The 121896-nt window shown below is 36.7% G+C and overlaps 1 protein-coding gene across 1 annotated transcript; it reads right to left on the bottom strand.

Annotated features, from left to right (window-relative positions):
* Nucleotides 1–20414: 20414 nt before the first annotated feature.
* LEMD3 (LEM domain containing 3) lies at nt 20415–84766 on the bottom strand (the record flags this gene model as incomplete). Its single annotated transcript, XM_079715541.1, has 13 exons — nt 20415–20578; nt 20787–20865; nt 20972–21077; nt 23661–23742; nt 29051–29229; nt 29912–30014; nt 30123–30224; nt 31171–31316; nt 31403–31482; nt 45401–45468; nt 47750–47816; nt 52468–52505; nt 83206–84766. 13 exons carry the CDS (start codon nt 84764–84766, stop codon nt 20415–20417), a joined length of 2775 nt encoding a protein of 924 aa, XP_079571667.1.
* Nucleotides 84767–121896: the final 37130 nt, after the last annotated feature.

Below are 121896 nucleotides of genomic sequence, written 5' to 3'. Positions count from 1 at the left end.
TCAAGTATAACTTATAGTTAGCCCTACCTATACTCGGTTCCTCAGTATCTGCGGTTCTGCATCCACCAGTTCAACCAATCTCGAATTCTGTAGTATTTACTGTTGAAAAAAATCAGAATATAAGTGGACACATGCAATTCAAACCCATATTAAAGGTCAACTGTACTTTGTTATAGTATATATTTTTTTCTGAACATAATGAAAATAGCATTCTTCTCCAGATATTTAAATTACATAGGGCAATATTTATTCCACCAATGTCCATATATAATGTTCTGTTTGATAACTAAGTAGTGTTCTAAGTATACTCAGTTGTTCCTGGGGAAAACCAAGAAAAGTGATTTTGATTTTTCCATGTTATTTAAGCATAGTGGAAAATGAAAATGAAAATTTATATAATTAGGCAGTTTTACTTAGATATGATACATTGTAACTTTTGAAAATGTGGTTTTATTTAAATGGGATATATCGAAATGTGGTTTATTTAAATGTGAAACAATGTATAATTCATAACGATGAATAGCAGAATGAGTGGCCAGTCAACAAGGCTCATGGCTAGCTCTCCGAATGTGCAAACAGGATTCAACAACCCACATTACTGTTCATAACCAGTCTCTCTTCTTCACTGTCTGCTTCTTTCTCATCCCTATTGCTCCTGTTATCTTCCAGGGATCTACACCACACAACAGAGCCTCAATGATACCAGATATATATCACATAAAATTAATTTGTAAGACTCCTATTGTTAAAAGATTATACCAGCCTATATATTTAGAGTCACATTAAGGAACATTGCAATAACACAGGACTGATTTTGGACAATCATTTTCAAGGTTTAATGTCTTCTGTTGGTGAATCACAACTGGTCCTTTCCAGTCAGGCTGACATCACTCTTCTAATGACTGACACACTACCCTAGTTCCACAGATGATAATTCTTGAATGCTGTCATAATCAGGATCTTAATCTCAATGTTACTCACATTAAGAAAAAGAAATTTACATTTAGATTTTCTGCCTCTTTGAAGTAGAAGTACTGAGCATAAAAACAATTTTTGGACACAATAGTTGGGCAAAACTAATAATAAAATGAGTAATTTAGGAGAGATAAAAACTAACAAGGTATACTGTTTCAAAGTCAAATAAAAAGGGAGAATACATTAGTTTCAAAAGAACAAAAGTAGTTAATGGTGAAGAAGAACAACCAGTTTTAGAAATAAGGGAAGATGTCAAAACTTCTGGGCTTTCAAAACTGCACCCAGTCAGGATATACCAGAGTATTCACCATTAATATGATGTTTACTTTAGATTTTTGGTAAATATCTTTTATCAGATTTAGGAAGTTCCCTTCTACTCCTATTTTGCTAAGAATTACTTTTCTATGAAAGGATATATGGATTTGGAATTTTATCAGATGGTTTTACTGCATCTATCTGAGATGATCATATTAAATTCACTTATTTTGTTGTGGGACAAGTTACATTGGTTTTCTAATGTCAAACTAATCTTGCATTCCTGGAATAAATCCAACTTGGTCATGATATGTAATTCTTACTCAGATGTTGCAGTTTGGCTTGCTGACCATTTTGGTTTGTTTGGGATTTTTGCATTTATTCAGGGGGCTTGCCCTATAAATTTTCCCTTTCTGTTTGGTTTCTGCATCAAAGTTATGTTAATCAGTCCACTCCCTTTCTCTATTTGCTGGAATAGGAAATATATCATTTCAAAAAGGAGGCACTGAAGAGATTATAGATTTTCCAAGGTCTCTCTCATGCGTGAGCATTGTTAAGGGTGACTACAATGAAAAACAAAGGGATGTTAAAAATAAATCACATTATCAAGTAGTTGGTTTCATAGAGCCTGATTTAGAGATGGTGACAGGGATATATGACAGCATTTTACATTATTTCACTTAATTCTCTCAACTGCATAATAATCATTGTTTTAAAAATGAGGAAATTGAGTCTTAGACTACTTGACTTGCCTAAGGTCACACAACCAGGATGTGTTAAAGTTGAAATGTGAACATGGTTCTCTCACTCGAGACTGTGCTCTTAAACCACGCCTCCTTTTCCCCCCTCTCTCAATATAGGAATCCAGTGTTTGGAAGACCTTTCATATACCTGCTAACTGTAACAACCCACACATCTGCCACCAAAATAAACACAGCCTTTTCCAAAGTGCTGTAGAAAGTCTAAAATGTCTGAGCTTCATTACCAAAGGTTGGTAGTGACTCAAAATATACTAGCAGGGCTTCCCTGGTGGTGCAGTGGTTGAGAGTCTGCCTGCTGATGCAGGGGACACTGGTTCGTGCCCCGGTCCGGAAGATCCCACATGCCGCGGAGCGGCTGGGCCCGTGAGCCATGGCCGCTGAGCCTGTGCGTCCGGAGCCTGTGCTCCGCCAACGGGAGAGGCCACAACAGGGAGAGGCCCGTGTACCAAAAAAAAAAAAAAAAAAGAAAAAAGAAAAATATATATACTAGCAGAGGAAATCAAATTAAGAAGATGAAGTAAAGACAATTATGGAAATCCTAATTAAGGTAAGCATTCAAATATATGTAATAAATGTTTGTGGAGAAATTTTGTAAAATACATATGTAATCTAACAGATTGGAATTCACTGTTAAATCTTGGAGTATTTCCCTCCAATAGTACGTATATGATATATTCCTTTCACTCTAGATACATAATTTTTCACTTTTAACAACTCTGGTATAGAAATTCATTTTAGAATAAATGGTGTCTTAAAAAATCACTGTCAAAGTTATAAAAGAAAAAAAAATTGCAGTCTAACCTGCATTATTTCCCATTTCTTCCAGGGAATTGATGTTTGCTTTTATCTGGGGGAACTACTAACTGTAAACACTTTAAATTCTCTCTTTGCTCGAAGATTTTTTGCACCATGCTGGTGGAAGGAACTGAAACCAGTCTGAATGAGGATCAGCTGGTTCTTTTGCGGTCCCCTTCCAGATGGGACATTTACCCTGACTCTGAGGTTGTTCTAGCTTTATGGTAGGGTCTTCTATCAGAATCCATCCACATCTTTGGTGTTACTTTTATTGTTGTTTTCCTTTCTTACTTAGTGCCAGAGAAAATGCTGCCTCTTCCAACTAACAGTATCTTAGATGAAATGCAGTATATTTGAAATAATGATTATGCAACTTAAGAAACACATAGACAATATTTTCCACACCTTAAGTATTCCTCAAAGACATTATTTTAATGATTGCCCATGATTCATATAATCCATAATTCATTATTTATTCTCACTTTTGTAGATTTCAATTGCTTCTAATTTTTATTACAGAATAAAGCTGTAATGAACATCATTTTCATATCTTCATGTCATCCTGATAATTTCTTCAGAATAAATTCCTAAAAATTTATTGGACTTCAAAATTTATTGGCAAAACTATGTATTGCCAAACTGACCTATAGAAATGACCATCACTTTACATAACTACCAGCATTAATATAAGGGGCCTACTTTCCCTAAACTTAAGAAAAATTGTAAAGTTTCATATGTAAAAAAACTTTCTCAATTGCTGATTAATTTGCATTTATATCTGTGGCTGACTGTTTCATATTTTTGTTGGCCATTTGTAGCTCTTCATTTGTGGGTCATCTCCTGATGTCATTTGACTATTTTTCTATTGGGATGTTAGTCTTTTTATGTTAGAATAATTTTTACTTGTAGAATATTATTGCAAATCATATATAGTGCTAACATCTTTCAATTTCCTTGTCTTTTCATTTGTTCTTAGACTTTTTGGATGTACTGATCATTTTAATATAACCAAACATGTTTCTTTATAGTTTCTTTCTTTGTTTCTGTGCTTAACCCTCTATCAAATGTTTTCCTCTGATTTTTTTTTTCTTTTTTTTTTTTGCAGTACGCGGGCCTCTCACTGTTGTGGCCTCTCCCGTTGCGGAGCACAAGCTCCAGACGTGCAGGCTCAGCGGCCATGGCTCACGGGACCAGCTGCTCCTCGGCATGCGGGATCTTCCTGGACCGGGGCACGAACCCGTGTTCCCTGCATTGGCAGGCGGACTCTCAACCACTGCGCCACCAGGGAAGCCCCCTCTGATTTTTTTTTTTTTTTTTTTTTTTGCAGTATGCGGGCCTCTCACTGTTGTGGCCTCTCCCGCTGCGGAGCACAGGCTCCGGACGCACAGGCTCAGCGGCCATGGGTCACGGGCCCAGCCGCTCCGCGGCATGTGGGATCCTCCCAGACCGGGGCACGAACCCGTATCCCCTGCATCGGCAGGCGGACTCTCAACCACTGCGCCACCAGGGAAGCCCCTTGATTTTTTTATTAGTTATTTTGTGACTATTTCTCAACTCTTTATTCCTCCTGGAATTTATCTGGGTATGTGTAGAAGACTCTTTACAAGTGAAAACACAGAAGACTGAAACTACTGTAGATACCACATTAATGATATAAAATCTAATGTGAAAACAGAACTGAATTCAAAAAGAAAACGGCTAATCTGCCCCCTTATCCATTCTCTTCCCTAAACCAAATGACTCTATGTTTGCATATTATTCTCGTTCTCATTGTTTCCAGCTAATTGCTTAGAACAGTGCTCTTCAAACTTTTTTTACTTCATGGCACTGAAAGAAAAGGATAATCATTGTACAGCGCCCTGGTTAAATGGAGGAAGCTACTTAACAGCCTGCCAGAGGTCACTAGGCCTTGAGCTCCACCACTCCAAGTCCTAGTGCTACTCTAAAGGCTACATCTAAATGGTACATCTGTAACCATTTGTGGCACATCAGTTGGGAAGTCCATAATATTTCTGTCAGTTATCATGTTCCTCTGAAAGGAACCCTTCTCCAAAATGTTACTAGGGTCTATAAATCAGATGCTGGTAGTGAGGTAGAGAAGCCCGACTGTGACTGTCAAATAAAAAGAGAGCACTGAACAAAGTAAACTGAACATTTGTTGTGTTATTGGGACATACGAAATTTTTGTGAAAGAATCCTCTCAGTCAAGTTAGTATGAGGAAATTGAGTGACTTCCACAGTGTGGACGTATCTGGTCATTAAAATATTCTAAGTTACTACAAGCCAAAGGGTCTGTGCCTCTTCTAAGGAAACACAAGTTGCAGGAAACATAGGCTCTGGCTCTGGTATATTAGGGCTCTAACTTTTGCTCTTAATTTTTTTAAACTTTTATTGAATGATCCACTTTTTCCACTAATTTTTAAAGCCAATCTTTATCATATACTAAATTCTTACATATCAGAGTATCTTTGTAATTCAAGTATCCATTAACCATATACTGTTATGATAATGAATCATAAAATATTCTTACAAAAAGTGCTCTTTAAAAAGTCAGTCCCAGGAATCCCCTGGTGGTCCAGTGGTTAAGACTCCATGCTTTCACTGCTGAGTGCATGGGTTCAATCCCTGGTCAGGGAACTAAGATCCCACAAGCCGCACGGTGCAGCCAAAGAAGAAAAAGAAAAATCAATCCTTCCTCAAACATTCTTCCCCACTTCACAACATCTCCTTCATTAATGTCTGTCTTTGACAGTGTCTTGCAGATTGTTGTTCAAAAACACAATGCAAGTGCAATGAAAATTCACTACAAAGTGAACTTGCAAGTCTCACAAATATGTAGTATTTCATGAAATTGATAAAGATGATGGAAGACAATTCAAATCATGAGTATAGCCATAGAATGTGTCAATCAGTCCAGTGAGCAATTAAAGGAAAGTTGCCAAGAACAAAAAAACAATGATACAAGAAGCGCATAAGGGAATGATTTGACTAGAAGATACACTTACAAAAATGGACGAAGTCTGGGATCTTTTGTAAAATGATTTGATTATGGAACAGCCAACATGAAGTAAAAATCATCATTCCATGTTTCAAACAATTTTGTCAAAAAATATTTCTAAGAGTTAAAATATTTATAAGTTAACTATGTTATATAGAAAGTTTTTTTTGTAATCTTAGCAAAAAATTTTAAGTTAAAGTTCTAGTGAAACTATTTATGAAAATTTGGTCCCAAATTTAAATAGATTTAATTTAAGTGAACTTCTGGTATCAGTTATGCTCAGGTAAGAATCTGTTTCAAGGTATTAGTTGTCTGACTATATATTTGTGCAACAGTGTTAACAGAGATTTAATTTGCTTTAACATCTGATAGGGCCAGTCTCTGTTAATCATATTTTATTAAGAATTTAATATCTTTGTTGTTTATCCTTCCAGTTGATATTCTATAAATTCATTTAAAATACCAAGACATTAATTTAAATCTATGGAAAACTTTACTGGAATTGCATTAAACTTCTTTACTAATTTAGGAAGAATTAGGGAGCCTATTTTCTATATTCAGTCTTTTTATCAAGAAAAAATTATTGTCTCCATTTATTTGTTTTCTTTGATCTCTTTTGGAAAAGTTTTCCTCACATACATCTTATATATTACTTGTTGAATTTATTCATAGGTGATAACAGTGTACCTATCTGTCAAATCACCATCTAAACCAGAATATCCCTATTCAACATGCAGGCACCAATCCCAAGACAGGAATTGTTTTTGGTAAAGAGCATGAATGATTTTCAAAGACGGGGACAATAATGAATAGCATAACAGAACTTATTTCCAGCAATATGATGGAATAAGACATCCTGAATAAACCTCTCAAAATAAAACATCTTTTTTACTGGATTAAACATGAAAAACATCTTTTAAAGTGAATTACTGATCTGGCAGTAAAGTAAGAGGAATCCTTAGAGGCCAAAAGTGAAACAAAAGCAGAAAATCAAAGATATAATCAGATGTGGGAGCCAGTGGTGACCCAAAGAGCACCAGCTGAACCCTCGTGACTTAGAGTATTTAACAGCAGAATATATATTCTTCTCAAGTTCACATGGAACATTCTTCAGGATAGACTATATGCTAGGACATAAAACAAGCTTCAAAGGTTAAAAAAAATTGAAATCAAACAAGTATGTTATCCAACTGCATGGAATGAAATTAGAAATTAATAACAGAGAGAAATATGGGAAATTCACAAATATGTGGAAATGAAACAACAAACTTCTAAATAACCAATGGGTCAAAAAAGAAACCACAGGGAAATTAGAATACTTTAAGATGAATGAAAATGAGGACACAGTATATATATCAAAATGTATGGGACACAGCTAAGGGAGTGCTTAGAAGGAAATGTATAGCTGTAAATGCCCATATTAAAGAAAGAAAGTTCTCAAATCAATAACTTAAACTTCCACCTAAAGACACTGGAAAAAGAAGAGCAAAATAAACCCAAAACAAGTAGAAGGAAAGAAATAATAGACTAGAGTGGAAATTCATGACATGGAGAATAGAAAAACAATAGGCAACATCAACAAAGGAAAAGATGATTCTTTGAAAATATCAAAATTGGTAAACTTGTAGCTAGACAGACCAAGAAAAAAAGAAAACTCAAATTATTTAAATCAGTAACAAAAGAAGGGACATTACTACTGACATTACAGAAATAAAGAGGATTATAAGGGAATACTATGACAAACTATATACCAACAAATTACAAAACAAATGAAATGTAAAAATTCCTAGGACACAAACTACTGAAACTGACTCAAGAAGAAATGGAAAATCTGAATAGACCTATCACAAATGAAAAGACTGATTTAGTAATCAAAAAACTGCCTATAAGGCCGAGGCCTGATGACTTCAATAGTGAATTCTACCAAATATTTAAAAAATAATTAATACAAGTTCTTCACTAACTCTCCCAAAAAACAGGAGGGACCACTTCCCAATTCATTCTGAGACCAGTATTACCATGATGCCAAAATCAGACAAAGACCTCACAAAAAAAGAAAACTACAGACCAAATATCTCTTTTGAATATAGATACAAAAATCCTCAACAAAATACCAGCAAACTAAATTCACCAACATATTAAAAGGTTTATACACTATGATTATGGCTTGAGTGTTATCCCAGGAATGGAAGATTGGTTTAGCATTTGAAAATTAATCCCTGTTATCAGTAGAATAAAGGACAAAAATCATATGATCATCTCAACAGACACAGAGACAGCATTTGACAAAATCCAACATCCCTTCATGATAAAAACAATCAACAAACTAGAAATAGAAGGGAACTTTCTCAACTTGAAAAAAGAAAATGAGTAAATACTTTGAGGTCAGTGAAATGAAGACACAATACACCGAAAGCTAACATCATACCTAATGGTGAAAGACTGAATGCTTTCCCTCTAATTTCAGGAACACGACAGGTATATCTGCTCTCCCCACATCTGTTCAACACTGTATGGGAAGTTCTGGCCAGGGCAAGTAAGTAAAAAAAAAAAAAAAAAGCATCTAGAAAAATTAAAACTACGTTTTATGCAGATGACATGATCTTATATATAGGAAATTCTAAAGAATTCACTAAAACCAATTAGAATAAATAAGTTCAACAAGGTGGAAGGACCCAAGATCAATAAGCAAATACCAATTGTATTCTATATACTTGCAATGAACAATCTAAAAAAGGAATTTTTTTAAAATTCTATTTATAATAGCATCAAAAAGAATAAAACACCTAAGAATAAATTTAACAAAAGAAGTATAAAACTTATACCCTGAAAACTATAAAACACTGCTGAAAGAAATTAGACTTTTTTTAAATTTTATTTTTTATACAGAAGTTTCTTATTAGTTATCTATTTTATACATATTAGAATATATATATGTCAATCCCAATCTCCCAATTCATCCCACCATGCCCCCACCACCCCCACTTTCCCCCCTTGGTGTCCATATGTTTGTTCTCTACATCTGTGTATCTATTTCTGCCTTGCAAACCGGTTCAACTGTACCATTTTTCTAGATTCCACATATATGCAATAATATACAATATTTCTTTTTCACTTTCTGACTTACTTCACTTTGCATGACAGTCTCTAGGTCCATCCACGTCTCTAAAAATGACCCACTTTCATTCCTTTTATGGCCAAGTAATATTCCATTGTATATATGTACCACATCTTCTTTATCCATTTGTTTGTTGATGGACACTTAGGTTGTTTCCATGACCTGGCTATTTGTAAATAGTGCTGCAATGAACATTGGGGTGCATGTGTCTTTTTGAATTATGGTTTTCTCAGGGTATATGCCCAGTAGTGGGATTGCTGGGTCATACAGTAATTCTATTTTTACTTTTTAAAGGAACCTCCATACTGTTCTCCATAGTGGCTGTATCAATTTACCTTCCCACCAAGAGTGCAAGAGGGTTCCCTTTTCTCCACACCCTCCCCAGCATTTGTTGTTTGTGGATTTTCTGATGATGCCCATTCTAACCGGTGTGAGGTGATACCTCATTGTAGTTTTGATTTGCATTTCTCTAATAATTAGTGATGTGGAGCAGCTTTTCATGTGCTTATTGGCCATCTGTATGTCTTCTTTGGAGAAATGTCTATTTAGCTCTTCGCCCACTTTTTGATTGGGTTCTTTGTTTTCTCGATATTGAGCTGCATGAGCCATTTGTATATTTTGGAGATTAATCCTTTGTCCACTGATTTGTTTGCAAATATTTTCTCCCATTCTGAGGGTTGTCTTTTCATCTTGTTTATAGTTTCCTTTGCTGTGCAAAAGCTTTGAAGTTTCATTAGGTCAAAGTTGTTTATTTTTATTTCCATTACTCTAGGAGGTGTGTCAAAGAAGATCTTGCTGTGATTTATGTCAAAGAGTGTTCTTCCTATGTTTTCCTCTAAGAGTTTTATAGTGTCTGGCCTTACATTTAGGTCTTTAATCCATTTTGAGTTTATTTTTGTGTATGGTGTTAGGGAGTGTTCTAATTTCATTCTTTTATATGTAGCTGTCCAGTTTTCCCAGCACCACTTATCGAAGACACTGTCTTTTCTCCCTTGTATATCCTTGCCTCCTTTGTCATAGATTAGTTGACCATAGGTGCATGGGTTTATCTCTGGGCTTTCTATCCAGTTCCATTGATCTATATTTGTGTTTTCGTGCCAGTACCATATTGTCTTGATTACTGTAGCTTTGTAGTATAGTCTGAAGTCAGGGAGTCTGATTCCTCCAGCTCCGTTTTTTTCCTTCAAGATTTCTTTGGCTATTCAGGGTCTTTTGTGTCTCCATACAAATTTTAAGATTTTTTGTTCTACTTCTGTAAAAAATGCCCTTGGTAATGTGATAGGGATTGCACTGAATCTGTAGATTGCTTTCAGTAGTATAGTCATTTTCACAATGTTGATTCTTCCAATCCAAGAACATGGTATATCTCTCCAACTGTTTGTGTCATCTTTGATTTCTTTCATCAGTGTCTTATAGTTTTCTGAGTACAGGTCTTTTACCTCCTTAGGTAGGTTTATTCCTAGGTATTTTATTCTTTTTTTTTCTTTTATAAATTTATTTTTGGCTGTGTTGGGTCTTCATTGATGCACATGGGCTTTCTCTAGTTGTGGCAAGCGGGGGCGACTCTTCATTGTGGTGTGCGGGCTTCTCCTTGCAGTGGCTTATGTTTCGCAGAACACAGGCTCTAGGCGCGTGGGTTTCAGCAGTTGTGGCACATGGGCTCAGTAGCTGTGGCTCATGGGCTCCAGAGCGCAGGCTCAGTAGTTGTGGCACAGGGGCTTAGTTGCTCTGCGGCATGTGGGATCTTCCTGGACCAGGGCTCCAACCCATGTCCCCTGCATTGGCAGCAGATTCTTAACTACTGCACCACCAGGGAAGTCCTATATTTTATTCTTTTTGTTGCAATGGTGAATGGGATTGTTTCTTTAATTTCTCTTTCTGATCTTTCATTGTTAGTGTATAGGAATGCAAGAGATTTCTATGCTTTAATTTTGTATCCTGCAACTTCACCAAATTCATTGATTAGCTCTAGTAATTTTCTGGTGGCATCTTTAGGATTATCTATGTATAGTATCATGTCATCTGCAAACAGTTAGTTTTACTTCTTTCCAGTTTGTATTCTTTTATTTCTTTTTCTTCTCTGATTGCCGAGGCTAGGACTTCCAAAACTATGTTGCATAATAGTGGTGAGGGTGGACATCCTTGTCTTGTTCCTGATCTTAGAAGAAATGCTTTCAGTTTTTCACCATTGAGAATGATATTTGCTGTGGGTTTGTCATATATGGCCTTATTATGTTGAGGTAGGTTCCCTCTATCCCCACTTTCTGGAGTTTTTGTCATAAACGGGTGTTGTTTTGTCAAAAGCTTTTTCTGCATCTATTAAGATGATCATATGGTTTTTATTCTTCAATTTGTTAATATGGTGCATCACATTGATTGTGTTTACTGAAGAATCCTTGCATCCCTCGGATAAATCACACTTGATTGTGGTGTATGATCCTTTTAATGTGTTGCTGGATTCTGTTTGCTAGTATTTTGTTGAGGATTTTTGCATCTATATTCATCAGTGATATTGGTCTGTAATTTTCTTTTTTTGTAGTATCTCTGTCTGGTTTTGGTATCAGGGTGATGGTGGCCTTGTAGAATGAGTTAGAGAGTGTTCCCTCCTGTGCAATTTTTTGGAAGTTTGAGAAGGTTTGCTGTTAGCTCTTCTCTAAATGTTTGACAGAATTCACCTGTGAAGCCATCTGGTCCTGGACTTTTGTTTGTTGGAAAATTTTTAATCACAGTTTCAATTTCGTCACTTGTGATTAGTCTGTTCATATTTTCTATTTCTTCCTGGTTCAGTCTTGGAAGTTTATACCTTTCTAAGAATTTGTCCATTTCTTCCACATTGTCCATCTTATTGGCACAGAGTTGCTTGTAGTATTCTCTTATGATGCTTTGTATTTCTGCAGTGCCTGTTGTAACTTTTCCTTTTTCATTTCTAATTTTATTGAGTCCTCTCCCTCTTTTTTGTGATGAGCCTGGCTAAAAAGGTTTATCCATTTTATCTTCTCAAAGAACCAACTTTTAGTTTTATTGAGCTTTGCTATTGTTTTCTTTGTTTCTATTTCATTTATTTCTGCTCTGATTTTATGATTTCTTTCCTTCTATTAACTTTGGGTTTTGTTTGTTCTTCTTTCTCTAGTTACTTTAGGTGTAAGGTTAGATTGTTTGAAATTTTTCTTGTTTCTAGAGGTAGGATTCTATTGCTATAAACTTCCCTCTTAGAACTGCTTTTGCTGCATCCCATAGGTTTGGATCGAGGTGTTTTCATTGTCATTTGTCTCTAGGTATTTTTTGCTTTCTTCCGTGATCTATCTCTTGGTTACTTAGTAATGTATTGTTTAGCCTCCACGTGTTTGTTTTTTACATTTTTTCCCTGTAATTTATTTCTAATCTCATAGCATTGTGATCGGAAAAGCTGCTTGATATGATTTCAATTTTCTTAAATTTACTGAGGCTTGATTTGTGACCCAAGATGTGACCTGTCCTGGAGAATGTTCCGTGTACACAGAAGAAAATGTAGTCTGCTGTTTCGGATGGAATGTCCTATAAATATCAATTAAATCTATCTGGTGTTTTGTGTCATTTAAAGACTGTGTTTCGTTATTAATTTTCTGTCTGGATGATCTGTCCATTGCTGTAAATGAGGTGTTAAAAGTCCCCCACCATTACTGTGTTACTGTCCACTTCCTCTTTTATAGTTGTGAGCATGCATCTTATGTACTGAGGTGCTCCTATGTTGGGCGCATATATATGTATAATTGTTGTATCTCCTTCTTGGATTAATACCTTGATCATTATGTAGTGTCCTTCCTTGTCTCTTGTAACATTCTTTAAAGTCTATGTTATCTGATATGAGTATCACTACTCCAGCTCTTTTGATTTCCATTTGCATGGAATATCTTTTTCCATCCCTTCACTTTCAGTCTGTATGTGTCCCTAGGTTTGAAGTGGGTCTCTTGTAGACAGCATATATATGGGTCTTGTTTTTGTATCCATTCAGTGAGCCTGTGTCTTTTGGTCAGAGCATTTAGTCCATTCACATTTGCTGGAGTGGGGCCCAAAATCTGCTTGGACTAACAAGTTCCCAGGTAATGTTCATACTGCTGATTTAAGAACCATACTTTTTGAGTATCACTGACCTAGAGAAACTTGAATATGTGCAGCTGGAATCACATTCAAGAAGGAATGTTCATAACTACCTTGTTTATAATAGTAAAAAAGTGAAAATAATCTAAATGTCTGTAGTTGAATGGATAAATACCAACATTACTATGTGGTAAAACTATAATGAAAAATAAAGAATTATTAATACAAAATTCAGGACAGTGGTCAGGAAAGAGAGAGAAGTATCAAGGACACACAGAGGTGCCTCAAAGTTAATGTTCTATATCTTAAACGATGTTGTACTTCAAAATGTAAGTAAAATATATACTTCATATATATTCTAATATGTGTGAATCATTTCATAATAAAAATTTTTAAGTAAAGTGGGAGATAATGATCAGCTATGTCAGATGGTGCCGAGAGTTCAAAGAAAGGTGAGGACACAGAAAAGACTATTGAATTTGGCAAAAAGAAATTTGTGGTGATCTCTAGAAGTGATTTCAGAGGAGCAACGAGGACAGAAGCCAAACTAGAATGGATTGGGAACACCATAATACAAGATAGAAACTGCCAAAACCACGAGAAGTGAAAATGAATATCAATATTTCAGGAGTGTACATGATAGGAATTACTTCCAACCAGAGATCATCAATACCACTTCCTGGAAGAGGCATTTGTATAGGATTCTAGAGGATGGGCAACATTTGGGTATACAGAAGCAGGAAATGAAGGATGTTTCAGGCAAAAAGAACAACAGGAACAATGCCAGTAAAGACAGAATCAAGCAAACGTTACATATGAAGGAGAAGGGCAAACAGTGCAGTCTAGCTGGAGCATGGTGGCTGCGTGAAGACTAGGATTTAGCTAGAAAGGTACAGGTTGTTCAAGACTGGCACTGTCAACATGGTAGTCACTGGCTACATGTGGCTACTGAGCACTTAAAATGTGGCTAGTACAACTGAAGAACTGAAGGTTTAATTTGAATTAATGTAAATTTAACAACTGATACCTGATTCAGTTATAGGAACACTTTTAAGTATATTTGGAAGAACCTGCATATATGAATAAACTTTTTTTCAAACAGTAGATTTTATGTAACCTAAATATAGACCAAGTATTTTCAATAAAAATGCAGCATCTGAATTAAGATGGGCTGTAAATAAGGTGACCATCTGTACAAGTTTTAGCACTGTAAGTCACACAACACAGGGTCACCCTAGCTGTAAGAGTAATCTATATTCTAGATGTCAAAGCATGTAAAATAGCTCATTAATAAAAGCTTCTATTACATGTTGAGCTAGTAATATCCTGTATATATAAGGCTAAATTAAATGTATTAAGGTTAATATCACCTGTTTTTTACTTTTTTTAATATGGCCATCAGAAATTTTAAAATTATACATGCTTGGACTTCCCTGGTGGTGCAATGGTTAAGAATCCGCCTGCCAATGCAGGGGACACGGGTTCGAGCCCTGGTCCAGGAAGATCCCACATGCCACGGAGCAACTAAGCCCATGCGCCATAACTACTGAGCCCGCATGCCACAACTACTGAAGCCCGGGCACCTAGAGCCCGCACTCCGCAATAAGAGAAGCCACTGCAATGAGAAGCCGGCGCACCGCAATGAAGAGTAGCCCCCACTCGCCGCAACGAAGACCCAACGCAGCCAAAAATAAATAAATAAATTTATTATAAATAAATAAATAAAATAAAATAAAATAAAATAAAATTACACATGCCTGACATTATATTAAGTATTGGACAGCACTGGTCTAGATAAAGGCAAGCCTTGAAGACCAACTTGAGTTTTGGCTATTACTCAGTAGGATATAAAGTGCCACTGAAATCTCAAAATGTCCACATAAATTTTTTTTAAGTAAAAGGAAATATTGTAGCATTTGGAACTATAAAAATAAAACTGCCCTCTGGAGTTAAATTTTTTAATTCACTCAATAAATCAAAGGAGAAATGAAGTCGCCAAGAAAAAAAAGTGGTTTCCAGGCCCATAAGACTCGACTAGTTTACAAAGGCTTTATAAATGTATAACACACATCAACAAAGTTCCTAGCTTTGGGTGCATGGCAAACCGTTTATAAACAGTCCTCGTTAAAAACCAACTTTTGTATTTATTCCTTGACAGTCACAGGTTTACAGATCTACACAACATCTCATTTTCTACAAATCAGGAAAATTTCTAATGAATACCAGAGAATCAAAGACAATGCTAGAACATTATGTAAGTTAACAGTTCTGTTTTTTTGGAGAGAGATTCTCAAAGACTGTCCCCTATCATTCATCCTCCAACAATGTCCTACAACAGAAAAATAAAAGTCAGAAGGATTATTTTGCCTAACATTTGCAATTCTGGGAAGTCTTATCTAGCACTCTAGCATCTGGCTCCCGCCAATTGCCCATCCATAATTTAGGGAATGTCACCACCATCTAACCAGTTGCCCAAGCCAGAAATGTGATAGTCATACTAAATTTCTACTTCAACTTCACCCCAAAGACATTTTCAAATTCCACCTTCTTAATTTGTTTTGAAATTTTCTTAATATTTCACCCCAACCGAAACCTCCACCTGAGGCCCACATAGCTAAATCTGGCAGAATTAGGATTAAACTAAATTTCTGTCTCTATATGGACTCTCTCTCTCTGGGTCATCTGATTCACCTCTGTGGTTTTAACTCCCAAATTGTATCTCCAGCTCAGATTTTTCTCAAAATACCTCAGAACTGGAAATCCAATCACCTACTAGAAACATCCACCTGAATACTGGGATGGATGAATATTCCATCCCAATCTCAAAGTATCCAAAAATTCAGTTGATCATTTTTCCCATCCAACTTGTTACTTACCACCTATTCTCCAAATGTTGGGATGGTCAGAGTTCCTACATTAGAAAACCGGACATCAATTTCTCTATCAATATCCAATTAATCAAGTCCTTCCCATTTTATCTCTATTTTTCAAATCCTTTCTCCATTTTTCATCCCGACAAATCCTCACCTGATCTTCCTTTAACAACCCACATCCAAACTTCAGAATGTGACCTACAAAGCTTTCCATGAACTGATCATTACTTACCTTTCCTCTATTTATTGTCTTGTACTGAGTAATTCAACCATAAGAAATTGCTTGTAGTTTATACATGCACTAGGTTGTTTCTCATCGATCTTTTTTCATGTGCTCTCTATGCCCAGACAGACTTCCTTCCAACTTTAAGGAGCATGTGCAGGTCTCCAATGTCTACCCATGGAAGAAACGGTAAATCTAAGTACTCAGGTTCTACTGGCATTAAAGTCTAAGAATCAACAAAATGAGTCTATCCTGCTGGCCCTGGTAGAGGTTCTTGGGTACAGAAATCTACCATCAGGATGCATTCCTAGTCATAAAGTTTCTCCAGTGGGGCTTAAAGGCAGTAGCTAGTTATGCTCACTAGACCAGTAGAATGAGCATTATGGACATTCAGTTTCTTTAAAGCACAACTTCTGGTTTCTAATTTTCAGTTAAGTACCTGTTCTTGAGCATCCTTTCCGAAAGAGTGGCTGCCAAAATTCTGCTTGATTTAGCATCTTTTGTTGAGTCATCTGGAAGAAGTGACTTGCCAAGATGTCTAGGAAAAAAGGGCGAAGAAGCCATGTAGATGACCTACAGTAATGTAATGTCACTAGGAGCAGGGAATGAGAATTGCAAGGTCAATCTTATTAAAGGAAATGTTCTGGGCAAATGATATATCAAGACACTGTTCACTTGGAAATCACAACTTGTCATCCACACAAGGAAAATAAAACAAAGTGCAATATCAGGCTTCTATATTCACAAGATATTCAGGTTTCTACCGACCAATGAGCATGAAAATGGATTTTGTAATAACTCAGGTTTCAACACATTAATTTTTATGAGCTCATCACAAGAACAGAAGCTTCCCTAAGAGCTCACAGGAAAAGAGACTTACCATTGTACCTATACTAATTAAGAAGTGTCTGATAAATTTTACCTCATCTGCCCTGATGTCTTCTCAATCTATTAAGATGCATAAGCTACCTCTCTAATCTCCCAGAAGTTTTTTAAATTTTATTTATTATTTTTGGGTCTTCGTTGCTGCCCGTGGGCTTTCTCTAATTGCAGTGAGTGGGGACTACTCTTTGTTGCAGTGAGCAGGCTTTTCATTGCGGTGGCCTCTCTTGTTGCGGAGCAGGGCTCTAGGCATGCGGGCTTCAGTAGTTGTGGCACACGGGCTCTAGAGCGCAGGCTCAGGAGTTGTGGTGCATGGGCTTAGTTGCTCTGTGGCATGTGGGATCTTCCCGGACCAGGGCTTGAACCCGTGTCTCCTGCATTAGCAGGCGGATTCTTAACCACTGTGCCACCAGGGAAGCCCTAATCTCCCAGAATTTATTCTGCTTTCTTCTCTCACTATATTTTCCACACTATCTTTTAACTTAGCTGCCCTAGGTTCTCTAGATTGTGACCATCTTGAAGACTGCCATGTCTTTTTCATCTTTGCATCCCTAATATGTAACAGTGCCTGACATTTGTTAGCAACCAATAAAAGTCTACCAACTAACTCAAGTCTTCTTTTTAGTTGATTAAACCATCAAAAAATCGAAACCAATGCTACTCAAAGTAGCTAGCCCATAAACTATTTTTTTATGATAAGGAGTTTGAGCTAGAATGTGTAAAAGAATGGCTTCCTTTGAGAAAGTCTTGTTATGAAAAAATGTCTAGCTGGGATTTCCCTAGTGGCACAGTGGTTAAGAAGCCACCTGCCAATGCAGGGGACACGGGTTCGATCCCTGGCCCGGAAAGATCCCACATGCCACGGAGCAACAAAGCCCATGTGCCACAACTACTGAGCCTGTGCTCTAGGGCCCACGAGCCACAAATACTGAAGCCCACGTGCCCTAGAGCCTGCATGCTGCAACTACTGAGCCCATATGCTGCAATTACTGAAGCCCACCTGCCTAGAGCCCATGCTCCGCAACAAGAGAAGCCACTGCAATGAGAAGCCCATGCACCACTAAGAAGAGTAGCCCCCGCCTGCCACAACTAGAAAAAGCCTACGTGCGGCAATAAAGACCCAACATAGCCAAAAAAAAAAAGTCTAGCTAAACTAAGTAGAGCTTTAGTGATACATCTGATTTACATTCTTGCCCCACTTTAAGCCAAACACTTGAAAGTTAGACAAAGACATTTTCATAAAGAAAAGATGCTGAGGAATGGATGGTTAAAATTAACTTCAGGGTCTTCATCCATTTTTATAATCATACATATATTTACAGATACCAAAAAAGATTAAAAATAAAGGCATCTATTTTCACTGGTAAAAAAAATAAAATAAAGACACAGGGCACTTAAAAAATTTTTTTAAAGCCAAGACGCATTTAAAAAAAAAAACTAATAAATTTTTAATTAGAATTTTTTCCTTTTTTTAAACAGGACAAGTAACAGATTACATCAAACTTCAGAACTTCTCAAATATCTAGTTATTATACACATTCCCATCTGTCTTGCAGGGAGGGATCTTGGTCGGCTTAACAGTTTCAGGTAAAATAAGCTGCATAAAAGTATATATTACAATAATAAATGTACAATGTTTACATGGAATATGTTTTAGAAGCAAGAAAAAGATGCATCTGCATCAAAAGGCGACCTCTTAAAATGCCACAACTATTTTTTACATTCACTCTTATAACAGGTCACAAGATGGGGTCACTAAGCACAGATAAATCACTGTGATGCACATAAAATACAGAAAGATTGGTTATTTTATATATTATATATATATTTATATTTTCACACTTTAGCATCTGAGACATAAACTGAGAATTTAAAATTTATTCTCTTCAGATAACAAATCATTTTTTATTCTTCATAAACATGGTGCCCACAAAAGCACATAGGTAAGGCACAATAGGGTTTTCTGTTACAGAACAGTGTGCATCATGTTTACTTAACCAGAAAACGTGCATTAACTGTGCAAGTTCATGCTGCAAACCCAACACATATACAATTAAAAAAAAAAAAAGAAAACTGAGCTTTAAACAAAATCAAAATTGGTACAATTCCAGCTGTTTCACATATTCATTTGGACTGACAATGACATATCAACAGGTTATTTTTAAAAAGCCAATTGTTACATTACAAGTAAACTTTGCTCCGTAACTATTTTAATCTGAAATCATAAACAGTAATAAGGTAACTTCACTGAAACAAAGTAAATACTGAGGCACAAAGCAACCATCACTCCTGCATTTACTATACTGCAAACTTTCATGACCCAAAATTGCAAATATAATTTCTCAAATACACATTCTGCTGCAACAATGTGCCCTGCTTTAAACTTGACATACAACAGGGAAGCTAACATCTCGTTAAATTATAAATAGATTTGGGAAAATGACTTAATCCCAATGGTACTATGTCATAGCCCTAGTATTTATAATAAATACAGTTTTTCACAAAATACTTTTCCAATATCTGCCAATTGCTTTTTTATTGCTCACATAAATTTGAATCCCTTACAACTGGTATCAGAACTTTCACACAATATCATACTCAGACATTTTTATATAAAACCTATAAAAGATATTTTAAACTTTTATCTAATACTTCCAGGTGTTTGGCTGTTTGATCTATATGATAGTACAGCCATATGTATATATGTGTGTGTATATATACACATATACACATACATATATATATACATACACACATATATACACATACATATATATATACATTAGATTATGAATAAAATAGGAAGCTTATTTTACTGCTTTAATGCAGACATCCTCACAAAACAAGACTACTTTCGCCACCACCAGCATTTATACATATATACAAAAGCCAGTTTAAGTACATGTACATCCACTTATACTTATATGTAACCACTAAATCCAAACTGATTTTCCCATATTCCAGCTATAGCAAATGAATCTCTTACAAGCAACAGAAACCTAAGATTAAATTGGGAAATTAACAGTTTTACCACATTAGCCTGTAAGGAACTATGTAGGTGACTGTATACAAAAATTCACAATATTAGTTTACAGGAAATTATGGAAATACAAGAAGCCTTTTCACCATGCTTTTGTGTGGTTATCCAAACACTTCTTGGTGCAAAAATAACAACCACCACATCTGAAAATGCTTAATAAGGTCAATGTTCCTCATGCAAAACTTTAAGTGCATTGGCTTAACTGAGCTCCAAAAACTGAATGAAACAATTATTCTATCTACTCAGCATTGCTGCTTCACTGCTAAGTCCCTTTGGAACCTTAAGATTTCTGGAACATTCAAACAGGTCTGTACTCAATAAAAATATTACATACAAAAAGCATTTAAAAAGGGAGACGAAGCCAAACAGGAATTTTCCTATTGTAAAGAACAGTCCTAGGAGTGGAACAAAGTCTTTTCAGGAACCTCCTTGAGAATTGGCTAGGCCAGTCCGAAGACGAAGATGAGACATAGAGTTCATATGTTTATTTGATGGCTTCAAGGGAGTGTTGCAAGTAAGAGCTTGGGGAAAGCGATGGTGATATCTATCTAGTCGTAAATATTTTACTGTAACCAATTTCCCTGTTGCAAGATAAAAATAATATTTTAGATCTGTATGAATGTGCTTAATAGAAAACAAACTGTGGTAAAAGATATATGAACACAAAATAATCTAAAATTATTACTCTAAAAATGCTAACCTAAGATTCTTTAATTTAAAATCTGGTATAGTTTAACAGTAAACCATAATTTATCTTTTCAAAATGTTTGTCATACTCAAATTTCTTACCATCAAACCAAGAGCCATGCAATGCCTTAAAAGCTTTCCCAGCATATTCTGGAGACAGACATTTAACATATACACAACCCTGTGATATTTTTTAAAAAAATAAAAAGGGAAGAAAGAAAATAAATAGTCTTAGTTTAGTAGCAACAAATCCAAAACGTAGAATTCAATAGTAAAAGTTACTTTACCTCACGTGAATTTTTGTCTACTGCAATGTGAACAATGCCATCATTATCACTGCATTTTTCTAAAATTGCTTCTTGAATTGCCAAATGCCACTGATCCCCTATTTCCCTAAAAAATTAATGAAAACAAAAATCAACAGCCATCATCAAAAAGTCTACAAATAATAAATGCTGAAGAGGGTGTGGAGGAAAAGGAACTCTCCTACACTGTTGGTGAGAATGTAAATTGGTAGAGTCACTATAGAGAACAGTATGGAAGTTCCTTAAAAACTAAAAATAGAGCTACCACATAAACCTGCAATCCCATTCCTGGGCATATATCAGGAGAAAACCATAATTCAAAAAGATACATGCACCCCAATATTCATCCAATATTCATAGCAGCACTATTAATAGCCAAGACATGGAAGCAACCTAAATGTCCATCGACAGATGAATGGATAAAGATGTTGTATATATACATAAATGGAATATTACTCAGCCATAGAAAAGAATGAAATAATGCCATGTGCAGCAACATGGATGGACCCAGAGATTATCATACTAAGTGAAGTAAACCAAACAGAGAAAGACAAATATCATATGATATTGCTTATATGTGGAATCTAAAAAAATGATACAAATGAACTTATTTACAAACAGAAAGAGACTCACACACAAAGAAAACAGTTATGGTTACCAAAGGGGAAAAGGGGAGAGGGATAAATTAGGATTTGGGGATTAATTTACACACACTATATACACTATATACTTATACACATTATTTTATATCTATAATGTATACATAAAATAAATATAAAATAGATGTAAAATAGATAAACAACAAGGATCTACTGCATAGCACAGGGAACTACACTCAATATTTTGTAATGACCTATAAGGGAAAAGAATCTGAAAGGGAATATATATATACATATATATACACACACATATATATGTATAACTGGATCACAGTGCTGTATACCTGAAACTAAGATGATATTGTAAATCAACTATACTTCAATAAAAAGAAATTTTTTTAAAGAATGAGCAAAAAAAAAAAAAAACCTCAAAAGGTCTGCTGTACAACCTAAATATATAAAACTTTTACTTTTCAATCATACCTCAATACAGCTGGGGGGAAAAACAAAAAATCAACAGCTATATTCCTACTCAGAAGAAGTCTTTTGTTTTTTACAATATATATACCCAACTAGAATGGGGATAGTTTAAAAACCATATAGTTAGAATTAACAGTATATAAGTGCTTGTTACTAACAGTAGGTAGATTAAAAAATAATTAGCATTCAGAAGTCCCAGCCCTGCTCTCACTTTCCAGTCTAAGAATGCACACGCTGAGGCACTGAAGGATCAGCCTACTATAGCAGAATAAATGTGCTGTCATTTTTACGTTTAAAATCCTACGTACTTAAAGTCATTTCTCTTTTCTATCTAGACAAATGTTAATAAGCACTTTAATGAGTTACAGTAAACTTGTAAAAGTATTATTTTTTAATGACATTTTCAAATTCCTAAACTTAAGGAAAATTCTTAGTATATAGTGTATTCTGAGCTTTTTTTTTCCCAAAATAATAGAAGCGTGAATATAGGGCAAACATTTTGTACCTAAGTCACCTTGTACCTAAGTCACCTAAGTAAGGTGACGTAAGTCACCTTACTATTATGAAAGAGTTCCCGCTACAGTAACACACATTTGTTTTTGTGAGATATAGATGGTGGGTCCAAGGAAAAGGCTGTTACACTTCAAATTGTAAATCTTCATCTCAGGTAATAAAATACTGGACTGGCAGAGACTTCCTAATCCCTAAGGTATGAGGTAAGATTCCAAATAGACGGATCACCACACCGTTAATTGTTTCTACCTCTGCAAAGTGGAGGGGATGCGTGTGTGTGTGTGTGTGTGTACTGACAGTGCTTTGTCACATTTACAATTTTGCTGTCACTTATTTGGAATCTTACCATATCAGCTATTTCTTGAAATAAATGAGCTATCAGATGGGACTTATGGGTATTTTATATGTAATACAATTTCTACTGTCAGCTTTTTTAAAAAACAGAATTTGACTTGTCCTATCATTGGACAGATAAGTAGTCACCTCTAGGAAACAAGTTCTAAAGATTATTACAGCTTACATGTGAAATATTATGGATTCTAAGGCAATAACTTTTGACTGTGCTATTTTCTGGATGCATGTGTTGTTGTAATTACATAGACAGAAACGTTTCTCAAACAGTAAATGGACAAGTCTTGTAGAGGGGAAGGTATGTACATTTTTGTAGAAAACTTTTTACAAGTAGGATTTGGAAATTTTAAAATAGCAGATATTTCTATCTATATTGCCTACTGAGGCAAAAAACGGTGGCAGACACGACTTATACATCTAATAAAGGGTACTGTTGTTTGTCATCATATCTGTCATTAATTTGACTCAAGCATTTATCTGCTATGGATTCCCAGTGAATGCAAAGATTTATAAAAGTTTTACAAATCATTATACATCTGTGTCTTTTGGTGAAACCTTTGCTTGAAATTTAACAGAAAAGAAGAAATGAGAAAAAGAGAACATTTTGGTAGTTAGAGATTCAGAAGTAGAAGATTTTTCAATTACAGACAGCATTATAAGAGTATCATGCATTTTTCAGCCAAATATTCCAAATAAAAATTACATGTACCTTTCGTCATAATACTTACATAACTGGATCAAACATATTTCGAATCTTTAGACATGGCGTCAAACTATTTGGTGGTGAATTTCTTCTATCTAAATGAAATGCTATAAAAAACAAATTAGTTTTACTATTTTCCATTGTTCCATTTTGTTGAAAAGTATTCAGCCATTCAGTTTATTCAAAAAATATTCACTGCGTACTTTTATTATGAGCCAGACCCCTGGATCAAGGTGAATAAGACAGACACAGTCATTGTTCTCGAAGACTTTAGTTTAGTGGGGGAGACAGATGAAAAACTGTCACCCAAGAAATCATAATTGTGGTAAATCCTAAGAAATAAGAGTACAGAAAGCTCTCAGTATAACTTAAGCTAATCTGTGAATATCAGGATATCAGGTAATACTTCAAGGAGAAAGTATAATTTATGCTGGGACCTAAAGAATAAATACAATATAAATAGGCAGAGTAAAGAGAGGTGTAAAGGACATCTCAAGCAAACGTAACAGCTTGTACAAAGCCCAAGGCAAGAAGGAACTTGGTATATTCGAGTAACTAAAAGATAAGTCACTGTGACTAGAGTGGGGACAATAGAAAGATAAACCTGAAGAAGGGGATGTTGGATTATGGAGGACCATGTAGGCCACATTAAAGCACTCAGACATTACCATAAAAGCGATGGGAAGCCACTCAAATGTTTTAAGGAGAGGAACAGTATGATAAGATCTCTTAAAATTATAAAATTTTTAAATAGAGTGTTATGTGGAGAATCAATTAGACAGAAGCAAAAGTGAATGCAAGGACACCAGTTAGGAGGTTATTAGAGTTGTCTAAGAGGGAGATGATAGTAATGTGGATAAGACAGGCCAGCAATGCAGATGGAAATAACTGGACAGAATCAGGACATATTATGGAATAGATCTGACAGGACTTGTTTAAAGACTGCACATGTGGGGGCTAAGGGAGAGATTACGGATGACTCCCAGGGTTATGATAGAACCAACTGAGGAGGGGTAGGTATCATTAATTAGACAGGAACACTGGAGGAAAGGTCAGTTTGGAGAGAGAAGACATTAGGTTCATGCGCATGTTGAATTTCCAGTGCTTCTTAGTAAAGAAGACAAGTATACAGCTGGGTATAAAAATCTGAAAACGAACAGAAGACTTAGTGCAAGATATAAATTTGAAAGTTATCAACATATATATAAAAAATGAAGTTGCAGCATAAGATCATCTGGGAAGACAGGGAGAATGATGAAAGATGGCCTGGAAAAACCCCAACACCTAGAGGTCCAGGAAAATCTAGAAAGGAAGATTTAAGAAAGGGTAAGAGGTAGGATGAAAACCAGAAGAAAGTGGCAACCACAAAGCCAAAACAAGAAATTTCCAAGGCAGGCTCAATTGTTAATACTGTTCAGTAAAATAAGGACAGGAAAGAAAAATGTCCACTAACTTTAGCAATATTGAAATCTGAGAGCTGTTTCCTTGAAATGATGGGGATGGAAAACAGATTGGAGTCAGCTGAAGAATAAATGGGAGGTGAAAAAGTAAAGACAGTGAGTAAATTGTTTAATGCTATTTGGCTATAAATAGGTAGACAGCTATAGAACAATGTATAGTGTACCAGTGTGTTTTAAAGATGAGACTATAGTATGTTTAAGTGCTGATAAAAAGATCCAAGAGAGGCAGGAATTTAAAACACAGTAAGGGAAGACACTTGAGAAGACCAGAGGGAATGGGATCCAGAGGGATCCTCTGAAGAGAAGGGCTCAGATCTTTGCTAAGTGAGACAGCTCCTCAACTGCAAGAGGAGGTGAGGATGAGTGTGGATTTTGGTAATTCTATGAATTTGGTGGTGGAAATTTGAGGCAGGTACAATCTGACTGCTTCTATTTGAGTCATCAGCTGAGATTTAGAAGACAGAGAAGAAGGGCAAAGGTTTGAAAAGAGGGGAAGAAATATAAAATTGTTATTGAGTAGAGTAGGTAAGTGAAGTGACTAGTAAAAAAAGATGATAAGAATAAGAAAGGCAGGTAGTACTGAAGACCTAATTGAGGTTGATTGGTTATAAAGGTACCAGTCTGCCAAGTTGCATGATTTTCTCCTGCTATGCTCAGCCATTAGCATATAGACAGGCACAGATAAACAGTTTCATCCTTGGTTGGAATATACCAGGGTAAGATGAAGGACAAGTGGTCACTTAAGGGTACTAGCAAGAGAGTGATTGAAAAGATGGATCATGAAAACTAAGATGCACAGGAAAAGAAGTAAAGATAGGAGAAATGCTGAAGAACTGAAGAAAGTAGGTGCATTGAAGAATCAGATTCTGGAGTTCCCAAATACATAAAGCAGGGAAGTTGAAAGGATGAGTTTATGATGAAGACCAGAGCGTATCAATTAAAGATTTCAGAACTGTCAGTGATAAGAAACATCTGGAGTATAAATGTCTGAACAGGGCCTGATATGGGGTGGAGGAATGGTCACTAGACATGAAAAATCTTTGCCAAATCTCAGATCAAGAAGGTTTGTGAACATCTAGTACCTTCCGAACTTCTCTACCAGTGTACAGCTTCTGTTCTTAGATGACCTTTTAGCTGCAAACAATCTGACTTCCTTGAAATTCCAATAACGGCCTGGGCCAGCAGGGGATGCACCAGAGAAAACAGAAGCATTCATACCACCTTATCCTAGCCTAGACCCAAGTTTCCACAAAATAACAGACCTGGGAGAAACTACCCCTGGCCAACTCTAGTCAGAAAGTAGTCCAAAAGATCAAATTGATTTTTAAGATATAAGCTTTATCTCCCTAACTAAACCCTAATTACCATGGCCATGTAAAGATACAGTAGTTATTGAATGATACATTTCAAGTACCTCAGGAACTACCTTTGGGTCCTTCAAATGAATTTGTTTATACCAAACACTACATTTGTCAGAAGCATAAATAATTCTCTGGCTCCCCAGCAAACTGGTACTTTAAAATAACTTTAGGGACTTCCCTGGTGGCACACTGGTTAAGAATCTGCCTGCCAGTGCAGGGGACACGGGTTAGAGCCCTGATCTGGGAAGATCCCACATGCCGCAGAGCAACTAAGCCCGTGCACCACAACTACTGAGCCTGCGCTCTAGAGCCCGCGAGCCACAACTACTGAGCCCGTGTGCCACAACTACTAAAGCCTGCACACCTAAAGCCTGTGCTCTGCAGCAAGAGAAGCCACCACAATGAGAAGCCTGCGCACCACAACAAGCAGTAGCCCCCCGCTCGCCACAACTAGAGAAAGCCCGCGCACAGCAACGAAGACCCAACGCAGCCAAAAATAAAATTAAATTAAAATTTTTAAAAAATAAATAAATTAAATAAAATACCTTTAGAGATACTAACGTTATATTATCACTGAATTTATATTTAACTACTTTTTAGAAATTGAACTAAAAATTCAATAAGGCTGATTATTTAACAGTTACTTGGGAAAAGTATCATTAAATGACAACAGCTTGTAGTGGTAGTGAACTCAAAAGACTACTGTAATTAATTACCAACCTTCCAGATATGTACCATTTATTTATTTGGCCATGCTGCACGGCTATGGGATCTCAGTTCCCTGACCAGGGATTGAAATCCAGTGAAAGCTCGGAATCCTAACCACTAGGCCACCAGGAAACTCCCCAGACGTACCTTTTAAACCACTGCATTTATAAAGGGAGAAACATTAAGCTTGTTAGTAAGGTAAACTATCTGTTCACATAAAAAACCATCAGAACCCTCTAGTATATGCCCATTTTTATACAGTACAACATTTGTGCTCAGATATATTTAAATGAAAGCAAAACTTATTTTATGTATTAATCATTTTAAAAAGCTAGGTCAGAGTCATTTAGTTACATTTAAATAGACTATATATTTAATAGCATAAAAATGTAAGTAATATTAAAACTAAATTCTCTCTGTATTAGAGCTATATGTTCTTAAATGAGGCAAAAAGATGTATTAAAAAATAAATGAATAAATTAATTTTAAAAATAAAACTATAAAACTTCTAAAAAATTTATTTAAAAAAAGTAGCTGGAGATTTTTAAAATATTGTATTAATTCAGGTTGAGTTTTAACTACTACTATAACTGACCTAAAGTTGTATTTTATCATTTTTGCACAGTCTCTTCCTAGCTAAAGATAATGATAAAGTGAAAATAATAGTCTGAGGTTTTAAATCCTAGAGATTATAAAGTGTCCAATTTAACACACTTAAATAAATCATACCACTACTAATTTTTAAGAACAACATGGATTATCTAGTTGAAAATTGCCTTTGGATTCATCTTGAAAATCTCACTTATTTTAAATATCTTATTTTAAAATAAGACAACTATAATGATAAAAAAAATTCATATGAACAAAAACAATGGCCTAGAACTTCAGATGCATACATGAGCACAAATTGTTAGCTCTATGATGAAATTAGGCTGAGACTCCACATGCATCATTATAAGGCACTAAGGTAATCAGATCTGACTGACAGCCTATGGTTTCATAGGACCCTTCTGCATGTACCCTAAAGCAAACAGTTTATGGTTTAGTGTCATTTTGGCAAGATAAAAACTTTATTTTTATGCCACGATTATATAAACTATTACTCAAGCTCTTTGAAAGTGAAAATCAATTACAGAAAATCAGGAAGAGATTGGATTTTATTTTATTTCAATTTCAAAACAATTAACCTACCTTTCCCATATAGTCTATGTTTAGCAAGCATTGATAAATATGCTTTTTATCCAACAAGATTAAAAGAAACTCAACTCATTACTAGTTCTGAAATACAAATTAAACTAGCCATGAGATTTCTTTTTGCAAATAACCATTAAGATACAAAAAATTCAAATGAGGTAACAGTTATCACTTTGGGTGCGTAAGGCAACCAAACACCAAACCCTCTTATAAACTTACAAATACCTGTTTTTGCAACTATGCAAACATTAAGAAAAATATGGAACAATACCCACAAAAGTTACTTGGCATGGGATATGCAGGTGGAAGACTCTTAATGAAAAAGAGAAAGGCAAGCAAAAATTGAAAAAAGAGCAGTTAAAAGTTATAATTCCACTTACACATGTTTTAAATACAAAACAAATTACATGTGTCTTATTGGCACAAAATATCAGGGAAAAAGAATGCAAAAAAAATCAAAGTAATGTATCTAGAATTCTATCACAGTGAAGACAAACCATGTTGTTTATATTAGCAAGGAGAAAAGTGGGAGGACATGTAAGGAGCTAACACTGATTCCTTCTATGGGATGGAACTGGAAGGGAGCTCTGCCTTCATACATCTTTCAGTTATACTATTTTACTTTAAATACGTAAGACTTTTGCATTTGAAAAAATTACATTTATATTTTTTTGTTGTTAAAAAATACATACCTTGACCTTGCCACACTTTAGAAGGTATTACTAATATTTTGTCACAGGATGCAGAAGGCTGGATCCACCGCCAAACTAGAAAATCTGCACCACCTATTCTTCGTGTTTCTGTGCGAACTCTAGACTCATTAGCAGCAAGGAAGTCAACAGCTCTATCCCAGACTTTCTTCATTTTTCTCCTATCATTTGAAGGAAAATGACAACTTTACTATCATCTTGGCTTGTCATCTTTTTCAAATATTAGTCATTGAAGGTAGTGGTTACTCTTAACGCAGGCTGTTCTTATCACTGCTTATGGAGAAGTTTTTTCCAAAAAGATTTAGATGACTGAACCTCACCTCAGATTGACTATATTTGGAACAATGCACTGGTATCCCGCACCCCCCCGCCCCCCGCCGCCTCCTGCACAAAAGCTCCACTGGTGATTCTGATGTGTTGCTAGGGTAAGAATGTTGTTTTAGAATGTGAAATCATCTTTTATTTTCAAGAAGTTATTGCTTAATTCTTTTATTTAAAAAGCTTCATTAACAACAAAAGGAAGTATTCTAAAACATTATTAATAAAACATCTCTGGCTATTCTCTGTCTCTGTTTCCTTATCAAGACAGAATTAAAGGAAATAAGGTAGAGACTGACAACAAAGAATCAAAAGTGTATATTTTGAAATCCAGTTGTCTATTATGCCACTCAAAATCAGGAAGATAATAGATGAAAATTTAGAAAAGAGTTTAAAGTACAAAAATAAAGCCTGTACAATAAAACAGGTCTAGTTGAGAAGGGTCACAACTCTCAGTGTAATTTTCATGACTGCAGAAGATACCAACATTCTGATTTACTTCAACTCATAAAGTGTTGAACACACCTGTCGTGAGGCTGTATTAAGGAATTTCGCACATGGGGAATAGGCATGTAAGGCTGTAAATCTTTATTTTCCTGGCAAGCTTCATTATGACTTCGTAAAACATCTGAAAGTAAATCAAACAAATTTACAAATGAAGCAATCACTGGACATCACGTAGTTTATCACATAATGACTATTCTAGAAGTAGTTTAGATTTTTACAAATACTATACCTATAATCTTTACCACCATATCATACATCTGCCTTGTTTCTTCTTCCTCTTTTGTCCAGCGATATTTCATGTAACGCAGAACAACGCAAACCATCACTACACCTGCAATATTTATATATTGTGTTTTTAAAACTGTGGTCAATGGCATTCAATAATATTCACTGCAACTTGAAGTTATTTTATCAGTTGTTAAATGTGGTATTAACAAAATAAAGCAAAAAAAAAGCCATTTTGACAGTTTCTACAGTGACTATTTTAACTGCCATAATGGGATAATGGAATAAGCCTTCAAGACAGTGGTCTGAATTAGCTACATGATCAAATTACATGGAAAATTTAATATTAAACATTTCCCAGAGTGTCACTTAATATCTCCAGAAAAACTGTTTCTTCATTACGCTGACAATTGAACATTTAAATTCTATTATTTTTTTAAAAAACAAAGTAACATAACTATGTTTCACAAACTTTTTTCTTTCAGCATTAAGCTACGAGAAAAGTGAGTCTTATGAGACTGTAAACAAACTACCTCTAACTTTAAGTAACCTGAATTATTTTTACAGGACTTGGGCAGAAAAAAGAAAAAAAAATGAGTATCTCCTAAATTCCTATTATGAATCAAAATAGTCACATAAAATCTAGGAATCTGAATGAAAATTTTAATTCATTTAATGGTATTTTTTAATTAAAAATAATTTTAATGAAGTTAATTTCTAATATATTATTTTAAAAATAAGCTTAATTTTTGTATCTTCCTGTTCTGTTTCCTAAAGTAGATTTCTATCTATGCACTAAATTTGCTTTTTCTGTGACATTCACATGACAAAGTTTGATTCCCACCTCTCCTCACAGCACTGTTTTCTAAGCCCTTAGATTGATACGGACATTATAGAAACCCTCAATATTATTATACCTTACTGAAGACTTCTGGATGTGATTTATAATGACAACTATCAGAGAAGTATATTCTCAATCCTGGCATTTGGTGAAATACAGACACAAAAATTCTAGACTACAATGTATCTAATTTCTCATCCTCACAACTTACCTAAGCATAACAACAATAACCTGTGGGTGACAGTAATAAAAGCACGTCGAAAACGACACCAGAAGGACATCTGTGGTCTTGTGGATTGTAGAAACTGTACATCAACTATATCTGTCAATTCTTCCTCAGGGCCATAACCAACACACCTATGTAAAAATAATTAAGGGAGAGTTTAGAGTCAAAATCACTTCTTAGACTACAAAATGGACAAAGTGGAAACCAAATCCTTTACCTTATTCCAACATCTTTTCCATTTTCAAAAATCCACTGCAATGAGATGTTAAATATATCTTCATATTCAGAACCTAAATCCTAATAAGAAAAATAGAGAAAATAACTATTCTTTATAATTCACATCCACTTGTTATGTGTAAGCTGTCCTATAAATAACATACTTTATATAACACTTTAAACTATATAACATAATAAAACATATATTACTCATTACAGAAAAATGAAAGGAGAAAAAAGAAAAAAGTCACCATTTCCCCACCACCCTAAGATAACCACTGAACATTGTGTTATGTTTTCTTTTCATTTTTTTATTTACAGATTTAAAAAAAAAATTTTCTTTTCAAGTATCATCGTGATTAAGAGTAAATTAGTCCCCCCCCTTTTTAATGGAACACTATCTGTAGATGAACAAATGACAATTATTCAGACTTGGATGTTTAACAGCCATTTTCTCAACAAGTGAATGAAATTAAGCCCATCAACTCCAGAAAAACAACTGATTGTGTTATCAATGATAAAATTCAAACTTTCAAGTGAAAAGTAGAATTTCAAAAAATGCTCATCCATTACTATGAGCCTAACAACTTCACAATACTTGAAAACCTTTGCAATGAGACTATGCTGTGATATTAACAAATGTGACTTTTGAGCATGGCATAATAAAATGTGTCAACATTTGGAAGATCTGCATAACCAGTGAACCAATATTTTCCAAATGAACAATCATGAGCTATAAAATCTTGCATGGGTAAAAGATCCATTCTAACTGCAAAACAAACCAAAGGGCTTTAGTATGAAAAGTATGAGTACGAAAAGTTCGCTGACATAGTTTTAAATTCTACATTGCTGCTAATCTTTAAGAAACTACTACTTGTAGAGTATTGGTATTGAAGAACATCTACAATTATCGGAATAGAGAATTAAAATACTTTTCCTTGTTTTGACTACGTATCTGAGTGAGGCTAGATTTTCTTGAGGTACTTCAACCAAAACAGCATCACGATGGATTAAATGAAGAAGCAGATATGAGAAGTCGGTTATTTTTAATTAAGATAGACATTAAAGAGATTTGCAAAAATATAAAACAATGCCACTTCTCACTAAATGTTTTTATTTTGGAAAATAGTTATTTTTCATAAAAATACAGTATTTATGTTAATGTAATAAATTCATTATTCTTATTTTAAATGAGTAAGTAAATTTTTAAATGTTGTCTTAACTTTAACATGGCAAATATATATCTAAATATAAATAAATACATATCTAGCCCACAAACAGATGTCATTTAGAATCATCAGTAATTTTAGGAGTGCAAAAAGTTTAAGAATTGCTGAGCATAAGTGGATTATGTATTTTTTAAATCAAAATATTAAAAACAAAAGTGGTATTATATTACACATACTGTTTTTCTACTTGCTTTTTTCACAAAATGAGGTGGCATGAATGTCAATGTCAGTACACATGGAACAACCTCAATTTTTTCCAGCAAGATAATATTCCATTGTGTGGTTATTTCACACGAATCATCCCCTTATTAATGAACATGAAGTGTTTCCAAATTTAGTATACCAAATAATACTGTAAATAAACATCCTTGAAAATTCCTTCATTCAAAATATTTACTGAGGGCTCACTATGTGCCAGGTACTATTCCAGGACCTAGAGATGTAGCGCTAAACAAAAAGCCAAAATTCCCTGTGCTCATGGAGCTTGCATTCTACTCAAAAAGTATGTCTTCATGTACTTTTGGAAGTGCAAAAAATGAATTTCTAAAAGTAGAAATAAGAAATCACTTTTTAAAATCCCTTAAAAATGTTTATAAGTAATAACTGTTGAATTTTAACAACATATTCTTCAACAGCTTTGGAAATTACAAGGTTCTCATTTGATCAGTTTCCTTCCTAATATGAAACTGGCAGTTATTTTAATATATCAAATTTGAAAGTATAGTAAAGAATTTTATGAAGCAGAACTAATCTTGCTAGGCATCATTACTTGTCTGTAACTACTACTAGGATTTTCAGATGCTGAATATAACTATAGGCTGTTATTTTTTTAAGTGTGATAATTTTGGCAAATATTTATAAATATCAAAAAATTGTAGCCAATGTTAGTATTTAATTATTGAGAAATGGTTTATATGTGAGATCACTTCAGTGGAATATTATGAATTTAGAAATGATCATGATGAGAGCTAAATAGCTATATGCTTTAAAAAGTAAAATACAACATTCAACTTATTTATAACTATAAAAGATATATACTCATTTGAGTAAGAACTAGAAAATAACGAAGAAAAAGTGAATTTTGTTTAATATTTCCCTAAGATGTTATGCGATTATACAAAACAATTTCAGGCAATTACTGTTTTAATTGTTATAAAATTAGAAATCACTTTGTATATAACTAAAAATCAAACAATGCACATTCACATACTCTAAAATTAGAGCAGATTCAAGCTTTGATAAAGGAACACCAATAGAACATACTTCTGGTTACACTGCATGGATCAGGATTAGATAAAGCACAAGTTATACAGGATTTTGAAAATCCATAAAGCACTATTAATATGGGTTATTAATATGGGAGCTGAAGACCTTGCGTTGATTCCTCTTTGTAATGTATTGGTTTTTAAAAATGATTTTGTACTCATTCAGTTTCTTTCAAAGACTTCATCCTTCAAAGACAAAGACATGATAGCACCCTTGAAAGACGTGGATATTTTAAAAAAATCAATGAAATACATACATTGTATTTAACCTGTATTTACATATATGCTCTTCAGTTTGTATTAATACAGTATGCAGAATATTATGACATGTTTGCATTATTACACAGAACTTAGAAGGTTAGACTATAAACATATGTCAAACAATGTAAAAACAAAGAAATTTCCAAGTTTACTAGTTATATAATTTAAATATAAAAATTTTAGGAAACTAAAAACATTATAAACAAAATTACTACCCTCATTAATTATCGTTAAAAATGTACATAATGGTTCAAATTAACAAGGACACCTACTCTAATAAGTTAAGTATGTGGAGGAACAAAGAGCTTAACACTTCTAGTTTATAAAACACTAAGGATAGAAAAGGGCATCCGTTGTTATTTTTCCCATTTTTTGTCTTCCTTTCCTATGTTAATACCCCTGGATATCCAATGACTACCTGGAATACAATAGAACCATGGAATGTTCCTTTATGAATACAGATTTTCAAAAAACAAATGATTATTTAAAACTTCATTAAAGATTAAAAGGGTGTTGAGTTCTTAAATAAGCTATTACTTCCACAAGTATTCTACATAGTACTTAGAGTTCTACAGTATCATAAAATGGAATTTTTTTTTTTGTGGTACGCGGGCCTCTCACTGTTGTGGCCTCTCCCGTTGCGGAGCACAGGCTCCGGATGCGCAGGCCCAGCGGCCATGGCTCACGGGCCCAGCCGCTCCGCGGCATGTGGGATCTTCCCAGACCGGGGCACGAACCCGTGTCCCCTGCACCGGCAGGCAGACTCTTAACCACTGCGCCACCAGGGAAGCCCAAAATGGAATTTTTATAGACATAGAAGTTGAATTTTTTTCTGGCTTATGCTAATTAAGTAGCTCATGCTAACACTGTAGCATACACAGCATCTACCTGATTATGAGTCTGAAGTGTTTTATTGTTCACTTTTTGGAGCTACCTGGAAAGCTGTAAGGCAGGGGTAGGCCAACTTTTTTTGTAAAGGGCCAGAGAATAAATATTTTAAGCTTTGCAGCAGTATACACTTCTGGTCTCTGTCACTATTTTTTTTAAGCGACCTTTAAAATTGTTGTATAAACACAGCTAGCAGGCCATACCCAAAAACAGCTCACAGGCTGCAGTTTGCCAGCCCTTGAGGTAAGACATTCCTGTATCATAAAACACCCATTTTCTAATAACTGATGACAAAACTCAGGAGGAAACTAAGTTTTTAATTTTAAAAGCAGGTCTACTATTAACATAATTGCTTATTACTAGTTACTTATAGGCAATAGTTCTGCTAACACACTGCTGATTGCTTCATAGAAATCTTTCTAAATTCAAAGCATGTTTTCCCAAATCTTTAAATCTATTTTAATACACTATATGTGTACACATACACACACACCCATGATTCCCAATTACAAATTTACTTATTTTCAAAATAACTAGCCAAAAATGTGTATTTAAAAACCTGTACCAGATGCTTCGAACTTGGATTACAAAGTACAAAAATAATACTGTTTCATGTAAAAGATTCCGTTCATTAAATAAAGTAACAAAACATTTGTAAAGAGGGAAAATGATACTGGTACAGGGAGAAGTCAAGTGAAGATTAAAAATCTATTGGATATAGTTCACAAATGGATAATTTACATGGTAATAATAGCTACGTGGCTTTCTAGTTAGTGAATATTCTGCTTAATTGTGAGATGATACATGCCATACATTAGATACTACCTTTAAGTAAAATACGACACACAGAAATCAATAGTGAGTATGATTTAATTCTTGATGATTCAGTGGAAACTTGGTATTTCACCTCCAAGAATAATGGAAAGAACATGGTCCTTAGAATCAAAGAGGCCTGGAATCAGATCATGACCCCACTACTGAATAGCTATGTGTATAACCTTAAGCGGAAATAAGAGAAAATAAGTCATTTATGCAGACGCATATACTTTGATCAATTCTTCAGATTCTAAACCCTATTCAGGGTCAGTCCCTTGACCACTCAGTAGATGAGGGTAGGGGCTATAAACCCAGGCCTTCCATCTAAGAGGTAGAACAATACAGTGAAAACAGCAAATACTTTGATTCTATTCACAGTTCCATCACTTACTTGCTAGATGACCCAGTTATTAAACCTCCCTGAGCTTTAGTTTCTTAATAAAGTGGGTCTGACACCACCTACCTTTCCGGATCATTGTGAAATCAAAGGTAACATACAGAAAGTACTAAGATAAATTATACTTGAAATATTATAATTATTATGAAATGCATCCCTCACTTCATTTCTTAGAATACCTATTTTTCCACAAAGACACAATTTTATTAACAGGGATTAGCATTCCAAGCTAGTTCATAAAAAATCTATCCAGCACATAATTTGGCACATTTGCAGCTATCTTCTTTCCTATTATATTCTTCACAAACCTTAAACATATTGGGTTAAAAATTAAACAGGTCTTGAAAGTGACCTAGGAAATGAACCACCATCCATTACATCATTCTACTGTTAAGTTATCATACAAAGCTCCCACCATCTAACTTAAAAAGCAATCTGTCTTTTTTTTTTTTTTTTTTTTTTTTTTTGCGGTACGCGGGCCTCTCACTGTTGTGGCCTCTCCCGTTGCGAAGCACAGGCTCCGGATGCGCAGGCTCAGCGGCCATGGCTCACGGGCCCAGGCGCTCCGCGGCATGTGGGATCTTCCCGGACCGGGGCACGAACCCATGTCCCCTGCATCGGCAGGCGGACTCTCAACCACTGCGCCACCAGGGAAGCCCAGCAATCTGTCTTTTCATGAAAATATAGTGCCATGTGTTTCCTAAATGTTCCACCAGAGGGACCTCTTAACTTTTTACAAATCAAAACAAGCTTTCAATCTCAAAAATGATGAATAAAAAGTTCAAGAAAAACACTGGAGAAGTAAGAAAACGTGTTTAAGTTATTTAAATTGTCACATTTATTTAAATTTCCTTTGAAGGAGAAAGTGGGAGCAATAAAATAAAAATAGAATGTAAAGAATCAAATTGAAGAAAAATTTTAAACATTTTTACTGAGGCTTATTCACTCATTGTACTCCATCAAACATTTAGTAATACTGTGCTTAAAATGCACTAGAAGTTGGGAAAAAAAATTAGCTTATACTGTAGGAGTGCTACATATTCTCTGGCTCATTTACTCCTGAATGCAAAAACTTAATTGTGTTGCAGTTGAAACCATAGTACAAATACATAAAAGGTACAATAGATCCCTCTCCACAAGCAGAAAGCCTACAATATATATATGGTCATCATTATTTGATACTAGCTTCGTAGTGGGGTTCTTCCATACTTATTCTAGAACTTGGGTAAAATAAAATATCAATTTTGGATAGATTGTGCTAAAATTATCATTAAAAATTAGAAAGTAATTTGGCAACATGTATCAAAAGCATTAACAAAAGTTCTTTGAACAAGTAATTTCATTTGCAGGACTATTTCCTAAGGAAATGATCACAAAATCAAGTACTATAATGCAAAAATTAAGGTGCTTTCATAATACCAAAAAAAACCACAAACCAGTACAATACAATCATGTAAAGAAATATTATCCAGTGATAAAAAAGAAATAATTTTTAAAAACCTGAACAATGACGTGGGAAAACACTAACAACTTTAAGGAAAGAATATGTAAATATTTACAATATGACATTTATAATATTTATAGTGATACTAATTTGGGGGAAAAAATATAAGACTAGAGAAACATGGACCAAAATGAGTGGCTAACCTTAGGTGGTGAATTTGAAATGCAATTTTCCTTTTATTTTCTGTATGAGTTAAATCATAAGCATGGGTTAATGTTATACTGAAAAAATAAGCATTATTAAAAACAGCACCTAAAAGCATTTATCTAAACCTGAAAACTTAATTTTTTTGGAAAAAACCCTGTTTAATGCTTTTTTTCCTTTTAGTAGCAGTCCAAACTGCATCTTTGGTGGTAACAAGCCATACCAGATTTCACAGCATTTGAAAAGCTAAAAATGGGACTCCAAAAAGAAAAGGTTAACACTAACACACACACACACACACATACATACATACACACACACCCCTAAATGTATAAGGAGGATATTACCTACATAAAGTAACTTCACTTAACTAATTAAGAAATGAATCCAAAATCTCTTGTAAAAATATACGTTAGAAATTCTACTGAATTAAAAAAAGGGGGGGCAAAACCCAATCTGAAACATAAAATAGTCCCAGAGAAAAGATATTAAAATCTTTTAAGACCAGAATTCTTTAACATCACTCTTTTTTTTTTAAATTCAATACAGGCAGTTCCCAACTAACTCATGCATGGGTGTATCCATTAACTCCTTTGCTGCCAGTCTTCAATTGAACTAATCTCTTGTACCCTACTGCTGCCTGGCTTAGACTCCAACTTGTCCCAACCCTGGTTCTGTGTCCTTCTTTTTACCTTATCCAATCAAATGGCTGGGGACAGGAAAGAGAGGCAGTTAATCATCCTTCCACACCAACTCGACTCTTCTTCAGCTCCAGCTTAACTACTGATCAAGCCCTATCCTGTTCCCAAGCCCTATCCCATCCAACCCTTTAGTCCTTCCTTCAAATACAATTCAGTAGATTTTAAGAGTCTTGAGGTTTGTCTGAAATGTAAATTAATCCTGCTCCAGGAATTTATGACCAATGATAACAGATATCTGGTATCTGTGTCATTACCTCTCTGAGAGATTCAACTGGGAAAAAAAAGAAGAGAAAGCAGGAGGGAATCACTGGTTGGGATCAGTTTTTCCCACTGCTAAAAGTAAAAACACTTTCAAATCATAACGAATGGCTTGCTGCCTTTGGATTCCCACATGCTATGCCCTTTTCCTGGAATATTTGATTCTATGTTCCCTTTAGCCTACTCAATCCAATCCCTTCTTTGCCCCCACCCCAATAATCCATCTAGCAATTTTTCCATCCCTTAAGACAAAGTCCCATAATCGTAAGCCCTCCTTATTTAGACCTTTTGGGATCCTAATCCTTTAGGTATCCAATCTATTAACTATTACGCTATCCACGAATTTGCCTGTCATCAATGTTCTCATCTAGGTCAAAACTGAAAATGAAGAAAAGAACAAGGTTGAGAGACAAATCCTGCAGCATGTTATTAGAAAACTCTCTTCAGAGTGACACTGGTTTAATTGGTTAGGAAACACACAAAAAAAGAAGTAAAATTTATTGGAAGTTATTATAATCATCAGGCACTGACCTAGGTACTTTATATTCTCACAAGTCTCCCAACAACTCTGACAGGCATTAATAAGAACAATCCCACTTTCACACTGAGATACAGGTACAGAAATGTGAAGGGACTTTATCAAGACACACATTTTCTATGTGCCAGTGCTAGAATGGGAATCAACATCAGATCTCCATCATATTATACTGTCTCAACATCTTTTAAGTATCTACATATAAGTTATGAATTAAGTTAAAAACTGAGTCCATATTTCTCTTTTTTGACGAGCATATCATGGTAAATTGTCACTAAAACCTCGCTGAAAACCTTAACTATACTACATTCTAAATTAAAAAAAAAAAAAAGAGGGAGTGATGTCAGCAAGATCACAGAATAGGAAGCCCCAGACCCTCCTTCCCCCATGGAGACACAAATTCAACAATACACAGACCAGTTCCCTTTGTAAGAAATCTAGAAACCGGTTAAGAGCCTCCTGCACACCAAGCATGTGCAAAACTAGCTGCATGAAAGTAGGAAAATTCATAACACTCACTCACCAGAGCCCCTTCCCCTGGCATACCATAATGTGATCTGGAGAAAATTCCCAACTCCTGGCTTATCCTTGAGGAGGGAAAGAGAAGACTGGAACATATGCCCAATGTTCAGACTTTTCAGGGGCCACCAGAGGGACTGGCTTCTGTCTTGCTTGAATCTTAGCACTAATAGGTAAGGGCACTAGGTTGGGGGCTGCCAAGAACAAAGGCAATGAACTAATACACACTCACTTGCCACTGCCCCTCCCTGCAGCTCAGTGCAGAATAAGTGGCAGAAAACCCCCAACTCCTGGTTTCTCCCCAAGGAGGGAAAGAGTTGGAACATGTGTCCAATGTTTCAGTTTCTCAGGGAGCTGCCCAAGGGACTGGTTTCTGTATCACCTGTTTCAGAGCACTGAGATCTGACATAGTCTAGATGCCTGGGGGTTGCTGAAAATAAGAAAGAGCTGGACAGCTTCCTGCTGTTCCAGAGAACCCGCAGTATAGCAAACAGACACCAGAGGGAGCAAGAGATTACAAGCTCCTATAAAAAGAAACCTGCAAAATCTCTCTAGCTGGGAATATATACCCACAAGTCCAGAAAAGATGCATCCACAAAAAAGGTTTGAGGGGACCCCAGAATCTCTATCTGAGCTCAGTGGCAAAGGTCTTCCCCTGCATGAAGGCAGTCTGTAAAGACTGGCAGATGTGGCTGTGTTTTCAAATGGTAGATCCCAACACAAGGTAACAAGACACACAAAGGAAACAAGGAAACATGGCCCAACTAAAAGAACAAAATAAATCTCCAGGAACTGACCCTAAAGAAACTGAGCTATATGAATTACCTGATAAAAATCTAAAAATAACTGTCATAAAGATGTTCAACAAGCTCAGGAAAACAATGCATAAATAAAATGAGAATATCAATAAAGAGAAAACACTAAAAAGAACCAAACAGGAATTTTGAAGCTGAAGAATACAATACCTGAATTGAAAAATTCACAAGATGGGTTCAAAAGCAGTCTTAAATCAATCAGAACAAAGAATCAAGGAACTCAAAGATAAGTCGTTTGAAATTATGCAGAGGAACAAAAAGAAAAGAGAATGGAAAAGAATGAAGAAAGGCTTAAGGGACTTACTATCAGTTAGATCGTTACACGCATTATGGAAGTCCCAGAAGGAGAGGAGTGAAAGGAGCAGAAAGCTTATTTGAAGAAATAATGACCCAAAACTCCCAAATCTGGGGAAAGAAATGGACATTCAGGTTCAAGAAGTCCAACAGCTTCTTATGGGATACAGCAAGGGCAGTTCTAACAGGGAATTTCATAGTGGTAAATGCCTGCACTAAAAAAGAAGAGACTCTCAAATAAACCACCCATCTTTACACCTCAAAGAACTAGAAAAAGAAGAATAAATTAAACCCAAAGTTAACAGAAGGAAATGATAAGGATTAGAGCAGAAATAAAATTTTAAAAAATCAACAAAACAAAGAGGTGGTTTTTAGAAAAGATCAGCAAAATTGACAAACTCTTAGTTAATAAAAAGAGAGAGAAGCCTCAAACATAATCAGAAATGAAAGAGGAGGTATTAAAATTGATGTCAGAGAAATACAAAGGATCATAACAGACTACCACGGACAATTACTCAACAACAAACTGGATAACCTAGAAAAAAAGTGGATAAATTCCTAGAAACATATAACCTATCAAGACTAAATAATGAAGAAACAGAGAAAATTTGAACAGACCTATAACTAATACAGAAACTGAATCAGTAATCAAAAACCTCCCAACAAAGAAAAGTCTAGGATTCAGTGGTTTCACTGGAGGATGCTACTAAACATTAACACTTATGCTTCTCAAATTCTTCCAAAAAATTTTAAGGGGAGGGAACACTTCCACACTCATTTTATGAGGCCAGCATTACTCTGACACCAAAGCTGAACGAAGACACTACAAGAAAGGAAATACAGACCAATATCCCTGATGAATACAGATGCAAATCCTCAACAAAATATTAGCAAACTGAGTTCAACAGTTTTAACAACACATTAAAAGGATCAGACACCATGACCAAGTGGAATTTATTCCAAGAATGCAAGGATGGTCCAACATACAAAAGCCAATCAATGTGATACACCACATTAAAAGAACAAAAAACTGGGCTTCCCTGGTGGCGCAGTGGTTGAGAGTCCACCTGCCGATTCAGGGGACACGGGTTCGTGCCCCGGTCTGGGAGGATCCCACATGCCACGGAGCGGCTGGGCCCTTGAGCCATGGCCGCTGAGCCTGCGTGTCTGGAGCCTGTGCTCCACAACAGGAGAGGCCACAACAGTAAGAGGCCCGCGTACCGCAAAAAAAAAAAAAAATTAAAAATCACATGATCATTTAAATAAATACAGAAAAAGCATTTGACAAAATTCAACACCTTAAATTATTAAAAACACTTGACAGATCAGGAACAGAAGCAAATTACCTCAAAATAATAAAGGCCACATATGAAAAGCCAATGTCTAGTATATACTTAACTGTGAAAAACTGCAAGTTTTTCCTTGGAGACTAGGAATAAGGCAAAGATGTCCATTGTTACCATTTCTATTCAATATAGTACTAGAAATCCTAGCTAGAGCAATTAGGTGAGAAAAGAAAACGCATACAAATTGGAAAGGAGGAAGTAAAATTATCTGTTTGCAGAAACATGATCTTATACATAGAAGACTCTACAGACTCCACAAAAAAAACCATTACAATTTAAGCAATTCAGCAAAGCTGCAGGATAAAAAAATTGGTATAAAAAAAGAGGTTGCATTTCTATACACAAAAATAAAAAATCAGAAAAGAAAATTAAGAAAATGTCATTTACAATAGCATCAAAAAGAATAAAATACTTAGGAATAAACATTACCAAGAATGTGATAGACTTATACACTGAAAACTACAAAGCACTGCTTAAAGAAATTCAAGACACAAATAAATGAAAAGACATCCTGTGTTCATGATTGGAAGACTTAATATTGTTAAAATGTCCATACTACCCAAAGCAATCTACAGATTCAATGCAATTCCCATCAAAATCTCAGTAGCACTTTTTTGAGAAACAGAAAGATCAATTCTAAAATTCATATGGAACCACAAAGGATCCTGAATAGCCAAAACAATTTTAAGCAAGAAGAACAAAGCTAGAGGCCCCATACTTCCTGACTTCAAAACATATCACAAAAGTACAGTAATCAAAACAGTACGGTACTGATGTAAAGAGAGACACATAGAACAATGGAAGAAAACAGAGAAAGTCTCACATATATGGTCAACTGATCTTCAACAAGTGTGCTAAGAACACACAATGGGAAAAGGATAGTTTCTTCAACAAATGGTGTTGAGAAAACTGGATTTCCACATGCAAATGAATGAAACTGAAGCCTTATCTTACACTACACAAAAATCAACTCAAAATGGATTGAAGACTTAAACAGGACATGAAACTACAAAACTCTTAGAAGAAAATACAGGGGAAAAGCTTCATGATATTGGTCTTAGCAATGATTTTTTTTTTTTTTTTTTTTTTTTTTTGCAGTACGCGGGCCTCTGTGTGTGTGGCCTCTCCCGTTGCAGAGCACAGGCTCCGGATGCACAGGCTCAGCGGCCATTGCTCATGGGCCCAGCCGCTCCGCGGCATGTGGGATCTTCCCGGACCGGGGCACAAACCCGTGTCTCCTGCATCGGCAGGCAGACTCTCAACCACTGCGCCACCAGGGAAGCCCTTAGCAATGATTTTTTAAATATGACCTGGCAATGATTTTCTGGATATGACACCAAAAGCACAGGCAACATAAGCAAAAAGAGACAAGTGAGACTACATCAAACTAAAAAGCTTCTGCATAGCAAAGGAAACAATCAACAGAGTAAAAAGGGGATCTGTGGAATAGGAGAAAATATTTGCAAACCAAATATCTAATAAGGGTTAACATCCAAAAGTAAACAAGGAACTCTTACAAGTCAATAACAAAAAAAATCAAATAACCTCATTTTAAAAATGGGTAAGGGACCTGAATAAACATTTCTTCAAAGAAAACATACAAGTGTCCAATAAGTATATGAAAAGATGCTTGACATCACTAATCATCAGAGAAATGCAAATCAAAACCACTGTGAGATATCACCTTACACCTGTTAGCATGGTCATTATTAAAATACAAACCAGAACCAAAAGAAAACAAAATAAGAGTTTTCAAGCATATGGAGAAAAGGGAACCCTTGTAAATGTTGGTGGGAATGTAAAATGGTGCGGCCATTATGGAGACCAGTATGGAAGTTCATCAAATTACTAAAAATAGAACTATTATATGTTCCAGCAATCTCACTTCTGGGTATTTATCAAAAGAATTGAAAACAGGATCTAAGAGATGTTTGCACTCCTATGTTCACTGCAGTATTATTCACAATAGCCAAGAAGTGGAAACACCTAAATATTCACCAGCATATCAATGGATAAATAAAATGTGGGGTATATACAGTGGAATATTATTCGGCCTTAAAAAGGGAAATCCTGTTATATAGTACAACATGGATGAACCTTGAGGGCACTGTGCTAAGAGATATTAACCAGTCACAGAAGGACAAATACTGCATGATTCCATTTTTATGAGGTATCTACTGTAGTCAAACTCACAGAAGCAGAAAGTGGCATGGTGGTGGTCAGGGGCTGGGAGGAGGAGGAAAGGGGGAGTTGCTGCGCAATGGGTACAGAGATTCAGTAATGCAAGATGAAAAAGTTTGAGAGATCTGCTGCACAATGATGCATATACAGTTAATAATACTGTACACTTTAGGGTAGATCTCATGTTACATGTTTTTTTACCACAAAAAGGGGGGAAATGAAGTTTGTATGACATGACTTGTTCACGATGAATGGATGCCAACTTCTAGGGATCAGCATTTCCATCTGCAAATACTCACATCTTTATGGAATTATCTTTACGGAACTGGATTAACATCAAGCTCCCCAATATGGTTTTCAAAATCCACTATCCCCTTTTTGGAAATCAGAGTGACACCTGTCCATCTTAACCTTCTAGTACCTTTCCTTTTATCTAGGATTTCCTAGATTACTTACAGTGGTACAGAAAATACATCTGCAAATTCTCTTAGAACCCTGAAATAAAATTATCCTGGGGCAGAAGAATTGAAATAAATGACAATAGTTAGACGCTTACTTGCTTTCTTATATGCTACTTACTTATCTCAATTTCTCTCTCACCAATGGTGTTTGCACCCTTTCCAAACTAATGTGCATTCTCTCACAGAGAATGTTCTAAAACAAACTAAAACAAAAAATGTTGAGTAATTTTGCTTTCTCTATCTGCTCACATTACACCAAACAGCAGGCCCAAGCTTGTAACAGTACAATTAAAGTAATCAAATGCATGGTACTGTAGATATAAGTTGTGATGATTTACATAAATTTTAAGAATAGAGCTATTAAAATTCTAATTTCACTGCTTACTTTCAAATATGCAGCTGCCTCTTGGACAGAAAGTGTTCTCTGACTAGAACTGCCACATTCATGATCTCCTGGAAAGATTAGCATATTATTAATTTTGAATCAGTACTATGTTAAACAGAAGAAAACAAATATGATTAACCAAACTAGTTTTACAAATTACACAATTATAGATTATATTATTATAATCAGTAAAGAAAGAAGATAAACACTCATTTATATTTTCTAGAAATAAATTCCAATAGGCAATATAAACAAATATTTTTATATCAACCACAACCTTTAAATGTATTTCAGTCTAGATAGAAACATACATTCCTCTTACATTCCCAATGAAATTGTTAGCCAGGGGTAGGAATCATGTCATGCTGATGCCTATCCATAGACCTTGGCACAAAGAAAGCCCTCTATAGATGTATTATTTTTCAAGGGGGAAAATTCATTGTGCTAACTCATACATCTATTAACTGAAGCTAATAATTCAAGAGTTCAAGTAAGTTTGAATTAAAATGTACATTTTCGGAGTATTACTAAGCCTATCTTTAGCAAGGAGTATGCATAACTTAAATTATTATAACACAAATCAATAGGGAAATTAGAAGCTTCTACCTATAATCTGGTTTCTACAAATACGTGTACTACATACAAAAGTTTGGAAAACTACATTTTCCTTTTCTTGTAACTATTTATAGAAGAATCCAAAGCCTTTTTTTCTTTTTCAGGCTATCTGTGGTTATTAGAGATCAATTATCCTTACAATGAACTTCAATTTTAAGTTTCTCCTACTTGTTTCTTTCAAGTACTTTTTAAAAAAAAAATTTAACATAAAAGTACAATAATTAAAGTAAAATCCTTGGCAAATTTTTCTATCATAAAAGCAACCACGTTCCTATTTATCGTTTTGTTCAAGTAGCCAGATTTTAATGGTCATGGTTGTAAAACAGGTAGAAATACCTATTAGATGAACGTGTAAGTCTTCAAATTTTATAATCCATCCTCAGAGATTCCGATTCCACAGATCTACAGCAGAGGTTGGCAAACCCACAGACCAAATCTGGCCTACCACCAGTTTTTATAAATGAATTTTTATTGCAACACAGCCACGCTCATTCAAGTATTATCTATGGCTGCTTTCAGGCTCTAACAGCAGAAATGAGTAGTTGTGACAGAGACAGTCTAGCCCGCAAAGCCTAAAAAATCTACTATCTGGCTCCTTCACAGAAGAAAGTTTGCAGACCCCTGCTGTAGAAGAAGGAATCTATATCTTTAAAAGCACCCCAGACTATGCTGATCTAACACACTTCATAAAACACTGCTATAGAGACAGCTCTAGAAGCTTGTAGCAGCAACATGAGGAATTCCATGTAGATTATATACTTCATTTCTGGGTGCTACAGCATACCAAATAAATGTCATCAGTTTGCAGCATATGTATATAACAGTCTTCCAGTCAATGCAAAGAAGACTTTTAGTGATATACACACAATTATTAGCCAAAAAAATCTGACCAGAATTAAGGACCCCCCCCAAAAAAAAACAAAAAGTGGTGAGAGGATGGGGAACTGTCAGGATTCTCAATGCTTCCATTCGACCAGAGAAGTTCTACATTCACCTACTAGGTTTCTACCAATGATCTAGTTTCTACAAAAGGATCTGCTACAAACAAAAGTTTGGAACACTACATTTTTCTTTTCTTGTAACTGTTCATATGAAGAGAATCCAAAGTCTCTTCTTTCAGATTATGTGAAATAACTGAAAAAAGTTAAAAGGTAATAGATAAGGTGCTACTACAGCTTTTATAAATGATAAACTTCATGCCAATTCACCTATATTATTCTAATTGCAGATATGTTGCATACCTGAGAACTCTCAAAGTCTTACTAAGACCAGAATATGAGGAAAATGCGATGTTTCAGGAGAAAAAAATTCTGTAATATATTTACTTTATCCAAGGAAATGACACCTATACAATCACCAAAGGAAAATCCGCACTTTTATATTTAATCGAGGATTTTAGTTAATCCTCTGCTTACCCAATTTAACTGATATATAAGATTTCAGAATTTTGTTATTATCAATGCAATAAAAAAATGTGATGACTTTTACCATAGAGTATATATCTATATTTCATTGTATACATATGGCAGGCAGGAAAAAGGCCTTCATTAAACGTATCTATACAGATAAAAACCCACTCCATATAAGGACTAAAAACTTCTAAAGAGAAAACACCCCACAATGTAACATAACAACACTGAACTTGGGAAAAACCATTTCTACTGATACTGCATGCTATATATGCAAATTAATTTTCAAAACACTTTTCGAGACTATGAATGTTAAAACAATTACCTGCAAGCTGTGCCAATCGATCATGAAGCTTGTATAAAGTGTTCATCATAAGATTTTTCTTACTTTCCTAAATTTAAAAGAAATTATTATAAAATATCCAATTCCGGGGGGAAAAATGCACCAATTAATAATTTTTATTCAAAAAGAAAAACAGTGAATGAATTTAAAAACCATAGAAGCTACATAATCTGAAAGACAAATTCATATTTAACCAATGGCTACCATATCTTAAAGAAACCTTAATCTAAGAATCTAAACTATCACTCTAAATATTTTACCTTCTTGAGGATGATTGGGAAACCGGCACTAAGGTTAGTGCTAGAAAAGGTCTCATATACAACAAACTCCCCCAGCCACCAAAACAATGCTCCCAATCCCCTCTATACAATGCACACCCATGTGTATTTTTATGAGACTGTTTTCTTCATGTTTTGTTTTAACCTGCCTCAACCACATAATAAGGAAATGAGTAATGACACTTCAATTAAATTAACCCTCAACCCCTCCTAGGTCCCAAAGTGGCCCTGTATAAATTTATGAACCATTAAAGTGAAACAAACATTTAATGAGCATCTACGAGTTAAGAACTGTTCTCAGCAAAGCGAGAAACCCAGGGAACAAGATGGTTCCTGTTCTCAAGGGCAAAATACATACTAAACGTTATATTATAGTTGCAAACAAGGTACAATGTAAATACAGAAGGTGGAGGGGAAGGAAGATCCATTTATGGAAGCGGGAATATCTGAATCAGGCTTCACAGAAAGAACAGAATTGACCAGCATTCCAGGCAGAAGGAACAGCATGGGCCTGAAGGAATAAAACCTTTGGTTATATTTCTTACATAACCAGAGCCTACTTTGACTCAGCAAACTGCTAGAAAAGCAGTTTGGAGTCAATGGCTAGAGAGCTCTAGATACCAAGACAAAGAGTTTGACTTCATTCTGAACATTTAGGACAAGAAAAGTAAAACAGAACTGTGCATCAGGAATATTATTCTGACCATATGAAAGGAAACCAGAGTGGAGACTACTGCAATGTCTAAGCACCCTGACAAGTAGTCTAAACCAATGAGACCTCAATTTAAGAGCAATCACAATTAAGAGAAACTGATACAAGCAACGGGGGAGGGTAGGTTAGGAGAGGGGGTAAGAATAGCTTATCACACTATTTGAAATAAACTCATGATTTATGAGGGGGCTATGTCTTTATTATTTCCTTTCTCCTTAAGTTTCTAACAAAATAGGATTACTGTATGAATATGACCAGGAACAAATTCAGACAAGATAGTAAAAAAGCTGGGAAAGTAAAATTCATATGCCCAGTGACATGTAATCTCATCCATTTGTTTTCACGCTATATGTTCAAGGACAGAAGAGACAAGTCTGCACACTATGGATGGCATGCTTTTATCAATGCAGCTTTAATGAGTGGTACTAGGAAGAGAAAAACTCATCAAAGGCTCCACAATCCTACCACCAGGGTCCCTGGCTTTATGTGAGATGGTTGATAAAGATAAGTAACATTCCTTCAGCTGACTACTTGCCTTACAACCCATTTGCTTTTTACCCCCTCAACTCTATCTCAACCTGATTCAGAATCAAGCCAGTCCTTATCACATAAGCTTAAAAATCCAAACTGCAAAAATTAGACATCAAAAAGTAATGGCAGGGGCTGAAATTCAAGATTCTGAAAGCTATGCATCTGTGACAGATTAAACCACAAAATAATAAATATGTTCAATATAACAAGATGAGGAGCTCCAATGATAGTGTAGGTTGTGGACTTGACGTATAAAACCAAGGTAAATCTGATTAAGCTTCAGGACTAAAGTGGTTGACAGTTTGGAAGTTTGTTTCCTTCCTTAACTGGAAAAGGGACCGATTCCCTTTTCGTTTTGCATGTCCTGATCACGCCTATCCCCACACCCCTTTCAAAACCAAAACTAAATCCAAAAATTTGACACTGTCCTCTGTGATTACATCTTTAATGAACATCAGAGGCCTGGGAATAAACTTCATCTTTTTTTTTTTTTTTTTTGCGGTACGCAGGCCTCTCACTGCTGTGGCCTCTCCCGCTGCGGAGCACAGGCTCCGGACGTGCAGGCTCAGCGGCCATGGCTCACGGGCCCAGCCGCTCCGCGGCATGTGGGATCCTCCCGGACCAGGACATGAACCCGCGTCCCCTGCATCGGCAGGCGGACTCTCAACCACTGCGCCACCAGGGAAGCCCTAAACTTCATCTTTTGATTCACATATATTAACCCTGGACTAGGACTTCCCTGGTGGTGCAGTGGTTAAGAATCTCCCTGCCAATGCAGGGAACATGGGTTTGATCCCTGGTCCGGGAAGATCTGACATGCCATGGAGCAACTAAGCCTGTGCACCACAACTACTGAGCCTACACTCTAGAGCCCATGAGCCACAACTACTGGGCCCATACACCACAACTACTGAAGCCCGTGCACCCTAGAGCCTGCGCACCACAACTACTGAGCCCACACGCTCTAGAGCTTGCGTGCTGCTACTGAGCCCACATGCTGCAACTACTGAAGCCTGTGCAACTAGAACCCATCTCCACAACAAGAGAAGCCACCACACTGCAACGAAGAGTAGCCCCTGCTCACCACAACTAGAGAAAGCCTCTGTGCAGCAACGAAAACCCAATGCAGCCCAAAAATAAATAATAAATAAATACATTAAAAACAACAACAAAAAACACTGGACTAGACAAGTAGAAGAAATAACAAAACCTAATCATATGTAACTGGATCTCATACTGGATAACATACATGCTATTCCATTCGCATACAATGCATTTAAACGCCCAAAAAGCTCAGCTATAATTTTTTCAAGAATTATTTTTCCAACAGCAACTCATTCAAAATGACCATCTATATATTACAAGGGTGTCAAGTGCCATCCAAATGATCAACTAACTTACGATCTAAATAGTTTTTATGGAACGTTTTATTAATGGGAACAAATCAATTTTGAGAAATAGAAAGGTTCAATAATCTTTAGCACCAATATGCTAAACTAGAACTAAATCCGAAAAGGGTGTACATCAAATGTTAAAGTTACTTTCTTACAGAAACTTATATTGGCTTATAGTTTCATTACAAACTTCTTCCATTCTGTCTGCTTTTCAGATTGCCTCCTAATATTCAGCTTGAAATGTGTCTACTGATCACCCTGAAAACAAGTTAAAGATCTACAAATAAATCCATATTTAAAGTAAGCTTTCAAGTAACCTTCCATTAAACAAAAATAATTTTTTAATTTGAAATAGCTACCTTCTAATTGTGTGTTTTGGTAAGCTCCAGATTTTCTTTTACTAATACAAATCATTCTCTGAAGCAAAGTTCTCATTCTTGGGGGAAAAACCAAACTGTAGGGTGACTCTACCAAATTTTCTCACATATTATCACCTTTAAATATTTCCCTCTTGTATCTCAGCCAATTTTCTCCTCAAGGATATTTTCAATTTTTGTATCAAGTCCGATTAAATGATATTAATGGATTTTTTTTTTTTTTTTTTTTTTTTTTTTTTTTTTTGTGGTATGCGGGCCTCTCACTGTTGTGGCCTCTCCCCTTGCGGAGCACAGGCTCTGGATGCGCAGGCTCAGCGGCCATGGCTCACGGGCCCAGCCACTCCGCGGCATGTGGGATCCTCCCAGACCGGGGCACGAACCCGTGTCCCCTGCATCGGCAGGCGGACTCTCAACCACTGCGCCACCAGGGAAGCCCCGATATTAATGGATTTTAAACACTTAGCATAGTGCCTGGAACAGAATAAACACTTAACATAGTTAATTGCCATTATCTTCATTACAGTTATTATTATTATTTAGAGATTAGGAACCTCAGGTTCCCCCAAGGGGAAAATTATACAGAAGAAAATAAAGTCTTGTCTTTTCAATGTTCAGTGAGTATACTGTGCAAATTTAAATTATGATGCCAGCAGCAATGTTATACTTAATATGATAAAGTCAACTTTTTAAAAAAAACAACATCACCACAATAGAATACTACAGAAAATAATCATTACTAACAATCTAAAGTAACATTCTATGGATCTGATTATAAATTATTACATATCCTTTAGTAAACAAATAATGTTTTCCGTACAGGTCTGTATTACTGTCAGTTCCTATAATAAAAAAAAATTAATAACTAATTGTGTATTATAATATAAACTCAAATATCATAATCTTTGGAGTGCCTGTAATGATGAATGATAAGTGAAAAATATTTTCATGTGAGTAAAACTTAGGTTAAAATTAATATTATAAATCCTTTAAAAATACAAGGAATCATAAATAAGTTGCATAAGACTCTAAATCCTTTGCCTTCCTGACAGTTGAAAAGGCATGCCAATGAGCAAAAAATCGAAAGAGAACAAAAGGAGGGCAAAAAAGACAAAAACTGCTAGGGTACCCAACAATTAAGAAAACAGGCATACTTTTAAGGGTAAGACCAGATCCCCAGATGACATGCCACTGCCATTTTACTTAGCAGTGGCTTTTACCTCAAAGTGATAAACAGGTCAGCTCTTAGGTGGAAACTGGTGTCAGATTTAATTATACTGTGGTCAAGGAATACTCAAAAATAAGAAAATTTATTGCCTTTAAAATTACTACTTTTTAGGTGATAGTCATCCTACTACCTTTATCATATAAAACATAAGACAAAGTATCAGTATTAAGATTTTTTACTTACTTTCATTTTTCCAAATGTTTCATCAAAGGGGTTTTTTACTATCAAGGAAAGAAAAAGAGAGAACTGTTAGCATCATTTAAGAATGAGAATTAGAATCCCCCTAAACAAGTCCTCGGAAATGCCAACATGTACTATGCTAAAACTGAATGTAAACATGCAAACAATATATAAACAAATTGATGATAATAAAGGTTGGGGAACTAATTTTTCAGACTTACTATATTTACCATTCTCACTATGATTTTGTGGTTTGCTCTACAATACTTAGAGTGACTTGGTTCAAGTCCTAGCTCCACTACTTACTAGCAACGTGGCCTTGAACTACCATCTATTTAGCCACTCTAAGATGTAGTTTCCTCTTCTGTAATGGAAGGATGTAATGATGATACCTACCTTATACAGTTGTGAGGATTAAATGAGATAAACCATACAAAATGCTTGGCACAGTGTCAAACAGTTAATATATGTTACCTATTATCGTTACTATTAATGACTATCATTTCTTCACCTTAACTTGGTTTCTCTTCAAAATATAGACTAAAGGCAGTTACTACTTGAGCAAATCTACAAGATGCTTTAAAACTGAATAATTCATTTAGAATTCTTACTTCCAATGATTAAAAAACAAAACTTCCTAGTCCTTGCTAACATCTGGAAAAGTGGCATGAAACAAATATACACATCAAAGTGGCTAAGAATAAAGTCTCAGTATTAAACAACTTCTTACTTCTAATAAATATTATAAAGAAAGGATTTACCACTTTCTATCCAACCTCCATACACCCACCCTCCCCCAAAAGATACAAACAAGTTCATGGCTGATTATGTAGCATCTCTCTGGTTATTATTTAGAATCTCCTCCTTTTCCTCTATTTTAAAATTGCATGCAAAAATATTCAAAGCTTTCAGATACCTGGATCTCTATAGGCCAGGTCACAACTAAGACTAACTGAGCCTACAAAGTAGTTCACACTGACCAGGTTTCCTTTCTGAGGTGCTTTTCTATTTTTATTTGAGAAAACAGGAAGTCCCATAGGAACCAGGAACTGCCTGATTCTAAGAAAGTTCATGTGTGAGACCAGTTTAAGTTAAAAGGTACAATAAAAAAAAACAAGGCAAAAATGTATTCTGCTATCATCTAAAGGAATTTGGTAATGAATTTTCAGACATCATTTTTCTATAAAGCAATAGGGTTTTCATGCTGAGAAAGAAAAAATTTTGAAAAACAGAAGATCAAAAGTACTCAGTAAGGGACTAGAAAGAGGAATATAGCTTAAAGATTAAATAAAATGTTAAGAATCAGAACATGCTTAGACTAAAAAGATACTTTTTAATAACACTAATTTTAATTAATGTAAAATTTGAACAATTTAAAATAAAGCCATATTTAGTTCAATATACTACCAAAAATGCTTTTGTCAATCTACTTAAAATAAATTGGTCAAACAATACTAAACAATGAGTATTTTATTTGCCCTCTATAAGAGTAATTCTAAAAAATATTAAAACATGCAATTCTAAAAACAGGTTTTAATATCTATGAAGAAAGGCCATGAGAGGACCATTTTTGACTGCTTACAAATTTGTTTCTGTCAAAATTATTAAATGAAAAACTAGCTCTTCAAGTATCTCTATGAAAGTATTACTGTAGATTGTGGATGCTCTGCCACTAGACTGCTCTACTATGAGTTTCTCATGACAAGGGATCACATATATTCATGTTCATATGCTTGGAGCCAAGCACAGTACTGAACATACAGTCAGTGTTTGAAAAGTACTATTTGAGCTGTCTAGGCTAAACCTGCCCTTCTTTATTCTACTCTATGTGTTAACACTGAAGCAAAAGTGTTAAACTCTGCAGGAAGCTGGAGAAGGGTACGTTCTGAGCAACTGGGAAGGGAGAGGAATAGGATAACAAAGGGAAAGCCAAAGAGCAGAACAGTAATTCTGTTGAAAAACATTGCTCTGCCATTTGTATCTTTCTAAATTTCTGCCTCTTGTCTAATAGGTTTAGATACCCAAGAGTATAACATATCTGAAAGCCAACAATATACATACCTACTGATAAAAAAAATGTTCCCCAACTTCCTGTGACAACTGTCACCTATTAAATTAACAGATGGACCTATTAAATTAACAAAAGTAAATGTAGTCTTGAGGTTAAGTTTAAAAAGGAAACTCCATCTAAAAACAGCAATTTTAGCAAACCAAATGCATTTTTATGCATCTAACTTTTATTCCCCTAAATCATTTCAGTATTTCTAAAACTACATCAGTACTTTTTATCTCATCCACATTACCTACAATTTCTAATGGATACAACAAATATTGTTACCCCTAGTGAAAACATTCCTCCCTCCCCCTGCTAACTAGGCAATTGTAGAGAAGAAACCATATTCCAAAAGCAATCTACAGCAAAATGCCACCTCATTTTTTAGCCTCTTTTCTAGGGATGGAAACTGAGAGTAAACTATAGTTCTTATCTCTTATCCTAAAGCAATGATAATGCCAAGTTAGTATTTCAAACTTATTGTCCTCCTATATCCCCTACACCCCGAACAGCTTCTCATTACTGCTTTTTCTCAAATTCTCCTGGTGTTGCCATTTCTCCTTCATTTTTCTTGTTCAGATTATTTCAAACCTCAAATATACCAAACTTTTTAAAATAAATGTCCTTAAATTTTGACTTCTCTTCTTCAGACTATCCTAATAATTGTAAAAATCGAAGTCCTAAAAATATTTCTTTAATTATACTACTAGACCCCTCAAAATTCTCCAATGATTTCTCATCACATTTTGCTTCAAGGAACTAATTCTAATCTTGTGATACTTTCCTACTTACTTTCAAGACACATTGTTTCCTCTCCTTCTCTAAGCCTCTTTCTCTCACATAAATTGAAAAAAAAAAAATGTTACTAGTTTTACTGATCCTTTCTATCAAGTGTAAACTTTTTTCCATTCTCTTAGGCTGAGATCAAACTGTCAACCATTATGAATTCGCAGATAAAAAGGAAAAAAATGAAGCATATTATAAATGTACGTACATTGTTTTTTTAGACAATGCTATTGCACGCTTAATGGACAGTATAATGTAAGCATAACTTTTACAGGCACTGGGAAACCATAAAACTCTTGTGACTCCCTTTATTGCAATATTCACTTTATTACAGTGTCAGGAACCAAACCTGTAATATCTCCGAGGTATGCCTGTATTCGCAAAGTATATGTTTAATGTTGACCAAATGAACTGATGTCCTCCTCAGGAAGGCCCCATTTTGGTCACTCAGTGGCAATAAAGGGAATAAAAGTCTGTGGTGACCAAAGTTCTTTTACAACTCAAAAGAAAGATAAAGTTTATTCATTTAATAAGTATTTATTGAATAGTTTGTGCTAGGCACTGGAAATGTGGCTGTGAATAAAATAAATAATATCTCTGCCCTCAAGGAGCTTATATTTTAGAGGGGTTAGAAGAGACAATGAGCAAATACACTTTTAAAATATATAGTATGTCAAATGGTTCTAAGTGCTTTGGAAATAAAACAGCAGGAATGGTGCTTGACATGTGAGGGAACTTCTATACTGTTTTCCATAGTGACTGTACCAATTTACATTCCCACCAACAGTGTACAAGGGTTCCCTTTTCTCCCCTTTTCTCAGATTGCATTTGAATAGAAACCTGAGAGAGCTGAGGGAACAGAGGGAACAGGAAGAGACTTATAGACAGAAAGAACAGGAAGTGTATGGGCTGTGAAGTGGCAGCATGCCTGCCATACTACTCCTGGAAATAAAGCAGTGTGGATGAGAGGGCAAGTAGCAAGAAATGAAGTCAAACTGGTAAAATTATTTAAGGGAGTTGGTAGGTAAGATAATGTAGAACCTTGAAGACTTTTTATATATTACTCTGAGCAAGAAACCTCAGAGAATTGGAAACATGTTATCCGGCTTACGCTTTAAAAGAAAGACACATTTAATAAGTGACAGGCCACTCTCTGGATTAAGTTTAAGAGTCCTAAACATTTAGATAAGAATGATCTGCTATTCATGAAAACTGAGGAAACAGTACATCCAGGAAAACTGAGGAAATAGTACATTCAGGGTACTTTCGTCCTGCTTTCTCTACATCAGCACAGCCAACTGCAGACAGCCTCAACATTTTTCTGTTCTGAATACTTGAAACTATTACCAGTCATATAAAAATATTCTGTCAGAAAGAACTGAATAGACATTTTTCTAAAGAAGACATACCTGGCCAAGAGGTACATGAAAAGGTGCTCAACATCACTAATCATTAGGGAATTGGAAATCAAAACCACAGTGAATTATCACCTCATACTTGTTAAAATGGCTATCCTCTAAAAGACGAGATAACAAGTTTGGTGAGGGTGGGGAGAAAAGGGAACACTTGTACACTGTTGGTGGGAATGTAAATTGGTACAGTCACTATGGAAAACAGTATAAAAGTTCCTCAAAATATTAAAAATAGAACTACCATATGATCCAGTAAAATCCCACTTCTGGGTACACATCAAAAGGAAATGAAAACAGGATCTCAAAGAGAGATCTGCATCCCCATATTCATGGCAGTGTGATTTACAACAGCCAAGATATGGGAACAACCTAACTGTCGATGGGTGAATGGATAAAGATGATGCAGTACGTATATACAATTCAGCCACGAGACAGTCGGAAATCCTGCCATTGCCAATAACATGGATAGACCTTAAGGGCATTGTGCTAAGTGAAATAATTCAGACAGAGAAAGACAAATACGGTATGATATCACTTACATGTGGAATCTAAAAAACCAAACTCAGAGAAACAGAGAGTAGAGTGGTGGTTACCAGGGGCTGGGCAGTGGACGTAATGGGGAAATACTGGTCAAAGGGTACAAACTTCCAGTTGTAAGATTAACAAATTCTGGGGATTTAATGTACAGCATGGTGATTATAGCTAATAATACTGTATTATAAACTTGCAAGTTGCTTAAAGAGTATTTCTTAGATGTTCTCACCACAAAAAAGAAATGATAATTATGTGACAGGATGGAGGTGGTAGCTAATGCTATGGTGGTAATCATTTTGCAGCATATAAATTTACCAAATCAACATGCTGTACACCTTAAACTTACACAATGTTATATGTCAATTATATCTCAATAAAGCTGGAAAAAAATTTCTGCCAGAAAGGCTCTGAGCTTTTGATCTTTCTGATCTTCTTCAAGCCTGAATGTTTTTCCTTCTCCTTCTTTCTGTCTTTAAGGTCCAGTTTGCAGCTCTCCTGCAGTCATGAAGGATGCCTAACCACTGCAGCTTATCAGGACCTTCCTCTTCTCAGAACCTCCATGTATTTACTCTCAGTATCCCACTACCTTAACTATTTGTTGCTGTTTTCTCCACCAACAAGACTGCAAAATCTCTACCTGCTTTGCAGATACTGGGTGCTAAATATATGCCGAAAGAATAGAAGCTTGAAGGCACAGTGCAGTCTCCTAGAATAACAGCTTCACCAATACCAGAGGGGTACTATAATCCTGCTTACTCTACAAGATTCTCCTTTGAATAAAAAGGAAATAATATTTCTTGAGCTCTTGATATGTTCCAGGAATACTGATGCCACGCTTTTAGGAGGTAGCTCATTTCATCCTTACACCACTATTTTACAGCAGGTATTACCCCTATTTTTATGGACAGAGAAACTGATGAATGATCCTTCAGGTTAATGCAGTTTAAAGAGTTGGGATTCAAACCTATGTCTGACTCCAAAGCCAACATTCTTTTCATTATAGAAAAAACTACAGAAAAGAAAATAATTATTCTATTTGGTTTAAGGAAAACATTCTTCTCTAAAACTTTCAGATTTGGAATCATTAAACTTTAATCTCTTTATGATGTAATGCATGAAAAATGCCCAAAATCGGGATAAGGAGGAAAAGACACTGCTTTTGGGAAAATACACTGATGTCTCTTAGATGAGGAAAACTCTTCAAAACCAAGTTCTCTAATTGTAGTCTAGAAAAGATTTTCCATGACCTGTCAAAACATAAAGTGTCTGATGACCACCACGGGCAGCATTCATCACTGCCCTTCTCTCTGCTGCCATGGCACTTTGCTTTTAAGACTGCTAAAAAACTTACCACAAGGCATCGGCTTAAAGAAAAAACCGTAATTTTCTAATTTAGTACCATACCACATCTAAACAATATTTTGGCTTCATCTGTTAACCTAAAATACAAACATATATCAAGTTGCCTACTAGGTGTCAGGCGTTATGCTGGTTGCAGGATATTAAAAAATGAAAATATGTAAGCCCTGAACTCAAGAGGTTCAGTCTGGAGGGCAGTAACTCTGCAGACATGTTCTTTCAAAGGCAGTCTCTTATAATTCTAAAAGTCTATGACTTTTAGGTTTTAGTCTTTGGAAACTTAAGGCTAGGTTTTAGTCTTTGGAAACTTCAAGTCATCTAGGCAATTAAATTCAGCTGCCTAAATGACCAATTATCTCTCTGAGTTGTACCTTTTTGTAAAACGACATTCAAATTCTCAAATCCCATCTTCTAGCATTAATGGTTTAAACAGAGCATAATTATATGTGAAGGGGGGGGGAGGGCAAATGTTTCCAACAGCTGCAGAACACTGCACCTGTATGGCCAACACTTCTGCATTTCACTGCCAGCCAGACTGATCTAAATATGGACAGGGTGAACAAGGCAGTACATTCTTTTGCAACACAGCACGCTGCCCGTTTGTTCTCTGAAAGTTCACCTACTGTGTCACGGTCTGCCAAATATGTGGTTATTCTAAAGCACAGGAACAGTTCACTTGAAGTGTACTTATTAGTAAACTACTGTGAATATTGAGATTAAATCAGCAATCAAAATAGACAAAATTATATGGACAAGAACTGTCTACTATAAAACTTGCCTAAGGTAAACTTTTATACCACCTTGTTCTACTCATAAATAACCTTTCCATGTTTACCACACTTATCTATCTGGATTTACAGAGGTACAGACCTAGATGGGGATAATCAGTGAAAGAGAAGGGGAGGAGGGTAACAACGCAAATACTTCTCTACTTCTCACATCCTATAGGACTCCCGACTTTTCACTGGCACTATTTTGAGAGGCAACAATCCTGTGCTGCTTCCAAATAAGTTTTCTTAAAGAATAACAGAATATACAGAGTGATTTTATAAAATAAAAATAAAAAGGGTTTTAAATGTGGTTATCAAAGTACTAAGAATATAGTGAAAACTGAAATAATGTATCCAAGGAAATAAAAGGTCAAAACTCATAATTAAATTGGCAATAGCCTTATTATTTGATTGGTTCTTATTCTTCATCCCTGTATGATAAGGAACATTATGATCTCTTGCAACCTTGTCGTCATTTGAAAGTCTCACATTTGCTCACCATAAAAATGAAGACTTCCTTGGAAAAAACTGATAACAGACTGCAATTGAAATTGTTATTAAATTTTTATTTAATCTTCATTCAAGCACTAATCTCACGTTATAATTGTACCCCAAGTTTGGGATCTCTGTAACAAAAGCTGTAAGAAAGACTTCTAACCATAGACTGTTCAACAAGTATTAATGGAGCATATTCTATACACCATGTTCTGAGAACATGCTGCATACGGAGTAGTGGAGATAAATGAGTAGCTATAATATAACAGCTATATATACATGGCTATAATATATATAATAAAAATAGCTATAATATAATCAATACCTTAGAGTTTAGAATAGAGTGCTTTAAGAATTCAGAAGGGGATAAATAATTTCTGTGTAAAATAGGTCTGAGCCTTAAAAATAAACCAAGAGTAATAAAATGGAATGTACTAGAAAATGCAACATTAATATATCTCAAAAATATCATGCTGAGAGAAAAAAGCCTCACAAAAGAGTATTCTATGAATCCATTTATATGAAGTTTCAAAACAGGCAAAGCAAATCTATGGTGAAAAAATCAAAACAATGATGGAGTATTGACTGGGTAGGAGGAAACTTACAGAGGTGACGGTTAATGTTCTGTATCTGTAGGGATTTAAGTTACACAGCTGGAAGAGTTTGTCAAAATCATCTGATGGTACATTAAAGATTTGTGCATTTGACTATATGCAAATCTTACCTAAAAAGAAAAAAACACCTCACTCTAGTTAATAATATACACAAAGTATGTAAGGGTGGAATATCCTAATATCTTCAATTTACTCAAATATATTTTTTAAAAAAACATAATGGTGGATGGAGTGATGAATAAGATATATAATAAAGTGAATATAGGAAGTGTGTAAACAGTAGACTAGGTGTGGGTATGAGTGTTCACAGCACAATTCTTTAAATTTTCTGTTTGAAATGTTTCATAATAAAATGGTAGGGGAGGAAAAGTATAAAAAAACAAAACGATAAATATTCATTGATGGTGCTAAAATCGTATCAGAGAACTGGTAAAAGGTCACTTCAATTCCTAGATACAGTAGGTTAAACCCCAATTTTAAAAGCTGCAGCTTATTGTACAAGAAAAAAATTTTTCTTCCTTACAAATCAGTCTAAATTCTTAAAATGAAAACTGAAAATTTCCTCTTCTTTTACAAAAAACTAGAAGAGTTACTGTAGCATAAGGGTTTTTTTGTTTTGTTTTGTTTTAGAAAGACCTGGCTACTATAGTCTTAGTTTTAAAAATTCATATAATTTACATATACAAATATGAATTTGTCTTTTTTACTAAAATAGTGTCATAAAGTTGGCAGATAGGGAAGTAGCCAAAATGTAGGAGCCTGTGTCTAGTAATTTTTAAAAAGTAAATGTTTGACAAACATTCACGATTATTTTCTAACACGCTTAACCTACTGAGTTGGAGATAATTCATCTACCAATGATTTTACAAGACTGGCTTCATTTACCAAAAATAAAATTAATACTATCAGGTTGGCCAAAAGGTTCGTTCAGTTTTCTCATACGATGGCTCTAGCGGCTCTTAGTTGTCTTTAACTTCATTCGAAACAATTTTGTTAGATTGCATTGTGACAGCTGTCATATCAGCGTGCATTTAAAAAGAAACTTATGAAAATTGGTGAATTTTTGTGTAGCCATTTTTTAAAATATTGAAGATGGAAGAAAAAAGCAACATTTCCTGCATATTATGCTTATTATTTCAAGAAAGGTAAAAATGCAACTGAAACGCAAAAAAAAAAAGATTTGTGCAGTATATGGAGAAGGTGCTGTGACTGATCGAACGTGGCAAAAGTGGTTTGCAAAGTTCTGAGCTGGAGGTTTCTCGCTGGACGATGCTCCACGGTCGGACAGACCAGTTGAAGTTGATAGTGATCAAATCGAGACATTAACTGAGAACAATCAATGTTACACCATGCGGGAGATAGCCCACATACTCAAAATATCCAAATCAAGCATTGAAAATCATTTGCACCAGCTTGGTTACGTTAATCTCTTTGATGTTTGGGTTCCACATAAGTTAAATGAAAAAAACCTTCTTGACCGAATTTCCGCATGCAATTCTCTACTGAGTAATGAAAACATTCTGTTTTTAAAACAAATTGTGGTGGGCGATGAAAAGTGGATACTGTACAATAATGTGGAACATTAGACATCGTGGGGCAGGCGAAATGAACCACCACCAACCACACCAAAGGCCAGTCTTCATCCAAAGAAGGTGATGTTGTGTATATGATGGGATTGGAAGGGAGTCCTCTATTATGAGCTCCTTCCGGAAAAACCAAACGATTAATTCTAACAAGTACTGCTCCCAGTTGGACCAACTCGACGAAAAGCAGCAAGAATTAGTCAACAGAAAATGCATAATCTTCCATCAGGATAACGCAAGACCAAATGTTTCTTTGATGACCAGACAAAACTGTTACAGCTTGGCTGGGAAGCTCTGATTCATCCGCCTATTCACCAGACATTGCACCTTCGGATTTCCATTTATTTCAGTCTTTATAAAATTCTCTTAATGGAAAAAATTTCAATTCCCCAGAAGACTGTAAAAGGCACCTGGAACAGTTCTTTGCTCAAAAAGATAAAAAGTTTTGGGAAGATGCAACTATGAAGATGCCTGAAAAATGGCAGAAGGTAGTGGAACAAAAGGGTGAATACATTGTTCAATAAAGTTATTGGTGAAAATGAAAATTGTGTCTCTTATTTCCACTTAAAAACTGAAGGAACAAACTCAAAATGGATTAAAGACCTAAATGTAAGGCCGGACACTATAAAACTCTCAGAGGAAAACACAGGCAGAACACTCTATGACATAAATCACAGCAAGATCCTTTTTGACCCACCTCCTAGAGTAATGGAAATAAAAACAAAAATAAAAAAATGGGACCTAATGAAACTTAAAAGTGTTTGCACAGCAAAGGAACCGCTAAACAAGATGAAAAGACAACCCTCAGAATGGGAGAAAATATTTGCAAACGAAGCAATGGACAAAGGATTAATCTCCAAAATATACAAGCAGCTCATGCAGCTCAATATCAAAAGAACAAACAACCTAATCCAAAAATGGGCAGAAGACCTAAACAGACACTTCTCCAAAGAAGACATACAGATTGCCCACAAACACATGAAAAGATGCTCAACATCACTAATCATCAGAGAAATGCAAATCAAAACTACAATGAGGTATCACCTCACACTGGTCAGAATGGCCATCATCAAAAAATCTAGAAACAACAGATGTTGGAGAGGGTGTGGAGAAAAGGGAACCCTCCTGCACTGTTGGTGGGAATGTCAATTGATACAGCCACTATGGAGAACAGTATGGAGGTTCCTTAAAAAACTAAAAATAGAACTACCATATGACCCAGCAATCCCACTACTGGGCATATACCCTGAGAAAACCATAATTCAAAAAGGATACATGTGCCACAATGTTCATTGCAGCACTATTTACAATAACCAGGACATGGAAGCAACCTAAATGTCCACTGACAGATAAATGGATAAAGAAGATGTGGCACATATATACAAAGGAATACTACTCAGCCATAAAAAGGAACGAAATTGAGTTATTTGTAATGAGGAGGATGGACCTAGAGTCTGTCATACAGAGTGAAGTAAGTCAGAGAGAGAAAAACAAATACTGTATGCTAACGCACATATATGGAATCTAAAAAAAATGGTACTGATCAACCTAGTGTCAGGGCAGGAATAAAGACGCAGATGTAGACAACGGACTTGAGGACACAGGTGGGGAAGGGGAAGCTGGGATGAAGTGAGAGAGTAGCACTGACACTACCAAACGTAAAATGGATGGCTAGTGGGAAGTTGCTGCATAGCACAGGAAGATCAGCCCGATGCTTTGTGACGACCTAGAGGAGTGGGATAGGGAGGGTGGGAGGGAGGCTCATGAGGGAGGTGATATGGGGATATATGTCTACATATAGTTGATTCATTTTGTTGTACAGCAGAAACTAACACAACATTGTAAAGCAATTATACTCCAATAAAGATATTTAAAAAAAAAACCTGAAGGAACTTTTTGGCCACTCCAATAAATTAGCAAATTAGATCACTAGCATATCAAAATATTACATTTAAAAGACTTTAATGAGTCAGTCTATTCCTTCTAAAAATTAATCCTGATATCTTAATAGAGCATCCATAATTCAAAGAATATATGATAGAGTTACTGATTCCTGAATCTGACTAGCAAATAAAAGTGAAGTTCCCATTCAAAAAATGTTTAATCCAAAAGAAGACTTAGACTTTAATATCAACAGCTTACTCTAAAATAAACTATAAAGATAGTAATGAATTTCTCCCCACGTCAACAAACATACATACACACACACCCTTAGTCTCATCGGCTCAAAACCAGAGGGAAATGATTAGGCTGCTGCCTCCATCTAATTTCATCAGCCAAAGACACTCCTGCAGTTTAACCAATATTGGAAGGAAAGGCAGTATAAGAACACATTCAAATAAAGACAAAGCAATATGTCTACTTAAATTATGGGAGCTTTTTTTTTTTTTTTTTTTTTGCGGTACGCGGGCCTCCCACTGTTGTGGCCTCTCCCATTGCGGAGCACAGGCTCCGGACACGCAGGCTCAGCGGCCATGGCTCACGGGCCCAGCCGCTCCGCGGCATGTGGGATCTTCCCGGACCGGGGCACGAACCCATGTCCCCTGCATCGGCAGGTGGACTCTCAACCACTGCGCCACCAGGGAAGCCCTATGGGAGCTTTATACTGCCCAAGGTCCAAAAGTTTGAGTGATCTGCTTTTTCAGTACTTTCATAGTTTCTTCTTGAAAACTATTTTGCATATATGTCAGTTAAAGAATTATACTACTGCAAGGTGACAAATGAATAGAAAAATAAAAGTAAGTCAACCCACAAAGGTTAGAAACAAACCTATAAATAATAGCAAGCATCTGTGCAACAGGTATCTTGGCACCCAAAGGAATTTATGCTAATGCAATGCTGCAATTTATTAAACATGGTGACAGCTCACTGCATTAAGAGATTTTAAACATTAACTGTTATACACTAGAGACTAGCTATAACACTTCCTCAAGGTTTACAGTGCCAAGAATACAAAAGAAACTGTGTTATAAAGAGGGCTGTTCTGAAAGAATATTGCTAAAAGAGAATTTAGAGATCCAAAAGGGATCTGTGATACACCGTGCAACCCATCTCCAGCACAATACAATAAAGAAACATGCATTTCCCATAGAATTAAATTCATGAGGTCTTCTACTTAGTAACATTCTCAATTACAATGTGTGTGTTTACCATTTTAAATGACTAGAGATAAACACTACCACCACTTTAGTTTTGTGTAGCAGAGACATTATGCAAATGAGAAAACTGGAGAGAGAAAAGCTACAGTTCAATGAAAAGGTAAACAGAAATGAAAAAAAAAACCCCAAAAAAAGACAGTAGTTCTTATTCCATTCATCAAACAGGGATAAGGAGCATAGCTCTGATAAAAGGGAAAAAGGCGTTATATGCATAGACAAAGAACAGAGATTAAAGTATGACCAAAACTAACATATAAACTGAATATGGAGCTAAAAGAAAAAAATATATATATATCCCTAACATTGACTTTATGAGCAACAAGCTTAAAAGTTACATCTTGACTTTTAGCCATGGAAGAAACCAGACAGAAATGAAAAGTCATTTGGGGAATAGAGGAATTTATCATCATTAGGTTAAAAAAAACAAAAACAACACATTGGGTAAAACAAATATAAGCAGTTACGACACGTGGTAAACTAGGCTAAATGAGACTTTTTTGTTGGTTAAAATATATTATATGAAACCTTAAGAGTAAAACCCATGCTTCCACATGAACACAATGAACAGAAAGTACAACATATGCTGGAATCATCAGATTTTCACCTAATGTCTACTTCTAACTTCTACTTGTAGCAGAAAGAGACAATAGGAATAAATGTGTGTGAACAAATACTTAAGGGGGAAAAAAAATGCATGCACTTCCCCACAACTGTAACTCTGTTACAGTCAATAGGCATGTGCCCTAGACAAAGCCTGAGATGGGAGATGCGATATTGCCATTCCCTCAGCTGCTCTCAATTTCCATGTCGCTCTCATAACTAAGAATACTTCAAACACTGAGTATGATTCTAATGTTTAAAGATGTACTATGTTCCTTAGTGCTCCATCAGGTACTAAAACGGTCTATTCTTACACTGGATGGGGGGGAAAAATTTGGCCTTCTTGAGAGATCACACGGCAGCCTCTATATCTAGGGGACTTTTCAACAGCAGTTTTGAACACACGAATTTTCCTTTATGCTCTGATTTCAAAAACCTAACTTCATAGAACTACTATATACTAGAGCTGGAAATTTGAACCTGTCAGTAACAAAACAATTTTCTGAACCAAATAAATAAAACTGATGCTCTCATACCCATCTAGTAAACTTCAAGGTATCTTAAGATTCCCATATTATGACTAATTTTAAGCTTATTTCCCCACATACCATCTCTTATTTGTTAAATTCTCTTCAACAAATATTTTTGAACAATCAAAAACCAGGTGCTAAGGAAGACAAAGATGAAAACTCATACTACCTTCCCCAGAGCAGCTGACAGTGCAGTGATTCTCACTATTTTGGAGGATCAGAGAACCTTGAGAAATGGATAAAGTCTATGGACCCTATCCCCAGAAAAGTGAATACACTTTCAAAAATTTGCGTAAAATTTCAAGGAGTTACTGTTCACCTGGAGGCCATTTATGGCTTCTTTAAGATTCAGGGACTACTGAGGTTAAGAACTCCTGGTCTAGTAGAATGTAAGACTTTTTTGGGGGGTGGTGAGGATAATTCCAAAGGAAATCAAAAACCAAGAACAGGAGATGATACAGAATCATGTAGAGAGTATAGTACAGGGACAAAGATCCCATACCGGAAGTCAGATTATCGGTATTCAAATCTTGGTTCTACTACTTACTGACTTTAGACAAGTTTCTCCTAAACCTCAGTTTCCTCATCTAAAGGGAATGTTAATAATACCTGGCTCTTAGGATTGTTTTAAGAATTAAGTGAAATAATTGCATGCAAAATTCAGGACAGTGCCAAGACAGAGGCACACACAGAAGTACAGACCCAGAGCTCCTTGAGATGAATTGATTTCCTAAAGTCTTTACAGTACTAGCCCACACACATCCTCAGAGTAAACCCTCAGTTTCTTAAGACTGTCTTTATGTCCAAAAGAGCCCAACTAAAACATCATCTTCTCTCAAATGCCACTGCACAAAGTAGCTAGTGACTTCTAAAAGTGACTTCTAAAAGCCCTTTAAACTCTAAGGTGATCGTATATGGCAAAAATGTTGACTTTATCTACTTTTATTTATTCAGTGTAACCTTCCTTCCTCCTTTCCCCAGAACCAGAATTTATTAACAAAAATAGCCAAAAAAAAAAAAGTATGGCAACCACCCTGTAGTAAACTGGTAGAAAAAAATTCTTGTAAATTAAAGCACAAGCTAACATATTTATTTACATTCATATTATGTCTGCTCTAGTTAGCAAACTGACTTGCCAGAATTTTGATTTACTACTTTAAGCTGTTTTTTTCCCTAAATTGTACATCCTACTATAGGCTATTTAATCTTGCTTTTTAAACATCAAAATTCATACACTATGGATTTACAAAATCCATTACAAAATTTATTACCAAAAAAGAATTTTAAAGAAGATAGGAAGTGTTTGCTTAAAAAATAAAATAAGCAGTCTAAACCAACCCAACAGAATGTTGTATTCCTATTTTTTTTTAATGTATTTGGACTGATATTCCGCCTACAACAAAATTCAGGCAAGGACACTGAATCACTCTAGTTTCTCTCATTTTCTAACTCAAATATTACAGAATTTTTTTTAAAGGTACTAAATATTTTCAAAGTAATTGGATGATTATCCCTTTTCCTTCTTGGATGACACAGTATTAATATAATTTAAAACTTTAATAAATTAATTTCAACCTAGTATAATTTTTAAACTTTAAAACACAAATTAAATTTTTTAAATTTAAATAAAACTTTCCACTAAGTAATGCTTACTTCTAAAGTTAAGTCATTTAGATGAATGAAAAATATCTTTTCACACTGAAAGGCAGTGAGGTAAAATGGAAAAAAAAAAACTCTCTGGAGCAAGGAATACTTGTTCCAAAGTTTATGACTTGTGACCTTAGGCAAGTCACCCTCTCTGAGACTCGATCTAGTAAACTAACATAAAATGGGATGTTTTGTGACTATGCATACCAATATGGGGAGGAAAGAGATGAATAAATCTTAGCTTTTTTTTCTTTTCCCAATCCTCGCATGAAATTAAAAAATAGACGGCACTCAGTTTACAAAATAACACAATATACCACTACTCCATTCCTCATTTGTCTCTGCCATGGAGCTACTGAGAAGAAATGACAGAGTTCTCAGAAAATCTGTGAGTTAGAAAGAGATGAAATGGAAGACCCCAAGGCAAGGCTCCCTGCCAAAAACCTTCTTGTAATACCTGAATTTTACACTAAATGCCAAAAATTTCACTAATCAGAGAGAGAAGCTCGGTTAACAAAGATCCTGTATTTAAAGTGCAATCACCTCTGAGAAGATTAAAGGGCTTTTACCAGTTGGCAGGTTGGTCAGTCAGTCATTTAAAACATTACAACTGATTTCCCAACATTCACTATGATTGTCTTGAAAACAAATTCTAAAATATAACCAGTATATACAATTTCCTTATAGCATGCTTTAAGCAGTGTTTCTTCACTTTTTAAGTAAAAGGACTTCTTCATTTATATCAAGATGTTCAGATCCCCAAAGTAGTATTTTTAGTATTCACATACTAAGAAAATATGACAAAATTCTACCATGAATATGTAATTTTTTTGTATTCTAATCATATCAGTATTGATACGTAGTTGAAAAATAATAGAACAATATGAGAAGGGCAAATCATTTGTTAGGTCCTCAGACAATACCTTGTAATGGGTGGTGTTCCCAAAATGTTTTCAGCACATAAGTTGAGCACTATGGACCTAACTTCTAACTGAAAAAAGTAGGCAACCCAACTAACTATACATATAAGGATGAAGGATGATTTAGGGAAGCTGGGTTAAGTTCTGATTCCATATTGGCTCAATCCTCACTAAAGATAATCATATTATCAAATTTTGTCATAAAATCACATCATTTTTATTATCAGAATTCTATAATATTGTGAATTAATTCAATCAAATGGATTTCTCTATAATTTAGCTAAAAGTATCTGAACTGAGAAAATAAAGAGTTCCAATTTGGTAAAAGGGGAAGAGGGAATGCGAGAGAGAAATGCAGTATAGTACAATGGTTAGGGGATGAGCTTTCAAATCATACTGCCACAGTTCAACCAACAACATAACGCCACAACTCCCCTCTCTGACCTATAACCTTGGACAGCGTGATTAGCCTAATCTTTCATTACAGATTCTTCATTTATCAAATCATGTAAAAAATGCTTAAGACTTAAATGCTTAAGTGTAAATAAACATTTATGTTTATACTTGCCAAGCACCCAGTTAAGTGGACTTACTATTTATTATAGAGCATTATACTACATGAAATAAGTCAGACAGAGAAAGACAAATTCTGTACAATCTCACTTGTATGTGGAATCTAAAAAAAACCACAAACTTGTAGAAACAGAGCAGACTGGTGGCAGCCAGAGGTGGGGGGTAGGGAGGTGGGTGAAATGGGTGAAGGTGGGCAAAAGGTACAAATTTCCAGTTATAAGATGAATAAGTCCTGGGGATGTAATGTACAGTGTGGTGACTATTTAACAATACTGTACTGTATAAATGAAAGCTGCTAAGAGAGTAGGTCTTAAAAGTTCTTGTTACAAGAATATAACTATATATGGTGATGGATGTTAACTAAACTTATTGTGGAATCATTTCACAAAACATACATATATCAAATCATTACATAGTACATCTTAAACTAACACAATGTTATATGTCAATTATATCTCGATTTCTTTAAAAAAGGAAAAAATTTGAAGTACTGAGCACTTAGATGTTTAACCAAGATCACAGCAGAACGCCAAGAAGCTTAGGCCAGCATAAGAACAGGAATTAAGAGACAGAAAAGTATAAGAAGAGAAAACATAAAAAGCCAAAAATAAACTTGCTTCCTCCTAATCCAGCTCCCACAGAACATGACCCACACTCTGAGGACCTAAAACTTATACCAATACTATACTAGTACTAAGACAGGATATGTTTTTTTTAATTGAAGTATGGTTGCTATACAATATAAGCTACAGGTGTACAATACAGTGATTCACAATTTTTAAAGGCTATACTCCATTTACAGTTATAAAACACTGGCTATGTTCCCTGTGTTGTACAATATATCCTTGTAGCTTATTTTAGACATAATAGTTTGTACCTCTTAATCCCCCACCTCTACGTTGCCCCTCTTCCCTTTCCTCTCCACTGGTAACCATTAGTTTGTTCACTATAACTGTGAGTCTGCTTTTTTCTTATATTCACTAGTTTGTTGTATTTTTTAGAATCCACATATAAGTAATATCATAGAGTATTTGTCTTTCTCTAACTGATTTCACTTAGCATAATACCCTCCAAGTCCATTCATGTTGTTGTAAATGTCAAAATTTCATTATTGTTTATGGCTGAGTAGTATTCCATTGTATATATACATATATGCCACATCCTCTTTATCCATTTATCTGTTGATGGACACTTAGGTTGCTTATCTTGGCAATTATAAATAATGCTGCTGTGAACATTAGAGCGCATGTATCTTTTTGAATTAGTGTTTTTAAAATAGGATATGGTTTTAAATAGGCTTCTATGGGCTAGCCTGGGAACTCAGAAACAGTGTAGTTAGATATGTTCCAAGTTCAAACAACTATTTTACACATGATCTGGAAGACAACCATTCAAAAATTAAGGACTGTCCATTTTTTTCTTTTAGAAGTAAACAGCTTGTCTTTGTGAGCAAACATTGTCTATGAATCTAAATGTAATTCAAAGAAATTACTCAAATTCATTAATGTTGCTAAGTATAAATCCATCATAAAATAACACCATGCAAAAGAACTGAGATAATTTTTATAATTCAAAGAGCATGATGAATAAGATCATCCCAAAATCTTTCTCAAAGTGAGGTACTGAAACCTTAAAAATTTTTTTTACTACAACAAAAGTTTTATTAGTCATCCTGTTTTCATTTTTCTCAATAGTAGCTGACTTTTCCCTTATCTCCCAAGAGTCATGTGCCAGAATCAAAAGGTCATCCCTCCCTCCTACATGTCTACTTTGAAGAGCTATACAAAGCAGTTTACAACAGGACATGGTGAAAAGAATATAAAGGAATATGCCCAATTAGAAATATAAGTAAGAATTTAGGGGATACCTCTTCCACTTTAACCTAAAAATGCTCTGTATTTATATTTTAAAATAAGGACTAATTAAATCAAAAGTCACTGCAGTGAATCAAAAATAACTGAGCAGTGGAAGAACTAAATCTCATTCACCAACCTGCCTTAGGTAAGTGGCCATGCTTTAAAACAATGCAATACAATGAAAAGGACAAGAATTTTAGGGTCAGACTTGGTTTTAAATCCCTGCTCTCCTACAGACTAGACCTTAAATAAATTAACATCTCTTATACATCACTGTATTTATAAAATGAGAAGAGTAAAATCTGCATCATGGAGTTACTATAAAGATTAACTGAAAATATTATAGAGAACACAAGGCAAGGCACATTGTAAGATTCAAAATCAGTAGCTGTTAGATCTCATTAAATCAACAATATAACTCCATAACTCAGGGCAGTCTAGAGCTGCGCTATCCTATATAGTAGCCACTAGCCACATGTGGCCACTGAGCACTTGAAATTTAGCTAGTCTGATTTGAGACAGGCTGTAGGTATAAAATAGAACGTTAGTACAAAAAAAGAATGTAAAGTATCTCAATAATTTTTAAACTGATTATGTTGAAATGATAATATTCTAGATTACCAGATTAAGTAAAATCTATTATTAAAGTTAACTTCACCTGTTTCTTTTTACATTTTAATATGGCTACTGAAATAACTAAAATTACACATGTGGTTTATATTTCTATTAGACAGCTCTGGTCTGAAACCACATCTTTGATACAATTTCAAATGCAAAATGAGATGAAAATTTTATTATGTGCTTCATATGAATTATCTAGGAGACTGAAGATCCTAATGTACTTTAAATTCCTTATAATTTAATTAGCATGATTTTAATGTTTATCAAATGCATTTTATTATTTCATCCCCCCCAATTTCTTGATTACCCCCATTCAATCTATTGCCTATTCATGGGGACACACCTCACCTTCCCACTTTACCAATAATAGTACTCAAGGTATCTTACAAACTGGATAAAGAACAGCATGTGACAGGCCATTCTTCTCTATCAGCTGCAAGTACTGTCTGTCCTTAGATAATGTTAACAGAAGACTCATCCATATTCCTAAGAAATGTTTTTCTGTCTCAAATTCACTACTATATTTTGGATTAAAGCAATGTATCCCATCTCTGTCTTTCCTATCAGCAAGTCTACCTTCTAGCAGTCCAGGAGGCTAAAATCTAGTTTCAAATTGTGCTTCATAATCTATTACATTAATATAACTTCAAAGACAGAAAATTCTTTTTCAACACCTAGAGATAAGGCACTAACTAGGTAATGTAAAAAGATGATTCCTTTTATCTGCTCAGACAACTTGAGAGAAAGTTTTAAAAAATACCGATAAGAACTATAAACTTAACCAACTCTTCCATTACTTATTAACATTACGGACAGGACATGTCATAGTGCTGAACACGTGCTGCTTAAATTAAACTAATATAGCTGGGAAATTCTTACAGCATTAAAAATATACATTTATACATCACTTCTAATTTCTCCAAAGCATTTCCATAAACATTATCACATCAGTTCCCTACAAAAGTCACTGGCTGGAAGTAAGAGCTGATTTTACTATCCCCTCATTTGACAGATGCAAAAACCAAAGCCCAGAGGTCACAAGCGATTTACCTGCCCAAATAAAGTTAGTAGGTGAGAAAAGATACATAAGAAAATCTACGGCTTCCCAGGGGCTAAGACTGTGGACCCTTAGTCAGATCATGGGTTCAAATGCTGGCTTTAAAACTTAGTAGCTGTGGGATCTTAAGATAAGTCACACCTAACCCTATTCCCTCTATATTTCAGTTTTCTCATGGAGATAATATTAATAGTTTCCCTCATGGAAATTAATATAAAGGTGCTCACACATAGAAAGTTCTCAATAAATGCTTTTATCATTTAAGGCTTTAGAATCTAAAAGAAGGGACATTTAAAGGTGATTTTCTTATCTTAAAAAACAAAGTAAGTCTTTTGTCATAAGCATAAGAACATTTCTAGAACATCTTAAACCACAATCATAAACATTTCAAATTGATAATATTTTCATTTTTGACAAATTCATTCTTCATGTCTCTTCCTTTTTTGCTATTACTTCTAAAATCCTGTAAGAAATGAAACTATTTCTTTTGTAGTAAACTTTATCATAGGGCATACTCAAATTTGCAGAAACTAATTTTTAAAGTCATGTTTCCAGAGTCACAGTAGACAAATCTGAAACAATGTTGCACAGTAACCAAATCTCAGTTCTGAAGGCTAGCTAGTGCATTTTAGGAGAAAGAAGAGAATGGGGGGGCTGGGAGGGAGAGGGAGGCGGTGTGCTGGGGAAACAGTATCCCTCCTACAATTCTAAAAAGTATATACTCATCTTCTGGTATCACATAGTAGGCGCTCAATAAATCATTTATGAGTGAGTAAATGGATGAATGAACAGAACTACATCAAGCAAGAAAGCATTTGTGTTACTGTAGTAGGCGTCCTTCTAAACCCAGAAGTCATTACCAAGGTTGACCAAGGTTCTAAGCCATAGCCCAGGGACTGGAAGAAACAAATATGCTAAGATTTCCTCCTGCTAATTAATTTCAATGACCCTCTTTATATGTGTTTAAAAAATTATACCTAGGTTGACATGTATACACTGATGTGTATGAAATGGATGACTAATAAGAAAAAATAAATAAATAAAAAATAAATTAACATTAAAAAAAATTATACCTAGGTGAATTCCTACAGAGCAAAAGCTTCCTTTATAAGTATAAAGTGCTTTCAAGAATTAGCCACAATCAGCAAATTCCTTTTGTACATATATACACACATAAAAGGGGTCTCTAACTGCAAAACAAAATTGATGTACTATGTGTTAAAATGCCCACTGCTCCTAAAGGATTTTTTTCCATTCATGTATATTCAGGACAGGAGAGCAATTGTTGGTATATACTTAATCACTTATCACTCAACTTGCAGTTTTGCACCCAGCCTTATTTTAAATGTTAGCTTGCCATTTGATATCAACATATTTATAAAGATGAATTTAGAAGTCATGTTGCAAAAACATTTTAAGCAAAAAACTATGGACATAGAGCAATAACTCTGCTACCCAGGCAAAACAAGTGGTATAATATTAAACTCTATACCTCTAGAAATAAAGAAAAAAAATTAAGACCTTGTAAAAATAATAATGACAGCTTCAATGTGACAGACTTATCCTATTTTCAGATATTACCTGTTGGTATAAATTTTTACAATCTTTTTAAAAAGCTAATTTCCTTAGAAATATATTTTCAAAAGAATGATGTAAAATGTAAAATTTAACTATAAAATGTTAGATAAATAAATATTAAAACCTAAATACTTCCTTCCTGGTCAACTCTTGTTCTGTTTTGTTTTTTAAGATATATATATATATATATATATGTGTGTGTATATATATATATATACACACACACACATATATATATTAATTAATTAATTAATTTATCTATCTATCTATCTATTTATTTATTTATTTGGCTGTGTTGGGTCTTCATTGCTGTGCACGGGCTTTCTCTAGTTGTGGCGAGTGGGGGCTATTCTTCATTATGGTGCATGGGCTTCTCATTGTGGTGGCTTCTCATGTCGCGGAGCATGGGCTCTAGGAGTGCGGGCTTCAGTAGTTGCAGCATGCGGCCTCAGTAGTTGCAGCACACGGGCTCAGTAGTTGCAGCATGTGGGCTCTAGGGAACATGGGCTTCAGTAGTTGTGGCACTTGGGCTCAGTAGTTGCAGTGCACGGGCTGAGTTGCTCTGCGGCATGTTCAATTCTTGTTTAAAAATTATTTTTGACAGTGATGCTAATAAGGAATATTAATTAGATCAAATTTTACGTAATTTTTTTTAACTATCACTTGTGTGATTCAGGTTAAAACATGCATTATTAAAACAGCAAAATCCAAATATACTGCTACTGTTTCACTTTAAAATCTGTTAAAAATAAATTCTGAGTATGAAAGCCAAAATATAGTTATGAGAAAATTAAAAAAATAAAGTTATGAGACAATACATGTTATAATAATTTCTACAATTAGTATTGTGCTGGATTCCCAAATTAAATAGTAGCAATTTTTAGTGTATAATAAATTAATACAGGATTAGAATAAAGATATACCATTAGTAATATGCTTTTCGTAAAGAAGTTACTACTACTTGCTTACCATATATTTTACAGATTTCCAAAAGTTTAAGGTATACTTCATTTTTCATTTATTTATTTACTTATTTAATTTTTGGCTGCGTTGGATCTTCGTTGCTGCGCATGGGCTTTCTCTGGTTGCGGCGAGCGGGGGTTACTCTTTGTTGCAGTGCGCAGGCTTCTCACTGTGGTGGCTTCTCTTGTTGCAGAGCGTGGGCTCTAGGCTCGCAGGCTTCAGTAGTTGCGGCACGTGGGCTCTAGAGCACAGGCTCAGTAGTTGTGGCGCACGTGCTTAGGTGCTCCGCAGCATGTGGGATCTTCCCAGACCAGGGCTCAAACCCGTGTCCCCTGCATTGGCAGGAGGATTCTTAACCACTGTGCCAGCAGGGAAGTCCAAGGTATACTTCATTTTTATACTCTTATAAACTAAATATCTCTTTGCACTGACGTTATAACCCCTTTGCTCTGAGGTTCCTTTTATTTATACAAAATATTTTTCAGATAGGTAAATATATAGAATGATTAGTGAGCGAGGAGAAGCTATTTTAAAACTTCATAACTCTACTGAGGAATCATAAAAATATCTAATTTTTTAAAACATCCCTGAAATTACAGAATGCTTCATTCCCACTGAAACAAATATATGCATACGGAAAATACATTCAAAGCTTTTTTAAAAGGTGCAAAAAAAGGGAGAACAAATGTACTAAAAGATTTTTACATCTTGAAAATGAACAATGGAAAACCTAAGTTTTAAAGTGGTAATGCAGGGGACTCCTCTGGTGGTCCAGTGGTTAAGACTCCGTGCTTCCAACACAGGGGGCGTGGGTTCAATCCCTAGTCAGGGAATGCCGTGTGGCCAAAAAATAAAAATGAAATAATTTTAAAAATTTTTAATAAAAAAATGGTAATGCAAATCAGAGGACCACTATCCCCACCAGTTTTGAGACTATGCAAATCTTTTAAAAATTAGAAATAGTATCATATGCCTTATAGTTTTACATATTATATAATTTGTATTATATTATAGCAGACTGCCCTCCTCATATATCAATGAATTAATTAATCTAAAACCTTATAGAAGGATAAACAGTTCCACATGATTCCTAATCGTCAAGTGAGTACAAATTTGTACTTTCTTGTACTAACGTTGTTAGGTTTCAAAGATTATCCTTGGCACTTCTAGGATTTCATGCATTAAGCAGCTTCACCCATCCATATCTTTCATAATTTCCTAGATAATAATAATAGTGGAGAACATATACAGAGCCCTTATGTACTTGCACATATTAAAAGGCAATCTAGCAGGGTACTTAAGTGCCACTATCTGAGTCCAAATACTGCCTCTGCACTCATGACCCCAGGCAAGTTATGTAACTTCTCTGTGTCTGTTTCTTTATCTATAAAATGGGATAAGTATCTGCCTCATGAAGATTACTTGACAATTATAACTGTTTAGGCTCAGTGCCTGGCACAAAGTGCTACATAAGGGTTAGCTGCTGTTATTATTATTCCTATGTGTCATGTGCTGAGTCGAGTACTTTACATGCATTATTTCATTTAATTCTCACTTAACTCTATTTTACAGATGAGAATATTGAGGTTTACAGGGGTTCAGCAACTTGCCTTTAATAAAAAAGCTAACAAGAGGAAGGGCCCAAATTCAAACCCAGGTTGCCTCTTCAATGATCCAAGCCCTGATATCTATGCCAATGTTTCAAACTAGGCTCCATGAATACACTCATAGGGAACTTACAAGTTTTCACTCTGATGATTTTTATTTTAAATTATGCTAGAGATAATTTTCAGATGAAAGACATTTTTACATAGTAGATTTTAATTTCTCAAATCATCAGACTGGGATATGCAATCCCCTGGTATTCCCAGGAATATTCTTAGAGGTCTAAGAATTTTTTTGTTCTTACAAAGTAGTCAACTTCTCACTCAGCTTTCATTCTTCAAGAATGAGGGCAAAAACTACTTTTCAAAATCCTTATGCCCATTTCATTACAGATTCAAAGTTTTGACCTTTTGGCTAGTCTAACTACTTAAAAAAGTAAAACTATAATTTTTTAAAAACTATGGTACCTTTTGCAGCACTCAGTCTTGTCTTTAAGAACAAAACACCCACACGAAAAGAAGAAACAAATATTAAAAAGGTATCTATTCCTTTAGTAAACAGTACTTTACTTTCACATTAAGCATCAGTCTCTTATCTTTAATCCAGTTATATAACTACAATAGCCTACAAGATATTGCTACTTGAATAACTCAAAAAATAAGTCCCAAATAAACTCATTTTCTCTATGCCACCTTCCCCCCAAAAAGATCCCTTTTCAACATCTCTAATTCCTGTCAATGGTATTACTGTTCTCTCAGTCATCCAGGCTCATGACCCTGTGGTCAAGAGAGAGAAATGAAAGAGCCTGTGCTCTTTTCCAGTGTACTCAATTCCTCCTGTAGGAACATTACCTCAAGGAGCTGTAATCTATCTGGCACAGTGGACATACACAATTATAAACATGAAATAAATGCTATGAAGGATGCATAAGATCTTCTTTGAGTAGAGAATGATGGGCCAAACTCTACGGTAAAGAGGATAGGGAGACAGAGAAGACATCCAGAGGTGAGACTTTTAAGAACGAATAGCAGTTAATAGAGAGGAAGAAACAACCTGTACATGCACAAAGGCACAAAAATCTCAGTGACATATTCAGTGAACACCAAGTAGTGTTCCAGAAAGTTCCAGTTTTCCAGAAAGTAAAGTGTGATAACAGGGACTGTTAGGCTTCCCTGGTGGCGCAGTGGTTGAGAGTCCGCCTGCCGATGCAGGGGACACGGGTTCGTGCCCCGGTCTGGGAAGATCCCACATGCCGCGGAGCGGCTGGGCCCGTGAGCCATGGCCGCTGGGCCTGCGCATCCGGAGCCTGTGCTCCGCAACGGGAGAGGCCACAACAGTGAGAGGCCCGCGTACCGCAACAGGGACTGCTAAGAAATGAAGCTAGAAAGAGCAGGCATACTTAGATCATGAACAGTTTAGCCAAGGAGTTTACATTCTATCCAATGAGTAAGGGAAAACCATTGAGTAATTTTAAGCATGAATGAATTACTGCATTCTTGTTTTAGAAATATTGCTCTGACACTGAAAAACAGACGGGAAGAGCTACAGCCGAGAAGCACGGACAACTGTTAGAAGACTGCTAAAATCAGTTCAGGCAAGAGACTAGCCTAGAGCAGTGGGGAATGGAGAGAAATAGATTGAGTCAAAAGATAGGGAGCAGGTAAAACTACAGGATTTGGTAACAAGATAGACTGTGGTTTGAGGTTTGGTAGGAAGATGGAGGAAAGGAAGGAATCAAGGCAAATTCAAGGTTTTTAGCTTGAGCTCTGGGTGGATGGAAATGCCATTAACTAAAACAGGGAACAAAACAGGAGAAACAAGGTAAAAGGAAGTAAAGCTGATGAGTACAGATGGTGTTAGTACTTCTGGTACATCCAGAAGAAATTGTCTAATAAATGGTTAAGTCTAGAACCCAAAAGAGAAAAATTTAAGATGAAAATATAAAATTGGGAGGTACTAGCCAGTAGAGTGGATGAAACTGCCTAGGAAAACTGTACGAAAGGATAAGAGTTCCAGAGACCACCAATATTTAAAACACAGGCAGACAAATAAATGAAAAGTAGAAGAGAGTGGTGATACAGAAGTTTGGAAAGGAGAGAGTTTCACGAAGAAGGGAATTGTCAATGTATTGAATGTATCAAAGAGGTGAAGAGAAGAACTTTAAAGCTTCTCTCAGTTGGCAATTGAGTGACAGAGAGGTTACAGAGGAATGGATGGTAAAAAAAAAAAAAAGCTAAACTAGACAGGGGTTGAGTGAATGGCAGGGGAGGAGAAAGTAATCTTGGCTGAGATGAGACTAAGAGCTAGAGGAGAACAGAGGATTAAAGAACATTTTCAGGATGGCAGAGATTTTAGCATTTTTATAGGGCTAGAAAGGGACCAGTGAAATGTGAGATTTTTAAATTATGCCTTTGTACTTAAACTTACTATAAGGAAAGTTACCCATTATACAATACTAAGTGAAAAAAGAAATTGAAGAATATGTATAGTAGAATGTTACTTAAAATAAAATTCAGACTGTTTTATGCCTTTCACGTTACTATCATTACCTTGTGTTAGCAACTATCTGAAATTCTTATTTGTTTAGCTGTCTATCTTCCCCCCTAGAATGTAAGCTCCATGAGAAGAGAGATTTCATCTGCCTTGTTCTCCACATATTCCTGCTGCTTAAAATAGTGCTTGGCACATAGTAGGCACTCTACTGTTGAATGAAAATGTGTATGTGCACACACACATACATATATATGAATGCATGTATTTACATGAAAAGCATAAAGAAAGTTCTAATTTATTATTTGAACTTATTTATGCCAGGGGTGAGTGTGAGACTAGGAGGAGAGGTAAACAATACTGATTCATTTTTTGCTTCATAGATCTCTATTCAAATTTTCTACAAAAATCATGTCTTTTGTAATTGAAAAACAACTTTTAATAATGATCAGATGAGCCTAAGAAAGTTAATCTATTCTGCCTCTCTATTTTCTTTTGGTGGGTTGTCTTGATCTAATCTGACTGCAGGCTGATCCTTGAGCTGTTTTGGTAGGGCAGTTCAAAGTCAGAATCTTAAACCTTAGAGCTGGAAAGAACGTAGACATCATCAAAGCCAACCCCCTAGTTTTACAGATGAGAAAGCAGACACTCATAGTAATTTAATAAAAGGTAACTTAATTAATAAAATTAGGGTACCGATGAGAAGTTTTTAAAGAACAAATGATTAAGAACTATTTAAAAGGCTAATCTATTATATGCTATACATAATTTAAATGATAACTAATGAAAGCTTACTAAAGCTTACTCTCACATATAATCTACAATCTTCTGGTGAAATTATTACTCAAAGTAAAACTACTTCCTTAAGCACACTATTTGACCAATGAACCCTACAGTTAAGCACTGGCTAACCATTATAATATGACAAAGGATTCAGAATACATAAATATAGGGAGTGAAGTTATTCACCATTAGGTGTGCAAACTAACTGAACTAACAGGCACTTCTTTCTACCAGGATACACAATAGGTCAAGTATATATTACATTTAAGGATTCATCGCACTTTGACTCAAATATCTGTATCAATGTCTACAATGTGTATTTAATAGAATTTAATAAAAATTAAATTTTGAATAGGTAAGAAATACACTACTAAGTATTTACAGAAATGACTTAACTATTTCTCTTTACATATATACTGTAGTTTACCAGGAATATAACAAATTTTATCTAAACTTCTGAATATCACTTTGAACTTGTTTACAAACTATCTCATTTGATCCTCACAACAACCCCATAGACAGCAGAAATCATTACTCCCATTTAGTCTATAAGAATGAGGCTCAGAAGTTAACTTGACTAAGGTCATTTCGACAAGTCCTAGGACCCAGATCCTCTACCTCTCAGCCACTGTTCTTTCCATCACCCAAGCTACCTCATATTTACCATTTATTAAAGTGCAAACCACTTTATAATTTCCTTCCTTCCACAATGGTGGAGGTGGGGAGGGCAGGTACCTAAGCCCTAGCAATCCTATCCCTTTCTATTCCATTTGAAAGTTTAGTACGTAAGAGAATATTAGCCATTCCTCTTAATAGTGACAAGAAAGATGTGACAAGTCACCTTAGTTGAGACCTGTGCACATCAGTAATTCTGTATGAAATCCTACCAAGTATTCAATTATTTTCTTAATTGTAATAAAAGTATCCTCTTATTTAGAAAGCTCTCTATAAACAATACCCAAAGTAGTATGGGCTTAACAGTTGAAAAAAATCTGAAACCAAATCTTAGTCCTATCACTCACTAGCTGTTCAACTGTGGGTACATTTCTTAACTTCTTTGAGTCTCACTGTCCTCATCTCTAGAGTGACGATGACACCATCTACCTCTGTGAGTTGGGCAGATTGAGTGATAATATGTGCAAAGCCTTTAGTTCTTAGAAAAGGGCCAGAACACACCAGGTTCTGTTGGAGAAACAAACATGCAGGAAGGCACTGCTCATGGGTAATGTCATTTATGTGAACTTTACTACTGTAACTTCTAGTGTGACCTTATTTCTTGTCTCTCTCCAATATCTGGGGCAGGATACAATATATCACTCTTGCTCCCAGGGTACCGACTTCAGCCCTCTTCTAAATCCTTCTAAATCCTCTAGTTAAGGAATATCATAATCTATTATTTGACTATCTTAGAATTGGCCATACCAAACCAAAGCTTACACTATTTTCACTCCACTCTTTAAGTCTGCTAACTGCATCATTCACTATTTTGAAATAAAATAAGAGTAAGCCAATTTTATAAATACAAATCATGATACAGCGAATTCATGTTGGGTGAAAAGGGCAGGAAGTTTCAGGGGGCAGGGGAAGGGGAGAAGGACCTAACATTGAGAAATTATGTATTCAGCAGTCCATCATGCACTAAATTTACTTTCTCTCTTTTAATCTTCCCAGGCATCATTCGAATCAAGATTAGCATCGTTTTACAGATTTTGCAAGGGAAGCTTAAACTCTGGCTCACTCCCCCTTGCTCAAGGTACTATAACCTACAGGAAGGCTCTTGCTCAACTCAAGGCCTTTCCTCCTCCTCTTGTAATCTCTGCCCAGAATGCTCTCCTGTCTCCTACAAGGCCGTCGCCTTCTCCTGCTTCAGGGCTCACTTCAAATAGTTCCTACGCTACCTCTAAAGTTGAATACACCAATTACTCCATCCTTATTTCCTTCATAGAGCACAAAACCATCAATATTCATCTTCTTCCTGTGTTGAAGGACAGCACAGATGATGCTGGCTTAATGAATGAGTGAACACACCTGCCTACAGACATTTAGCAAGTAAAAGGCAGGGCCTGGAGACCAATCCAGATTAATCTAACTGCAAACCCCTGCAGTTCCCTACCACTGTTTTTTTTCACTGGTGGAAGGGGAGGTGCTTCGGGCTGCGAAATCAATGTAGAGGTATGCCTTCCTACTTTCTATCTGTATTCATTCACTTTTAAAAAATTACAGAACTACCTACACATATACTTAATACTACAAAACATTTAACCAGAATTTCAAGAGATCTTACACTGACTTTTAGAACCACAACTCAATTTGGGAAGACAAAAACAAACAAAAACCCCACTGCATATATGATGCCCCTGAACAATCAAAATACCTCCAAACTGTTGAGTAATTGGATTGGCATCTCCACATATGGTTATTTAAGGCCAAAAGAAAATTTAAGTCACATGTATAAATAAATGCATTTTACTAACAGACTTGCCTGTAATATTTTGTTCTTTTATAAGATGTTCTGAATTTCCCAATACTTCATACAGAAAAATCTTAAAACCAGCCATCGGATTATCATTCTTATCATGGTAATCATGTTCTTTCTTAAAGAAAGATGATACGAATGCACTCTATCTGTTGTGTTTCACTATTAAACCATGTTCTTGCAGACAGAAGTCACCTCGGGTAAAACGCCCAGTGCGGTGAGAGCCGACCACTAACAACATTCCCTTTGTTGCCTTCCCCACGGGGTTTAATACTTACTGCTGAGTCCTCCATCCTCGGAGACTCCTGTCCCTCTCATTCCTAGGTAAGTCAGTCCCAGTATGAGGAAAAACAGGCAGGCAGCAGTTAAGAGAAACATCGACAAGTAGTGGGCACTGAAACCCCCAGTTGGGGACACCTCCTCCCGTTTAAATTGCTGAAGAAGTTCCTCCTCGGGTTCGGAAAGCTTCGGTTTGTTATATGTGTTCTTCAGGTAGGTATGATTGGAGCCCGTATGATTGGAGTGATTGATCCTGAGTGAACTAGAGGCGGCCACCGCCGCACTGGGAGGGAGGCTGTTGGAAAAAATCCTGGGGGAGTCCACGCCGAAGGCCACACCGCCGATATGATTATTGGTTTTAAGGGAGCCTGTGGACGAATCCAAGGTTGAGTCCACGTCCGCGAGCGGTGGCTGCAGGAGAGGGGCTAGTTTCTTAGCGTTAACGCGGTATCTAGGAATGGGGTTGGAGTCCGGGGGATCAAACCCTCCTCCCTGCTCCGCCGCCGCCGCCGCCGACGACGACTCTTCGACGTTTCGGCTCCTGTCTAGACTCCCGGCGGCCGCCGCCCTGTCATTCATCGCGATTCCTCCCCCTCCCTGAACTGAGGTTTCCAGCCGGCCGCCGGCCGATTTCGCAGGCAGGGGAGAGAGAGGCTTACTATGGCCCCGCCTGGGCCGATGCCGGGAAAGGGAGTCGTCCTTCAATACCTGTCGGCTGGAGGCCACGTCGTCGTCCTCCTCTTCTTCCGAGTCCGAATAGTTCTCCCGGCAGCTGTATGGGAGAAGCCGGCTGCCATTCACGGTCCGGCCGGACCACAGCGGCTCCTCGGCCTCCGGGTCCCTATCCTCGCCGTCCTCTCCCTCCTGCTCCCCGTCGTCCGCCGCCCCATCTCTCCCCGACGGGCTCTGCAGCTCGGCAGCCGCCGGCCTCCTGGTCCCCCACCACGAGTGGGGCTTCCTCCGCTCGGCCGAGTTGCTGTTAGTCACCTCGCTAGAGGCCAGGGGCGCCGACGTCGGTTTGAGCCCGCGATACTGGAGCGGAGCCCGGTCTTTCCTCCCGCCGCCGCCGCCGCTGCCGCCGCCGCCGCCCCCGCCGCCGCCGGCCTGGTCCCGGGGACTGGCCTCCACGTCCGACTCGTCCGAGCTGAAGCCCAGCAGTACTTTGCTGCCAGCCGTGGGGGCGGCCGAGGAGCCCCCGGGCCCTCCCAAGGGGCTCTCCGGGCCAGAAGCCGAGATCCGGCCCAGGCCCCCAGGAGTCCGTAAGTAGGAGAGGTCGCCTGAGACCTGCCGGACCCCCATCCCCACGGCCGCCGCCGCTGCTCCCGCGGCGGCGACCGTGGCGGTTGCCGTGTTATTGTTATTACTGTTCCGCGTCTTGGTGCTGCGGCCCCCGGACCGGTGCTGCTGCTGCTCTTCCTCTCGAAGCTTCTTCAGCTTCTTGAGGTAGACCGGGCGGGTGCTCTCCGTCACTGGGCCAGGAGATAGGCCGTAACGGCGGAGCTGAGAGAAAAGCTCCTCATCCGAGAGCTGTTGAGGCGCCGAAGCCGCTGCTGCCGCCATTTTCTCTCCAGGGTGTTTTACAAGCTCCGCGCTACCGGAAGTGACGCGCCGCCCTAGACCCTGAACTAGACCGGACTGCGTCGCCCTCCCAAGCGCCACTGGCGCCTTGGCCAATGGGAGGCGCGGGAGGAGCTCACCTGAGCGGGAAAGGGCCACCTGAGTCGCGCGCGGCAGAGACTTCTGCGCTTTCACCTCGGGGTGCCAGCGCCTTCTTCCCCTCCCATTCTGCCACCTTCTCCGGCTGTTCTCCGCCCTGTCCTTCCCAGCGCCTCTCCCGGGAACTGCCTCTTGCCAAACCACACCTTGACCTCTTCTTCCCAGGTTCCTGCCACCGGGCAGTAATATTGAAGGGAAAACTGAAGTTCATGGCAGTGGTTTTCTTTCATCTTGATTACCGCTGCCAAGGGGAGCTTAGAGACTTAAAGAAATCTTGATGGCCAGACGACTGGTAATTTCCCTGACTCCTGGTTCCCTCTTTTCGCTTTGTCTTTCCGACTGACTTACCAAAAAAAAAAATGAGTTACTCTCGCTGCTCATTTGAGAAGCCTCTCCTCTAACATTCCAAGGAAAAGATAGAGTAAGCCAGCCCCTATACAGTTTTCTTCAAGAGTAATGGCTATTCGTTCCCTAGTTAGTTGTAAGGTATTATCGTTTTTCCCCTTTTAAAACCTGATAACCTTGATAGGTCGTTGTTTTTGGAATTGAAAGAGCCAATCACATTATATGACTGAAAAAAAAAGAGAACGTGCCATCCTGCTTATTTCCTTCTTAAGACCTTTCCAACCTATAGTTATTTATTTATTTATTGTTAATGAGTATTTTTATGCATTTGTTTTCCTATTTTTTAATTTATTTATTGTCTTATCCCTTTGAACTGTAAGCTTTATGAGCAGAGGAACCTTGCTTCACCCCTTTAGTGCCTGACACTTCAGGCACGTTCAGTAAACGTTTGTTGAACTAATTAATGAATTGCAAAGCTAGGTTAGTGTGAGATGAATATTTTGACATGGGAGTAGTGACAGATGAAGAGGAGAAACCTTCACACACAGTCAAAAAAACAGAAACGATTAAGGCCTGGATATCCAACCCCCTCATTTATAGACTAGGAAATGAATCTCAGATGAAATTTTCCCAGTTTGGTAAAGATCGCTTCCCTTTTCCTCCAACACTGGCAGAGCTGACACTTCTTGAATACTTAAACCCTAGCAGCTACATGGCAGCATCTAGCACAATATCTGGCACGCTATGATAATTTTTGTCAAATAAATTATTTTGCCCTATTACATTATACACATCTGAATGGAAAAATACGTTAGTCAAAAGCATAGATACTAGCTTTTCAACATCCTGAATCCAACAGCAGAATAATACTCAGTAACCTGAACTTTTGACTTTTGACTTTTCTTAGCAAAAGCTTGCTCTCTCCTCAAAAATACTCTTACGTGGATGGGCACTTCCTTGTCCTTTATCAGAGGACTTTAAAATCTACAAATATTCCTGAATTCTAGGACTGTTAAGTACTTTAAAAAGTGCTTGACATAGAAAATTTTAGCCACTACGATGATAATGACCCCAAATTTATTACCATAATTGTCTGGGTGGGGAATCAAATGATTACAAACGTATTAGACCTGTGTCTCAGGATAGCAGAGGAGTTAAGCTGTGAGTCTGAAGTTAAGCAAAACTGGATGGGGACCCAGCCCTGTCGCTTACTTTCAACATTTGTTCCACACCCTACTGGCTCTCCAGGTAGGAATCATAGAAGTCAGCCTCTGATTTTCAGACATCTTTTGATATCCTATAAGGATTTGCAGACCATTTATATTTCTGCCTGTGACTTAGGGCAAGTTATTTAATCTTTCTGAGCCTTAGTTTCTATATAAACAAAAGAGAGATGATGAACCTTCCTCAGAAGGCTTTTTTTTTTTTTTTTTTTTTTTTTGTGTGTGGTACGCGGGCCTCTCACTGTTGTGGCCTCTCCCGCTGCGGAGCACAGGCTCTGGATGCGCAGGCTCAGCGGCCATGGCTCACGGGCCTAGCCGCTCCGCGGCATGTGGGATCTTCCCGGACCGGGGCACGAACCTGTGTCCCCTGCATCGGCAGGCAGACTCTCAACCACTGCGCCACCAGGGAAGCCCCAGAAGGCTATTTTAAGGATTAAATGAGAATATGTCTGCATAGTTCTTAGCACCACACCTAACACACAATGTACATTTAAATGTTAGCCAGTAATGTACAGCTAAGCATTGTGTGTGTGTTTGGTAGCATGGCTTCTGAGAGAGAACTCCATGTAACAGCAGTTAAGGAAAATACCACTGCACAGACAGAAGTAGAAATGGTGAACCTTTGCCCAAGGCATCAAATAATCACATTTAGTAATTAATGAAGACAAAGGGGTTTGGCAACCATAGTTGTTTTAGCCCTTGGGGGCAGAAAGATTTGGAATGAACTAGGAACCAAAGGTCTGGAGTCTCCAAGTTATGGGACTTAGGGAAAATCTTAGGTTCTCAGAACCTCAATTTATTCTTTTCTAAAATGCTGATAATATTGTCTATCCTTCTTGGGCACACAATTAATATTCAATAAGTATCTGTTAAGAATAATGAATGAATGTATGTGAAAATTCTGTTCAAATACATTGTTTACATGCTAGGTATTAAAGCCAGATAGTCACAACGATGAAAACTACAATTGGTATAAACTTTATACTTTACAAAAAGATTTTATATACATGGTCTCATGGAGTCTACAAGAAACCTTTTCTCCTTAAAGATACTGAGGGCATGATTTATTGCATGGAATTATGTGGGCTTATAATTACTCTTTGAGTGTTTGAGCAGATCTTATACTTTCTCAGGAGAACCTTCACTGACTTAGCACTGTCACTACCTGCTTCCAAAGTTCTCCTCATTTACCAATGGATCTTACTCCTGTTTCCAGATTGGCTAACTTTTAAAGCACAAGCCTCTAAATTAGCAACCTGCACCCATGGTCTACAGGGAATGCAATCTCAAACTCACTCCTGCTCTACAGCTTTCAAAATTTTGACTAAGGGAAACATTTATGAAGGATTATAGCAGGATAGGCAGTCTATCTCTTCCTCTATATGTTTTTAATATTATCTCTGCCTTAAGCCTGCTGGTCAGAGACCAGTGAAGCTTGGGCCACATTGCTAACACCATACTCCCCCTGGTTCCCAGTTAAAATACCTATTGCCATACTTCCCTTCATAGTCAGGACATCAGCCTTTATTGAAGGACCTTCTAAAGAATGATATGACACTCAACATTATGTTCAGAGATATTGTTAAGTGTTTATTTCCTTAGAGAATGTCCTTTCAGGCCTCAGTATTAGAAATAGTTGTACTTTTCCAGACAACTCATTTGTTGGGTTTTGGATTGGTTTTGCTTTGTTTAATCTATTTATCATTATTTTTTATTGAGGTAAAATTCACATAGCCTAAAATTAACCATTTAAAAGTGCACGATTGGTGGCATTTCGTACATTTACAAAGTTGTGCAACCATCACCTCTATCTAGTTCCAAAACATTTTCAACATTCCCAAAGGAGACCCCATACCTATTATGCAGGCGTTCCCTATTTCTCCCCCTCTTCAGCCCCTGGCAACCTAATTTGCTTCCTGTCTCTATGGATTTAACTATTCTGGATATTTCATATAACTGGACTCATACAATAATGTGACCTTTTGTGTCTGACTCCTTTCACTTAGCATTTTGAAATTCATCAGGATTTAGCATGTGTCAGTACTTCATTTCTTTTTATGGCTGCATAGTATTTCCTAGTATGGATATACTACATTTTGTAGATAATTCATCCATTGATGGAAATTTTGGTGGTTTCTACCTTTTGCTATTGTGAATAATGCTGCTATGATGTACAATATGTACACTGATGTACAAGTATCTGTTTGAATACCTGTTTTCAATCATTTTGGGTGTGTACCTAGGAATTTCAGTTCATATGGTAATTGTATATTTCACTTTTTGAGGAATCACAAAACTACTAATTTGTTTTTAACCTTATGAATGGATGCTGTTGGTTTGCTGACTTGCCATGTTTCCCTGTTTGAGATGACAGCTAGGAAGTTCATACTCAAATTTGTGTCCCAACTATAGCAAGTGTTTAGGGCTACATAGCATATATTTTAAAAATTAATCCCATTGCTGATGCCATCTAAATTTTCTGACTTTATATTCATGTGCCTCATTTTAAAAAGTGATTTCAATTTATTTTCTCTTCCAAAAAATGATATGCATCTTTTTAGCTGTCTTTTAATTATTTGGGGAATACCATATAATTCCTTTGACAATCCAAAGGGTAGGTTTTATTAGTTTTCATCTTTTACAAACAAGGAAACTGAGGTTAGAAAAGTTACTTGATTCAAGTCTCAAGAACCAGATGGAAATCTGAAACCTATGACCTCAGAGTCCAAATTTCATGTTCTTTCCACTATAGCATACCACTTCTTGAATACCTTTCTTAATTCATACAGTAATATGTGTAAAAATAAACTTAGTTCCCTCTTTTCTCACCCATCCTAAAGAGGGAGTAGTCTGTAATGAGGTGAGGAAGAGGAAAAAGCTTTTACAGTTGACCTATTTCTTAGTTTTATTTCTACGTGCAACAACTGGAAAGAAAACTCAGAAATATAAACTGATTATTTCACTTAACTTTTTAGCAGATCAAAGAAGTAACACAATATCATAATGATGGTATCACTTAACTTCTCTTAAAATGCCTCAAGGATGTCTTCACTAGTTCGATCGACAAAGTTCCTGATGTTTATTTTTCTTTTTAATTGCTTAACTTTTATTCAACACTAGCAGTGATTCTAAGGAAGAAGCCAGAATAAACAGGCTGAAAATACAACATGGTATTGAGAAATGTTAGATAAAATTCTTATCCTATGTTGTTGTGAGAATTAACCAAGAAAGTCTCATAACAAGAGCATCTGTTTTATTTTTCTGTATATAACTCAAACAGGTAAGGAACAGTCATACAACTCCAGTAAACAACATACATATGATTGATAATTATAATCTACTCTGTGCAAGAAGGTGAATTGCTAAATCATGTACTGGGAGTCATAGAGAGTATTTCACATTAATATGTGAGGGACAAGGGTCTAAAAGTTACGAGATTTGAGTTCTATTTCCAGTCCTGCAGTTAATTAATTGTAGTAATATTTTACATTTTTTAAATTGCCTCATAATCAATAGCACCTTTTCATGATCTCATTTGATCTTTCCACCAACCCTAATAGGAAAGCAATTATAATCCTTGTTCTGTAGAGGAGAAAACTAAAGCTTAAGAAAGTTTGATCATTTGTTCTTTGTGAGAGCTTACTAGATGAGATCCAAAATCATTCCTAGATTGTCTCACCCTAAGTTCACTGTTCTTTCCAGCCCACCACAATGCCTCATATGAGTTGATTGTACTTCACAGAATGAGTCATTTAACCTCTTCTCTTTTAGTTTCTTCATCTGTAAAATGAAGAAGTAAGAATACTTGACCATTAAGGTCTCTTACAAATTCAAAACTTTCTGAAAGTACTTTCGTATAATACTTCTTATTGTACATTTTTATTAGACTTATTTATATACTTGCCTTATTTCTCATGTTCTTTGAGATAAGGATCTGTGTCTGATTGAAATTTGCATCCCTCCAAGCTCCTGGCTTATTAAGTGATACCACATGTCACAAAATAGTATTAGAAAGACTTTCAGGTGACACACAAAGAAGAAATATATTAGGGATAAGACTTGTATCGGATTATCTAGAAATAGGAGAGAAATGTGAGTCTACAAATTCAGCATGAAGTTTAAGGAATACCTGTAAAGAGGCTTATGACCCAGGCTGCTCTAGAGATTTGGTTTCCTTGAGCAGCAAAAGGCATCTTAACACCAAAGTTTTCTGTCCCACATCATATAAGCAATGGTGTAAAGAGATCTAACGCCTCAGTTTATGATTATCTATTCTTTTCAATGCAATCCTTTAAGTGTTGTTTTATTTGTTATACAGGAGCTTCATAGGAGATAGGCATAGAGAATCATGAGGTTTGTGTTTTATAATACTTTCAAACTTTGGGTTATGTATCCTTTGATGTTTCTTATCCATCCTTCCCAGAAGCTTAAGCATGGAGAGAAGGGATAACGGGGAGAGGACCACTTTAAGTTTTTGTTGATGGGATGCAAAGCTTTGTCGCCCATCACTCATGACTGAAACTTGTTCCTGACCCCTGCTTGCCTCTAAATAAGATCATTTCTGGCCACCCATACAAGAGGAACATTTCTTCTTCTTCTTCTTCTTCTTTTTTTTTTTTTTTTTTTGGCTGCATTGGCTCTTCGTTGCTGTGCACGGGCTTTCCCTAGTTGCGGTGAGCGGGGGCTACTCTTCTTTGCGGTAGGCAGCCTTCTCATTGTGGTGGCTTCTCTTGTTGCGGAGCATGGGCTCTAGGCTCATGGACTTCAGTAGTTGTGGCATGTCGGCTCAGTAGTTGTGGCACACGGGCTTAGTTGCTCTGCGGCACGTGGGATCTTCCCAGACCAGGGCTTGAACCCGTGCCCCCTGCATTGGCAGGCGGATTCTTTACCCCTGCACCACCAGGGAAGCCCTGCAACTTACATTTTTGATCAGTACTTCATTTGTGCAATTCAGATGTATGTAACTCCAATTCAGGCATTTTCCCTATATCAAATCAATGAACGTCATGCCAACTTTTCAGTTGCTCATGTGTATTTTGTCAAGTCTCTAATTAAGACTACAGGGTCAAGTCTCTAATTAAGACTACAGGGTCTTACAGGGTTTGTTCATTCACTTGTTCAACAAATATTTATTGAGTGCTTATTGTGGGCCAAACATTGTTCTAGGTGATGGAGATACTACAGTGAACAAAATAACATCATAGACCTTATATTTAGCTCAAGAAGATAGACATTAACAAATAGCATGTAATGCGTCAGTTAATGAGAGGTGCTAAGAAGAAAAACAAAACAAGGTAAATGGGATAGGGCGTAAAGGTGACAGGTGGACGATGCTATCTCACGTGGGTTGTTAGGAAGACCTTTCTGATAAAGGGCCATTTGTGTAGGCATCTGAAGGGAATGGTAAGGACAAAAACCCAGAGTGAGAATGTGCAAGGTGGGATCCTGCTTTCACAGAAAGGAGACCAGCATGGCTGGTGAAGAGGGGTGGGGTGGGGCATGAGCCATGGAAGATGAGGTCAGAACAGCGGTGGAGAAAGAATGGACATCTTGTAAGGCCTTTTAGGCTATGGTAAGGACTTTGGATTTCACTCTGGGTGAGATGAGAAACCAAAGTAGTGTTTTGAGGAACAGAGCAACGTGATCTAATTTACTTGTAAGACCTGTTGTGTTGAGAATAGACTTTAGGAAGGAAAAGGGAAAGAAAAGAGATAAGTTAGGAGGCTATTGCAAAAATCCAGGTGAACAAGATTACGGGTTGGAACATAGTAGTAGGGGGTGGAAGTAAGAAGCATTGGGATTCTGAATATATTTTAAAGGTAGAACTAAGCAGGATTTACTTACAGATTGGATGTTGGATATGAGAGAAAGGAGTCAAGAATGACTCCAAGTTTTGGGGGCTGAGTATCCAGAAGAAAGGATTTGTTATTTACTGAGATGTGGCAGCCTGGAGATACAATATTTTTCGGGGGGAGTCAAGAGATTCATTTGGATATGTTATATTTGGGATTTCCAAGTAAAAGAGTCTGATAAACAGATGTATTATGAGTCTGGGCTAAAGTTATAAATATGAGTATCAGCAGCATATGGATGGAATTTAAAGCCATGGAAAATAACTAGATAGAGAAGAGAAAATGTAAGGGAACTGAGCCCTGAAGTACTGCAACATTTAGGGGATGAGAAGATAACACGAAACCTGCAGAGGAGACTAAAAACAAGCTGGTGGTGTGTGAGATAGAGAAAAACTAAGAAAGTGATGTCTTGGAAGGTACTAAGCCAAATTTCCGAAGATTCTCCTCATCTACCCTCCCTGTGGATAATGGACTCTTCCCATGAAGTCCTAAAGTTGATTATTGCCCCAAAGTTAAGGAACTCAAATATAAATCTGAGTAAATTTATAACTAATTAAACTAAATTAAGTAAAACTAAATTAAAAACTAAAATGTTTATAAAGTTTCATACAGTAGTGGGATTATGAATAATATAATATGAATTTTGCTTTAATCATTTTAAATGTTTAATCACATTTTTAATAAAAATTAGCTTTGTAAAAGAATCTGAGGTAAGGTCCCAACTCATCTTTCTCTTCTGCGTTCATATTAACTTATGTTCCCTTCTTAGCATTTTGACATTTTTGTGTAAAAGTCCAAGTGGTACATTTTTTCTAAAGGAAAGAAGTAATTGATGGCTAATGTCTGAATCATTTAAACTTCTTATAAAAAGATTAACTATTCTTATTTAAATAAGATGCATTATTGTTATTAAAGTCTTTAGTACCCATGGGTTTTGGTTGGGGTCTGAGCTACAAAACTTATACTCAGTAAGTGGAAAATTCTTTCTAGTTTAGCCCCAGTGGTTCTTTAATTACTTACCTAAACTTCTTGGTTTCAATTTGGTGTTTTAGGACTCTTAAAAGGCTTTAGCTCTTATAGGCCCTGCACCTCTGTTCCTATTTGAAATGCAGCATGAGTATCTTAGTCATTATAAAAGCCACCAGACATGTACCTTAATGAAGACAAATGTGCAAGTAAGATTTGTGTTATTCTTGAGTGTGAGCCAGCATGACAGCTTTTCAAAAATTCAAAAGCTGAGAGGGATCTTAGAAAGTAGGTAGGCAAATCCTATTGTTTTTAGGTTAAAAAAATAAAGCCTAGGGCTTCCCTGGTGGCACAGTGGTTGAGAGTCCGCCTGCTGATGCAGGGGACGCGGGTTCGCGCCCCGGTCCGGGAAGATCCCACATGCCGCGGAGTGGCTGGACCCGTGAGCCATGGCTGCTGAGCCTGCGCGTCCGGAGCCTGTGCTCCGCAACGGGAGAGGCCACAGCAGTGAGAGGCCCGCGTACCGAAAAAAAAAAAAAAAGTCTAGCAGGTTATATTATTTGTCCAAGGTGCCTCAACTAGTTAGTGAGAAAATGAAGGTTAGAACACAGGCATCCTAACTTCAGACCAGCTCTCTATACTATGGAGCTATATTTTAAGGGGAAAAAAAGTAACAGGATAAGAGAAGAAGCTTAGGAGTTCCCTGGTGGTGCAGTGGTTAAGAATCCACCTGCCAGTGCAGGGGACTCGGGTTCGAGCCCTAGTCCGGGAAGATCCCACATGCCGTGGAGTAACTAAGCCCATGCGCCACAACTACTGAGCCTGTGCTCTAGAGCCCTCAAGCCACAACTACTGAGCCCGTGTGCCACAACGACTGAAACCCGCGTGCCTAGAGCCTGTGCTCTGCAGTAAGAGAAGCCACCGCCATGAGAAGCCCACACACCTCAACGAAGAGTAGCCCCCACTCACCGCAACTAGAGAAAGCCCATGAGCAGCAATGAAGACCCAACGCAGCCAAAAATAAAATATAAATAAATAAATAAATTTATATTAAATAAAAAAGAGAAGACGCTTGTCTGATTGTAACTTGGTTAAGGGTCTCTGGCCATTTTTCTTATTTTATATCAATACTCCGTTGTCACTGCCATGATCTCACTGAACAACCCTATTGAATGGCAGAAGCAAGTTATTATGATTCTCAGTTTATATAGGTGATGAAATTGAGGCATAGAGTTTCATTCACTTCTCCAAGATCACAAAGCTAGTAGATGTGATAGTACCTAGGTCTTCTGAATTCTATTTAATTTTTCTTTCTATAATTAATCATATCAGGAGAAATATTTAAATATCTAGCAAAATAATCTCAGCAAAAGAACAAAACAAAACAACAACAACACTTTTGAGGTGCATACCAGTTGGAAGACGAGGGGGACAGGCTGATGCTGGAAAATGTAATGGCTGAAAAAATAGTAACAACTAACAGTGTTGCCATAGTAGCAAAACTGAGCAATTAGAAGCATCGATGCAAATGTCTTTGAACAAAAAGAATCAAATTCTATGAAAGAAGTAATTTTTGGTCAGTCCTTACATTGTTTCAAGATACCAACTGCACAAATGCAAAGATGAGTAGATTTGAATTAACATCAATTTCTGGGTGAAGACATGGGAATTTTCGTTCATTAAAAACAGAATGGCTCCAATGTTATGACACGGCTGCCACAAAAGCTATTGTAACCCTATGTGACAGTGATAAAAGGATGTATGGAGTAAAATTCGCTGGTTATGCTAAAATTGTATCACCATGTTAATCTTGGTGCCACATTTTAAGAAGGACACTAAAAACCTAAAGTTCGTATAAGAGGCTGACCAGAATGGAAGTCTGGAAGCCATTTGAGCCATTGAGGAGCTTTTTAGAAACTAGGGCATTAATTTGAAAATAAGGAGAATTAAGGGTTCTCTAAATTTATTCATTCACTCAACTAAAATTTATTGAGTGCTTACTACATGTCAGATTAGGTTGGGCCTTTTAGGTGACTGCAAAGACCTTGTCTAGTTTCTGCGTGAGTTGGGGAGCCACGTGGAGGATTTTAGATAGAGGAGTGACTGTATCTCACGTGTTTTTGAGGCATCATTCTGGGAGTTATGTTGCAAACTAGGCTGTTGGGGGTGGGGCTAGGGTGGAAGCATGGAGACAAATCAGGTTACTGAAATAATCAGGCAAGAGCTGATGTTGTTTGGACCAGAGTGGTGGCAGTGGAGGAAAAGAGAAGTGATTGGATTTAGGATATATTTTGAATTGGGGGTATATTTCATATATGTGAAGGGTTTTTTTAGGTTAAACTTAATTTAAATCTCTGTGTCTCCAGAAGATAGCACCAGGATCCATGGATGGTGTTGGGAGGGGAAATGGGAGCAGGAGGACGGGATTTGCCAATTGACAGACTTTTCAATGGCAGAGAGAAGAAGTGGGAAGGGGGGCAGAGCTGGAACATAAGTCTCTCCCTCTAATGTCATAGCATTTTGACTCAGTGTCACAGAGGGAGACAACATTCATAGCTGTGAGAAATATTATAGAATTTCAAAAAGTTCATGAAATTAGCAATATAAATTGCAAAGCAAAACTATTATATTTGTTCCACAACAGTGTAAAAACAATACACTTTTTTACAAAATATAAAAGGAGAAGAAAGACTATGACCCACCACTTTCTTAAAGAGTCACTTGGAATTACTAATAACAAGTTACCTGCATGACCATCACCACCTCACACGCCCATTCATCCCACAATCATTTTTTGCACTCTACAACTATGAAACATAAGAAGTAACTAATAGGGGAATTCCCTGGCTGTCCAATGGTTAAACTCAGTGCTTTCACTGCTGTGATTCAGGTTCAATCCCTGGTGGGGGAACTAAAATCCCAGCCAAAAAAAAAAAAGTGACTAATAGAAAAATGAACAGCAAGGCTAAATATATACGAATATTTCTACTTCAAAATGGTCTGATGTAAAAGTAATTGAAATTGGACTCATAGGACATGAACACCATACCTATGCCATTTGGGGAAGAAGAATTGAAATGTGGGCTGAAAGCAAGTCTAACATAAAAGCAAAAGAGGACTCTTAACTAGTAAAGGTATCACAATAATGGACTGATTTTTTTTTTATTGAAGTGTACTTGATTTACAATGTTGTGTTAGTTTCTGGTGTACAGCAAAGTGATTGCTATATATATATATGTTTTTTTTCCCCCTGTGCTATACAGTAGGACCTTGTTGTCTTGTTGTTTATCTATTTTATATACAGTAGTTTGTATCTGATAATCCCCTTTTGGCCATCTGCATGTCTTCTTTGGAGAAATATCTAGGTGTTCTGCCTGTTTTTTTGACTGGGTTGTTTGCTTTTAGTGTACGAGCTGTTTGTATATTTTGGAAATTAACCCCTTGTCGGTCATATCGTTTGCAAATATTTTTCTCCCAGTCCGTAGGTTGTCTTTTTGTTTGCTTATGGTTTCCTCTGCTGTGCAAAAGCTTGTAAGTTTGATTAGGCCCCATTCATTTATTTTTGCTTTTATTTCTATTGCCTTGGGAGACTGACCTAAGAAAACATTGCTATGGTTCATGTCAGAGAATGTTTTGCATATGTTCTCTTCTAGGAGTTTTATGGTGTCGTGTCTTATATTTAAGTCTTTAAGCCACTTTGAGTTTATTTTTGTGTATGCTGCAAAGGAGTGTTCTAACTTCATTGATTTACCCGCGGCTGTCCAGCTTTTCCAACACCATTGCTGAATAGACTGTCTTTCCTCTGTTGTATATTCTTGCCCCCTTTGTAAAAGATTAATTGACCATAGGTGTGTGGGTTTATTTCTGGGCTAAAAGATCTAAAAAAGAGTGGATATATGTATACGTATAACTGATTCACTTTGATGTACAGCAGAAATTAACACAACATTGTAAGTCAACTATACTCCAATAAAAATTAATTTTAAAAAATAAGAGGGATTGCTTTTTTTACTGTCCCTTTCTGATATTTCATCATTAGTGTAAAGAAATGCAACCGATTTCTGTATGTTAAACTGGTATCCTGCTACATTGCTGAATTCGTTTATCAGTTCTAGCACTTTTTGTGTGGAGTCTTTAGGGTTTTCTATATATAGTATCGTGTCATCTGCATATAATGGCAATTTTACCTCTTCCCTTTCAATTTAGATATCTTTTATTTCTGTTTCTCATCTGATTGTTGTGGTTACGACTTCCAAAACAATATTGAATAGAAGTGGTGAGAGTGGGTATTCTTGTCTTGTTCTAGGTTTTAGTGGGAAGGATTTCAGCTTTTCACTGTTGAGTATCATATTGGCTGTGGATTTGTCACAAATGGCTTTTATTATGTTGAGATATGTTCCCTCTATATCCACTTTGGTAAGAGTTCTTTTTTGTTGTTTATTTTTTAACATCTTTATTGGAGTATAATTTCTTTACAATGGTGTGTTAGTTTCTGCTTTATAAGAAAGTGATTCAGGTATACATATACATATTTCCACATAACTCCTCCCTCTTGCATCTCACTCCCACCCTCCCTATCACACCCCTCTAGGTGGTCACAAAGCACGGAGCTGATCTCCCTGTGCTGAGCGGCTGCTTCCCACTAGCTATCGGTTTTACACTTGGTAGTGTATACATGTCCATGCCACTCTCTCACTTTGTCCCAGCTTACCCTTCCCCCACCCCGTGTCCTCAAGTCCATTCTCTAGTAGGTCTATGTCTTTATTCCTGTCCTGCCCCTAGGGTTTACATGACAGTCTTTTTTTTTTTAGCTTCCATATATATGGGTTAGCATACGGTATTTGTTTTTCTCTATCTGACTTCACTCTGTGTGACAGACTCTAGGTCCATCCACCTCACTCACTACAAATAACTCAATTTCATTTCTTTTTATGGCTGAGAAATATTCCATTGTATATATGTGCCACATCTTCTTTATCCATTCATCTGTTGATGGACACTTAGGTTGCTTCCATGTCCTGGCTATTGTAAATAGAGCTGCAACAAACATTGTGGTACATGACTCTTTTTGAATTATGGTTTTCTCAGGGTATATGCCCAGTAGTGGCATTAATGGGTTGTATGGTACTTCTATTTTTAGTTTTTTAAGGAACCTCCATACTGTTCTCCATAGTGGCTGTATCAATTTACATTCCCACCAACAGTGCAAGAGGGTTCCCTTTTCTCCACACCCTCTCCAGCATTTATTGTTTGTAGATTTTTGGATGATGGCCATTCTGACTGGTGTGAGGTGATATCTCATTGTAGTTTTGATTTGCTTTTCTCTAATGATTAATGATGTTGAGCATTCTTTCATGTGTTTGTTGGCAATCTGTATATCTTCTTTCAAGAAATGTCTATTTAGGTCTTCTGCCCAGTTTTGGATTCGGTTGTTTGTTTTTTTTTTTGATATTGAGCTGCATGCGCTGTTTGTAAATTTTGGAAATTAATCTTTTGTCAGTTGCTTCATTTGCAAATATTTTCTCCCATTCTGAAGGTTGTCTTCTCATCTTGTTTATGGTTTTCTTTGCTGTGCAAAAGATTTTAAGTTTCATTAGGTCCCATTTGTTTGTTTTTGTTTTTATTTCCATTGCTCTAGGAGGTGGGGCAAAAAGGATCTTCCTCTGATTTATGTCATACAGTGTTCTGCCTATGTTTTCCTCTAAGACTTTTATAGTGTCTGGCCTTACATTTAGGTCTTTAATACATTTTGAGTTTATTTTTGTGTATGGTGTTAGGGAGTGCTCTAATTTCATTCTTTTACATGTAGCTGTCCAGTTTTCCCAGCACCAATTATTGGAGAGGCTGTCTTTTCTCCATTGTATATTCTTGCCTCCTTTATCAAAGATAAGGTGACCATATGTGGGTGGGTTTGTCTCTGGGCTTTCTATCCTGTTCCATTGATCTATATTTCTGTTTTTGTGCCAGTACCATACTGTCTTAATTACTGTAGCTTTGTAGTATAGTCTGAAGTCAGGGAGCCTGATTCTTCCAGCTCCGTTTTTCTTTCTCACATTACTTTGGCTCTTCAGGGTCTTTTGTGTTTCCATACAAATTGTGAAATATTTTGTTCTAGTTCTGGGAAAAATGCCAGTGGTAGTTTGATAGGGATTGCACTGAATCTGTAGATTGCTTTGGATAGTATAGTCATTTTCACAATGTTGATTCTTCCAATCTAAGAACATGGTATATCTCTTCATCTGTTTGTATCATCTTTAATTTCTATCATCAGTGTCTTATAATTTTCTGCATACAGGTCTTTTGTCTCCTTAGGTAGGTTCATTCCTAGATATTTTATTCTTTTTGTTGCAGTGGTCAGTGGGAGTGTTTCCTTAATTTCTCTTTAAGATTTTTCATCATTAGTTTATAAGAATGCAAGAGATTTCTGTGCATTAATTTTGTATCCTGCTACTTTACCAAATTCATTGATTAGCTCTAGTAGTTTTCTGGTAGAATCTTTAGGATTCTCTATGTATAGTATGTCATCTGCAAACAGTGACAATTTTACTTCTTCTTTTCTGATTTGGATTCCTTTTCTTTCTTTTTCATTTCTGATTGCTGTGGCTAAAACTTCCAAAACTATGTTGAATAATAGTCGTGAGAGTGGGCAACCTTGTCTTGTTCCTGATCTTAGTGGAAATGGTTTCAGTTTTTCACCATTGAGGACTTTTTTGGCTGTGGGTTTGTCACATATGGCCTTTATTATGTTGAGGTAAGTTCCCTCTATGCCTACTTTCTGGAGGGTTTTTATCATCAATGGGTGTTGAATTTTGTCAAAAGCTTTTTCTGCATCTATTGAGATGATCATATGGGTTTTATTCCTCAGTTTGTTAATACGGTGTGTCACACTGATTGATTTGTGTATACTGAAGAATCCTTGCATTCCTGGAATAAACCCCACTTGATCATGGTGTATGATCCTTTTAATGTGCTGTTGGATTCTGTTTGCTAGTATTTTGTTGAGGATTTTTGCATCTATGTTCATCAGTGATATTGGCCTGTAGTTTTTTTGCTTCCTGACATCTTTGTCTGGTTTTGGTATCAGGGTGATGGTGGCCTTGTAGAATGAGTTTGGGAGTGTTCCTCCCTCTGATATATTTTGGGAGAGTTTGAGAAGGATAGGTGTTAGCTCTTCTCTAAAAATTTGATAGAATTCACCTGTGAAGCCATCTGGTCCTGGGCTTTTGTTTGTTGGAAGATTTTTAATCACAGTTTCAATTTCAGTGCTTGTGACTGGTCTGTTTATATTTTCTATTTCTTCCTGGGTCAGTCTCGGAAGGTTGTGCTTTTCTAAGAATTTGTTCATTTCTTCCAGGTTGTCCATTTTATTGGCATAGGGTTGCTTGTAGTAATCTCTCATGATCCTTTGTATTTCTGCAGTATCGGTTGTTACTTCTCCTGTTTCATTTCTAATTCTATTGATTTGAGTCTTCTCCCTTTTTTTCTTGATGAGTCTGGCTAATGGTTTATCAATTTTGTTTATCTTCTCAAAGAACCAGCTTTTAGTGTTATTGATCTTTGCTATTCTTTTCTTCATTTCTTTTTCATTTATTTCTGATCTGATCTTTATGATTTCTTTCCTTCTGCTAACTTTGGCGGGGTTTTTTTGTTGTTCTTCTTTCTCTTATTGCTTTAGGTGTAAGGTTAGGTTGTTTATTTGAGATGTTTCTTGTTTCTTGAGGTAGGATTGTATTGCCATAAACTTCCCTCTTAGAACTGCTTTTGCTGCATCCCATAGGTTTTGGGTCCTCATGTTTTCATTGTCAATTGTTTCTAGGTATTTTTTTATTTCCTCTTTGATTTCTTCAGTGATCTCTTGGTTATTAAGTAGTGTATTGTTTGCCTCCATGTGTTTGTATTTTTTACAGATTTTTTCCTGTATTGATATCTTGTCTCATAGCGTTGTGGTCAGAAAAGATACTTGATACAATTTCAATTTTCTTAAATTTACCAAGGGTTGATTTGTGACCCAAGATATGATCTCTTCTGGAGAATGTTTCATGAGCACTTGAGAAGAAAGTGTATTCTGTTGTTTTTGGATGGAATGTCCTATAAATATCAATTAAGTCCATCTTGTTTAATGTATCATTTAAAGCTTGTGTTTCCTTATTTATTTTCATTTTGGATGACCTGTGCATTGGTGAAAGTGGGCTGTTAAAGTCCCTACGATGATTGTGTTACTGTCAATTTCCCCTTTTATGGCTGTTATCATTTGCCTTATGTTTTGAGGTGCTCCTATATTGGGTGCATAAGTATTTACAATTGTTATATCTTCTTCTTGGATTGATCCCTTGATCATTATGTAGTGTCCTTCTTTGTCTCTTGTAATAGTCTTTGTTTTAAGTCTACTTTGTCTGATATGAGGATTGCTACTCCAGCTTTCATTTGATTTCCGTTTGCATGGAATATCTTGTTCCATCCCCTCACTTTCAGTCTGTATGTGTCCCTAGGTCTGAAGTGGGTCTCTTGTAGACAGCATATATACGGGTCTTGTTTTTGTATCCATTCAGCCAGTCTGTGTCTTTTGGTTGGAGCATTTAATCCATTTACATTTAAGGTAATTATTGGTATGTGTATTCCTATTATCATTTTCTTAATTGTTTTGGGTTATTGTAGGTCTTTTCCTTCTCTTGTGTTTCCTGCCTAAAGAAGTTCCTTTAGCATTTGTTGTAAAGCTGGTTTGGTGGTGCTGAATTCTCTTAGCTTTTGCTTGTCCTTAAAGGTTTTAATTTCTCCTTCGAATCTGAATGAGATCCTTGCTGGTTAGAGTAATCTTGGTTATAGTTATTTCCCTTTCATCACTTTAAATATGTCCTGCCACTCCCTTCTGGCTTGCAGAGTTTCTGCTGAAAGATCAGCTGTTAAACTTATGGGGATTCCCTTGTGTGTTATTTGTTGTTTTTCCCTTGCTGCTTTTTACATTTTTTCTTTGTATTTAATTTTTGATAGTTTGATTAATATGTGTCTTTGTGTGTTTCTCCTTGCATTTATCCTGTATGGGACTCTCTGTGCTTCCTGGACTTGATTAACTATTTCCTTTCCCATATTAGGGAAGTTTTCAAGTATAATCTCTTCAAATATATTCTCAGTCCCTTTCTTTTTCTCTTCTTCTTCTGGGACCCCTATAATTCGAATGTTGGTGCGTTTAATGTTGTCCCAGAGGTCTCTGAGACTGTCCTCAATTCTTTTCATTCTTTTTTCTTTATTCTGTTCTGTGGTACTTATTTCCACTATTTTATCTTCCAGGTCACTTATCCATTCTTCTGCCTCAGTTATTCTTCTCTTGATTCCTTCTAGAGAATTTAATTTCATTTATTGTGTTGTTCATCATTGTTTGTTTGCTCTGTAGTTCTTCTAGGTCCTTGTTACATGTTTCTTGTATTTTCTCCATTCTATTTCCAAGATTTTGGATCATCTTTACTATCATTACTCTGAATTCTTTTTCAGGTAGACTGCCTATTTCCTCTTCATTTGTTTGGTCTGGTGGGTTTTTACCTTGCTCCTTCATCTGCTGTGTGTTTCTCTGTCTTCTCATTTTGCTTGACTTACTGTGTTTGGGGTCTCATATTCACAGGGTGTAGGTTCGTAGTTTCCGTTGTTTTTGGTGTCTGCCCCCAGTGGCTAAGGTTGGTTCAGTGGGTTGTGTAGGCTTCCTGGTGGAGGGGACTAGTGCCTATGTTTTGGTGGATGAGGCTACATCTTGTCTTTCTGGTGGGCAGGTCTGCATCCAGTGGTGTGTTTTGGGGTGTCTGTGACCTTATTATGATTTCAGGCAGACTTTCTGCTAGTCGGTGTGGTTGTGTTCCTGTCTTGCTAGTTGTTTGGCATAGGGTGTCCAGCACTGTAGCTTGCTGGTTGTTGAGTGGAGCTGGGTCTTGGCATTGAGATGGAGATCTCTGGGAGATTTTCACCGTTTGATATTATGTGGAGCTGGGAGGTCTCTGGTGGGCCAATGTCCTGAACTCAGTTCTGCCACCTCAGAAGCACAGGCCTGACACCTGGCCAGAGCACCAAGACCCTGTCATCCACATGGCTCAGAATAAAAGGGAGAAAAAAAGAAAGGTAGAAAGAAAAATAAATAAAATAAAATAAAGTTATTAAAATAAAAAATAGTTATTAAAAAATTAAAAAGTAAGAAAAAAAAAAGAAAGAAGAGAGCAACCAAACCAAAAAACAAATCCACCAATGATAAGAAGCACTAAAAACTATACCAAAAAAAAAAGGACAGACAGAACCCTAGGACAAATGGTAAAAACAATGCTATACAGACAAAATCACACACAGAAGCATGTACAAACACACTCACCAAAAGAGAAAAAGGGAAAAATATACATATATCATTGCTCCCAAAGTCCACCACCTGAATTTGGGATGATTCGTTGTCTATTCAGGTGTTCCACAGATGCAGGGTACATCAAGTTGATTGTGGAGCTTTAATCCACTGCTCCTGAGGCTGCTGGGAGAGATTTCCCTTTCTCCTCTTTGTCCGCACAGCTCCTGGGGTTCAGCTTTGGATTTGGCCCTGCCTGTGCGTGTAGGTCGCCTGCGGGCATCTGTTCTCCGCTCAGACAGGACAGAGTTAAAGGAGGAGCTGATTAGGGGGCTCTGGCTCACTCAGGCCGGGCGGAGGGAGGGGTATGGAGTGCGGGGGCAGCCTGCAGCCCCAGAGGCCGGCGTGACGTTGCAACAGCCTGAGGCGCGCCGTGTGTTCTCCCAGGGAAGTTGTCCCTGGATCATGGGACTCTGGTGGTGGCGGGCTGCACAGGCTCCCCGGAAGGGAGGTGTGGAGAGTGATCTGTGCTCGCACACAGGCTTCTTGGTGGCTGCAGTAGCAGCCTTAGCATCTCATGCCTGTATCTGGGGTCCGCGCTGATAGCCGCGGCTCGCACCCGTCTCTGGAGCTTGTTTAGGCGGTGCTCTGAATCCCCTCTCCTCGTGCACCGCGAAACAAAGAGGCAGGAAAAAGTCCCTTGCCTCTTCGGCAGCTCCAGACCTTTTCCCGCACTCCCTCCCGGCTAGCCTTGGCGCACTGACCCCTTCAGGCTGTGTTCACGCCGCCAATCCCAGTCCTCTCCCTGGGGTCCGACCTCGGAAGCACGAGCCTCAGCTCCCAGCCCCTCCCGCCCCGGTGGGTGAGCAGACAAGCCTCTTGGGCTGGTGAGTGCCGGTCGGCACCGATCCTCTGTGCGGGAATCTCTCCGCTTTGCCCTCCGCACCCCTGTTGCTGAGCTCTCCTCCGTGGCTCCGGAGCTTCCCCCCCACCGCCACCACCCCACCGCCACCACCACCGTCTCCACCCGCGAAGGGCCTTCCTAGTGTGTGGAAACCTTTCCTCCTTCACAGCTCCCTCCCAGTGGTGTTGGTCCAGTGCCTATTCTTTTGTCTCTTTTTTTCTTTTGTCCTTTGCCCTACCCAGGTACATGAGGAGTTTCTTGCCTTTTGGGAGGTCTGAGGTCTTCTGCCAGCGTTCAGTAGGTGTTCTGTAGGAGTTGTTCCACATGTAGATGTATTTCTGTGTATTTGTGGGGAGGAAGGTGACCTCCACGTCTTACTCTTCCGTCATCTTGAAGGTTCCCTGGTAAGAGTTTTTTTATCACGAATGAATATTGAATTTTATCAAATGCTTTTTCTGAATCTATTGAGATGATCATGTGGTTTTTATCTTTTCTTTTGTTGATGTGGTGTATCACATTGATTGATTTACATACATTGAACCACTCTTGTGATGCTGGGATGAATCCTACTTGATCATGGTGTATGACCTTATTTATGTGTTGTTGGATTTGGTTTGCTAATACTTTGTTGAGAATTTTTGCATCTACATTCATCAAAGATATTGGCCTGTAATTTTCTTTTTGGTAGTGTCTTTGTGTAGTTTGGTATCAGGGTCATGGCAGCTTCATAGAATGACTTTGGGAGTGCTCCTTCCTCTCAAGTTTTTTGGAAGAGTTTGAGAAGGTTGGTATAAGTTCTTCTTTGTATGTTTGGTAGAATTCCCCAGTAAAGCCATCTGGTCCTGGACTTTTGTTCGCAGCGAGTTTTTGTTTTGTTTTGTTTTTTTTCAATAATTGGCTGATTTTTGACACCTTGCAAGTATTCTTAGTAATTGATAGAAATATTTTGGTATTGTAATATAATCAAGAGTTTATGATTCAATCAGTAATTTTAAGTTAAGCCTTATCACTGTTATTATACATTTGTATATAATCAGAATTATGTTGTAGACGTAAGAGGTAGTTTATTGAATCTGTATGTGTCTTTTATGTGCCAGGCAATGTGTAAGGGATTTAATCCTGAACAGGATGCACTAACTGTGCCATGTCCTCAAGTAATTTATATTCTGGCTCAGTGGTTCTTAAACATTAATATACTTGAAAATCACCTAGAGAATTTGTTTAAAATGCAGATGGCCAGCTCCTTCCACTCCTACTCCTGCAGAAATGCTGATTTGGTAGATCTAGAGAGAATCCCAAGAATCTATCTCCATTTTAAACAAACTTCCCAGTAGATTCTAATGCAGGCGGTCCATGGACATCACTATGAGAAATCCTGGAATATGACAGAGAATAAGAAGAAATTATGGGTCTCTGTCAGCCTCTCGGGGGCAACAACTAGTGGCTAGAATCAGTATGACTACTTACAAACAAACAAGCAGGTAGCCTTTGGTGGAAAGATTATTCTTAATGAGTAGGAAATCCTGGATGATTCTTAGGAAAGGATAACTTCCAATTCCCAGGCTACAGTTTTTCAAAGTATCTGACCTTGTGGGGAGCATTTACCCATCAAACACACACCAGACCAATCATTCCATTTATCAGGTACTCCCAACAGTACCTTCTTCCTTGACCTGCCACATCCACCGCCTCTAGAGGGATATACAGTTAACCTGCCCCTACCTCTTCCCTAGCTGATTTGACTAAAGGTGAGTAACTCAAAGCCAGCCAATCTACTGGCAGCCAGAGAGCACACTTTTCTCCCTTGGATAATCTGAACTAAGAGACATAGGGTTGTAGTCACTGATTGTATGTTAAGCTAAAAGATCATGAACAGTCGATATGAGGTGATTAAACAGAAACCCAGCAAGAATAGAGATCAGAATACATGTGTAGAAAATGGCAGTGAAGCCACAAGAGAGACACAAATATGAAAGAGAACGCTTGACTCCTGAGAGATGGAAAGACTAACCACAGTGCCTGACTTCCCATTTCCCTGCTTCAGTTCCCTTGGACACAGCTTGAATTCCTGTCCTTAGTGTCTTGAGGCTTCTTTGTGCTCTTTCAGTAAAACTCATTTTTTGAGTCAGCTGGTGTGGGTTCTGTCTATTGCAACCAAATTGTCCCTAACTAAGTTAAGCAGCGACTAGACACTTCAGGGAAAAAAAGCTACCCACTCATTCATATATAGTGTTTTGGTTAGAGATTTGAATTGCAAGCAACAGAAACTCTAAAAGATAATAAAGCCATTGGGAGGCTATTGGCAGTGCTTAGACTTGAGATTAGAGAGCCAGATTCTGAGATGAACAATAACCAAGGTTACACAACTTGATCTGGAAGCTGAAAGCCACTGTCTCATAACTGCACATGTAGTTGGCATACTACCTCTGTGCTGATGATGTCTAACTTTTTTTTTAATTCATGCCACATTCTCTTAAGATTAAAAAACTGAAGAAAAAATTGACCAAACCTAGGACACATACTTATGCTGGTTTTATGAGGGCGAGGAAAGGAAAGATTTGCCCTTTGTTTCCAAAGTGGGAGGCAGGCGCACAGGTTTTTTCCTTCCGAAAACCATACACCACAGAAGAGATATGATTTCCTAAAAGGAAATTGAGGCTTTTTGTGAGTGGGAATGGTTATCTCTGGAGAGATATACAGAGATACTTTGAAACAGAGATAAGTAGCAAAAGACCATGTGCTTACCCTGAGACAGAAAAAATTACAGAGAAATGATTTGGTATCCAACATTAAAAATAAAGTTCTGATGATTAGAAAAATGGAATAGCCAGGTTTGTGAAATAGTGAACTCTCTGTCACTCTAACTATTCAAGCAAGAGCTGGATAACCATTAGTCAGTAACATGGAGGGGATTTCTAAATTAGATGACAAATGGGCTCAATGACTTGTCTAACTACTTACAATTCTTAATGGTATATGAGGAAAAATACATATAAATATATATATCTATTTCACATCTTGGGGGTAATGAGTGCCATACATATACTAAATACTTTATGAAATACCTTTGCCTTTTATTCACCTTGAAATTATTCTTTTAAGCTTTAAACTGCTCTGCTTATTGCCCTGTCCCTGCATCTCTCTAATTGTTATCGCTGAGATAGCTTCACCTTGAGCTAAAGGTATAATATTGCCCAGCAATTTGGGATCAAACTGGTTCCTAGGCATAGGGAATGGCAGGAGCCACAAGAGCCCCAGGGCAGAGATTTACCAACTCAACACACACGCTGCATTGCAGCACAGCCTGTCCTGAAGTTGATTCTGGTTCCCTGATAACTAGGGTAGTGCATTGTTTTCTTTGATAGAGACTGCGTCTGGCACACCTGTCTCTCCAGGGTCTTAATTTCTGTCCCTGAACTGGCTGTTTATTTCCACATCTGCCGATTACTGTTTGTTTAAACCTTTGCTGAATGTCTCTCCTGACTGTGTGTATCACAGTGCTGGAAAGAGATGCCACCTGAAGTATTTTAAACAGAAAGGGAGTTATTACAAAGAATTAGATCATTTAAAAAAATCACTGAAAGGGCTGGAAGACTGAGTTATAAGCTGAGATTCAGGAATGACTCCTTGAACATCACAAAACTGATCTCCCAGTGGCATTACCTCCTCTGCCATAAGCAGGAAGGTGGGGAATCAGGAGTTTGCCACTAAGACTATTAAAGTTAAAAACAAAATAAAACCAACCAACCAACCAACAAAACACTGTAGCTGCAATCCAGAGGTCAGGAAGCTGATTCTACCACCTCTTGAGAGCCATGAAACTGGAGACTGGACACTGCCGAAAACCCCACAGTTCCATGACTGTGTTTGTCATCAGTAAACAGCCAAAAGCGGCAGTAAGAGGACCTCCACTTTAGCTTCACATTTTCTCATGTGTGTAGGTGTATCTAATTGGTGGAATCTAGCCAACTGTAGAACTCTGATGCCAAGGGAGTCTGGGAAACTTAGTATTTAGCTTTCCATCTACTCAGCCCAGAAGGTCACACTAGAAGGAAGTGGGAATAAATGCCAAGTGCTGTACCCACCACATCATGCCCATGTTGTACTGGAAGTCCTAGCCAGTGTGTTAAAGCAAGAAAAATAAATGAAGGGCACACAGTCAGAAAGAAGGAAGTAAAACTAGTCTTATTCACAGATGACATGATTTAATACAAGGAAAATCATCAAGAACCTACCAAAAAAAAAAAAAAACCTACTAGAAGTATTATTAAGTATATATATATCAAGATCCAGAATATATGGTCAGTATTTTTAAAATTCAATTTTATTTCGCCATGTAAGCAGTTAACAACTGGAAATTTAAAAATTTTAAATAACAATAAATAATAAAAATAATAAATTTATAGAAGCATTATAAAACATGAAATACTCAAAGATGGATTTTATAAGATATGTGTAACATTTGTACATTGAAAACTATAAAATATTGCTGAGTAAATCAAAAAAAGACCTAATTAAATGGAGAGTTGTATTATGTTCACAAATTGGAAGACTTAATATTAAGATGTACACACTCCTCAAATTTACCTTTAAATTCAATGCAAGTTCAACCAAAATCTCAGCAGTTTTTTTTTTTAATTTTATTTTTTTTATTAGTTTCTGCTTTATAACAAAGTGAATCAGTCATACATATATATCTGTTCCCACATCCCTTCCCTCATGCATCTCCCTCCCTCCCACCCTCCCCATCCCACCCCCCAGGCGGTCACAAAGCACCGAGCTGATCTCCCTGTGCTCTGCGGCTGCTTCCCACTATCTATCTACCTTACGTTTGGTAGTGTATATATGTCCATGCCTCTCTTTCGCTTTGTCACAGCTTACCCTTCACCCTCCCCATATCCTCAAGTCCATTCTCAAGTAGGTCTGTGTCTTTATTCCCGTTTTACCCCTAGGTTCTTCATGACATTTTTTTTTTAAATTCCATATATATGTGTTAGCATACGGTATTTGTCTTTCTCTTTCTGACTTACTTCACTCTGTATGACAGACTCTAGGTTTATCCAACTCATTACAAATAGCTCAGTTTCGTTTCTTTTTATGGCTGAGTAATATTCCATTGTATATATGTGCCACATCTTCTTTATCCATTCATCCGATGATGGACACTTAGGTTGTTTCCAGCTCCGGGCTATTGTGAATAGAGCTGCAGTGAACATTTTGGTACATGTCTCTTTTTGAATTATGGTTTTCTCAGGGTATATGCCTAGTAGTGGGATTGCTGGGTCATATGGTAGTTCTATTTTTAGTTTTTTAAGGAACCTCCTTACTGTTCTCCATAGTGGCTGTACCAATTCACATTCCCACCAGCAGTGCAAGAGTGTTCCCTTTTCTCCACACCCTCTCCAGCATTTATTGTTTCTAGATTTCTTGATGATGGCCATTCTGACTGGTGTGAGATGATATCTCATTGTAGTTTTGATTTGCATTTCTCTAATGATTAATGATGTTGAGCATTCTTTCATGTGTTTGTTGGCAGTCTGTATATCTTCTTTGGAGAAATGCCTATTTAAGTCTTCTGCCCATTTTTGGATTGGGTTGTTTGTTTTTTTGCTATTGAGCTGCATGCGCTGTTTATAAATTTTGGAGATTAATCCTTTGTCAGTTGCTTCATTTGCAAATATTTTCTCCCATTCTGAGGGTTGGCTTTTGGTCTTGTTTATGGTTTCCTTTGCTGTGCAAAAGCTGTGAAGTTTCATTAGGTCCCATTTGTTTATCTTTGTTTTTAGTTCCATTTCTCTAGGAGGTGGGTCCAAAAGGATCTTGCTGTGATTTATGTCATAGAGTGTTCTACCTATGTTTTCCTCTAAGAGTTTGATAGTTTTTGGCCTTACATTTAGGTCTTTAATCCATTTTGAGCTTATTTTTGTGTATGGTGTTAGGGAATGATCTAATCTCAAACTTTTACATGTCCCTGTCCAGTTTTCCCAGCACCACTTATTGAAGAGGCTGTCCTTTCTCCACTGTACATTCCTGCCTCCTTTATCAAAGATAAGTTGGCCATATGTGCGTGGGTTTATCTCTGGGCTTTCTATCCTGATCCACTGATCTATCTTTCTGTTTTTATGCCAGTACCATACTGTCTTAATTACTGTAGCTTTGTAGTATAGTCTGAAGTCAGGGAGCCTGATTCCTCCAGCTCCGTTTTTCGTTCTCAAGATTGCTTTGGCTATTTGGGGTCTTTTGTTTTTCCAAACAAATTTTGAAATTTTTTGTTCTAGTTCTGTGAAAAATGCCAGTGGTAGTTTGATAGGGATTGCATTGAATCTGTAGATTGCTTTGGGTAGTAGAGTCATTTTCACAATGCTGATTCTTCCAATCCAGGAGCATGGTATATCTCTCCATCTATTTGTATCATCTTTAATTTCTTTCATCAGTGTCTTATAATTTTCTGCATACAGGTCTTTTGTCTCCTTAGGTAGGTTTATTCCTAGATATTTTATTCTTTTTGTTGCAATGGTAAATGGGAGTGTTTTCTTGATTTCATTTTCAGATTTTTCATCATTAGTGTACAGGAATGCCAGAGATTTCTGTAGATTAATTTTGTATCCTGCTACTTTACCAAATTCATTGATTAGCTCTAGTAGTTTTTCGGTAGCATCTTTAGGATTCTCTATGTATAGTATCATGTCATCTGCAAACAGTGACAGCTTTACTTCTTCTTTTCCAATTTGGATTCCTTTTATTTCCTTTTCTTCTCTGATTGCTGTGGCTAAAACTTCCAAAACTAGGTTGAATAAGAGTGGTGAGAGTGGGCAGCCTTGTCTTGTTCCTGATCTTAGTGGAAATGGTTTCAGTTTTTCACCATTGAGGACAATGTTGGCTGTGGGTTTGTCATATATGGCCTTTATTATGTTGAGGAAAGTTCCCTCTATGCCTACTTTCTGCAGGGTTTTTATCATAAATGGGTGTTGAATTTTGTCGAAAGCTTTCTCTGCATCTATTGAGATGATCATATGGTTTTTCTCCTTCAACTTGTTAATATGGTGTATCACATTGATTGATTTGCGTATATTGAAGAATCCTTGCATTCCTGGAATAAACCCCACTTGATCATGGTGTATGATCCTTTGAATGTGCTGTTGGATTCTGTTTGCTAGTATTTTGTTGAGGATTTTTACATCTATGTTCATCAGTGATATTGGCCTGTAGTTTTCTTTCTTTGTGACATCCTTGCCTGCTTTTGGTATCAAGGTGAGGGTGGCCTCGTAGAATGAGTTTGGGAGTGTTCCTTCCTCTGATATTGTTTGGAAGAGTTTGAGAAGGATGGGTGTTAGCTCTTCTCTAAATGTTTGATAGAATTCGCCTGTGAAGCCATCTGGTCCTGGGCTTTTGTTTGATGGAAGATTTTTAATCACAGTTTCAATTTCAGTGCTTGTGATTGGTCTATTCATATTTTCTATTTCTTCCTGAGTCAGTCTTGGTAGGTTGTGCATTTCTAAGAATTTGTCCATTTCTTCCAGGTTGTCCATTTTATTGGCATAGAGTTGCTTATAGTAATCTCTCATGATCTTTTGTATTTCTGCAGTGTCAGTTGTTACTTCTCCTTTTTCATTTCTAATTCTATTGATTTGAGTCTTCTCCCTTCTTTTCTTGATGAGTCTGGCTAATGGTTTGTCAATTTTGTTTATCTTCTCAAAGAACCAGCTTTTAGTTTGGTTGATCTTTGCTATCGTTTCCTTCATTTCTTTTTCATTTATTTCTCATCTGATCTTTATGATTTCTTTCCTTCTCTCAGCAGTTTTTTAAAAAAAATTATTTTATTGAAGTAAAGTTGATTTACAATGTTGTGTTAATTTCTGCTGTACAGCAAAGTGATTCAGTTATATATTTATATACATTCTTTTTCATATTCTTTTCCATTATGATTTATCACAGGATATTGAATATAGTTGCCTGTGCTGTACAGTAGGACGTTGCTGTTTATCCATTGTATATATAATAGTTTGCATCTGCTAATCCCAGACTCTCAATCCTTTCCTCCCCAACCCCTTTGGCAACCACAAATCTGTTTTTTATGTCTGTGAGTCTGTTTCTGTTTTGTAGATAGGTTCATTTGTATCATATTTTAGATTCCACATATAAGTTATATCATATGGTATTTGTCTTTCTCTTTTTGACTTACTTAGTATGATAATCTCTAGGTTCATCCATGTTGCTGCAAATGGTGTTATTTCATTCTTTTTTATGACTGAGTAGTATTTCATTGTATATATGTACCATTCATCTGTTGATGGACATTTAGGTTGCTTCTGTGTCTTTTTTTTTTATAAAAGCTTTATTGAGATAAAATTAACATACCTAAAATTCACCCTTTAAAAGTGTACAATTCGGTGTTTTTTAGTATATTCACAAGGGTGTGCAGCCATCACCACTATCTAATTCCAGAACATCTTCATTACCCCAATAAGAGACTCCATACCTAGTGGCAGTCAATCCCAATTTCCCTCTCTCCCTAGCCCCTGGAAACCACCAATCTATTGATACTTTCTGTCTGTAAAGATGTGCCTGTCTGAACATCTCATATAAGTGGAATCATATAATATGTGGTCTTTTGTGACTGACTTCTTTCACTTAGCATAATGTTTTCAAGGCTCATCCATGTTGTTGAATTTCCTTTTTATAGCCAAATAATAGTTAATTGTATGGATATATGACATTTTGTTTACCCATTTGTCAGTTGACAGAAATTTGGGTTGTTTCCACTTTTTTTTTAACATCTTTATTGGAGCATAATTGCTTTACAATGTTTTGTTAGTTTCTGCTGTATAACAAAGTGAATCAGCTATATGAATACATATATCCCCATATCCCCTCCCTCTTGCGTCTCCCTCCCACCCTCCTTATCCCGCCCCGCTAGGTGGTCACAAAGCACTGAGCTGATCTCCCTGTGCTATGCAGCTGCTTCCCACTAGCTATCTATTTTACATTTGGTAGTAGTGTACATATGTCAATGCTACTCTCTCACTTCGCCCCAGCTTACCCTCCCCCTCTCCATGTCCTCAAGTCCATTCTCTACATCTGTGTCTTTATTCCTGTCCTGCCCCTAGGTTCATCAGAACCTTTTTTTTTTTTTTTAGATTCCATATATATGTGTTAGCATACAGTATTTGTTTTTCTCTTTCTGACTTACTTCACTCTGTATGACAGACTCTAGGTCCATCCACCTCACTACAAATAACTCAATTTCGTTTCTTTTTATGTCTGAGTAATATTCCATTGTATATATGTGCCACATCTTCTTTATCCATTCATCTGTCAGCGGACACTTAGGTTGCTTCCATGTCTTGGCTATTGGAAATAGTGCTGCTATGAACATAGGGGTGTATGTGTCTCTTTGAATTATAGTTTTGTCTGGATATATGCCCAGTAGTGGGATTGCAGGATGATATGGCAACTCTACTTTTAGTTTTTTGAGGAACCTCCGTACTGTTTTCCATAGTGGCTGCACCAATGTACATTCCTACCAACAATGTAGGAGGGTTCCTTTTTCTCCACACCCTCTCCAGCATTTGTTATTTGTAGTCTTTTTAATGATGGCCATTCTGACTGGTGTGAGGTGGTACCTCATTGTATTTTTGATTTACATTTCTCTAATAATTAGCTATGGTGAGCATCTTTTCATATGCCTGTTGTCCATCTGTATGTCTTCTTTGGAGAAATGTCTATTTAGGTCTTCTGCCCATTTTTCAAATGGGTTGTTTGGTTTTTTTGTTATTGAGTTTTATGAGTTGTTTGTATATTTTGGAAATTAAGCCCTTATTGATCATATCATTTGCAAACATTTTCTCCCAGTCCATAGGTTGTCTTTTCGTTTTGTTTATGGTTTCCTTTGCTGTACAAAAGCTTGTAATATGATTAGGTCCCATTTATTTATTTTTGCTTTTATTTCTGTTGCCTTGGGAGACTGACCTAAGAAAACATTGCTACAATTTATGTCAGAGAATGTTTTGCCTATGCTCTCTTCCAGGAGTTTTATGGTGTCATATCTTACATTTAAGTTTTTAAGCCATTTTGAGTTTATTTTTGTGTATGGTGTGAGGGTATGTTCTAATTTCATTGACTTATATGGGACTGCCCAACTTTTCCAACACCACTTGAAAATCTCAGCAGGTTTTTAAAATAGACATTAATAAACTGATTCTAAAATCTACACAGAAATACAAAGGACCTAGAATAGCCAAAACAATGTTGACAGAAACCCCACAAAGGTGGATATCTTACATTACCTGACTTCAAGATTCTTTTGGGTTCCTGGACCCAATTCCAATGTATGACATATGTGTGCATGCTCACTGGATAGGAGGAATTTCCCACACAATACCAAGCAATTCTCTGGCATCAACAAGGTGTCCAGGAATTCAACTCAATTCTGACACTACTTACCCAGAGATAGCATCAGATTCCACAGGTAAAGGGCTCAGTCACAGATGACTAACACCCCCCAGGCCCCCTCATCCCCTGCAATTCAGATGCCCATTGCAAGCCCAGATTGTCACTTGTGCTTCTGACCAACTGGCTATAGATTGGAGGTTCCAATGACTCCCCCCAACCTTGGACTTTAGACACCAGTCACAAGTTCAGGTTGCTACCTATACGTCTGACCAACTGGCTATAGATCAGAGGTTTCTAGGCCCCCTTCCCTGTGTTTGATTGATTTACCAGAGCAGCTTGTGGAACTCAAAGAAACATTTTACTTACCAGATTGCTGATTTATTATAGTAAGATATAACTCGGGAACATCCAGATGGAAGAGATGCATTGGGCAAGATATAGGGAAAGGGCATGGAGCTTCCATGTTCTCTCCAGGTGCACGATTCTCCTGGCACCTCCATGTGTTCACCAACCCAGAAGCTCCCAAACCATGTCCTTTTGGGTTTTTATGGAGGCTTCATTACGTAGGCATGATTGATTAAATCATTGATGATTGATTCAACCTCCAGTCCCTCTCTCCTCCCTGAGGTCAGACTGAAAGTTCCAACCCTGTAATCACATCATTGGTTGGTTCCTCTGGTGACCAGCCCACACCTTTATGTAATTTAGGGGTATTCCAAAGATCACCTCATCAACATAACAAAAGACACCTTTGTCACTCTCAACACTTAAGTAATTCCAAGGGTTTTAGGAGATCCGTGCCCGAAATATATATTTCTTATTATATATCGCAATATCACAAAGATATATTGTCAAGTTACAGTAATCAATACAATGTGGTATCCATATAAGAGCAGAGATACAGATCAATGGAACAGAACAGTGGTTCCAGAAATAGACCCACACAAACTGTCAATTGATTCTCCAGAAAGATGTCAAGGTAATTCAGTGGGAGAAAGGATAATCTTTTCAACAAATGATGACAGAGCAACTAGATATCCATCGGGGGAAATGAATTTCAATCCTTCCTCACACCATATACAAAAATGAACCCAAATGAATCACAAACACAAAAATAAAAACTAAAATGTAATACCTCTAGAAGAAAACATAGGAAAATATTTTCATGACTTTTACATATACAAAGATTTCCTAGACAGGATACTGCATAGTATTTAAGATTCAAAGGGATTTGGAGTCAGGTAGACTCTAGTTCTGCCACTGATAATATTTAAGCATTTAGTCTACTTATTTTATTACTCAAAATCCAAGCTTCCTCTTCACTAAGGCTTTTTGTAAGGATTAAATGAAACATTATATGTGAATTGTTTAGTACACTGCTTATTGAATATCATACACCCACAAAATGATACCTATTCATATAAACAAAAGTGTTTATAATATAAACAAAAGTCATATTCATGGACTTTTGTAAGATTTACCTAGATTCTAACCTAATTCTGCAATTTTCAAGCATCCCAGGTGAATAACAGAAAGGTAGCAAATTGAAGCTGAGGCTTACATTTTCTTAAGCTGGAGTTCCTAAAGTTCTAGTCATATTTTTAAAAAGCGATAACTTAGATGTCATTAAAACTAAAAACTGCTCTTTGAAGACCACATTTAGTAAAATCAAAAAGCAAACCACGGACTGGGAGAAAGTATTCACAAATACATATATCTGATAAAGAACTTGTATCTCAAATAGTTATAATTCAATAAGAAGACAAACAACCCAATTTAAACATGGGCAAAGTATTTGAGCAGACACTTCTCAGAATAAGATACATGAGTGGCCAATAAACACAGGGCAGAAGGCACAACATCACTAGTTATTAGAGTAATGCAAATTAAAACACAGTGAAATACAACCACACACCTACTAGAATGGCTAAAATTCAAAAGAATGATAACATCAAGTGTTGACAAGGATGTGGAGCAGCCAGTGCTTTCACACATTGCTGGTGGGAATGTAAAATGGTACACTCACTTTGGATAACAACTTGGCAGTTTCTCATAAGGTTAAACATATACTCACCATATAATCTAGCAATTCCACTTCTATATATTTGCCCAATAAAAATGAAACATATCCACACAAAGATTTAAATATGAATGTTAATGACCTAAAGGGACAGGAGAAATCCCCATGTGATTAGGTAGGTTGTGAGGGGGAAGGAGGGGAGGAGGAAAAGTGGACGTGGGATGAGACTGGTACCCCTGAGGGGTGGCTGGGGAAGGGGAGGGGTTCCCACTATCAGAGGGGACCACCCACAGTGCAGGGATCAGTGGGGACAGGGAGGGACCTTTGGGAGATTGGGGAATTGGAAGGGAACTCAGCCAGTATTTCCCCTGCCCACTTGGGCCCTGGCGAGCCTGCTGGGGTCCGGGGCCTGAACCTCCGCCTTCCAGAGCCCCCTTCATCTGCACTAAGCCTAAGCACTGCCCCTGCACTCCCCCCAGGGCCTTTTCCAGCCACGTAGGTCCTGAGCCTAGGCCCTGCCCCCACCTAAGTCCACGCCCCCCACCCCCAACCCCGAGCCAAGGCCTTTTCTGGCTTTTTTTTCCTTTGTTTTTGTTCTGCTCTTTTTTTCTCTCTTTTCTTTCTTTCTTTCTTTTTTTTTTTTTTTTTTTTTTTTTTTGCCGCACCACGCAGCTTGCGGGATCCTGGTTCACAGGCCGAGAGTTGGGCCTGAGCTCCTGTGGGGGATGCTGAATCCAAACCACTGGACTAAGAGAGGACCTCAGACCCCAGGGAATATTAATCAGTGTGAGGTCTCCTGGAAGTCTTCATCTCGGCACCAAGACCCAACCCTACCCAGCTGCCTGCAGACTCCAGTGCTGGATGCCTCAGGCCAAACAACCAGTAAGACAGGAACACAGCCCCACCCATCAAAAAAATGAGATGACAAAAAAAAGTTACAGATGAAGAAGCAAGGTAAAAGCCTACAAGACCAAATAAATGAAGAGGAAGTAGGCAACCTACCTGAAAAAGAATTCAGAGTAATGAGAGTAAAGACGATCCAAAATCTCGGAAATAGAATGGAGGCACGGATCGAGAAGAAATGTTTAACAAGGACCTAGAAGAACTAAAGAACAAAGGAACAGTGATGAACAGCACAATAACTGAAATGAAAAATACACTAGAAGGAATCAATAGCAGAATAACTGAAGCAGAAGAATGAGTAAGTGAGCTGGAAGATAGAATGGTGGAAATAACAGCCAAGGAGCAGAATAAAGAAAAAAGAATGAAAAATATTGAAGACAATCTCAGAGACTTCTGGGACAACACTAAATGCACCAACATTCGAATTATAGGAGTCCCAGAAGAAGAAGAGAATGAGAAAGAGTCTGAGAAAATATTTGAAGAGATTATAATTGAAAACTTCCCTAACATGGGACAGGAAATAGCTACCCAAATCCAAGAAGCTCACAGAGTCCCATACAGGATGATCCCAAGAAGAAACACACCAAGACACATAATAATCAAACTAACAAAAATTAAATTCAAAGAAAAAATATTAAAAGCAGCAAGGGAAAAACAACAAATAACATACAAGGGATCCCCATAAGGTTATCAGCTGATTTTTCAGCAGAAACTCTATAGACCAGAAGGGAGAGGCAGGTTATATTTAAAGTGATGAAAGGGAAAAACTTTACTCTACCCAGAGTACCAAGATTACTCTACCCAGTAAGGATCTCATTCAGATTCAATGCAAAAATCCAAAGCTTTACTGACAAGCAAAAGCTAAGAGAATTCAGCACCACCAAACCAGCATTATAGCAAATGCTAAAGGAACTTCTCTAGGCAGGAAACAGAAAAGAAGAAAAAGACCCACAAAAGGAAACCCAAAACAAGTTAGAAAATGGTAATAGAAACATACATATCAATAATTACATTGAATGTAAATGGATTAAATGCTCCAACCAAAAGACACAGACTGGCTGAATGGATACAAAAACAAGACCCATATATATGCCGTCTACAAGAGACCAACTTCAGACCTAGGGACACATACAGACTGAAAGTAAAGGGATGGAAAAAGATATTCCATGCAAATAGAAATCAAAAGAAAGCTGGAGTAGCGATACTCATATCAGATAAAATAGACGTTAAAATAAAGAATGTTACAAGAGACAAAAAAGGACACTACGTAATGATCAAGGGATCAATCTGAGAAGAAGATATAACGATTATAAATATTTATGCACCCAACATAGGAGCACTTCAATACATAAGGCAAATGCTAACAGCCATAAGAGGGGAAATTGACAGTAACACAATAATAGTGGGGGACTTTAACACCCCACTTATACCAATGGACAGATCAGCCAGACAGAAAATAAATAAGGAAACACAAGCTTTAAATGACATGTTAGACCAGATAGCTTTAATTGATATTTACAGGACATTACACCCAAAAGCGGCAGAATACACTTTCTTCTCAAGTGCACATGGAACATTCTTCAGGATAGATCACATCTTGGGTCACAAATCAAGCCTTGGTAAATTTAAGAAAATTGAAATCATATCAAGCAAATTTTCCAAGCACAACGCTATGAGATTAGAAATCAATTACAGGAAAAAAAAAACTAAAAAACACAAACAGATGGAGGCTAAACAATACACTACTAAATAACCAAGACATCACCAAAGAAATCAAAGAAGAAAGTAAAAAATACATAGAAACAAATGACAATGAAAACACGACAACCCAAAACCTATAGGATGCAGTAAAAGCAGTTCTAAGAGGGAAGTTTATAGCAATTCAATCTCACCTCAAGAAACAGGAAAAATCTCAAATAAACAACCTAACCTTACACCTAAAGCAACCAGAGAAAGAAGAAGAACAGCAACAAAAATTCAAAGTTAGTAGAGGGAAAGAAATCATAAAGATGAGAGCAGAAATATATGAAATAGAAGCAAAGGAAACAATAGCAAAAATCAATAAAACTAAAAGTTGGTTCTTTGAGAAGATAAACAAAATTGATAAACCATTAGCCAGACTGATCAAGAAAAAAAGGGAGAGGATTCAAATCAATAAAATTGGAAATGAAAAAGGAGAAATTACAACTGACACTGCAGAAACACAAAGGATCATAAGAGACTACTACAAGCAACTATACACCAATGAAATGGACAACCTAGAAGAAATGGACAAATTCTTAGAGAGGTACAACTTTCAAAGACTGAATCAGGAAGAATTAGAAAATATAAACAGACCAATCACAAGTAATGAAATTGAAACTATAATTTAAAATCTTCCAGCAAATAAAAGTCCAGGACCAGATGGCTTCACAAGCTAATTCTATCAAACATTTAGAGAAGAGATAACACTTATCCTTCTCAAACTCTTTCAAAAAATTGCAGAGAGAGGAACACTCCCAAACTCGTTCTACAAGGCCACCGCCACCCTGATACCAAAAACGTATAAAGATATAACAAAAAAAGAAAATTACAGACCAATATCACTAATGAACATAGATGCAAAAATCCTCAACAAAATTCTAGCAAACAGAATCCAACAACACATTAAAAGGATCATACACCATTATCAAGTGAGATTTATCCCAGGCATGCAAGGATTCTTCAATATACACAAATCACTCAGTGTGATACACCATATTAGCAAACTGAAGAATAAAAACCATATGATCATCTTGGAAGATGCAGAAAAAGCTTTTGATAAAATTCAACACCCATTTATGATAAAAACTCTCCAGAAAGTGGGCATAGAGGGAACCTACCTCAACATAATATAAAGGCCACATACGACAAACCCACAGCAAACATCATTCTCAATGGTGAAAAACTGAAAACATCTCCTCTAAGATCAGGAACAAGACTAGAATGTCCACTCTCACCACTATTATTCAACAAAGTTTTGGAAGTCCTAGCCACAGCAATCAGAGAAGAAAAAGAAATAAAAGGAATACAAATTGGAAAAGAAGAAGTAAAACTGTCACAGTTTGCAGATGGCATGATACTGTACATAGATAATGCTAAAGATGCCACCAGAAAACTACTAGAGCTAATCAATGAATTTGTAGAGTTGCAGGATACAAAATTAATGCACAGAAATCTCTTGCATTCCTATACACTAACAATGAAAGATCAGAAAGAGAAATTAAGGAAACAATCCCATTCACCATTGCAACAAAAAGAATAAAACACCTAGGAATAAACCTACCTAAGGAGGTAAAAGATTTGTATTCAGAAAACTATAAGATACTGTTGAAAGAAATCAAAGATGACACAAACAGATGAAGAGATATACCATGTTCTTGGATTGGAAGAATCAATATTGTGAAAATGACTATACTACCCAAAGCACTCTACAGATTCAATGCAATCCCTATAAAATTACCAATGGCATTTTTCACAGAATTAGAACAAAAAATTTTACAATTTGCGTGGAAACACAAAAGACCCCGAATAGCCAAATTTTAATCTTGAGAAAGAAAAACGGAGCTGGAGGAATCAGGTTCCCCAACTTCAGACTATATTACAAAGCTACAGTAAGCAAGACAGTATGGTACTGGCACAAAAGCAGAAATATAGATCAATGGTACAGGATAGAAAGCCCAGAGATAAACCCATGCACCTATGTTCACCTAATCTATGACAAAGGAGGCAAGAATATACAATGGAGAAAAGACAGTCTCTTCAATAGGTGGTGCTAGGAAAACAGGACAGCTACATGTAAAAGAATGAAATTAGAACACTCCCTAACACCATACACAAAAATAAACTCAAAATGGATTAAAGACCTAAATGTAAGACCGGACACTATAAAACTCTCAGAGGAAAGCATAGGAAACACTCTTTGACATAAATCACAGCAAGATCTTTTTTGACCCACCTCCTAGAGTAATGAAAATAAAAACAAAAATAAACAAATGAGGCCTAATGAAACAAAAGCTTTTGCACAGCAAAGGAACCCCTA

This window comes from Hyperoodon ampullatus (genome assembly GCF_949752795.1).
Source record: "Hyperoodon ampullatus genome assembly, chromosome: 11".
In the NCBI taxonomy this organism is placed as follows: domain Eukaryota; kingdom Metazoa; phylum Chordata; class Mammalia; order Artiodactyla; family Ziphiidae; genus Hyperoodon; species Hyperoodon ampullatus.
Note: the sequence above shows the minus strand (reverse complement) of the source record. Positions and strands in the feature narration are given on the sequence as shown.